The sequence below is a fragment of the Ranitomeya imitator genome, chromosome 6, assembly GCF_032444005.1.
Source record: "Ranitomeya imitator isolate aRanImi1 chromosome 6, aRanImi1.pri, whole genome shotgun sequence".
NCBI lineage: Eukaryota > Metazoa > Chordata > Amphibia > Anura > Dendrobatidae > Ranitomeya > Ranitomeya imitator.
In genome coordinates this window covers 516,602,394-516,746,572 of record NC_091287.1, presented here as the reverse complement: position 1 = coordinate 516,746,572, position 144,179 = coordinate 516,602,394, and positions in this window count along the sequence as shown.

The following is a 144,179-nucleotide window of genomic DNA, read 5'->3' as shown; positions in this document are numbered from 1 at the left end:
TACTAAACGAGAGCCGGAAGATCGAAGCTCAGGAAAGGCAACCTGGAGAACACCTTGGAGTGGAACACACCATCTCTCTACACCCCATACCCAATTTGTAGGCCTAATGCAGCGTAGTTTCCAACAACTACTAAACGAGAGCATGATGATCGAAGCATTGGCGAGGAAACCTGGGGAACACCTTGGAGTGGAACACACCATCTCTCTACAGTGGAACACACCATCTCTCTACACCCCATACCCAATTTGTAGGCCTAATGCAGCGTAGTTTCCAACAACTACTAAACGAGAGCCGGAAGATCGAAGCTCAGGAAAGGCAACCTGGAGAACACCTTGGAGTGGAACACACCATCTCTCTACACCCCATACCCAATTTGTAGGCCTAATGCAGCATAGTTTCCAACAACTACTAAACGAGAGCCGGAAGATCGAAGCTCAGGAAAGGCAACCTGGGGAACACCTTGGAGTGGAACACACCATCTCTCTACACCCCATACCCAATTTGTAGGCCCAATGCAGCGTAGTTTCCAACAACTACTAAACGAGAGCATGATGATCGAAGCATTGGCGAGGAAACCTGGGGAACACCTTGGAGTGGAACACACCATCTCTCTACAGTGGAACACACCATCTCTCTACACCCCATACCCAATTTGTAGGCCTAATGCAGCGTAGTTTCCAACAACTACTAAACGAGAGCCGGAAGATCGAAGCTCAGGAAAGGCAACCTGGAGAACACCTTGGAGTGGAACACACCATCTCTCTACACCCCATACCCAATTTGTAGGCCTAATGCAGCATAGTTTCCAACAACTACTAAACGAGAGCCGGAAGATCGAAGCTCAGGAAAGGCAACCTGGGGAACACCTTGGAGTGGAACACACCATCTCTCTACACCCCATACCCAATTTGTAGGCCTAATGCAGCATAGTTTCCAACAACTACTAAACGAGAGCCGGAAGATCGAAGCTCAGGAAAGTCAACCTGGAGAACACCTTGGAGTGGAACACACCATCTCTCTACACCCCATACCCAATTTGTAGGCCTAATGCAGCGTAGTTTCCAACAACTACTAAACGAGAGCCGGAAGATCGAAGCTCAGGAAAGGCAACCTGGAGAACACCTTGGAGTGGAACACACCATCTCTCTACACCCCATACCCAATTTGTAGGCCTAATGCAGCGTAGTTTCCAACAACTACTAAACGAGAGCATGATGATCGAAGCATTGGCGAGGAAACCTGGGGAACACCTTGGAGTGGAACACACCATCTCTCTACAGTGGAACACACCATCTCTCTACACCCCATACCCAATTTGTAGGCCTAATGCAGCGTAGTTTCCAACAACTACTAAACGAGAGCCGGAAGATCGAAGCTCAGGAAAGGCAACCTGGAGAACACCTTGGAGTGGAACACACCATCTCTCTACACCCCATACCCAATTTGTAGGCCTAATGCAGCGTAGTTTCCAACAACTACTAAACGAGAGCTGGAAGATCGAAGCTCAGGAAAGGCAACCTGGAGAACACCTTGGAGTGGAACACACCATCTCTCTACACCCCATACCCAATTTGTAGGCCTAATGCAGCGTAGTTTCCAACAACTACTAAACGAGAGCCGGAAGATCTCTCTACACCCCATACCCAATTTGTAGGCCTAATGCAGCGTAGTTTCCAACAACTACTAAACGAGAGCATGATGATCGAAGCATTGGCGAGGAAACCTGGGGAACACCTTGGAGTGGAACACACCATCTCTCTACAGTGGAACAGACCATCTCTCTACACCCCATACCCAATTTGTAGGCCTAATGCAGCGTAGTTTCCAACAACTACTAAACGAGAGCCGGAAGATCGAAGCTCAGGAAAGGCAACCTGGAGAACACCTTGGAGTGGAACACACCATCTCTCTACACCCCATACCCAATTTGTAGGCCTAATGCAGCGTAGTTTCCAACAACTACTAAACGAGAGCCAGAAGATCGAAGCTCAGGAACGGCAACCTGGGGAACACCTTGGAGTGTAACAAACCCTCTCTCTACACCACGGAAGGGCTGATTCTTAGGAAGGAAGGCTGTCGGAAAGAAGCAGGGCGCGTCCGAGGGTGATTATATTCTTATTAGGTATATACTCACCCTCGGACGCGCCCTGCTTCTTTATTTGTAATGAATGTTTATTTGCAATGTGGTTTTGACTTACTCTATTTTTTTGGTAAATAATGATTTTATTATTTTCATTGTTTTGCATCTTCTTGGCAATAATATAAAGAAGACGCGACAGGACAACACTCGGTGGATGCCATATCTGTGTTTAAAATTGAAAAAACCTTTCAGTTAACTACTTGCAGGAGAAAGTTATTGTAGCTGGTGGCCATTTTTAGTACTGTACCAGATTTTTGTTGTATGTGTTTGTTTTTAATGTTAAAATGTCTGCATTTGATATCTCTCCAGTATTTTCTTTTTTATAAGCAAAATACTTATTTTTATATTTTCTGATGTTGGTTCCAGGGGTACACGGGCAGCAGTGGTGTGGTCAGTGGAGGCCTAGTGGAAGGAGTGACCGCAGACAGGCATCGAAGGCCTAAAATAATAACACATGGCTGTAGGCAATTTTAAATTGGTTACAGGGGTACACGGGCAGCAGTGGTGTGGTCAGTGGAGGCCTAGTGGAAGGAGTGACCGCAGACAGGCATCGAAGGCCTAAAATAATAACACATGGCTATAGGCAATTTTAAATTGGTTCCAGGGGTACACGGGCAGCAGTGGTGTGGTCAGTGGAGGCCTAGTGGAAGGAGTGACCGCAGACAGGCATCGAAGGCCTAAAATAATAACACATGGCTGTAGGCAATTTTAAATTGGTTCCAGGGGTACACGGGCAGCAGTGGTGTGGTCAGTGGAGGCCTAGTGGAAGGAGTGACCGCAGACAGGCATCGAAGGCCTAAAATAATAACACATGGCTGTAGGCAATTTTAAATTGGTTACAGGGGTACACGGGCAGCAGTGGTGTGGTCAGTGGAGGCCTAGTGGAAGGAGTGACCACAGACAGGCATCGAAGGCCTAAAATAATAACACATGGCTGTAGGCAATTTTAAATTGGTTACAGGGGTACACGGGCAGCAGTGGTGTGGTCAGTGGAGGCCTAGTGGAAGGAGTGACCGCAGACAGGCATCGAAGGCCTAAAATAATAACACATGGCTGTAGGCAATTTTAAATTGGTTCCAGGGGTACACGGGCAGCAGTGGTGTGGTCAGTGGAGGCCTAGTGGAAGGAGTGACCGCAGACAGGCATCGAAGGCCTAAAATAATAACACATGGCTGTAGGCAATTTTACATTGGTTACAGGGGTACACGGGCAGCAGTGGTATGGTCAGTGGAGGCCTAGTGGAAGGAGTGACCGCAGACAGGCATCGAAGGCCTAAAATAATAACACATGGCTGTAGGCAATTTTAAATTGGTTACAGGGGTACACGGGCAGCAGTGGTGTGGTCAGTGGAGGCCTAGTGGAAGGAGTGACCACAGACAGGCATCGAAGGCCTAACATAACAAAAATGTCAATACAATGGTATTGTCAGTGGCAGGCATTGAAGGATGTCAGCGCATAGACTAAACATTGGTGGAGCTGTGAGATAATTTTGCAAGTGGTAGAGCACTGTTTGAGCTGGGGGGGGGGGGAACTGTCTTGTGGCCGGCGGTACAGGCCCAGGGCCCCTCATATTACAATGGTGTGTCTGACGTTGGGTGCGCACCACCACCGCCAGAGACACTTTATTGTACTATGAGGGACCCAGTGGCAGTGCCTTCGACCAAATGCGGGCACACCCACCTCTTCAGACAAACTGCACTCTCACGGGTGCTGTCGCCAAGTGTCGATACCACGGCCCCGTGTGGGGAGTTTGGCCATTTAGTGAGGTGTAAACATGTCGTATGCTGGACAATCAGGTGCAGAAAATTACGAGATTGGAAAAGGCATTCAGAATAGTCCACAGGGAAGACCTTTTCATAGGAAAGCTAGGTGTCAGCCGGGCAAGGTGGGGCAAAAGATTTCGAAATCCAGTTGTGGTTCATTTTAATGAAGGTTAGATCATCTACATTTTGGGTAGCCAGACGAGTCCTTCTTTCTGTTAGTATTGAACCTGCAGCACTGAATACTCTTTCTGATAGGACACTAGCTGCCGGGCAAGCAAGCTCCTGCAATGCATATTCTGCCAATTCTGGCCAGGTGTCTAATTTTGATGGCCAGTAGAGTTGAGCGACCTTGACCTTTTTAGAGTCGAGCCGGGTTTCGCGAAACCCGACTATCTCAAAAGTCGGGTCGAGTGAAATCGGCCGATTATGACGTAAAGTCGGGATCGACCGAAACACGAAACCCAATGCAAGTCAATGGGGCAGCATAGTCGGCAGTGAGTGGGGGCCAGGAAAACACCTAGAGTGCTCATTTTAATGTCAAAACCATCCATTCTTCTTAATGAAGCTTGTCAAGCGTAATTTACCTTATAATAATTGGAAGGCATTTGAAATTGGGGTTCATTTGGCTAAAGTTGTGGTGGGTAGGGCTGGTTCAAGTAATTAGTGGGCCCAGGAAATCTGGACCACGTCACGGCAGTGGAGCAGGGAGAGGTAAGTATTTCAACTTTGCAAGTGCTGTGAACCTGAGCAAGCAGGGGGGGCCCACTCGTTGGCATTGGCACTGGCACAGGGCCCCTCAAAGTACAGCGGTGTGTTTGCACGGCGGGGGCGCCTCCCACCGGCAGCAACACTTTTGCGTACTATGAGAGGCCCTGTGCCAGTGACGTCGCCAACTAGTATTCCTCCCCCCACCTGATGAAGGAACCTGCACTTTCATCTGCACCTTCCTCTTTGTCCCCGTGTAAGGTGGTATGGTATGCGGGAAGAGCAACCTGACTTTCAGCAGGGTCACAATGTTGTTGTGTAGCGTGCACGGGGAATGTTGCGTTATGGGTCAATGTACCAGCAGACTCATCTATCACTGGCTGGGCAATGGGCAGGATGAGGAGGAAACACAGATATAGGCCCAAAGAATAAAGTTGGCTAAATGCAGTTCAAAATTGGTAACACAGGAATAACCAGGGGGCATTGCAGTGGAGGACAACTGGAATGAGAGGCAGACACAGAGAGTAGGCCCAAATCAGTAAGTAGTCGAAATGCAGTTCAAAATTGGCAACCGTAGTAAACAGGCGGCACAGCTTTGTTCAGTGGAGGAGAACAGCAAGGAGTGGCAGACACCGATAGTAGGCCCCAACCCAACCAGTAGGCCAAATGCAGTCTAACATTAACAACTACTTAACGAGCGCCTGAAAACGGAATTTCAGGACAGGAAACCAGGAGAACAGCAAGGAGTGGCAGACACCGATAGTAGGCCCCAAACCAACTAGTACGCCAAATGCAGTTGTTCCGTTTAACCACAATTTAATGAGAGCCTGAAGATAGAAGTTCAGGAAAGGCAACCTGGAGAACACCTTGGAGTGGAACACACCATCTCTCTACACCCCATACCCAATTTGTAGGCCTAATGCAGCGTAGTTTCCAACAACTATTAAACGAGAGCCGGAAGATCGAAGCTCAGGAAAGGCAACCTGGGGAACACCTTGGAGTGGAACACACCATCTCTCTACACCCCATACCCAATTTGTAGGCCTAATGCAGTGTAGTTTCCAAGAACTACTAAACGAGAGCCAGAAGATCGAAGCTCAGGAAAGGCAACCTGGAGAACACCTTGGAGTGGAACACACCATCTCTCTACACCCCATACCCAATTTGTAGGCCTAATGCAGCGTAGTTTCCAACAACTACTAAACGAGAGCCGGAAGATCGAAGCTCAGGAAAGGCAACCTGGGGAACACCTTGGAGTGGAACACACCATCTCTCTACACCCCATACCCAATTTGTAGGCCTAATGCAGTGTAGTTTCCAAGAACTACTAAACGAGAGCCAGAAGATCGAAGCTCAGGAAAGGCAACCTGGAGAACACCTTGGAGTGGAACACACCATCTCTCTACACCCCATACCCAATTTGTAGGCCTAATGCAGTGTAGTTTCCAAGAACCACTAAACGAGAGCCGGAAGATCGAAGCTCAGGAAAGGCAACCTGGAGAACACCTTGGAGTGGAACACACCATCTCTCTACACCCCATACCCAATTTGTAGGCCTAATGCAGCGTAGTTTCCAACAACTACTAAACGAGAGCATGATGATCGAAGCATTGGCGAGGAAACCTGGGGAACACCTTGGAGTGGAACACACCATCTCTCTACACCCCATACCCAATTTGTAGGCCTAATGCAGTGTAGTTTCCAAGAACTACTAAACGAGAGCCGGAAGATCGAAGCTCAGGAAAGGCAACCTGGATAACACCTTGGAGTGGAACACACCATCTCTCTACACCCCATACCCAATTTGTAGGCCTAATGCAGCGTAGTTTCCAACAACTACTAAACGAGAGCATGATGATGGAAGCATTGGCGAGGAAACCTGGGGAACACCTTGGAGTGGAACACACCATCTCTCTACAGTGGAACACACCATCTCTCTACACCCCATACCCAATTTGTAGGCCTAATGCAGCGTAGTTTCCAACAACTACTAAACGAGAGCCGGAAGATCGAAGCTTAGGAAAGGCAACCTGGAGAACACCTTGGAGTGGAACACACCATCTCTCTACACCCCATACCCAATTTGTAGGCCTAATGCAGCGTAGTTTCCAACAACTACTAAACGAGAGCCGGAAGATCGAAGCTCAGGAAAGGCAACCTGGAGAACACCTTGGAGTGGAACACACCATCTCTCTACACCCCATACCCAATTTGTAGGCCTAATGCAGCGTAGTTTCCAACAACTACTAAACGAGAGCCGGAAGATCGAAGCTCAGGAAAGGCAACCTGGAGAACACCTTGGAGTGGAACACACCATCTCTCTACACCCCATACCCAATTTGTAGGCCTAATGCAGCGTAGTTTCCAACAACTACTAAACGAGAGCCGGAAGATCGAAGCTCAGGAAAGGCAACCTGGAGAACACCTTGGAGTGGAACACACCATCTCTCTACACCCCATACCCAATTTGTAGGCCTAATGCAGCGTAGTTTCCAACAACTACTATACAAGAGCATGATGATCGAAGCATTGGCGAGGAAACCTGGGGAACACCTTGGAGTGGAACACACCATCTCTCTACAGTGGAACACACCATCTCTCTACACCCCATACCCAATTTGTAGGCCTAATGCAGCGTAGTTTCCAACAACTACTAAACGAGAGCCGGAAGATCGAAGCTCAGGAAAGGCAACCTGGAGAACACCTTGGAGTGGAACACACCATCTCTCTACACCCCATACCCAATTTGTAGGCCTAATGCAGCGTAGTTTCCAACAACTACTAAACGTGAGCCGGAAGATCGAAGCTCAGGAAAGGCAACCTGGGGAACACCTTGGAGTGGAACACACCATCTCTCTACACCCCATACCCAATTTGTAGGCCCAATGCAGCGTAGTTTCCAACAACTACTAAACGAGAGCATGATGATCGAAGCATTGGCGAGGAAACCTGGGGAACACCTTGGAGTGGAAAACACCATCTCTCTACAGTGGAACACACCATCTCTCTACACCCCATACCCAATTTGTAGGCCTAATGCAGCGTAGTTTCCAACAACTACTAAACGAGAGCCGGAAGATCGAAGCTCAGGAAAGGCAACCTGGGGAACACCTTGGAGTGGAACACACCATCTCTCTACACCCCATACCCAATTTGTAGGCCCAATGCAGCGTAGTTTCCAACAACTACTAAACGAGAGCATGATGATCGAAGCATTGGCAAGGAAACCTGGGGAACACCTTGGAGTGGAACACACCATCTCTCTACACCCCATACCCAATTTGTAGGCCTAATGCAGCGTAGTTTCCAACAACTACTAAACGAGAGCCGGAAGATCAAAGCTCAGGAAAGGCAACCTGGGGAACACCTTGGAGTGGAACACACCATCTCTCTACACCCCATACCCAATTTGTAGGCCCAATGCAGCGTAGTTTCCAACAACTACTAAACGAGAGCATGATGATCGAAGCATTGGCGAGGAAACCTGGGGAACACCTTGGAGTGGAACACACCATCTCTCTACAGTGGAACACACCATCTCTCTACACCCCATACCCAATTTGTAGGCCTAATGCTGCGTAGTTTCCAACAACTACTAAACGAGAGCCGGAAGATCGAAGCTCAGGAAAGGCAACCTGGAGAACACCTTGGAGTGGAACACACCATCTCTCTACACCCCATACCCAATTTGTAGGCCTAATGCAGCGTAGTTTCCAACAACTACTAAACGAGAGCCAGAAGATCGAAGCTCAGGAAAGGCAACCTGGGGAACACCTTGGAGTGTAACAAACCCTCTCTCTACACCACGGAAGGGCTGATTCTTAGGAAGGAAGGCTGTCGGAAAGAAGCAGGGCGCGTCCGAGGGTGATTATATTCTTATTAGGTATATACTCACCCTCGGACGCGCCCTGCTTCTTTATTTGTAATGAATGTTTATTTGCAATGTGGTTTTGACTTACTCTATTTTTTTGGTAAATAATGATTTTATTATTTTCATTGTTTTGCATCTTCTTGGCAATAATATAAAGAAGACGCGACAGGACAACACTCGGTGGATGCCATATCTGTGTTTAAAATTGAAAAAACCTTTCAGTTAACTACTTGCAGGAGAAAGTTATTGTAGCTGGTGGCCATTTTTAGTACTGTACCAGATTTTTGTTGTATGTGTTTGTTTTTAATGTTAAAATGTCTGCATTTGATATCTCTCCAGTATTTTCTTTTATATACGCAAAATACTTATTTTTATATTTTCTGATGTTGGTTCCAGGGGTACACGGGCAGCAGTGGTGTGGTCAGTGGAGGCCTAGTGGAAGGAGTGACCGCAGACAGGCATCGAAGGCCTAAAATAATAACACATGGCTGTAGGCAATTTTAAATTGGTTCCAGGGGTACACGGGCAGCAGTGGTGTGGTCAGTGGAGGCCTAGTGGAAGGAGTGACCGCAGACAGGCATCGAAGGCCTAAAATAATAACACATGGCTGCAGGCAATTTTAAATTGGTTCCAGGGGTACACGGGCAGCAGTGGTGTGGTCAGTGGAGGCCTAGTGGAAGGAGTGACCGCAGACAGGCATCGAAGGCCTAAAATAATAACACATGGCTGTAGGCAATTTTAAATTGGTTCCAGGGGTACACGGGCAGCAGTGGTGTGGTCAGTGGAGGCCTAGTGGAAGGAGTGACCGCAGACAGGCATCGAAGGCCTAAAATAATAACACATGGCTGTAGGCAATTTTAAATTGGTTCCAGGGGTACACGGGCAGCAGTGGTGTGGTCAGTGGAGGCCTAGTGGAAGGAGTGACCGCAGACAGGCATCGAAGGCCTAAAATAATAACACATGGCTGTAGGCAATTTTAAATTGGTTACAGGGGTACACGGGCAGCAGTGGTGTGGTCAGTGGAGGCCTAGTGGAAGGAGTGACCGCAGACAGGCATCGAAGGCCTAAAATAATAACACATGGCTGTAGGCAATTTTAAATTGGTTCCAGGGGTACACGGGCAGCAGTGGTGTGGTCAGTGGAGGCCTAGTGGAAGGAGTGACCGCAGACAGGCATCGAAGGCCTAAAATAATAACACATGGCTGTAGGCAATTTTACATTGGTTACAGGGGTACACGGGCAGCAGTGGTGTGGTCAGTGGAGGCCTAGTGGAAGGAGTGACCGCAGACAGGCATCGAAGGCCTAAAATAATAACACATGGCTGTAGGCAATTTTACATTGGTTACAGGGGTACACGGGCAGCAGTGGTGTGGTCAGTGGAGGCCTAGTGGAAGGAGTGACCACAGACAGGCATCGAAGGCCTAACATAACAAAAATGTCAATACAATGGTATTGTCAGTGGCAGGCATTGAAGGATGTCAGTGCATAGACTAAACATTGGTGGAGCTGTGAGATAATTTTGCAAGTGGTAGAGCACTGTTTGAGCTGGGGGGGGAACTGTCTTGTGGCCGGCGGTACAGGCCCAGGGCCCCTCATATTACAACGGTGTGTCTGACGTTGGGTGCGCACCACCACCGCCAGAGACACTTTATTGTACTATGAGGGACCCAGTGGCAGTGCCGTCGACCAAAAGCGGGCACACCCACCTCTTCAGACAAACTGCACTCTCACGGGTGCTGTCGCCAAGTGTCGATACCACGGCCCCGTGTGGGGAGGTTGGCCATTTAGTGAGGTGTAAACATGTCGTATGCTGGACAATCAGGTGCAGAAAATTACGAGATTGGAAAAGGCATTCAGAATAGTCCACAGGCAAGACCTTTTCATAGGAAAGCTAGGTGTCAGCCGGGCAAGGTGGGGCAAAAGATTTCGAAATCCAGTTGTGGTTCATTTTAATGAAGGTTAGATCATCTACATTTTGGGTAGCCAGACGAGTCCTTTTTTCTGTTAGTATTGAACCTGCAGCACTGAATACTCTTTCTGATAGGACACTAGCTGCCGGGCAAGCAAGCTCCTGCAATGCATATTCTGCCAATTCTGGCCAGGTGTCTAATTTTGATGACCAGTAATCAAATGGGAATGACGGTTGAGGGAGAACATCGATAAGGGATGAAAAATAGTTTGTAACCATACTGGACAAATGTTGTCTCCTGTCACTTTGAATTGATGCTGCAGTACCTGTCCTGTCTGCGGTCATAGCAAAATCACTCCACAACCTGGTCAGAAAACCCCTCTGGCCAACGCCACTTCTGATTTCTGCCCCTCTAACTCTTCTGGTCTGCTGGCCCCTGCAGCTCGTGTGAGAACGATCACGGGCGCTGTGTGCAGGGAATGCCAGAAGCAAACGGTCAACAAGAGTTGATTGTTTGGTTGCTAATATTAGTTCCAAGTTCTCATGTGGCATTATATTTTGCAATTTGCCTTTATAGCGAGGATCAAGGAGGCAGGCCAACCAGTAATCGTCATCATTCATCATTTTAGTTATGCGTGTGTCCCTTTTGAGGATACGTAAGGCATAATCCGCCATGTGGGCCAAAGTTCCAGTTCTCAAATCTGCGGTTGTGCTTGGTTGAGGGGCAGTTTCAGGCAAATCCACGTCACTTGTGTCCCTCCAAAAACCAGAACCCGGCCTTGCCGCGCCACCAATTTCCAGTGGCCCCGGAAAAGCTTCCTCATTAAAAATATAATCATCCCCATCATCCTCCTCCTCCTCTTCGCCCGCTAACTCGTCCTGTACACTGCCCTGGCCAGACAATGGCTGACTGTCATCAAGGCTTTCCTCTTCCTCAGCTGCAGACGCTTGATCCTTTATGTGCGTCAAACTTTGCATCAGCAGACGCATTAGGGGGATGCTCATGCTTATTATGGCGTTGTCTGCACTAACCAGCCGTGTGCATTCCTCAAAACACTGAAGGACTTGACACATGTCTTGAATCTTCGACCACTGCACACCTGACAACTCCATGTCTGCCATCCTACTGCCTGCCCGTGTATGTGTATCCTCCCACAAAAACATAACAGCCCGCCTCTGTTCGCACAGTCTCTGAAGCATGTGCAGTGTTGAGTTCCACCTTGTTGCAACGTCTATGATTAGGCGATGCTGGGGAAGGTTCAAAGAACGCTGATAGGTCTGCATACGGCTGGAGTGTACGGGCGAACGGCGGATATGTGAGCAAAGTCCACGCACTTTGAGGAGCAGGTCGGATAACCCCGGATAACTTTTCAGGAAGCACTGCACCACCAGGTTAAAGGTGTGAGCCAGGCAAGGAATGTGTTTCAGTTGGGAAAGGGAGATGGCAGCCATGAAATTCCTTCCGTTATCACTCACTACCTTGCCTGCCTCAAGATCTACAGTGCCCAGCCACGACTGCGTTTCTTTCTGCAAGAACTCGGACAGAACTTCCGCGGTGTGTCTGTTGTCGCCCAAACACTTCATAGCCAATACAGCCTGCTGACGTTTGCCAGTAGCTGCCCCATAATGGGAGACCTGGTGTGCAACAGTGGCAGCTGCGGATGGAGTGGTTGTGCGACTGCGGTCTGTGGACGAGCTCTCGCTTCTGCAGGAGGACGAAGAGGAGGAGGAGGGGGTGCGAACGGATACAGCCAATTGTTTCCTAGACCGTGGGCTAGGCAGAACTGTCCCAAACTTGCTGTCCCCTGTGGACCCTGCATCCACCACATTTACCCAGTGTGCCGTGATGGACACGTAACGTCCCTTGCCATGCCTACTGGTCCATGCATCTGTTGTCAGGTGCACCTTTGTGCTCACAGATTGCCTGAGTGCATGGACGATGCGCTCTTTAACATGCTGGTGGAGGGCTGGGATGGCTTTTCTGGAAAAAAAGTGTCGACTGGGTAGCTCGTAGCGTGGTACAGCGTAGTCCATCAGGGCTTTGAAAGCTTCGCTTTCAACTAACCGGTAGGGCATCATCTCTAACGAGATAAGTCTAGCTATGTGTGTGTTCAAACCCTGTGTACGCGGATGCGAGGCTAAGTACTTCCTTTTTCTAACCATAGTCTCATGTAGGGTGAGCTGGACTGGAGAGCTGGAGATCGTGGAACTAGTGGGGGTGCCGGTGGACATGGCAGACTGAGAGACGGTGGGAGATGGTATTGTTGCCGCCGGTGCCCTAGATGCAGTGTTTCCTACTACGAAACTGGTGATTCCCTGACCCTGACTGCTTTGGCCTGGCAAAGAAACCTGCACAGATACTGCAGGTGGTGCGGAAAATGGTGGCCCTACACTGCCGGAAGGGATGTTGCGTTGCTGACTAGCTTCATTGGCCGAGGGTGCTACAACCTTAAGGGACGTTTGGTAGTTAGTCCAGGCTTGCAAATGCATGGTGGTTAAATGTCTATGCATGCAACTTGTATTGAGACTTTTCAGATTCTGTCCTCTGCTTAAGGTAGTTGAACATTTTTGACAGATGACTTTGCGCTGATCAATTGGATGTTGTTTAAAAAAATGCCAGACTGCACTCTTTCTAGCATCGGATACCTTTTCAGGCATTGCAGACTGAGCTTTAACCGGATGGCCACGCTGTCCTCCAACAGGTTTTGGCTTTGCCACGCGTTTTGGGCAAGATACGGGCCCGGCAGATGGAACCTGTTGCGATGTTGATGCCTGCTGCGGCCCCTCCTCCTCCGCTTCAGAACTGCTGCCGCCTGCACCCTGTTCCCCCAATGGCTGCCAATCGGGGTCAAGAACTGGGTCATCTATTACCTCTTCTTGTAGCTCCTGTGCAACTTCGTCTGTGTCACCGTGTCGGTCGGTGGTATAGCGTTCGTGATGGGGCAACATAGTCTCATCAGGGTCTGATTCTTGATCATTACCCTGCGAGGGCAATGTTGTGGTCTGAGTCAAAGGACCAGCATAGTAGTCTGGCTGTGGCTGTGCATCAGTGCACTCCATGTCAGATTCAACTTGTAATGGGCATGGACTGTTAACTGCTTCACTTTCTAAGCCAGGGACGGTATGTGTAAAGAGCTCCATGGAGTAACCCGTTGTGTCGCCTGCTGCATTCTTCTCTGTTGTTGTTTTTGCTGAAGAGGACAAGGAAGCGACTTGTCCCTGACCGTGAACATCCACTAACGACGCGCTGCTTTGACATTTACCAGTTTCACGAGAGGAGGCAAAAGAGCTAGAGGCTGAGTCAGCAAGATAAGCCAAAACTTGCTCTTGCTGCTCCGGCTTTAAAAGCGGTTTTCCTACTCCCAGAAAAGGGAGCGTTCGAGGCCTTGTGTAGCCTGACGATGAACCTGGCTCCACAGCTCCAGACTTAGGTGCAATATTTTTTTTCCCACGACCAGCTGATGCTCCACCACTACCACTACCCTCATTACCAGCTGACAATGAACGCCCCCGGCCACGACCTCTTCCACCATACTTCCTCATTGTTTTAAAAACGTAAACAACTAACGGTATTTGTTGCTGTCACACAAATTACACGGTGAGCTATAACTTCAGTATGATTTAGCTACCCCTTTACAGGTGAGTGAGACCACAACGAAAATCAGGCACAATGTTACACACTCTGTTGTTGGTGGCAACAAATGAGAGAGATGCCACACACGCAGGACTGTCACTGAAGCACAAATGTAAATATTAATCTCCCACTGATTTGATTTTTTTAATTTTTTCAGGGAGACTTTAGGAAAAAAAAATAATAGAATAAAATGATTTTTTCAGGAAGAATTTAGAAACCAAATAAAATAAAATGATTTTTTCAGGGAGAATTTAGAAAACAAATAAAACAAAAAAAGGCTTTCTATGGCCCACTGAGTGAGAGATGACACACACAGGAGTCAGGAGTGGCACACAAGCCCAGAGTGTTATGGCTGGCAATCAGGCAACACAGCGTGCAGTAATCAGCGCACATACAGAGATCTGGCAATAACCCAGTACCTGATCTATCCTCACACAACTGGAAGCAGCAGTGGATTGCGCCTATCAACTACCTATGCAACTCGGCACTGCCTGAGGAGCTGACTAGCCTGAAGATAGAAATACAAGCCTGACTTACCTCAGAGAAATACCCCAAAGGAATAGGCAGCCCCCACATATAATGACTGTTAGCAAGATGAAAAGACAAACGTAGGAATGAAATAGATTCAGCAAAGTGAGGCCCGATATTCTAGACAGAGCGAGGATAGCAAAGAGAACTATGCAGTCTACAAAAAACCCTAAAACGAAAACCACGCAAAGGGGCAAAAAGACCCACCGTGCCGAACTAACAGCACGGCGGTGCACCCCTTTGCTTCTCAGAGCTTCCAGCAAAAGATAATAACAAGCTGGACAGAAAAAACAGAAAACAAACTAGAAGCACTTATCTAGCAGAGCAGCAGGCCCAAGGAAAGATGCAGTAGCTCAGATCCAACACTGGAACATTGACAAGGAGCAAGGAAGACAGACTCAGGTGGAGCTAAATAGCAAGGCAGCCAACGAGCTCACCAAAACACCTGAGGGAGGAAGCCCAGAGACTGCAATACCACTTGTGACCACAGAAGTGAACTCAGCCACAGAATTCACAACAGTACCCCCCCCTTGAGGAGGGGTCACCGAACCCTCACCAGAACCCCCAGGCCGACCAGGATGAGCCACATGAAAGGCACGAACAAGATCTGGGGCATGGACATCAGAGGCAAAAACCCAGGAATTATCTTCCTGAGCATAACCCTTCCATTTGACCAGATACTGGAGTTTCCGTCTAGAGACACGAGAATCCAAAATCTTCTCCACAATATACTCCAATTCCCCCTCCACCAAAACAGGGGCAGGAGGCTCCACAGATGGAACCATAGGTGCCACGTATCTCCTCAACAACGACCTATGGAATACATTATGTATGGAAAAGGAGTCTGGGAGGGTCAGACGAAAAGACACCGGATTGAGAATCTCAGAAATCCTATACAGACCAATAAAACGAGGTTAAAATTTAGGAGAGGAAACCTTCATAGGTATATGACGAGAAGATAACCAAACCAGATCCCCAACACGAAGTCGGGGTCCCACACGGCGTCTGCGATTAGCGAAAAGCTGAGCCTTCTCCTGGGACAAGGTCAAATTGTCCACTACCTGAGTCCAGATCTGCTGCAACCTGTCCACCACATAATCCACACCAGGACAGTCCGAAGACTCAACCTGTCCTGAAGAGAAACGAGGATGGAACCCAGAATTGCAGAAAAATGGAGAGACCAAGGTAGCCGAGCTGGCCCGATTATTAAGGGCGAACTCAGCCAACGGCAAAAATGACACCCAATCATCCTGGTCAGCGGAAACAAAACATCTCAGATATGTTTCCAAGGTCTGATTGGTTCGTTCGGTCTGGCCATTAGTCTGAGGATGGAAGGCCGAGGAAAAAGATAGGTCAATGCCCATCCTACCACAAAAGGCTCGCCAGAACCTCGAGACAAACTGGGAACCTCTGTCAGAAACAATATTCTCAGGAATGCCATGTAAACGAACCACATGCTGGAAGAACAAAGGCACCAAATCAGAGGAGGAAGGCAATTTAACCAAGGGCACCAGATGGACCATTTTAGAAAAGCGATCACAGACCACCCAAATGACAGACATCTTTTGAGAAACGGGAAGGTCAGAAATGAAATCCATCGAAATATGTGTCCAAGGCCTCTTCGGGACCGGCAAGGGCAAAAGCAACCCACTGGCACGTGAACAGCAGGGCTTAGCCCTAGCACAAATTCCACAGGACTGCACAAAAGCACGCACATCCCGTGACAGAGATGGCCACCAGAAGGATCTAGCAACCAACTCCCTGGTACCAAAGATTCCTGGATGACCGGCCAGCACCGAACAATGAAGTTCAGAGATAACTTTACTAGTCCACCTATCAGGGACGAACAGTTTCTCGGCCGGACAACGATCAGGTTTATTAGCCTGAAATTTCTGCAACACTCTCCGCAAATCAGGGGAGATGGCAGACACAATGACTCCTTCCTTGAGGATACTCGCCGGCTCAGATAACCCCGGAGAGTCGGGCACAAAACTCCTAGACAGAGCATCCGCCTTCACATTTTTAGAGCCCGGAAGGTATGAAATCACAAAATCAAAACGAGCAAAAAATAACGACCAACGGGCCTGTCTAGGATTCAAGCGCTTGGCAGACTCAAGATAAGTAAGGTTCTTATGATCAGTCAAAACCACCACGCGATGCTTAGCACCCTCAAGCCAATGACGCCACTCCTCGAATGCCCACTTCATGGCCAGCAACTCTCGGTTGCCCACATCATAATTACGCTCAGCAGCAGAAAATTTCCTGGAAAAGAAAGCACATGGTTTGAACACTGAGCAACCAGAACCTCTCTGTGACAAAACCGCCCCTGCACCAATCTCAGAAGCATCAACCTCGACCTGGAACGGAAGAGAAACATCAGGTTGACACAACACAGGGGCACAGCAAAAACGACGCTTCAACTCCTGAAAAGCTTCCACGGCAGCAGAAGACCAATTAACCAAATCAGCACCCTTCTTGGTCAAATCGGTCAATGGTCTGGCAATGCTAGAAAAATTACAGATGAAGCGACGATAAAAATTAGCAAAGCCCAGGAATTTCTGCAAACTTTTTAGAGATGTCGGCTGAGTCCAATCCTGGATGGCCTGAACCTTAACCGGATCCATCTCGATAGTAGAAGGGGAAAAGATGAACCCCAAAAATGAAACTTTCTGCACACCGAAGAGACACTTTGATCCCTTCACGAACAAGGAATTAGCACGCAGTACCTGGAAAACCATTCTGACTTGCTTCACATGAGACTCCCAATCATCTGAGAAGATCAAAATGTCATCCAAGTAAACAATCAAGAATTTATCCAGATACTCACGGAAAATGTCATGCATAAAAGACTGAAAAACAGATGGAGCATTGGCAAGTCCGAACGGCATCACCAGATACTCAAAATGACCCTCGGGCGTATTAAATGCCGTTTTCCATTCATCTCCCTGCCTGATTCTCACCAGATTATACGCACCACGAAGATCAATCTTAGTAAACCAACTAGCCCCCTTAATCCGAGCAAACAAGTCAGAAATCAATGGCAAGGGATACTGAAACTTAACAGTGATCTTATTAAGAAGGCGGTAATCAATACACGGTCTTAGCGAACCATCCTTCTTGGCTACAAAAAAGAACCCTGCTCCCAATGGTGACGACGATGGGCGAATATGTCCCTTCTCCAGGGACTCCTTCACATAACTGCGCATAGCGGTGTGTTCAGGTACGGACAAATTAAATAAACGACCCTTAGGGAATTTACTACCAGGAATCAAATCGATAGCACAATCACAATTCCTATGCGGAGGAAGGGCATCAGACTTGGACTCTTCAAATACATCCTGAAAGTCCGACAAGAACTCTGGGATGTCAGAAGGAATGGATGACGAAATAGACAAAAATGGAACATCACCATGTACTCCCTGACAACCCCAGCTGGTTACCGACATAGAGTTCCAATCCAATACTGGATTATGGGTTTGTAGCCATGGCAACCCCAACACGACCACATCATGCAAATTATGCAGTACCAAAAAGCGAATAACTTCCTGATGTGCAGGAGCCATGCACAGGGTCAGCTGGGCCCAGTACTGAGGCTTATTCTTGGCCAGAGGTGTAGCATCAATTCCTCTCAACGGAATAGGACACCGCAAAGGCTCCAAGAAAAATCCACAACGTTTAGCATAATCCAAATCCATCAGATTCAGGGCAGCGCCTGAATCCACAAACGCCATGACAGAATATGATGACAAAGAGCACATTAAGGTAATGGACAAAAGGAATTTGGACTGTACAGTACCAATAACGGCAGAGCTATCGAACCGCCTAGTGCGTTTAGGACAATTAGAAATAGCATGAGTAGAATCACCACAATAGAAACACAGTCTGTTCAGACGTCTGTGTTCGTGCCGTTCTACTTTAGTCATAGTCCTGTCGCACTGCATAGGCTCAGGCTTACTCTCAGACAATACCGCCAGATGGTGCACAGATTTACGCTCGCGCAAGCGACGACCGATCTGAATGGCCAAGGACATAGACTCATTCAAACCAGCAGGCATAGGAAATCCCACCATTACATCCTTAAGAGCTTCAGAGAGACCCTTTCTGAACAAAGCCGCTAGTGCAGATTCATTCCACAGAGTGAGTACTGACCATTTCCTAAATTTCTGACAATATACTTCTACATCATCCTGACCCTGGCATAAAGCCAGCAGATTTTTCTCAGCTTGATCCACTGAATTAGGCTCATCGTAAAGCAATCCCAGCGCCTGGAAAAATGCATCAACATTACTCAATGCAGAATCTCCTGGTGCAAGAGAAAACGCCCAGTCCTGTGGGTCGCCGCGCAAAAAAGAAATAATAATCAAAACCTGTTGAATAGGATTACCAGAAGAATGAGGTTTCAAGGCCAAAAATAGCTTACAATTATTTCTGAAGCTCAGGAACTTAGTTCTGTCACCAAAAAACAAATCAGGAATCGGAATTCTTGGTTCTAGCATCGATTTCTGATCAATAGTATCTTGAATCTTTTGTACATTTACAACGAGATTATCCATTGAGGAGCACAGAGCCTGAATATCCATGTCCACAGCTGTGTCCTGAAGCACTCTAATGTCTAGGGGAAAAAAAAGACTGAAGACAGAGCTAAGAAAAAAAAATGATGTCAGGATTTCTTTTTTCCCTCTATTGGAAATCATTGAATGGCTCCTTGTACTGTTATGGCTGGCAATCAGGCAACACAGCGTGCAGTAATCAGCGCACATACAGAGATCTGGCAATAACCCAAAACAATAGGACGAGCTCTGAGACGTGGAATCTCTGTAGACTGCAGTACCTGATCTATCCTCACACAACTGGAAGCAGCAGTGGATTGCGCCTATCAACTACCTATGCAACTCGGCACTGCCTGAGGAGCTGACTAGCCTGAAGATAGAAATACAAGCCTGACTTACCTCAGAGAAATACCCCAAAGGAATAGGCAGCCCCCACATATAATGACTGTTAGCAAGATGAAAAGACAAACGTAGGAATGAAATAGATTCAGCAAAGTGAGGCCCGATATTCTAGACAGAGCGAGGATAGCAAAGAGAACTATGCAGTCTACAAAAAACCCTAAAACGAAAACCACGCAAAGGGGCAAAAAGACCCACCGTGCCGAACTAACAGCACGGCGGTGCACCCCTTTGCTTCTCAGAGCTTCCAGCAAAAGATAATAACAAGCTGGACAGAAAAAACAGAAAACAAACTAGAAGCACTTATCTAGCAGAGCAGCAGGCCCAAGGAAAGATGCAGTAGCTCAGATCCAACACTGGAACATTGACAAGGAGCAAGGAAGACAGACTCAGGTGGAGCTAAATAGCAAGGCAGCCAACGAGCTCACCAAAACACCTGAGGGAGGAAGCCCAGAGACTGCAATACCACTTGTGACCACAGAAGTGAACTCAGCCACAGAATTCACAACACCAGAGGCCAATATTTATCTCCCACTTTTTTTTTTTTGTTCCAGGGAAAATTTATAAACCCAATAAAAAAAATAATAAATAGGCTTTCTATGGCCCACTATCTGAGAGACAGAGAGAGATGGCACGCTTAGGACTGGCACACAAGCCCAAAGGCCAATATTAATCTCCCTTTTTTTTTTAAGGGAGAATTTATAAAACCAAAAAAAAATAAATAAATAGGCTTTCTATGGCCCACTATTTGTGAGAGAGATGGCACGCTCAGGACTGGCACACAAGCCCAGAGGCCAATATTAATCTCCCACTTTTTTTTTTTTGGTTCCAGGGAAAATTTATAAACCCAATAAAAAAATAAATAAATAGGCTTTCTATGGCCCACTATCTGAGAGAGAGAGATGGCACGCTTAGGACTGGCACACAAGCCCAAAGGCCAATATTAATCTCCCACTGATTGATTTATTGATTTTTTCAGGTAGAATTTAGAACCCAAATAAAGCAAAAAAAAAAAAAAGGGCTTTCTATGGCCCACTGAGTGAGTGATGATGCACACAGGAGTCAGGAGTGGCACACAAGCCCTGAGGCCAATATTTTTCTCCCACTGCTTGATGTAGTGATTTTTTCAGGTACATTTTAGAACCCAAATCAAGCAAAAAAATAAATAGGCTTTCTATGGCCCACTATTTGTGAGAGAGATGGCACGCTCAGGACTGGCACACAAGCCCAGAGGCCAATATTAATCTCCCACTTTTTTTTTTTTGGTTCCAGGGAAAATTTATAAACCCAATAAAAAAAAAAATAAATAGGCTTTCTATGGCCCACTATCTGAGAGAGAGAGATGGCACGCTTAGGACTGGCACACAAGCCCAAAGGCCAATATTAATCTCCCACTGATTGATGTAGTGATTTTTTCAGGTAGATTTTAGAACCCAAATCAAGCAAAAAAATAAATAGGCTTTCTATGGCCCACTGAGTGAGAGATGACACAGACAGGGATGGCACTCTAGCAGAAATGTCAATCTTAATCTCCCACAAAAAAAAAAAAAAAACAGGGAGTGTCCTTCAATTACTATCTCCCTGCAGTAATCTCAGCCAGGTATGGCAGGCAGCAATAAGGAGTGGACTGATGCACAAATTAAATAAAAAGTGTGGACAAACAAACAAGATAGCTGTGCAGAAAGGAAGGAACAAGAGGATTTGTGCTTTGAAAACAGCAGTTGGTTTGCACAGCGGCGTACACACAGCAATGCAGCTATCAGGGAGCCTTCTAGGGCAGCCCAATGAGCTACAGCGCTGAGGGGAAAAAAAAAATGTAGCTTCCACTGTCCCTGCACACCGAAGGTGGTGTTGGGCAGTGGAAATCGCTACAGCACAAGCGGTTTGGTGGTTAATGGACCCTGCCTAACGCTATCCCTGCTTCTGACGAAGCGGCAGCAACCTCTCCCTCAGCTCAGATCAGCAGCAGTAACATGGCGGTTGGCGGGAACGCCCCTTTATAGCCCCTGTGACGCCGCAGACAGCAAGCCAATCACTGCAATGCCCTTCTCTAAGATGGTGGGGACCAGGACCTATGTCATCACGCTGCCCACACTCTGCGTTTACCTTCATTGGCTGAGAAATGGCGCTTTTCGCGTCATTGAAACGCGACTTTGGCGCGAAAGTCGCGTACCGCATGGCCGACCCCGCACAGGGGTCGGATCGGGTTTCATGAAACCCGACTTTGCCAAAAGTCGGCGACTTTTGAAAATGAACGACCCGTTTCGCTCAACCCTAGCTACCATTATAAGCTTCTCTGCTCTGATGTGGCCACGCCCCCTGGGCGGTCTCCACATCACAGCAGAGGCAGGAGATCGGCGCCATCTTGCTTTAGCCCACAGTGGAGTGTAGCTGTGAGCTCCACTGTAGAGCCGTGCTGTTGGAGGAGCAGCTCCATCTGTCTCCCCTCACACTCAGCGGCCGTTCCCTGTCCTCTGCTGCCTGTAATCTCTAGAATCACTAGAGAGGGTGAAGTGCTGTGGTCTGATGTCCTCTTATCAGGAGCTGCAGAGAGGTAACAGAGGGGGAGGGTGGAGAATCTCTGTGCTGCTCCGACCTCACTGCAGCTCCTCACAGGACATCAGACCCTGCATCTATCACTATACTGTGCTGACCTGTGTATCTAATCCTCTCCTGTGCTGACCTGTGTATCTAATCCTCTCCTGTGCTGACCTGTGTATCTAATCCTCTCCTGTGTGATACTGTCTGCTGACCCATGTATCTAATCCTATACTGTGTGCTGACCCATGTATCTAATCCTATACTGTGTGCTGAGCCGTGTATCTAATCCTCTCCTGTGTGATACTGTCTGCTGAGCCGTGTATCTAATCCTATACTGTGTGCTGAGCCGTGTATCTAATCCTCTCCTGTGTGATACTGTCTGCTGAGCCGTGTATCTAATCCTATACTGTGTGCTGAGCCGTGTATCTAATCCTCTCCTGTGTGATAGTGACTGCTGAGCCGTGTATCTAATCCTATACTGTCTGCTGAGCCGTGTATCTAATCCTCTCCTGTGTGATACTGTCTGCTGAGCCGTGTATCTAATCCTATACTGTGTGCTGAGCCGTGTATCTAATCCTCTCCTGTGTGATAGTATCTGCTGAGCCGTGTATCTAATCCTCTCCTGTGTGATACTATCTGGTGAACCGTGTATCTAATCCTATCCTGTGCTGACCTGTGTATCTAATCCTGTGGAATACTGACTGTTGAGCCGTGTATCTAATCCTCTCCTGTGTAATACTGTGTGCTGAGCCGTGTATCTAATCCTATACTGTGTGCTGAGCCGTGTATCTAATCCTCTCCTGTGTGATACTGTCTGCTGAGCCGTGTATCTAATCCTATACTGTGTGCTGAGCCGTGTATCTAATCCTCTCCTGTGTGATAGTGACTGCTGAGCCGTGTATCTAATCCTCTCCTGTGTGATACTATCTGGTGAACCGTGTATCTAATCCTATCCTGTGCTGACCTGTGTATCTAATCCTGTGGAATACTGACTGTTGAGCCGTGTATCTAATCCTCTCCTGTGTAATACTGTGTGCTGAGCCGTGTATCTAATCCTATACTGTGTGCTGAGCCGTGTATCTAATCCTCTCCTGTGTGATACTGTCTGCTGAGCCGTGTATCTAATCCTATACTGTGTGCTGAGCCGTGTATCTAATCCTCTCCTGTGTGATAGTGACTGCTGAGCCGTGTATCTAATCCTCTCCTGTGTGATACTATCTGGTGAACCGTGTATCTAATCCTCTCCTGTGTGATACTGTCTGGTGAACCGTGTATCTAATCCTATCCTGTGCTGACCTGTGTATCTAATCCTGTGGAATACTGACTGTTGAGCCGTGTATCTAATCCTCTCCTGTGTGATACTGTCTGCTGAGCCGTGTATCTAATCCTATACTGTGTGCTGAGCCGTGTATCTAATCCTCTCCTGTGTGATAGTGTCTGCTGAGCCGTGTATCTAATCCTCTCCTGTGTGATACTGTCTGCTGAGCCGTGTATCTAATCCTATACTGTGTGCTGAGCTGTGTATCTAATCCTCTCCTGTGTGATAGTGTCTGCTGAGCCGTGTATCTAATCCTCTCCTGTGTGATACTATCTGGTGAACCGTGTATCTAATCCTCTCCTGTGTGATACTGTCTGCTGAGCCGTGTATCTAATCCTATCCTGTGCTGACCTGTGTATCTAATCCTTCTGTGTGATACTGTCTGCTGAGCCGTGTATCTAATCCTCTCCTGTGTAATACTGTCTGCTGAGCCGTGTATCTAATCCTATCCTGTGCTGACCTGTGTATCTAATCCTCCTGTGGAATACTGACTGCTGAGCCGTGTATCTAATCCTCTCCAGTGTGATACTGTCTGGTGAGCCATGTATCTAATCCTATCCTGTGCTGAGCCGTGTATCTAAGCCTCCTGTGGAATACTGACTGCTGAGCCGTGTATCTAATCCTCTCCAGTGTGATACTGTCTGGTGAGCCGTGTATCTAATCCTCTCCTGTGTGATACTGTCTGGTGAGCCATGTATCTAATCCTCTCCTGTGTGATACTGTCTGGTGAGCCATGTATCTAATCCTCTCCTGTGCTGACCTGTGTATCTAATCCTCCTGTGTGATACTGTCTGCTGAGCCGTGTATCTAATCCTCTCCTGTGTAATACTGTCTGCTGAGCCGTGTATCTAATCCTATCCTGTGCTGAGCCGTGTATCTAAGCCTCCTGTGGAATACTGACTGCTGAGCCGTGTATCTAATCCTCTCCAGTGTGATACTGTCTGGTGAGCCATGTATCTAATCCTCTCCTGTGTGATACTGTCTGGTGAGCCATGTATCTAATCTTCTCCTGTGTGATACTGTCTGGTGAACCGTGTATCTAATCCTCCTGTGGAATACTGACTGCTGAGCCGTGTATCTAATCCTCTCCTGTGTGATACTGTCTGCTGAGCCGTGTATCTAATCCTCCTGTGGAATACTGACTGCTGAGCCGTGTATCTAATCCTCTCCTGTGGAATACTGACTGCTGAGCCGTGTATCTAATCCTCTCCAGTGTGATACTGTCTGGTGAGCCATGTATCTAATCCTCTCCTGTGTGATACTGTCTGCTGAGCCGTGTATCTAATCCTCTCCTGTGTGATACTGTCTGGTGAACCGTGTATCTAATCCTCTCCTGTGTGATACTGTCTGGTGAACCGTGTATCTAATCCTATCCTGTGCTGACCTGTGTATCTAAGGCTATGTGCACACGTCCGGATTTTTAGCGTTTTTTTTTTTGCGGAATTTCGCCATAAAAACGCTATAAATCCACTAAAAAAACGCTAACATTATGCATCCTATCATTTAGAATGCATTCCGCATTTTTTGTGCAGATGTTAGCGTTTTTTTCCGCAAAAAAAACGCATACCGCAAAAAATCCGGACATGCTCTATCTTTTTGCGGATTTCCTATCAAAAAGGACATTCCGGAAAATAAAAAAAAAAACGCAAAAAATCCGCACAAAAAACGCGCAAATTCCGCAAGAAATCCACGCAAAAAAAGCACGCGGATTTCTGGCAGAATTCTCAGGATTATGTCAGGAAAAAATCCTGACGTGTGCACATAGCCTAATCCTGTGAAATACTGACTGCTGAGCCATGTATCTAATCCTCTCCTGTGTGATACTGTCTGGTGAACCGTGTATCTAATCCACTTCTATGCACTCCTCTCCCCCCTGCATATCTTTCCCCATTGCACACGCAACTCAATGTGTACGATAACAGGAGCTGCGAGCGTCATGCTGTATTATGGCATTATGTGAGATCTATATGACGGTATTATGTGATCTGTATGGTGGTATTATGCTTGATCAGTATTGTGAGAATTATATGGTGGTATTGTGTGTGATCTATATGGCGGTATTATGTGAGAACACTGGCAGCATTATGTGTGATCTATATGGCGGTATTTGAGAACACTATGGCAGTATTATGTGTGATCTATATGGTGGTATGTGAGAACACTGGCAGTATTATGTGTGATCTATATGGTGGTATGTGAGAACACTGGCGGTATGTGTGATCTATATGGCGGTATTATGTGAGAACACTATGGCAGTATTATGTGTGATCTATATGGCGGTATGTGAGAACACTGACGGTATTATGTGTGATCTATATGGCGGTATGTGAGAACACTGGCAGTATTATGTGTGATCTATATGGTGGTATTATGTGAGAACTGTATGACAGTATTGTGTGATCTATTTGATAGTATTGTGTGTGATCTATATGGCGGTATTATGTGAGAACACTATGGCAGTATTATGTGTGATCTATATGGCGGTATGTGAGAACACTGGCGGTATTATGTGTGATCTATATGGCGGTATGTGAGAACACTGGTGGTATTATGTGTGATCTATATGGCGGTATGTGAGAACACTGGCGGTATTATGTGTGATCTATATGGTGGTATTATGTGAGAACTGTATGACAGTATTGTGTGATCTATTTGATAGTATTGTGTGTGATCTATATGGCGGTATTATGTGAGAACACTATGGCAGTATTATCTTCAGAAAGCGGACCCATTCTATGGTGGTTCTGGCTGAGCACCTGCACGCGGGTCTGGGGTAATAGAGGGGGCAGCGTGACCTCCAGTTAGGTGTAGTCAGGGGAAGGCTGGTGAGGCAGCTGAAGAGGGGTCTCATTTTTATCGTTACTATATGGCTACATTTCCTTCCCAGCGTCACCCCGGACTGCGCCTGTCACCTCGCTTTCACACATTGCCAGGACAGGATGGAGAAGACAGGAGCTGAGGAGGGGAATGGGGTCTGCATGCAAAGACTGGATCAGAACAGGCCATCAATCCGCAGAAATGTTTCCTGGATTTCTGTGGAGCAGACGGTCCATCCATGTGTATAAAAGACAGCGCTCTATGTACAATCCCTGGCTGCTCCGCACACCGAACAGGGGGCCCCCATAGACCAGCACACTGCTCTCCTGAAATACTCTGTGCTGCTGTCACCCTGCTCCCTCCACCACATATCTCCCAGAATCCTTGCTGCCTGCCATCCTCGGTGACTGTCTACTTGTCAGTATAAGGCCGGCTTCACACTTGCGAGTTTTACGGACGTAAGAGCGCAGAAACTACGTCCGTAAAACTCGCAAAAAATACGGCACAATTATTCTCTATGCCCCTGCTCCTATCTGCCGTATTTTACTGATCAGTATTATACGGCTTTCTACGGCCGTACAAAATCGCAGCATGCTGCGTTTGTCACCGTACTGCGCAAGAAATACGCCAATGAAAGTCTATGGAAGCGTGAAAAATACGGATTACACACGGACAAGCAGTGTGACTTGCGAGAAATACGCAGCGCTGTTAGAGAGAAAAGCCGGTAATTCAGTGCGGTGTACAGTAAAATCACACTGACAGCTTACAGTCCAATAGGTAGAATAAATGTGTACACATAGAATAGGTATATATATATATATATATGTCAGTGAGACACATATATGTATATATATTAATATTTATTCCAGCGCTATACAGCTTGAAAGCCGGTAATTCAATTACCGGCCTTTTCTTTCTCCTTCCTAAAACCCGACATGATTTGAGACATGGTTTACATACAGTAAACCATGTCTTCTCTCCATTTTTTTTGCAGATTCCACACTACTAATGTCAGTAGTGTGTATCTGCAAAATTTGGCCGTTCTAGCTCTTAAAATAAAGGGTTAAATGGCGGAAAAAATTGGCGTGGGCTCCCGCGCAATTTTCTCCGCCAGAGTAGTAAAGCCAGTGACTGAGGGCAGATATTAATAGCCTGGAGAGGGTCCACGGTTATTGGCCCCCCCCCCCTGGCTAAAAATATCTGCCCCCAGCCACCCCAGAAAAGGCACATCTGGAAGATGCGCCTATTCTGGCACTTGGCCACTCTCTTCCCATTCCCGTGTAGCGGTGGGATATGGGGTAATGAAGGGTTAATGTCACCTTACTATTGTAAGGTGACATTAAGCCTAATTAATAATGGAGAGGCGTCAATTATGACACCTATCCATTATTAATCCAATTGAATGAAAGGGTTAAATAAAACACAAACACACTATTTAAAATTATTTTAATGAAATAAAAACAATGGTTGTTGGAGTATTTTATTCTACGCCCAATCCAATCACTGAAGACCCTCGTTCTGTGAAAGAAAAAACATAATAAACCAACAATATACTTACCCTCCGCAGATCTGTAACGTCCAACGATGTAAATCCTTCTGAAGGGGTTAAAACATTTTGCAGCAAGGAGCTTTGCTAATGCAGGCTGCTCCTCGCTGCAAAACCCCGGGGAATGAGTCTAAATATAGATCAATGAGCTATATTTAGCTTCATTTGCGGTGAGGCGCCCTCTGCTGGATGTTCATAGATCGTGGGAAATTTCCTAGAAAGCTCCCAGGCTTTCTAGGCAAGTTCCCAAGATCTATAAACAGCCAGCAGAGGGCGCCTCACCGCAAATGAAGCTAAATATAGCTCATTGATCTATATTTAGACTCATTCCCCGGGGTTTTGCAGCGAGGAGCAGCCTGCATTAGCGGAACTCCTTGCTGCAAAATGTTTTAACCCCTTCAGAAGGATTTACATCGTTGGACGTTACAGATCTGCGGAGGGTAAGTATATTGTTGGTTTATTATGTTTTTTCTTTCACAGAACGAGGGTCTTCAGTGATTGGATTGGGCGTAGAATAAAATACTCCAACAACCATTGTTTTTATTTCATTAAAATAATTTTAAATAATGTGTTTGTGTTTTATTTAACCCTTTCATTCAATTGGATTAATAATGGATAGGTGCCATAATTGACGCCTCTCCATTATTAATTAGGCTTAATGTCACCTTACAATAGCAAGGTGGCATTAACCCTTCATTACCCCATATCCCACCGCTACACGGGAATGGGAAGAGAGTGGCCAAGTGCCAGAATAGGCGCATCTTCCAGATGTGCCTTTTCTGGGGTGGCTGGGGGCAGATATTTTTAGCCAGGGGGGGGGCCAATAACCATGGACCCTCTCCAGGCTATTAACCCCTTCCCGACCCATGACGCCACGTAGGCGTCATGAAAGTCGGTGCCATTCCGACCCATGACGCCTATGCGGCGTCATGGAAAGATCGCGTCCCTGCAGATCGGGTGAAAGGGTTAACTCCCATTTCACCCGATCTGCAGGGACAGGGGGAGTGGTAGTTTAGCCCAGGGGGGGTGGCTTCACCCCCTCGTGGCTACGATCGCTCTGATTGGCTGTTGAAAGTGAAACTGCCAATCAGAGCGATTTGTAATATTTCACCCATTATAACGGGTGAAATATTACAATCCAGCCATGGCCGATGCTGCAATATCATCGGCCATGGCTGGAAATACTAGTGTGCCCCCACCCCACCCCTCCGATCGCCCCCCCACCCCCCCGATCTGGCCGGTACACTGCTCCGGCTCCCCTCCGCCCTGTGCTCCGCTCCCCCCCGTGCTCGTGTCCGCTCCCCCCGTGCTCCAATCACCCCCCCGTGCTCCAATCACCCCCCCTGCACTCCGATCCACCCCCCCCCGTGCTCCGTTCCACCCCCCCGTGCTCCATTCCAGCCCCCCCGTGCTCCGTTCCACGCCCCCCGCGCTCCGTTCCACCCCTCCCGCGCTCCGATTCCCCCCCCGTGCTCCGATCCCCCCCCCGTGGTCCCCCCCACCCTATCATACTTACCGATCCAGCCGTGGTCCCGTCCGTCTTCTCCCGGGCGCCGCCATCTTCCAAAATGGCGGGCGCATGCGCAGTGCGCCCGCCGAATCTGCCGGCCGGCAGATTCGTTCCAAAGTGCATTTTGATCACTGAGATATAATCTATCTCAGTGATCAAAATAAAAAAAATAATAAATGACCCCCCCCCCTTTGTCACCCCCATAGGTAGGGACAATAAAAAAATAAAGAAATTTTTTTTTTTCCACTAATGTTAGAATAGGGGTAGGGTTAGGGGTAGGGTTAGGGCTAGGGGTAGGGTTAGGGTTAGGGGTAGGGTTAGGGGTAGGGTTAGGGTTAGGGCTAGGGTTAGGGCTAGGGTTAGGGTTAGGAATGTGCACACGTATTCTGGTCCTCTGCGGATTTTTCCGCTGCGGATTTGATAAATCCGCAGTGCTAAACCGCTGCGGATTTATGGCGGATTTACCGCGTTTTTTTCTGCGCATTTCACTGCGGTTTTACAATTGCGATTTTCTATTGGAGCAGTTGTAAAACCGCTGCGGAATCCGCACAAAGAAGTGACATGCTGCGGAATGTAAACCGCTGCGTTTCCGTGCAGTTTTTCCGCAGCATGTGTACAGCGATTTTTGTTTCCCATAGGTTTACATTGAACTGTACACTCATGGGAAACTGCTGCGGATCCGCAGCGTTTTCCGCAGCGTGTGCACATACCTTTAGAATTAGGCTATGTGCACACGGTGCGGATTTGGCTGCGGATTCGCAGCAGTGTTCCATCAGGTTTACAGTACCATGTAAACATATGAAAAACCAAATCCGCTGTGCCCATGGTGCGGAAAATACCGCGCGGGAACGCTGCGTTGTATTTTCCGCAGCATGTCAATTCTTTGTGCGGATTCCGCAGCGTTTTACACCTGTTCCTCAATAGGAATCCGCAGGTGAAATCCGCACAAAAAACACTGGAAATCCGCGGAAAATCCGCAGGTAAAACGCAGTGCCTTTTACCCGCAGATTTTTCAAAAATGGTGCGGAAATATCTCACACGAATCCGCAACATGGGCACATAGCCTTAGGGTTAGGGTTGGAATTAGGGTTGTGGTTAGGGTTAGGGGTGTGTTGGGGTTAGTGTTGTGGTTAGGGGTGTGTTGGGGTTAGGGTTGTGATTAGGATTATGGCTACAGTTGGGATTAGGGTTAGGGGTGTGTTGGGGTTAGTGTTGGAGTTAGAATTGAGGGGTTACCACTGTTTAGGCACATCAGGGGTCTCCAAACGCAACATGGCGCCACCATTGATTCCAGCCAATCTCGTATTCAAAAAGTCAAATGGTGCTCCCTCACTTCCGAGCCCTGACGTGTGCCCAAACAGTGGTTTACCCCCACATATGGGGTACCAGCATACTCAGGACAAACTGCGCAACAATTACTGGGGTCCAATTTCTCCTGTTACCCTTGTGAATCTAAAAATATGCTTGCTAAAACATAATTTTTGAGGAAGGAAAAATGATTTTTTATTTTCACGGCTCTGCGTTGTAAACGTCTGTGAAGCACTTGGGGGTTCAAAGTGCTCACCACATATCTAGATAAGTTCCTTGGGGGGTCTAGTTTCTAAAATGGGGTCACTTGTGGGGGGTTTCTACTGTTTAGGCACACCAGGGGCTCTGCAAACGCAACGTGACACCCGCAGACCATTCCATCAAAGTCTGCATTTCAAAAGTCACTACTTCCCTTCTGAGCCCCGACGTGTGCCCAAACAGTGGTTTACCCCCACATATGGGGTATCAGCGTACTCAGGAGAAACTGGACAACAACTTTTGGGGTCCAATTTCTCCTGTAACCCTTGGGAAAATAAAAAATTCTGGGCTAAATAATTATTTTTGAGGAAAGAAAACGTATTTATTATTTTCACGGCTCTGCATTATAAACTTCTATGAAGCACTTGGGGGTTCAAAGTGCTCACCACACATCTAGATAAGTTCCTTTCAGGGTCTAGTTTCCAAAATGGGGTCACTTGTGGGGGGTTTCTACTGTTTAGGCACATCAGGGGCTCTGCAAACGCAACGTGACGCCCGCAGAGCATTCCATCAAAGTCTGCATTTCAAAACGTCACTACTTCAATTCCAAGCCCCGGCATGTGCCCAAACAGTAGTTTACCCCCACATATGGGGTATCACCGTACTCAGGAGAAACTGGACAACAAATATTGGGGTCAAATTTCTCCTGTTACCCTTGGGAAAATTAAAAAATTCTGGGCTAAATAATTATTTTTGAGGAAAGAAAACGTATTTATTATTTTCACGGCTCTGCATTATAAACTTCTATGAAGCACTTGGGGGTTCAAAGTGCTCACCACACATCTAGATAAGTTCCTTTGGGGGTCTATTTTCCAAAATGGGGTCACTTGTGGGGGGTTTCTACTGTTAAGCCACATCAGGGGCTCTGCAAACGCAACGTGACGCCCACAGAGCATTCCATCAAAGTCTGCATTTCAAAACGTCACTACTTCACTTCCGAGCCCCGGCATGTGCCCAAACAGTGATTTACCCCCACATATGGGGTATCAGCGTACTCAGGAGAAACTGGACAACAACTTTTGGGGTCAAATTTCTCCTGTTACCCTTGGGAAAATAAAAAATTGCAGGCTAAAAGATCATTTTTGAGAAAATAATTTTTTTTTTATTTTCATGGCTCTGCGTTATAAACTTCTGTGAAGCACTTGGGGGTTCAAAGTCCTCACCACACATCTAGATTAGTTCCTTTGGGGGTCTAGTTTCTAAAATGGTGTCATTTCTGGGGGATCTCCAATGTTTAGGCACACAGGGGCTCTCCAAACGTGACATGGTGTCCGCTAATGATTGGAGCTAATTTTCCATTTAAAAAGCCAAATGGCGTGCCATCCCTTCCGAGCCCTGCCGTGTGCCCAAACAGTGGTTTACCCCCACATATGGGGTATCAGCGTACTCAGGACAAACTGGACAACAATATTTGGGGTCCAATTTCTCCTATTATCCTTGGCAAAATAGGAAATTCCAGGCTAAAAAATCATTTTTGAGGAAAGAAAAATTATTTTTTATTTTCATGGCTCTGCGTTATAAACTTCTGTGAAGCACCTGGGGGTTTAAAGTGCTCAATATGCATCTAGATAAGTTCCTTGGGGGGTCTAGTTTCCAAAATGGGGTCACTTGTGCGGGAGCTCCAATGTTTAGGCACACAGGGGCTCTCCAAACGCGACATGGTGTCCGCTAACAATTGGAGCTAATTTTCCATTCAAAAAGTCAAATGGCGCGCCTTCTCTTCCGAGCCCTGCCGAGTGCCCAAACAGTGGTTTACCCCCACATATGAGGTATCGGCATACTCGGGAGAAATTGCCCAACAAATTTTATGATCCATTTTATCCTACTGCCCATGTGAAAATGAAAAAATTGAGGCGAAAAGAATTTTTTTGTGAAAAAAAATTACTTTTTCATTTTTACAGATCAATTTGTGAAGCACCTGAGGGTTTAAAGTGCTCACTAGGCATCTAAATTAGTTCCTTGGGGGGTCTAGTTTCCAAAATGGGGTCACTTGTGGGGGAGCGCCAGTGTTTAGGCACACAGGAGCTATCCAAACGCGACATGGTGTCCGCTAACGATGGAAATAATTTTTCATTCAAAAAGTCAAATGGCGCTCCTTCCCTTCCGAGCCTTACCATGTGCCCAAACAGTGGTTTACCCCCACATGTGAGGTATTGTTGTACTCAGGAGAAATTGCCCAACACATTTTAGGATCCATTTTATCCTGTTGCCCATGTGAAAATGAAAAAATTGAGGCTAAAAGAATTTTTTTGTGAAAAAAAAGTACTTTTTCATTTTTACGGATCAATTTGTGAAGCACCTGGGGGTTCAAAGTGCTCACTATGCATCTAGATAAGTTCCTTGGGGCGTCTAGTTTCCAAAATGGGGTCACTTGTGGGGGAGCTCCAATTTTTAGGCACACGGGGGCTCTCCAAACGTGACATGGTGTCCGCTAAAGAGTGGAGCCAATTTTTGATTCAAAAAGTCAAATGGCGCTCCTTCCCTTCCAAGCCCTGCCGTGCGCCAAAACAGTGGTTTACCCCCACATATGAGGTATCAGCGTACTCAGGACAAATTGGACAACAACTTTCGTGGTTCAGTTTCTCCTTTTACCATTGGGAAAATAAAAAAATTGTTGCTAAAAGATAATTTTTGTGACTAAAAAGTTAAATGTTCATTTTTTCCTTCCATGTTGCTTCTGCTGCTGTGAAGCACCTGAAGGGTTAATAAACTTCTTGAATGTGGTTCTGAGTACCTTGAGAGGTGCAGTTTTTAGAATGGTGTCACTTTTGGGTATTTTCAGCCATATAGACCCCTCAAACTGACTTCAAATGTGAGGTGGTCCCTAAAAAAAATGGTTTTGTAAATTTCGTTGTAAAAATGACAAATCGCTGGTCGAATTTTAACCCTTATAACTTCCTAACAAAAAAAAATTTTGTTTCCAAAATTGTGCTGATGTAAAGTAAACATGTGGGAAATGTTATTTATTAACTATTTTGTGTCACATATCTCTTAGGTTTAACAGAATAAAAATTCAAAATGTGAAAATTGCGAAATTTTCAAAATTTTCGCCAAATTTCCGTGTTTATCACAAATAAATGCAGAATTTATTGACCTAAATTTACCACTAACATGAAGCCCAATATGTCACGAAAAAACAATCTCAGAACCGCTAGGATCCGTTGAAGCGTTCCTGAGTTATTACCTCATAAAGGGACACTGGTCAGAATTGCAAAAAACGGCAAGGTCTTTAAGGTCAAAATAGGCTGGGTCTTGAAGGGGTTAATATCTGACCTCAGTCACTGGCTTTACTACTCTGGCGGAGAAAATTGCGCGGGAGCCCACGCCAATTTTTTCCGCCATTTAACCCTTTATTTTAAGAGCTAGAACGGCCAAATTTTGCAGATACACTCTACTGACATTAGTAGTGTGGAATCTGCAAAAAAAATGGAGAGAAGACATGGTTTACTGTATGTAAACCATGTCTCAAATCATGTCGGCTTTTAGGAAGGAGAAAGAAAAAGCCGGTAATTGAATTACCGACTTTCAAGCTGTATAGCGCTGGAATAAATATTAATATATATACATATATGTGTCTAATGACATATATATATATATATACATATAGACAGTATATATATATTCTTTTTTCTTTTTGGGACACATGGATCATTTCTATAGCGGTATGTTGGTTTTGCAAGCCTGCGAGAAAACCACGCAGTACGGATGCCATACGGATTACATACGGAGGATGCCATGCGCAAAAAACGCTGACACACCCTGCCTACGGAGGAGCTACGGACCACTATTTTCGGGACATTTCAGCGTATTACGGCCGTAATATACGGACCGTATTTTCATACGCTGAGTGTGAAGCCGGCCTAAGGCTGCTTTCACACTAGCGTCGGTACGGGCCTTTCGCAGTGTGTCGTACCGACGTATGCTGTGAAAGAAATGGCCGACGTGGGCAGCAGAAGCAGTCTTACGACGCTTCCGCTGCCCCATTGTTAGGTCTGGGCATGAGGGGGCGGAGTTTCGGCTGTGCATACGCGGTCGAAAATGGTGGACTCGACGCACAAACGTTACATGTAACTTTTTTTGTGGCGGCGGTCCACCAAAACATGACGCAACCATCGCACAACAGTTGTGACGTGTGGCAATACGTCGCAAAGCGTCGGTAATGTTAGTCTATGGGGAAAAAACGCATCCTGCAGACAACTTTGCAGGATGCGTTTTTTCTCCTGAATGACGCATTGCAACGTACAGCCAACAACGCTAGTGTGAAAGTAGCCTAAGGCTGCCGTCCACTATCAGTATTTGGTCAGTATTTTACCTCAGTATTTGTAGCCAAAACCAGGAGTGGGTGATAAATACAGAAGTGGTGCATATGTTTCTATTATACTTTTCCTCTATTTGTTCCACTCCTGGTTTTGGCTACAAATACTGAGGTAAAATACTGACCAAATACTGATAGTGTGACGGCAGCCATACTCTGCAGTCACCAACAAAATGGCTGCTCACTGGGTTCCTGAATATCATCCTCTCTAATCCCTTAGCAAACACCCAGAAGGGGAGGAGACATCACACACGTCAGCAGACTCCGCCCATAATTACTGCAGTGCAGTAATGTGAGCTAGTTGTACACTAGGTTTTTCTGAAATTTCAGCAGCTGCTCCCCCTAGTGTTGAAAAGTGGAAATGCCAAAACTTTTCAAATTATTTTTCATATTTTACTAAATTATAAACAAATGATAATATTTTTTAAGAAAATGTAATCATTAATTCTTTACATTTTTACAATTTCTGAAAAAAAATTTTTTTTGATGGCACCTTCCCTTTAAAGTTGTACCCTTGGCTCCAGTAGAAAACGTAGCTGGAACATGCACTCTCTTTTATAGTTTATAAAACAGAAAATTATTTTTAAAGCAAATAAGCAATAAAATGTCAATTAAAACTTGTTGGCCGGCCAATAATTATTGCCATCAGCTGCCTGCTGCCAGATTTCATGTATTAAAGCAGAGATTTCGGGACATACAGTACAATATTCATATCAGTGGTGGCTAAATGAGAACTAGATTAGACATTTCCAAGCTGTAAACTGTACACCTATTACCACAATTACTGATCCTTCACTCACGAGAATGACAACTCAGCTGTGTTTATCCACGCACTAATTATAGATGTCATTCTGCCGCATTTACTAAGACAAAGCGAAACATTTCTCTTGCAAAGGAGCAGATAAGTCCCCATCTTTATAACACACCACATTCAAGCTCATCCATGTATACTCTTCCATATATTTTTGTTTTAGATATTTTATATATTACGTGAGGATATATAGGAGACAACTTGCAAACTTGAGAATGTCTGTTTAAACCATTAAAAATTTGCCCATTTTGGGCGTATCGCTCCACAAATTTTGTTTTTAGTTTTTGCACTGTCATATTTCAGGAGTGAGAAAAAAAACAAAAAACTGACAGAGACCTAAAAGAATACGTTTTAATGTAATGATTAAAACCAAAAAACCATATTAGTAACCATATAGACCAATAGTAGAGAACCTGCAGGATCTGTGGTCTCCGATATATAGTACCGGCAAAAAATAACACAGGTAGACGACCCCTACCGTTTTACAATTGGCGAAAGATCTGTTATGGAAGGTTCTACCTGTGACGACACTGGTAAAAGTTTTGCCAATCGTAATAAACTTGCAGAACTTGCATGAGCCACATCTAAACGTTCCCTGCTCCCAGCGATCAAGCCAGGTACCCACTGGTTTTGGTGGGCTATTCCTTAAGGGTATTACGACGGTGCTTAGTCAAATACTATATAGAGGGGTTGTGGCCTTATTATTACTGATACGTTGGTCTCTCCTCTGTAAGTGTTTGCATATGTTATAAGAGGAGACGAGCAATCTTTTGATATCTGAACACAATATTGTTATCAATCTCTTTAAGCACCATAACCATCTCCAGCTCACACTATACGCCAGAGTCAATTGAATATAAGTCTATCTGTGCTATCTTTGCACCAATAGCCAGCATTAGCAGCACTGTTAGTGTACACTATTACACTTTTTTGCTTTTTGTCTGTTGTGGTGTCGTTTGTGGTGGTGGCTTTTTGGTAGGGATACCTGCTAGGGTCTTTAGGGTCAGTCCATGTTGAGCGGGGGCGCCATATCGTATCCCAGGGTGCCAACCTCCGCTGTCAGTAAGGGAATCTTTTAGGGAAAGGCACTTCTATCTTCCCTAGCCCTTTCCGATATTATTTTTTGCCGGTACTATATATCGGAGACCACAGGTCCTGCAGGTTCTCTACTATTTAGGTCTTTGTCAGTTTTTTTGGTTTTTTTTCTTGGAAATATTAGACCTTAGCTATTTGTATTTTGGTTTTTGCTCATATTTCAGGAGTGATAGTATTTTTTTTTGTCCATGTAGCGGTATGATGGCTAGTTTTTTCCAGAAAAAGTTTAATTACAGATTGGCAATTTTTTTGATACCTATAATTTATTACTAAACTTTCAGTAACTTTTTGTTGAGACAAACAAAAAAAAAACAGCATTTGTTTATTTTTAAAATTTCCGCTATTCATGCGCTGCACAAATATGGTGTTATCTATATTCTTTGGGTGAGCACAACTATGGAAATAGCAAATATTTATATTTTCATTTAAAGGGATATTCCAGTCCCCAAGATCCTATCCCCAAATGTAGTCAGTGTGATAATAATAATATTAGTGCACTATGAATAAAACTGGGAAGAATAAAAGCACAATAGGGTCTTATCCAATGACAATAGGGTGTCAGGAAAAAAGTAAGATACACTCATCTTGCTGAGCTGCTTAATGGCAACACATGAACGGCATGTAACAGCTGCTGCACAGATACCGGTCGAGACGACAACTACTGGTATGAGGAAAACGATGGGAGGTATCACTTATGTGCTGATGAGATGAAATCCTTAAGATCTAATCATCTATTGGAACAGGTTTATAAGTCAACGCGTTTCGAGGTCACGCAGGAGCTCTTCATCATGACTAACCTTAAATATTAGCAAATACCTACAATTAATGAACAGTGGAAAAGTTAAGTTTCAGCTCACCCCCATCAGCAAATCCATGAGAGTCCACAGGAACATCCGAGCAAGGAAAACGCCACCGCCCAACGTCCTCTGCTGAGTAAGTAAGAAAAAAATCCAGCTCCGGAGTAAAAGTCATCAATTTTATTTCCAGCCTGTGGACAAAGAGCACCATGCGTGCTCGAAACGCGTTCAGCTAACTTATGGCTTCTTTTCTGGAATAGTTGTGCAGGTACTTGTAAGCAGCTTTTTCCGAATTTTAAATTTGTGGAAATAAAATTGATGACTTTTACTCCGGAGCTGGATTTTTTTCTTACTTACCTACAATTAATGCCCTGTTCAAGTGGTAAGCGACACAGCAAATTATAAGGCCCGTACTACATTTCTAATTGTAAGGATTTGCTAATATTATTATTATTACACCTACTACATAGGATCTTGAAGATGGGAAATGTTTCGATGTTTTATAACTTTTATACAATAAATACTTTGCTTGAGCAGAAACAATATGATTTGTGTAACCAGATTCTGAGAGCCATGACCATTACAATTTTCTGTCAATAGAGATGTATGTGATAAGATTTTCAGTTGTACTATTCTCTAACATATTTGATTTTTTTTATAACTTTTTATTGCAATATTTTGTAGGTGGAATGCACAGTAAAAATAAACAGCAATTCTGGAATTTAAAAAAGAAAAAAAAACTAGCAGGGGTGATCAGAAGATTGCAGCTTCTAGTCTCCCATGAAGACTATTGAAGCAAGTGAAAAGTAAAAAAAAAAAGTTCAAATCACCCTCCATTTGCTCCATTCAAGATATGAAAATAATTAATCTGATCGGTAAAAGTCAAAATTACATAATTATGTTTTTTTGATCGCCGTAACATTGCATTAAAATACAATAACGGGCAATCAAAAGATTGTATCTACACCAAAATGGAACAATTAAAAATGTCAGCTCATCACACAAAAAGTAAACCCTCACCCATGCCGAGATCACAAAAGATGGAGATGCCATGGGTCTCGGAAAATGCCGCAATTTTTTTTTTTAAATTTCACCACTTAACTAAAAAATAACCTATACATGTTTGGTATCTATGAACTTGTAATGACCTGCAGAACCATAATGGCAGGTCAGTTTTAGCATATGGGGAACATGGTAAAAAAATAGTTTTGGAATTCCACTTTTTTTCAATTTCACCGCATTTGAATTTTTTTTTCCCATTTTCCAGTACACAATATATACGAAACAAGACCTCACACGGCCATATTGACAGAAAAACTAAAAAGTTATTCCTCTGGGAAGCAGGCGTGTAAAAAAACAGAAACGTGAAGGGGTTAAGGGAACCTGACAGCTGATAAATGCTGCCCGACTGCCACACGGCATGTGTCAGACGCTGTATGAATTCTACCGTATATGTATGACTTTACAACTCTGGCATTTCAGAGAAAATATACTTTAACCCCTTCACCCCAAGCCTGTTTTCCCCTTCATGACAAGGCCACATTTTACAATTCTGACCAGTGTCCCTTTATGAGGTAATAACTCTGGAATGGTTCAATGGATCCCACAGATTCATAGTCAGTTTTTTTGTGACATAATGTTCTTCATGATAGTGGTAAAAATTGTTGATATTACTTGCGTTTATTTGTGAAAAAAATTGAAATACATTTTTTTAAATTTTCAAGCTTTTAATTTTTATGCCCTTAAACCAGAGAATCATATCACACAATTGTTAATAAATAACATTTCCACATGTCTAGTTTACATAATCACAAATTTTAAAAAATGTATATTTTTTGCCTTAGGAAGTTATAAGGTTTAAAATTTGACCAACGATTTCTCATTTTTCCAACAAAATTTACAAAACCATTATTTTTAGGCATCACATCACATTTGAAGTGACTTTGAGGGGTCTATATGACAGAAAATACCGAAAAGTTACACCATTCTAAAAGCTACACCTCTCAGGATGCTCAAAACCATATACAATAATAAATAATAATCTTTATATAGCACTAACATATTCCGCAGCGCTTTACATTTTGCACACATTATCATCACTGTCCCCGATGGGGCTCACAATCTAAATTCCCTATCAGTATGTCTTTGGAATGTGGGAGGAAACCGGAGTGCCCGGAGGAAACCCACGCAAACACGGAGAAAACATGCAAACTCTTTGCAAATGTTGTTGTCCTTGGTGGGGTTTGAACCCAGGACTCCAGCGCTGCACCGTGCTGCACATACAAGATGTTTGTTAACCCTTTAGGTGCTTCACAGGAATTAAATAAACAATTAACTTTTTTCATGAAAGTTTTACTTTAGATCCTATAAAAGAAAAACATGTACCCAGAAATTTGTTGTGCAAATTTTCTTGAGCACGTTGATACCCAATAAGTGGGGGAAAACTACTCTTTAGGCTCACGACAAGGCTCAGAAAGGAAGGAGCACCATTTGAGTTTTTGAATGTAAAATTTGCTAGAATAACAATGGAAACTCCCTACAAGTGACACCATTATAGAAATTAGACATTGGGTCACCATGACAATGATTGGGCCACTGTGATGACATTGCGGAGGTAGCGATCAGAGAGCAGATGAGGCTCCTTCATTCTGACTGTCTAAATGCTGCAATTGTTATGGATTGCAGCATTTAGGGGGTTAAAGTACTGAGAGCGGTGCGGTCACCACTTCTGGCACTGAGTGCCGGTTGTCAGCTGTCAGAATCGCTGGTAGCGATTGTGAACACACAGCCTCTGTGCACGCAAAATTACTTGGACGCATGGATACATCCAAGTTGGCAAAGGGGTTAAATGCCACACCAAGGTGCATAAGTGACTGGTCATAAAGGCTGGATCTTGGTGGCTTCTCTCACTTGAGTGATCGGTCTCATCCTATTTGAACGTATAGGTAGTGAATCTGTCAGTTATTAATAATAATATAAATAATAATAATAATTTTATTTATATAGCACCAACATATTCCGCAGCTCTTTACAAATTATAGAGGGGATTTGTACAGACAATAGACATTACAGCATAACAGAAATCATAGTTTAAAACAGATACCTAGAGGAGTGAAGGCCCTGCTGCTCGCAAGTTTACAAACTGAGGAAGAGGGGAGACACGAGAGGTGGATGGTAAGCAAGTCATTGGCAGTGGGTGAGAAACCTCCTGTTTAACCAATCACCTATGTGGCTAGGTATCTCATGGCTTTTAAAAAATACTCAGAGGACACCTGAGCGTGCTCAGCAAATCTCGAGTAACGAGTATATTCGCTCATCATCACAAATTATAAATACTTCTTGCAGCCGTACAAGAGTCTTTCAATTCTTGTTTGAGGGATTTTCATCCATTTTTTCTTGGAACATTCTTCCATTTCTGTGAGATTCCTCAGTTGTCTTGCAAGCTCTGCTATTTTGAGGTCTAGCCACAGATTTTCAATGATGTCCATATCATAGGACTGTGAGTGTCATTCTAAAACTTTCAGCTTGTGCCTTTTGAGGCAGTCTATTGTGGATTTTGACGTGTGTCTAGGATTATTATCCATTTGCAGGAGCCATCCCCTTTTCAACTTTAACTCTTTTACAAATGACGTTATGTTTGCATGAAGAATTTTTTTTGAAATTTCATTAACCCTGCTGTTCTGTTGGTCAAAAATGACCGACTTTGAACTTCAATATTCTTTAAAATATTCAAGATGCGGCTCTGAAACCCGTGGCCGACCGACCCATCCTCATTTAAGTCAATCAACCACAAGTTTCAGAACCGCATCTTGAACACCCCAAAAAATACCAAAGTTCAAAATAGGTCTCCCCAGACCGAACAGAACAGCAGGGTTAAATCCATTCCTCCCTCTACCTGTGAAATGTTCCTCATGCCACTGGCTTCAACACAACCCCAAAGTATCCAACTCCATGCTTAATGGTTGGTGAGATGTTCTTTGTCTGCCCTTTTTTTTCTCTACACATACCTTTGATCATTGTGGCCAAAGTGTTTTATTTAAAACTCATCAGTCCACATGTTCTTTTGCGTACTTCTGACCCTGAATTTTATGTTGAGTACGCAGAAGAGATTTTCTTCTGATGAGTGATGACTCTTCCATGAAGGCCATATTTGTGCATTAGAACAACGTACCACAATTCCAGAGTGCTAAATCTTTCTCAAGGTCTTTTGCAGTCAAGCGAGGGTTTGGCTTTGCCTCTCTAGCAATCCTACAAGCAGATTTCACTGAAATTGTGCTTGGTCTTCCAGACCTTATCTTGACCTCCACTGTTCCTGTTAATTGCCATTTCTCACTTACATTTTGAACTGAGGCATGGACAACTTGAAAACACTTTGCTATCTTCTTATAGCCTTCTCCTGCTTTGCTGGCCTCCACCATTTTAATTTTCAGAATGCTAAGAAGCTGCTTAGAAGAATTCATGGCTGCTTGTTTTTTGCACAAGAATAGTGTTCAAGATTGGCCTAGTAGTTGGAGTAGTGGTATTGCAATCACTAAGGGCAGCCCCAGCAGGTAGCATAGTCAGAAATAGCCAGAGGTCAGTACACAGGAGCTGTGTATTAGGCTGTCAGCCACACTCAGACTGAATAGTGTATCGAGCTTCACTTACGGTCATATTGGACTAGCTATAGTGTATGGCAAAACCAAAGGCCTTTGTCAGGCTTCCATTTGCATAGCAATTCATCATCACTCTACGATCACAATGGAGGGATGTTGATGGGCTGACATGTTTCACTGTCACAATTTACAGTGGTATATCAGTGGTCAAACTACCAGAATCGATGAGGACAACAATTGTAGCAGTAGATCAGGAGTCTAGCTGTATGTACAGTGTTTATCAAGTTCCTGCAGCTGATAACACAGTACAGAAGCTGTTCATTAATATCAGCATCACATATAAATCCATCAAACTGACATGTCCTCGTGATGGATATACATTATTTGTCAAATAGCACTAAGGGCTTAATTCTTGTCTTACATATATTATTTAACATTGAACTCAGGGAAGCTGAGATATTTTTTATGAGATTACAACAAAGTCAGCCGTTGTGATGATATGAGAGTATGGATTGAACTAAATAGATTCCGCCTTCTATGAGCCCATTCACTTTCCTTCCAATTTTATAATGAGAAAAAAAAGAGAGATTAATAACATTCATATTTTTTTTCAAATTCCATGCTATAAAAATTTACGGATGGATAGATTAAACCTATACCGTCTAATTCTTCAACAATGGAGACTTAGACAATATTAAAATGCTCCAAATTTATCATAATGATAAATCATAATCATAATGATGTTTGTCGAGTCTAAATGAAATGAAAATGCATAATGGTTGGCATAATTTGTGACAGAAAATGTGCACCAAAATTTGGTGTCAAACAAGAGACCATGCTCCTTTTCAAGAATGCCAAACTCATTTTCATTAATGCCATAGTTCAAATTTGGACAAGGTGCAAAAAGTAATAAATATGCCATAAGTCATGACTTCTTTGACACAAATTGTCACAGGATGTTGGCACATTTAGTATGATAAATATCTCCCATGACCCTTATATACAGTGGGGCAAAAAAGTATTTAGTCAGTCAGCAATAGTGCAAGTTCCACCACTTAAAAAGATGAGAGGCGTCTGTAATTTACATCATAGGTAGACCTCAACTATGGGAGACAAACTGAGAAAAAAAAATCCAGAAAATCACATTGTCTGTTTTTTTAACATTTTATTTGCATATTATGGTGGAAAATAAGTATTTGGTCAGAAACAAAATTTCATCTCAGTACTTTGTAATATATCCTTTGTTGGCAATGACAGAGGTCAAACGTTTTCTGTAAGTCTTCACAAGGTTGCCACACACTGTTGTTGGTATGTTGGCCCATTCCTCCATGCAGATCTCCTCTAGAGCAGTGATGTTTTTGGCTTTTCGCTTGGCAACATGGACTTTCAACTCCCTCCAAAGGTTTTCTATAGGGTTGAGATCTGGAGACTGGCTAGGCCACTCCAGGACCTTGAAATGCTTCTTACGAAGCCACTCCTTCGTTGCCCTAGCGGTGTGCTTTGGATCATTGTCATGTTAAAAGACCCAGCCACGTTTCATCTTCAATGCCCTTGCTAATGGAAGGAGGTTTGCACTCAAAATCTCACGATACATGGCCCCATTCATTCTTTCATGTACCCGGATCAGTCGTCCTGGCCCCTTTGCAGAGAAACAGCCCCAAAGCATGATGTTTCCACCACCATGCTTTACAGTAGGTATGGTGTTTGATGGATGCAACTCAGTATTCTTTTTCCTCCAAACACGACAAGTTGTGTTTCTACCAAACAGTTCCAGTTTGGTTTCATCAGACCATAGGACATTCTCCCAAAACTCCTCTGGATCATCCAAATGCTCTCTAGCAAACTTCAGACGGGCCCGGACATGTACTGGCTTAAGCAGTGGGAGACGTCTGGCACTGCAGGATCTGAGTCCATGGTGGCATAGTGTGTTACTTATGGTAGGCCTTGTTACATTGGTCCCAGCTCTCTGCAGTTCATTCACTAGGTCCCCCCGCGTGGTTCTGGGATTTTTGCTCACCGTTCTTGTGATCATTCTGACCCCACGGGGTGGGATTTTGCATGGAGCCCCAGATCGAGGGAGATTATCAGTGGTCTTGTATGTCTTCCATTTTCTAATTATTGCTCCCACTGTTGATTTCTTCACTCCAAGCTGGTTGGCTATTGCAGATTCAGTCTTCCCAGCCTGGTGCAGGGCTACAATTTTGTTTCTGGTGTCCTTTGACAGCTCTTTGGTCTTCACCATAGTGGAGTTTGGAGTCAGACTGTTTGAGGGTGTGCACAGGTGTCTTTTTATACTGATAACAAGTTTAAACAGGTGCCATTACTACAGGTAATGAGTGGAGGAAAGAGGAGACTCTTAAAGAAGAAGTTACAGGTCTGTGAGAGCCAGAAATCTTGATTGTTTGTTTCTGACCAAATACTTATTTTCCACCATAATATGCAAATAAATTGTTAAAAAAACAGACAATTTGATTTTCTGGATTTTTTTTTCTCAGTTTGTCTCCCATAGTTGAGGTCTACCTATGATGTAAATTACAGACGCCTCTCATCTTTTTAAGTGGTGGAACTTGCACTATTGCTGACTGACTAAATACTTTTTTGCCCCACTGTATTATAGGAATGACATGACAACAATATTATAATAATTTTTAATATCAACATATTTTGCTTGATTTTTGTGCACTTTGCATTACTGTGCCTATAACAAATCCTGAAATACCATATTTTTACACTGGTCACTAAAGTAAATACAATATGTTTATATATCCTGTTTTAGAACTACACTTTTCAATTTGCTATATAGACTGGGACAGTTTATCAGAGGAGTTCCAGTATGATAGCCCTAAACCACCTTGCGATTTTCTGTTTTTTGAATTTTTGTTTTTTCTACCCTTCTACCCAGAGCCTTACCTTTTTTATTGTCAATTTGGCTATGTGAGCTTGCTTTTTGTAGGACAAGTTGTAATTTTGAATAACACCATTGATTCAATTTCAATTTTATTTTTCTTTTTATTTGCCATGTTTACTAAATGATAAAATTGACCTGGCAATATGATTTCCCAGGTCAGTAAAAGTATGCAGATACCAAACATGAATAGGTTCTTTTAAGTGGTGAAAAAAAAATCCAAAGTTTGTAAGACAAAAAAAAGTTGCCGCTTTGTGAGACCCGTAGCATCTCCATTTTTCTGGATCTGAGGCTGCGTGAGGGCTTATTTTTTTGTGTGCCAAACTGTTGTTTTTATTGATATCATTTTGAGGTAGATGCCATATTTTGATCACCTGTTATTGCAATATTGCGGCGACCCCAAAAAAAATTCTGGGACTTTGATTATTTAGAAGACCAAACCAGAAAAAACAGGGATCCCTAGGGATCCTTGTTTTTTCTGGTTTGGTCTTCTATTGCTCTAGGGTTTCAAATTATTCGTGTTTTTTGTTTTTTTCCGGCTTTGATTATTTTCCTGTTACGAAGTCTATTGAATGGATTAATTTACTATATATTTTGATAGATCTGACATTTCTGAATGCAGCCATACCAAATATGTGTTTTGTTTTTTAATTGTTTTATTTTGAATGGAGCAAAAGGGGAGTGATTTAAACTTTTATGCTTTTTTTCTTTTTTTTGCAAATCAGGTTTATTGAGTTGCATATGAACAAACATGAAAATCAAAGTAATAATTTGCATTCATAAACACATACAAGGATGTAAGATAATCATATTATTTGAATCATTATGTATAACCTGTATTTGTCCCTCTTACGATATTATAATGTAAGTATAACTGTCTCAACAAAGAGAGTATAAAGGGAAAAAAGAAAAGGGAGTCGGCGTGTTGTGAACTGATTATTATGGTATTAGTCCTGTAAACATGGACATACTGCATTTAGTACATTAAAGATTCATTAATGATTGTAATATGAGTTTGCAGATATTACACCTCCCGAGCTCCCGCTACTCCACTTTTATAAATTTCAAGGATATTATTTATTTATTAATTGGGAGTAGTGGTGTCTAGGTTCTCCATAACACTAAACTCCTAAAGGAAATTCTATAAGTGACCTAGATTATGATAAGAGAAGAAGACAAGTAGTAGAAAGAAGGAAGAGGGGAGGGAGGGAGAGAAAAAAAGGGAGGGGAGAGGGGGAGAGGGGGGGAATTGGGGGTGGAGAAGATGTGGGTGTGGTAAGTAAGGAATAAGAATCCGGTTTCTGGTCCAAATGAACTAGAGTCTGTAGTTCTGTATGATAGTAGATTATTAGTCCCATTTCTAAGGTAAATGGTAGATATGGGTTTCTAGTGCATCGGGCTGGTCATTTAGTGTAACCTAACCAGTTATTTAGCGCTTCAGTTTCCCTAAAGGCAATCCAGGGAGACCAGACCCTGAACACCTTGTCCGAGGTTCCAGTGTCATGACCAATCAGTTGCTCCATTCCAAAGATGTGATTGAGTTCCATTATGAAATCAGAGCACGAAGGAGATTTAGAGCGGGGAATCAAGTTACATGCCGCCGTTAGAAAGTGTCTTAGTAGGCTTCTCTTGAATTTGGAAATGGAGAGGTCACAAATAGATAATAAGGCTAATTCCATTGTAGGTTGAATTTTGTGGAAAAATAGTTTATTGTGAAGTTCAAAGATGTTTACCCAAAAATTATGTAAAGGTGGACAGGACCACCAGACATGTGAGTATGTCCCTTCATCCTTCCAGCACCTCCAGCAAGTATCTGGGGTGGTGGGGTAAATAATATGGACATTTGATGGACATCTGTACCACCTAGACAGGAGTCTATAGCTTCTTTCTTGATAGTCTGAGCATAATGAGGATCTGAAGGTGAAGAGAAGACTTTTGTAGCGATCTTCCGGTGTCAGTTGTTTACCTATTTCATTCTCCCATTTTGAAAAGAATATAGTGGAGTTATGTGAGCTTATTTGGTGCCCTTGAAACATATTGTATAATAGTGATACCATGTGGGTCGGAGGGTCTCTACCAAGGCACGTAGATTCAAAGGGGGTAAGCTGTCTGTAGATGTCAGTCTGTTTGGATAATTTGGTGAGATAGCTTTTAATTTGTTCGTGGAGGAACCATGAACCTGGCAGTGGCTCAGCTCCAGCAAAAATCATCCGCAGGGGCTTTATTGAGGCCTGATTTATGTAGTCATGGACTATTGGGTAGTCATCTTTATGTTTGTGTAAAAAATTAACTTTGTCTAAACCCACTGGGAAGTCTAAATTATCAGAGATCGAGGTTAGAGGGCCTGGTATGGAGGAAGTGTTAAGCTTTTGATTACCATGTTTAATAAATAGGATTAGGTTTCTTGCTATAAAAGGTAGGTCATTCCGCTGGGCGTTCATGATTCCCTCCTTCCAGATATGAGCTAAAGGGTTATGGCTTGAAAGCTTCATTTCCAAACCAACCCATCTCTTATTGAATTCGTGATGGAATAAATCTAGGATACAGGTTCCAAGAGACGCGTTGTTGTAAAGTGAAAAATCCAGGAGACCCAACCCCCCAGTTAGTTTAGTTCTGCTCAGGAAACGGTATGCCAGGCGTGGGCACTTCCCCGACCAAATAAATCTCGTTATTGCTGTCTTGAGTCTAGAGAAAAAAGACGCTGGTAGGAACAGAGGGATAGTCTGGAAGAAGTAAAGGAGGTGCGTAAGTAAATCCATTTTAATAGCATTAATTCTTCCCAGCCATGATAGATGTAATTTGTTCCATTTCTCCAGGTCGAGCTCCGCTTTGTTCAGGGCTATTTTTATAATTGGCATCATATAATTGTAGAGGCTTGGCTGTTAATTTTATACCCAAATAGTCAAGAAAGTCAGATCGCCATTGGAATATAAAAGAGGAGCTTAACTGGGAGACTAGAGAGGGCGATAATGAGATGTTTAATATTTCGGACTTATGTGAATTTATTTTGAAATTACTTAGTGAGCCGAAACTATGTAGTTCTGAAAGGATATTGGGTAAACTGGTAATGGAGGAGGTGACATACAAAAGTACGTCGTCAGCAAACAGTGCCAGTTTATGTTCTTCCAATTGGATCCTCACTCCTGCTCTTGATGGATTGTTACGAATTGCAGTTGCCAAGTGCTCCATGGTTAGTACGTATAGCAGGGGGGACAAGGGACACCCCTGTTTTGTACCGTTACGTATATGAAAAGGGTCTGATAGCGAGCCGTTCACCTTGACCTGAGCAGAAGGAAACTCATAGAGGGCCCTGATACTCCACATTGCCCTCCTCTGCAAACCGATTCCCTTGAGCGTTTGATACATGAATTCCCATCCCACTCTATCGAATGCTTTTTCTGCATCGATCGATAAAATACATAGAGGATCACCTCTTCTATTTGCACTATCAATCAAGGAGATGGATCTAATAGTGTTGTCCCTTGCCTCCCTTCCGGGTACAAAACCCACCTGATCTTGGTTAACTAAGTGGGGAAAGAGACTATTGAGTCTCTTTGAGATCATTTTGGCATAGATTTTTACGTCTAAATTTATAAGTGAGATAGGGCGGTAATTGCTGCAGAGGGATGGATCTTTTCTTGGTTTTGGAATGACTGAGATATGGGCAATTAGGGCTTGTGGAGGGAAAGAACCCCCTGAGGAAACAAAGTTGCATGTTGATAAAAATGGGGGGCTCAGTAGATCTGAGAACTGCTTATAGAAGCCTGCTGTGTAACCATCAGGGCCCGGACTCTTGCCTAGCTTTAGGTTTTGGATCACAGAAGAGACCTCCTCCAAGGTGAAATCGTCTTCTAGGTTAGCTAGGATCTCCTCAGAAATTGTGGGTAGTTTGTTTTGCTGGATGTAGGATTTGATTTTTTTCTTGTAGGGAATGGGCAGGGAGGTCTTTATATTGGCCGTTTATGTTGTAGAGAGATCTGTAATAATCATGAAAACTAGACAAAATGTCTCTAAGTCTGTGAACCTCTTTACCATTAGCATTTGTGAGATAAATGTTTCTGGGCCCCGTGGGTGTGAGGCTCTTGCTAGGAATTTGCCACTTTTAACTTTTATGCTTTTTAATTTTTTTAAATATTTTTTAAAAGCTTTTTTAAAATTTTCACTTGTTTCAATAGTATCCTTAGGATAAATCATGATTTCTTATGAATGCCGGCCTCGGGCCGGCATTCATAGGAGTTTTACAATAACAGGCAAGGGGGTCTTCTGCAGACTCCCAGTGTTCATGACAATCCATCAATACCTCGCGATCACGAGACAGGGGCAATGATGGGCATGTCTTATGATATGCTTCCGGATCGTGCAAGTTTAATGCAGCTGTCAGAGACTGACAGCGGCATTTAGCATGTTAACAACAGCGAGTGGATTGCGGAATGACCTGCAGCTGTTAGAGGCATATGACAGCTGATCAGATCAGCTGTTATGTGCAGGGATATATGTGGGCTCATTGCTGCAGCCTGCATCAAACGCGGGAGATGACCTTGGATATACTTATATGTCCATGGTCGTAAAGTGGTTAAAATAAACAAAGATATAATATAGACAGCGATATAATCACAACTTAATCACAGTACTGCGGACATACATAAGTCTGAGTATCAAACCCGGAAACTATATTCACAGACAGGACTGCGTCTGCTGCTCTCCTGCCTTTTCCTGGTCTCTGGGGAAGAAGGCTTTAGCTCATCATTTCAGAACATAATAATCCTTTATATTTTTCCATCACTGAACCCTAATTAATTGCAATTGAGCAATGTGTATCCTCCTGCACTCTATATACAGATAATATATTATAGGACTGCTTCTTTATTATGGCTGCCCATTTTTAAATTTTTGGAAAAAAATAGCAACACACATTATTTTTTTTCCTACAAGCTTACATCTAATAATTCAACAAAATACATGAGATATTTCCTCTCTGCCAAGTCTCCATTCTGTTTAAATGCTGCCAGAACACCCACACAAACTGATTGACAGCTTGTCTTATATGAGATAGTGGGATTCGCGGGTTATCTTTGTGAATTTTATTTTTACTTTAAATAGGATAGAATAACTAATGTACAGAACAAATAATGGACCTTTTATGATCTTCCTGTGTTCCATGTGGTACCCTAATTTCTTTGATTTCTCGACTCTCTCCAAAAACTGACTGTTTATTACTACCTTGCCATGGTATATATGATCTATCATAAGAATGATGGGCAAAGAGTCCTGGAATTTAGGATATTATCTCCACAGAACCTTGATTTCATCCTCCAGTTTGTCTGGAATTGCATGAAAAGACAGAAGGATGTATGCCAACCTGCATCCTCAGAAGATCAGTGGTTAGTTCTCCAAGATATTTGGAAAAATTTACCTGACAAGTGCCTTCAAAAACTGACTGCAACTGTACTGTATGTAGAAGGATTGATGCTATGTGGAAGCCAGGTAAAAGTAGGCTACATCAAATATCAATTTGATCTCATTTCTGTGTTGTTCATTCACTTTTTCATTTTGTTAATTGAAGCACACACTGTTAACACTCTTTTTTACACCTGCCTATAATGTTGGCCTATTACCGTATATATATATATATATATATATATATATATATATATATATATATATAATGAGTTCTCTCAGGTAGGCATTAGGCAGTGTTCAGCAAATAAACAGTTCAATATCACCATTACAGAAGAAGGAATCAATATCACCATTACACACTGAACGGGAAACCACTGGGTAAATCTGACAGGGAGAAAGGACTTGGGGATCCTAGTTAATGATAAACTTACCTGGAGCAGCCAGTGCCAGGCAGCAGCTGCCAAGGCAAACAGGATCATGGGGTGCATTAAAAGAGGTCTGGATACACATGATGAGAGCATTATACTGCCTCTGTACAAATCCCTAGTTAGACCGCACATGGAGTACTGTGTCCAGTTTTGGGCACCGGTGCTCAGGAAGGATATAATGGAACTAGAGAGAGTACAAAGGATGGAAACAAAATTAATAAAGGGGATGGGAGAACTACAATACCCAGATAGATTAGTGAAATTAGGATTATTTAGTCTAGAAAAAAGACGACTGAGGGGCGATCTAATAACCATGTATAAGTATATAAGGGGACAATACAAATATCTCGCTGAGGATCTGTTTATACCAAGGAAGGTGACGGGCACAAGGGGGCATTCTTTGCGTCTGGAGGAGAGAAGGTTTTTCCACCAACATAGAAGAGGATTCTTTACTGTTAGGGCAGTGAGAATCTGGAATTGCTTGCCTGAGGAGGTGGTGATGGCGAACTCAGTCGAGGGGTTCAAGAGAGGCCTGGATGTCTTCATGGAGCAGAACAATATTGTATCATACAATTATTAAGTTCTGTAGAAGGATGTAGATCTGGGGATTTATTATGATGGAATATAGGCTGAACTGGATGGACAAATGTCTTTTTTCGGCCTTACTAACTATGTTACTATGTTACTATTTAGCAGGCACATATTGTATGTATTGTATGTCAGAACAGATTAGTCCTTTCTCCGGAAGCAAGCTTTATACACAAGAGGCATGATCCTACCATGCCTTTGTATCCCTTTCAGCTTCCACGCAGTTCTCTGTAGCTCCAACACACAGACCGCTCAGCTTTCTTAGCTGACCCATGCAGTCTCCATTCAGAGAGAAACCTTGGCACGTTTCTCTCCCAGCTACATCTCACATTATGCCTGGACACTCACCATATACAGCACACTTCACTCTGCTTCATCTAGCAGACTGACACTCCAACTGAACACAGGCCCTGCTTCTACTAAAAGCTATACAGGCGCATCTAATCAAATCCTGCAGAACTAGTAGTTATCCCTGTCCTACCTGGATTTGTATGTATTGTATTTATTAATATTAATAAATATATTATTAATATATAGATATATGCATATCTCACAAAACATTATTTTCAAATAAAGTGCCACAAAAAAGTATTCATATCCTGTGAAGGTTTCCACATTTTTTATATTACACCCACAAACATACACTAGCAATGTTCAAGTCTTGCCACAGATTCTCAATGGAAATTATGTCTGCATTGGGACCAGGCCATTCACACACATACATATGGTTTGAGCTCAACACTTCCGTTGTAGCTCTGGCAGTATGTTTATGGTCATTGTCCTGCTGGAAGTTGAACCTACACCCCAGGTACAAGTCTTTTGCAGTCTATAACATGCTTTCCTCCATTATAGCCCAAACAGCTCTCCATCAACTCTGACCAGCTTCCTTGTCCCTGTTGAAGAAAAGAATACCCATAGCATGATGCTGCCACCACCATGTTCAATAGTGGGGATGGTATTTTCAAGCGAATATGCAGTATAAATTTTCCGCCACACATAGCATTTTGCATTTAGTCAAAAAACTTTTACTTTGGTCTCACCCTGACCAGCATACTTTCTTACATGTGTAAGCTGTATCCCCTACATAGTTTTTTGTAAATTGCAAATGGGACTACTTATGGCTTGCTTTCAAAAATGGCTCTCTTCTTGTAACTCTTCCATAAAGGCCAGATTTGTGGAGTATATGATTAATAGTTGTCATGTGTACAACTTTCCCACCTGGCCTGTGAATCTATGCATCTCCTCCAGAGTGACAAAGGGTCTTTTGGCTAATTCTCTAATTACTGTTCTCCTTGCTTAGGATGTCAGTTTAGGAGGACAGCCAAGTCTTGCTAGATTTGCAGTTGTGCCATACTCTTTCCATTTTTGTATTATGGATTAAACAGTGAGATGTTCAGAGCTTGGTCTATTTTTTATGACCTAACCCTGCTTTGCTCTTCTCCACAACTTTGTCCCTGGCATATGAAAACCCTAACTATGACATACAAAACCATCCACAACCTGTCTCCTCCATACATCTGTGGCATGGTCTCCCGGTACCTACCTATATGCATCTTTCGATCCTCTCAAGATCTCCTCCTCTACTCCCCTCTAATCTCTTCTTCCCACAACCGCATACATGACTTCTCCTGTGCTTCACCCATACTTTGGAACTCTCTACCCCAACACATCAGACTCTCACCTACCACGGAAACCTTAAAAAGAACCTGAAGACTCACCTCTTCCGACAAGCCTACAGCCTGAGGTGATCCTCAGTCTGCTGAACCGCCACACAACTAGCTCTACCCTTTCCTAGTGTATCCTCACCCATCCCCTCGCGGGCAGGGTCCTCCCTCCTTCAGCAAATAAATTGCAAAAAACGCAAGTGTGAAAGTAGCCTTAGAAACATCGGCCTTTCTATTATATATCTATGGATATATCTATCTATAGATATAGTTATAGATAGATATATCAATAGATACATAGATGTATCTATCCATATATCTGGCTGCTTTCACACATCAGGTTTATGCCGTCAGGCACAATCCTGTGAGTTTTGAAAAAACTGAACCTTTTTTTCCGCCGATCCATTTTTTTTGCCTGATCCGTTTTTTTCCGCAGGATCCGTTTTTTCCACGTGATCCGTTTTTTCCCCCTGGATCCGTTTTTTTCCGCCGGATCCATTTTTTTTCTGCCGGATCCAATTTTTTCCGCCAGATTAGTTTTTTCCGCAGGATCCGTTTTTTTCCACCTAATTCGTTTTTTCCGCAGGATCATTTTTTTCTGCCGGATCCATTTTTTTCCGCCGGATCCATTTTTTTCTGCCGGATCCATTTTTTTCTTCCGGATCTGTTTTTTTCGCCGGATCAGTTTTTTTTCTGCCGGGTCAGTTTTTTTCCGCAGGATCTGTTTATTTTCCACAGGAATAGGTTATTTTTCTGGCGGATCCATTTTTTTCTTCCGGATCTGTTTTTTTTTCGCCGGATCCGTTTTTTCCGCCGGATCCGTTTTTTTCCAAGTAATCCATTTTTTTTCCGGCCGGATCAGTTTTCTTCCGCCAGATCAGTTTTTTTCTGCCGGATCAGTTTTTTTCCGCAGGATCCGTTTTTTTCCGCCGGATCCATTTTTTTCAAAACTCGCCGGATTGTGCCTGACGGCAAAAAACCTGATGTGTGAAAGCAGCCAAATATATGGATAGTACATATATGCATCTATAGATACATCTATCTATAAATATATCTACAGATAGATATATCCACAGATATATAATAGGAAGGCCAATGTTTCTATGGCTACTTTCACACTTGCGTTTTTAGCAATCCGTCGCTTTGGGTGAAAAACGGATCCTGCAAATGTGCTTGCAGGATGTGTTTTTTACCCATAGACTTGTATTAGCGACAGATTGCGACGGATGGCCACACATCGTGTCCGTAGTGCAACGAACCTGTCATGTTTTGGCGGACCATCGACAAGAAAAAACATTCAAGTGAAGGTTTTTTGTCCATCGCGTCCGCCATTTTCTACTGCGCATGCACGGCTGAAACTCTGCCCCTCCTCCCCGGACTTCAGAATGGGCAGCGGATGCGTTGAAAAACTGCATCCGCTGCCCACATCGTGCACAAATTTCACAACGTATGTCGGCCTGACGCATAGCGACGGACCCGTACCGACTCAAATGTGAAAGAGGCCTTAATGAGCGTTGAATTTAAAAAAAAAAACGGTGTGGGCTCCCGTGCAATTTTCTGCTAAAATTCTATTAAAATAGGGGACCCCAAAAAAAATGACGTGGGGTCCCCCTATATTTTATAGCCAGAAAGGCTACGCAGACAGCTGCGGGCTGATATTCATACCCTAGAGAGGGGCCATGGATATATTGGCCCCCCCCGGCTACAAATTCCAGTCCGCAGCCGCCCCAGAAATGGCGCATCTGTAAGATGCGCCAATTCCGGCACTTAGCCCCTCTCTTCCTACTCCCGTGTAGCGGTGGGATATGGGGTAATAAGGGGTTAATGTCACCTTGCTATTGTAAGGTGACATTAAGCCGGGTTAATAACGGAGAGGCGTCAACAAGACACCAATCCATTATTAATCCAATGGTAATAAAGGGTTAATAAAATACACACACATTAGGAAAAAAGGATTTTAATATTCTTCATTTAACCATACTTACCATACTTCAGCGCCTGCAAAAAACGTAAAATAATAAACTGTATACTTCCTGTCCGCCATAGTCCAATTAATAACGAGTGTCTCACGATGATCTCCCCTATAGAACACTGACATCAGGTGATGTCACTGCTCTATAGGACCTTCAGTGACACACTGACAGGAGACAATGGCTCCTGCAGTGCATCACTGAGAGGTTACCTTAGGACAAAGTCTCACTTTATGGCAATTGCTGCGTGGGAAAATTTCTCACACAGCAATGCCAAAAGTGAGACTAGGGACTATTTTTTTACAGAGGCGGAGGAATACAGAGCGGAAGGATACCTTTCTCCCCTCATTGTGTTCCTGGAGCCCCTAGAGAGCGGTCGCATCAGCTGATGCTGCCGTTCTCTACAGGAGATCGTCGTGGGACACTTGTGGATTTCTGCAGACAGGGAGCATATTGGTTGTTTGTTATTTTCATATTTTTTTTACAGATGACACTGGCTTCGGGGGAACAAAGTGACAAGTAATGGTGAGTATGAACTCTATTTTTAATGTACTGTATGTCTGTATGTAACGTATGAATGTACTATATGTAGTATGTATGTAGTATGTCTGTAGTTTGTATGTAGGATGTATGCTTTTTTTCTTTTTCATTCAACACATTAGCCGGATGATGGGACTACTATTGTCCCATCATTGGCTAATGTGTCAATCACTGTCACGGAAGTAGGCATCATCCGATGGGACTTGTATTCCCAAACTTGTAGCCCCGATATGCCGCACAGAGCCCCGGCACACAGGCACAGAGCCCCAGCAGGCCGCATAGAGCCCCGGCAGCCCACACAGAGCCCCGGCATGCCACACAGAGCCCCAGCATGCCGCATAGAGCCCTGCCACACACGCACATAGTCCTGGCACGCCGCACAGAGCCCTGGCACACATGCACAGAGCCCCAGCATGCCGCACAGAGCCCTGGCACACACGCACAGAGCCCCAGCAGGCCCGCACAGAGCCCCGGAACGCCACACAGAGCCCTGGCACACACGCACAGAGCCCCGCCATGCCGCACAGAGCCCAGGCAGGCCCGCACAGAGCCCCAGCACGCCGCACAGGGCCCCGGCACACACGCACAGAGCTCCGGCACGTCGCACAGAGCCCCAGCACGCCGCACAGAGCCCCGGCACACACGTACAGAGCCCCAGCATGCCGCACAGAGCCCCGGCACGCCACACAGACCCCCGGCAGGCCCGCACAGACCCCCGGCAGGCACGCACAGACCCCCAGCAGGCCCGAACAGACCTCCGAGAGGCCCATACAGATCCCCGGCAGGCCCACACAGACCCCGCCCACACACACACACAGACATGCACAGTGTCCCCCCATGCACCACCCACACTCTTCGCTTCTCTGGAACAGGATGTAGAAGGACAGAAAGGGCTTATTTACATTCCGATATTTGTGTCCCATTGACTTGCATTGGTATCGGGTATCTTGTATCGGTATCGGCGATATCCAATATTTTTTGGATATCAGCTGATCCAATCCGATACTTATACTTCTGGATATCGGAAGGTATCGCTCAACACTACTACTAAGGCCGGAGTCACACACATGCGAGAAACACGTCCGTGTCTCGCATGTGAAAAGCAAGCTCTGGCGCCGGCACTTCGGAGTGAAGCGTGCGGCGGCATAGCAACACATGGAGCCGCACGCTCCGCTCCCAAGTGCCAGCACTAGAGCTTGCTCTTCACATGCGAGACACGAACGTGTTTCTCGCATGTGTGACTCCGGCCTAATAATAATAATAATATCTGGTGTGTTATCTTGTTTAAAACCCCTAATGTTCTGAAACAAACCTGAGGCCTTCACAGAATAGCTGTAGCTATACTTAGAATAAATTGTACACAAGACGCCTCAAATTATTAATTATGTGACTTTTGGAGACAATTGGTCAGTCAGGAATTTATTTAGGAGTATCAAAATACAGGGGTGAATACAAATGCATGTCACAATGTACTTTACTTGTTACTTTGTGTTGGTATATTGCATAAAATTACAATAAAATACATTTAAGCTTGTGGTTGTAACGTGATAAAAGTGTGGAAAAGTTCAAGGGGTAAGAAGCAGTTTTCAAGTCACTGTATGTAATGTATATACAGTTTACAATGTATATATAAATAGATATCATTTTCTCGTGAGATATGAGTTAGTTGGCACCAAAGAAGTATAACCATCATTCAGGAAAAGTTGGGTGTGAAGAAATTATGAAACCAAAAAAACTAGATATCTTTAAGTAATGAGAGGCAGATTTTGGCTACAGACCTGTCAATTCTGTATGTTCCACTGTAGTCTTGCAGAACTGGGGTCATGAGTTTAAATCTCACCAAGGACAACATCTGCAAGAAGCTTGTATGGTCTTCCTGTATTGCGTGAGTTTCCTTTGGGTTCTCTGATTGTAACTGCCAACTGAAATAGTAATGATAATGTCTGTGGAAATTAATGGCGCTATATAAGTGAGTAAAATAAATATTCAATGAGTCAGAGTATTGGAAGTTCCCACTCTGAGCCTCCCCATACACAAACAGGGGAGTTCTCTTACACATTATATTACATATACACATCTTGCTAAGCAGCATTTTAAAAGGAACATAAACTAAATTAATATATCATGCAAAATCACTGCAGCATGGTGTGTGGGAGAGAAGAAAATAAAATAGGATAATGAAGTATATTGCAAAAATTCATAACTAAATGCCTGAAGAATAGTTAAATATATAAACTAATAAGTAAATATTTGTAATCTACATGTAATAAGAATTCTTGACTATTTTTTTCTTCATGTTTTGAACAATTCTGTTTCATGCTGAACCACTCCTATTCCTTGCAGAAGGGAATAAATAAATTGATAACTGAGTGTTAGAGCTTGATCACACCAACATATTTTCCATCCAAGTGCGATCCGACAAAACATCAGACAATAGAATATATTCTATGGGGCCACATAAATCTGATTTTGTCCTCGGTCCGAGCTATGGTGAGGAAAAAAATTGCAGCATGTACGAGATTGATCCGATACTCAAATCACACTCAGTCATGCAAGTTGATGAGTGCTTGGCAACTATTGGACTGCACTTGAATGTCATCTAAGTGCACTCCACTTTCTGCATTCTTACAGAATGAAGAAGATGGAGAACTTTTTTCCTCATCTTCTCCTCATCCAAGAGAATTGGAATGGTTTATTACATAATCAGCCTGATTCTACGGTCATCTACACCTGCCCTTAATGGACCATTTGAAAAAGAGGAGTGTCCACACACAGTGATTACGGATTGGACAGTGGGCCATACTGTGAGGTAATGCCCCTAATGGTTAACATGCTGTTAGGCAATGGGATTCTACTGCTGCATAGGATAGATCCCAAGCCTTATCTGCCTCTGCAGTCTTCCATTCAGGTTTGGCCACTGAGGGTGCTCCTGAGCATAGACGTCAGTCCCAGTGTCTTGCTGAAGCTTGTGATGTTCGTTTTATTACTACTCAGTCTCCAACTAAGTCTATGGTAGCCAGCAATAGGTAGCGGCGACCTGACGCTCTGGAGTCTATCATCTCTGCACGGTGGACCCCGGGTTGCAATTGCACTTTATTATTTATTTTATTTAGCGCAATCCGCCAACCCTAACACATGCATTTATCAATTTATTCATAATTTCTAGTAGAAATAACAAGAATGGCACAAAACAGATGTCACACTCACAAACGGGTAAGTTCGGTGGATGATACAGCATACACCAACGAAGGGATGGAAAGGGGAGCGAGAGATGGGACACCTCCTGACTCCAACCTGTGCCTGTCCCTAAGCTCCCCTAATGCCCTATGCAGGTCCTTCCCCCCTTTGCCATCACGTGCCTGGTCCCTGATTGTCACCTGAATATACCCTGGCTGGTGCACTGGCTGGCAAGGACGCTAGCCTCACCACTGCAGATGGTAAAAATACAGGGGAAGTGACCAACAGGGGACAGACAAAGGTAAAGGTATCAATACTCAGCTAGTGCTCTGCTGCAAACCTCCAAACAGCAGAGGATATGGCACCAGGAACATGAACTCCACAGCAGAAGCAGCTACATCCACTGACACCAGAGAGTTCCTAACTCCAGTCTGGTCTGCAAAGAATAACTCTATTACCAACAGTTAGCTGATGTGTCATATGACTATTTAAAAGATGATGGGAGTGGTCACCAACCACATCAGCTGACCAGCCAAAAATAAGCTGCCTGCAATGATAGTAACATTAACCCTTGCTGGACCAAAAGGAAAAAACAACATTTGATTCTGACCACTGTCACTTTATGAGGTCATAACTCTGGAATGCTTCAATGGATCCCAGTGATTTTGAGGTTGTTTTCTCGTGACATATTGTACTTCATGGTAGAGGTAAAATTTCTTTGATATGACTTGCAATTATTTGTGAAAAAATGGAAATTTGGTGAAAATCTAGAAAACTTTGCAATTTTCAAACTTTTAGTTTTTATTCCATTAAACTAGAGAGTCATGTCACACAAAATAGTTGATAAATAACATTTTCCACGTGTCTACTTTACATCAGCACAATTTTTGAACAAAATGTTTTTTTGTTAGGACGTTATAAGGGTTAAAAGTTGTCCAGCGATTTTTCATTTTTTCAACAAATTTTACAAAACCATTTTTTTAGGGACCACTTCACATTTGAAGTAATTTTGAAGGGTGAATAGTAAAGAAAATACCGTAAAAAGACACCGTTCTAAAAACTGCATGCCTCAAGGTGCTCAAAACCACATTCAAGAAGTTTATTAACCCTTCAGGTGCTTCACAGGAATGAATGGACTGTGGAAGGAAAAAATAAACATTTACTTTTCTTTTGCACAAATTTTCCTCTTGACCTATTTTTTTTTACTTTTTCAAGAGTTACAGGAGAAAATGGACCACAAATTTTGTTTTGCATTTACTTTTGAGCATGTAAATACCCAATATGTGGGGGAAATCTACTGTTTGGTTGCATGGCAGAGCTCGAAAGGGAAGGAGCGCCATTTGACTTTTTGAATGTAAACTACTGTATGATGGAATAATTAGCGTCCTCCATGTCGCATTTGGAGAGCCCCTCCAACAAGTGAAGCGATTTTGGAAACTAGACCCCTTAGGGAACTTATCTAGATGTGTACTGTGCACCTTGAGCCCACAGGTGCTTTGCAGAACTTTATAACCATGGAAATAAAAGCATATTTTGCATTTTATAAAGGTAACAGGAGAAATTGCACCACACCGTTTGTTGTGCAATTTCTCCTGAGCATGCTGATACCCCATATGTGGGGTAATCCTACTGTTTGGATGAACACAAGGCTCGGAAGGGAAGGAGCGCCATTTGACATTTTTGATGTAAAATATGTTGGAATAATTAGTGGCCTCCTTGTTGCGTTTGGAGAGCCCCTGATGTGTCTAGACAGTGGAAACCCCCAACAAGTGACACCATTTTGAAAACTAGACCCCTTAGGGAACTTATCTAGATGCATATTGAACACCTTGAACCCACAGGTGCTTCACAGAAGTTTATGATGTAGAACCGCGGAAATAAACAAAATAACATTTTTCCGATAAAAATATTTTTAGCTCCATATTTTGCATTTTCATAAAGGTAACAGGAGAAATTGCACCATACAATTTGTTATACAATTTCTCCTGAGCACGCTGATACCCCATCTATGGGGGAATACTACTGTTTGGGCGCACGGCAGGGCTCGGAAGGGAAGGAGCGCCATTTGACTTTGAATGTAAAATATGCTGGAATCCATAGCAGGCGCCATGTTGGATTTAGAGAGCACCTGACGTGACTAAACAATGGAAACTATCAATAAGTGACCCATTTTGGAAACTAGACCCTTAAAGAAACATATCTAAATGTCTTGTGAGCACCTTGAACCTCCAGGGGCATCACAGAATTTTATAATATTGGCCATCAAAACAAAAAATAACATTTTTACCACAAAAATGCTATTTTAGCCCCCACTTTTTTATTTTCACAAGGGTAGCAAGAAAAAATGGACTCCAAAGTTTGTTGTGCAATTTCTCCTGAGTATGCCAATATCCAGTATGTGGTGGAAAACTACTGTCTGAGACCATGGCAGGGCATGAAAGGGAAGGAGCGCCATTACAGTGCATTGATTTGAGGGAACCATGTCTCATTGGCAGAATCCCTGAGGTGCCAGAACAGCAGAAACCCTAGTAAGTGACCCCATTTTACAAGCTACTCCTCTCAGTGAGTTCATCTGGGGGTGCATTGATCATATTGACAACACAGGTGTCACAGAATTTGATACCTTTGGGCAGTGAAGAAAATAATTACATTTTTACCGCAAAAAAATTGTTTTAGCCCCGGATTTTACATTTTCTCACTGGGAAATGGGAAAAATGGTGCCAAAATGTGTTACACAATTTCTTCTGAACTTGGCAATACCTCATATATGGCCGTACAGTACTGCTTAGCCACACAGCAAACTCTGGATGGACAGAGTGCTATTTGACTCTTGGAGAACAAATTATTACAGAATAGTTTCCAGACTCTATATAAAGAGGTCCTAAATGCCAGAAAAGCAGAATCCACCCTCAAGTGACCCTAGTTTGGAAATTATACCCTTTTAGGAATTTATCTACATGTGTAGTGATGATTTTGACTCCATAAGTGTTTTCCAGAAACCGGCAGCAGTGGATGTAGCTGAGTGAAAAATGCAAACTGCCGTTGTAGTGACCAGTACGCTGTAGTGACCAGTAAGTTGCAGTCACCCGTACGTTATGCCCAGCCCATGCTTCTCAATACATGAACCCATAAATTAGGGGGGCTCTCATCACTACAGCAATGCCAAACATGTGGTTGGTATATGTGGTTTAGGTACACTGTGGGGCTCAGAAGGAAGGGGGCAGCACAGAATTTATTTCAGGGGGTGAGTAGCCATAACACTTTTCCAGAGCCTTTGTACTACCAGTAATGTGGAATCCCCCTATATTTCTGTTAACAGATCATGGATCTGAGTGAGGACTTGCTTTTTTTGTGGATCAAGTGGAAGCTTTTATTGGGAACATTTTACATAATGTTTGGGATCACATTTACAGTAACTGGCGCTCTACGCTGAGCACTTACTTTGGGGTATCTATCTGATAGGTGTCAAGTTCCCGCCGCTGCACAGGGGGAATCTTGAACCATGTCCACTGCGGTCTCCCTTTCTCCTCCAGCCACAGTGGAAATTGCTCAGCAGAGACGTTGATCCCAATGTTTGGCTCAAGCTAATACTGTGCAATTGGTTACTGCTGCCTTTCCAGGCTCAGCCCTTGTAGCCAGCACTGATCAGTGGTGAGCAGATGTTCCAGGGACTATGTCCTGCTTCTTCCCTACTGAGCATTCCCACGGGTCGACCTCTTTTTGGAGGTCGGGGGTCACATGCTCAGGTCCTGTAGTGGCTCCTATTGGATCACTAGGAAGGTCCTGGAGAGCTACAGCTATAAAATGTTTGCATGGCCGCACGGCCATGCGCTAGTATAAATCAGTTATTCTGTGTGTGTGTGGATGAATGCCTGCTCTGGTGAAAGCTCCAAATCATTCCCATCACTAGTGTTGTTGAATGCTCACGAATGTTGGAGCTGTCTAGCGCCAGTTAGTTTCATCCACCACCAGGCACAATCTATAGAGTCTATCAGCAGCGTTAGCCAGTGTGGCACCATGCGCAACCAGTATGCTTACTTGTCCCTAGTTTGAGCGGTTAGTGGTGTCTGCCTGAGCAGCGCTGCACGCACCCAGTGCGCTAAATCTATTTTAAGTTTAGTTTACTCCTGACACCACTATAGTAGTTTTGAGCGCAAGAGGTCTCGAGGAACTCTGACCCTGAGTCTTTTGGGAAGATTTCTGTGACTCCTTGGTTGCGCTCTCTGTGCGGTATCGTGGCCCTGTGATGCAACAGGGTTCGCTCATACCGGGTGAAGCTACCCCATGTGGGTCTTCTCTTAATATCGCATATAGTCCACCATTACCGAGCAGCAGGTGTCTTCTCTGCACGGTGGACCCCGGACTGCAAACACATCTTATATCGCCTCTTATTTATATTTGGTGCATTCCGCCAGTCCTAACACTATCTAAATCTCTGAGTGACATGACCAATGAAACCCCAAATCCATTCACTATAATGAGGCAGCAGAGTTACACTGGACTCCATCTGGCTTATGTTCAGCGGTGTCCTTCTTTTTAGAGGTGCACAAAACTAGCTGACTGCGCTTTTATGTATGACTAAAAGACGGACACCGCCGGATCACAGGTCTTATGGTGTTTACAGTGCCTCCATCTGCCTCATTATAAGGAATCATCCACCTGGGCTTCCGTCTGAATCACGTATTTAAGAGATTTGCATGAAAACTCCGGTGTAAGCGCTCAGCGCAGTGCCCGGGATAAATGTGCATCATAGTAACATAGTAACATAGTTATTAAGGTTGAAGGAAGACTTTAAGTCCATCTAGTTCAACCCATAGCCTAACCTAACATGCCCTAACATGTTGATCCAGAGGAAGGCAAAATATGGCAAAGAGTAAGCTCCACATTGGGAAAAAAATCCTTCCCGACACCACATACGGCAATCAGACTAGTTCCCTGGATCACAGCCCTATCAAGGAATCTAGTGTATATATCCTGTAACATTATACTTTTCACAAAGGTATCCAGTCCCCTCTTAAATTTAAGTAATGAATCACTCATTACAACATCATACGGCAGAGAGTTCCATAGTCTCACTGCTCTTACAGTAAAGAATTCGCGTCTGTTGTTAAGCTTAAACCTTCTTTCCTCCAGACGTAGAGGATGCCCCCTTGTCCCTGTCTCAGGTGTATGATTAAAAAGATTATCAGAAAGGTCTTTGTACTGTCCCCTCATACATTTATACATTAAAATAAGATCACCCCTTAGTCTTCATTTTTCCAAACTAAATAGCCCCAAGAGTAATAACCTATCTTGGTATTGCAGACCCCCCAGTCCTCTAATAACCTTGGTCGCTCTTCTCTGCACCCGCTCCAGTTCAGCTATGTCTTTCTTATACACCGGAGACCAGAACTGTGCACAGTATTCTAAGTGTGGTCGAACTAGTGACTTGTATAGAGGTAAAATTATGTTCTCCTCATGAGCATCTATGCCTCTTTTAATGCATCCCATTATTTTATTTGCCTTTGTAGCAGCTGCCTGACACTGGCCACTGAATATGAGTTTGTCATCCACCCATACTCCCAGGTCTTTTTCATTGACGGTTTTGCCCAGAGTTTTAGAATTAAGCACATAATTATACATCTTATTACTTCTACCCAAGTGCATGGCCTCACATTTATCCCCATTAAAGCTCATTTACCATTTATCAGCCCAAGCTTCTAGTTTACATAAATCATCCTGTAATATAAAATTGTCCTCCTCTGTCTTGATTACCCTGCAGAGTTTAGTGTCATCTGCAAATATTGAAATTCTGCTATGTATGCCCCCTACAAGGTAATTAATATTTATGTTAAAAAGAAGAGGGCCCAATGCTGACCCCTGTGGTACCCCACTGCTAACCGCGACCCAGTCCAAACGTGCACCATTAGTAACCATCCTTTGTTTAATATATCTGAGCCAGCTCTTAACCCACTTACACATATGTTCCCCTATCCTCATTACTGTCATTTTATGTATCAACCTTTTGTGTGGCACCGTATCAAAAGCTTTTTAAAAGTCCATATACACTACATCCACTGGGATCCCTTGGTCCAGTTCGGAACTTACCTCTGCATAGAAACTGATCAGATTAATCTGACAGGAGCCTTACTGCGATCTTGGGGAGGCAGAATGGAAAAATCAACAGCATGTGAAGAATTGGTTTTATTTATTTTTTACTTCATTTGACATGCAGTATAAGTGATTAGACCACTTTATTCTTCGGGTCAGTGCGATTACAATGATACCAGATTTATATCGGGTTTTTTATGTTTGGCTGCTGTCAAATACTAAAAAACGCTTTTTATTGCAAAAACTTGCATCACCAAATATGAAGAGCTATAATTTTTCCATATATCTGCCGACAGAGTCATTTGACGGGTTGTATTTTGCAGGTCGAGCTGATGTTTTTATTGGAGCCATTTTCCGGCACATGACATTTTGGATGGTTTTCTACTCAGATTTTTGGGAGACAGAATGATCAAACACAAGGAATTCAGGATTATTTTTTTTATTACTGACATTCCGTGTATAGTAAAATTATTAAGGCAGCTTTATTCTTCAGGTTAGTACGATTACAGCGATACCACATTTATATTTTTTTGCCTCTTTTTCACAATAAAAAAACTATTTTATAGCAAAAATAATTGTTTTTGCATCGCTTTATTCTGAAAGCTATAAATTTTTGATTTTTCCGTTGTTGGAGCTATATGGTGACTTGATTTCTGCGGTACAAGATGACGTTTCCATAGCTACCATTTTTATTTTCATATGACTTTTTGATCACGTGTTATTCTACTTTTTGTTTGGCAGCATAATAAAATAGCAAAGGTGTTTGCTCCTTTTTTTTTTTTTTTTTTTTACGGTGTGCACTGAAGTAGTGAACAAGTATGACCATTTTTTAGGTTGGCTCTTTCCGGACGCGGTCATACCAAATATGTTTACTTTTTTGTTTCTATATATATATATATATATATATATATATATATATATATATATATATATATATATATATATATATATATATATATATATATATATATATGCATATATATATATATAGCATATATATATATATATATATATATATATATATCCAAAAGTATTCACACCCCTGCAATTCTGTCAGATAATACTCAGTTTCTTCCTGACAATGATTACAAACATAAATTATTTGTTATTATTATCTCCATTTAATTTGTCTTAAATGAAAAAACACAAAAGAATTGTCCTAAAGCCAAATTGGATATAGTTCCACACCAAACATAAAAGGGGGGGGACAAAAGTATTGGCACTGTTTGAAAAATCATGTGCTGCTTCTCTAATTTGTGTAATTAACAGCACCTGTAACTTACCTGTGGCACATAACAGGTGTTGGCAATAACTAAATCACACCTGCAGCCAGTTGACATGGATTAAAGTTGACTCAACCTCTGTCCTGTGTCCTTGTGTGCACCACATTGAGCATGGAGAAAAGAAAAAAGGCCAAAGAACTGTCTGAGGACTTGGGAAACCAAATTGTGAGGAAGCATGAGCAATCTCAAGGCTACAAGTCCATCTCCGAAGACCTGAATGTTCCTGTGTCTACCGTGCGCAGTGTCATCAAGAAGTTTAAAGCCCATGGCACTGTGGGTAATGTCCCTAGATGTGGACGGAAAATAAATATTGACAAGAGATTACAATGCAAGATTGTGCGGATGTTGGATAAAGAACCTTGACTAACATCAAAACAAGTTCAAGCTGCCCTGCAGTCCGAGGGTACAACAGTGTCAACCCGTACTATCCGTCAGCGTCTGAATGAAAAGGGACTGTATGGTAGGAGACCCAGGAAGACCCCACTTCTTACCCCGAGACATAAAAAAGCCAGGCTGGAGTTTGCCAAAACTTACTTGAAAAAGCCTAAAACATTTTGGAAGAATGTTATCTGGTCAGATGAGACAAAACTAGAGCTTTTTGGGCAAAGGCATCAACATAGAGTTTACAGGAGAAAAAAGATGGTCCCTACAGTCAAACATGGTGGAGGTTCCCTGATGTTTTGGGGTTGCTTTGCTGCCTCTGGCACTTGACTGCTTGACCGTGTGCATTGCATTATGAAGTCTGAAGACTACCAACAAATTTTGCAGCATAATGTAGGGCCGAGTGTGAGAAAGCTGGGTCTTCCTCGGAGGTCATGGGTCTTCCAGCAGGACAATGACCCAAAACACACTTCAAAAAGCACTAGAAAATGGTTTGAGAGAAAGCACTGGAGACTTCTAAGGTTGCCAGCAATGAGTCCAGACCTGAATCCCATAGAACACCTGTGGAGAGATCTAAAAATGGCAGTTTGGAGAAGGCACCCTTCAAATATCAGGGACCTGGAGCAGTTTGCCATAGAAGAATGGTCTAAAATTCCAGCAGAGCAATGTAAGAAACTCATTGATGGTTACCGGAAGTGGTCGGTCGCAGTTATTTTGGCTCAAGGTTGTGCAACCAACTATTAGGCTGAGGGTGCCAATACTTTTGTCTGGCCTATTTTTGGAGTTTTGTGTGAAATGATCAATGTTTTGATTTTTGCTTCATTCTCTTTTGTGTTTTTTTCATTTAAGACAAATTAAATGGAGATAATAATACCAAAGAATTTGTGATTGCAATCATTTTCAGGAAGAAACTGAGTATTATCTGACAGAATTGCAGGGGTGTCAATACTTTTGGTCATAACTGTATATATATATATATATATATATATATATATATATATATATATATATATATAATTATTAGGCAAGTTGCATTTTAGAGGATTATTTTTATTATTGATCAACAACTATGTTCTCAATCAACCCAAAAAACTCATAAGTATCAATGCTTAATATTTTTGGAAGTTGGAGTGTTTTTTTTTTTAGATTTGGTTATCTTAGGAGGATATCTGTTTGTGCAGGTAGCTATTACTGTGCAGAATTATTAGGCAACTTAATAAAAACCAAATATATTCCCAGCTCACTTGTATATTTTCAGCAAGTAAACCAATATAACTGCACAAAATTTATAAATAATCATTTCTGACATGCAAAAACAAAACCCCAATGACATGCAAAACAATATAGCCACCTTTCTTCATGATAACACTCAACAGCCTTCCATCCATAGATTCTCTCAGTTGCTTGATCTGTTTACGATGAACATTGCGTGCAGCAGCCACCACAGCCTCCCAGACACTGTTCCGAGAGGTGGACTGTTTTCCCTCCCTGTAGATCTCACATTTTATGAGGGACCACAGGTTCTCTATGGGGTTCAGATCAGGTGTACAAAGGGGCCATGTAATTATTTTTTCTCCTTTGAGACCTTTACTGGTCAGCCACGCTGTGGAGCAGTTGGAGGCATGTGATGGAGCATTGTCCTTCATGAAAATCATGTTTTTCTTGAACGATACCGACTTCTTCCTGTATCACTGCTTGAAGAAGTTGTCTTTCAGAAACTGGCAGTAGGTCTGGGAGTTGAGCATCACTCCATCCTCAACCTGATAAGGTCCCACAAGTTCATCTTTGATGATACCAGCCCATACCAGTACCCCACCTCCACCTTGCTGGCATCTAAATCGGAGTGGAGCTCTCTGCCCTTTACTGATCCAACCTCTGGCCCATCAAGAGTCACTCTCATTTCATCAGTCCCTAAAACCTTTGAAAAGTCAGTCTTAAGATATTCCTTGCCCAGTCTTGATATTTTATCTTATGTTTCTTGTTCAAAGGTGGTCGTTTTTCAGCCTTCCTTACCTTGGCCATGTCCCTGAGTGTCGCACACCTTCTGCTTTTTGTTACTCCGGTAACGTTGCAGCTCTGAAATATGGCAAAACTGGTGGCAAACGACATCTTGGCAGCTTCACACTTGATTTTCCTCAATTCATGGGCAGTTATTTTGCGCTTTTTTGCCCAGCACGCTTCTTGCGACCCTGTTGGCTATTTACCATGAAACGCTTGATTGTTCGGTGATCGCGCTTCAAAAGCTTGGCAATTTCAAGACTGCTGCATCCCTCTGCAAGACATCTCACAATTTTAGATTTTTCAGAGCCCGTTAAATCTCTCTACTGACCAATTTTGCCAAAGGAAAGGAAGTTACCTAATAATTAAGCACACCTTATGTAGGGTTTTGATGTCATTAGACAACACCCCTCCTCATTACAGAGATGCACATCACCTGATTTACTTAATTGGTAGTTGGCTCTCAAGCCTGAACAGTTTGGAGTAGGACAACATGTATAAAAAGAATCATGTGATCAAAATACAACTTGCCTAATAATTCTGCACACAGTGTATATACTGTATATCTATTTATTGGTTTAATCTTTTTTTTATTTATTTTGTGATTTTTTTAATAGTTTTAAAACATATTTTTTACTTTTTTTTCTTTTTTACTTTGTCCCTGTATGAGACTTCAATTTTTACTTGTCTGAACACAGGTCTCTTACAATGCAAAACCCATGTATAGCATTGCAAGAGACTTGTCAGTGATACACTGTGAAAACGCTTGTTAGACTCAGCTGCAGGCTGAGCCTAACAAGCCACCATAGCTGGAAATCATCACATGACTTTCAGCTGCCATGGCAATGGGGGATCCACCGTGATGTGATCAGATCTCATGACCAGAGGGGGGGCGTCAGAGAGGTGAGTATAGCAGAAGTCTCCCTCTGCTATCTTCTAGATGCCGCGACAGCAAAGCATTAACATCATTGGGACCTGATCTATTGTCACCTGATCTATTGTTACCTGGCAGAGCAACAACTCTGCACAGGAATCACAGCGCTTGCAGGACCCTGGGGGTCCTGAGCGCTGCAGGACCACCAATCGTAGAGAAACGTCGGCACTGCACAAAGCCCTACTAGCGCCGACGTCTATCTACCGTTGGTGGCCATGAAGCGGTTAAATTATAACAGAACCATAGCTGCCACAAAACAACAGATTTGGAAAAAAAAGCTCCAAAATTTAATATTATGGGAAAAATAACTATTTCCTAAAAACGGGCATTTTTTTGGTGGAACATCTTTTATTTGGTGTAATTACACTATTAGACATAGTTTGATGTGTTTACGTGCCCAGGCCTCCAAATAAATGCGCTATCAGGGTGCAGTGGACCCAATTAAAGATGGCGGTAACACAGGTGCAGCAATCCCGATGAAACAACCACTTTCAATCTAGTGTATGGTTGCTTGGTATATCAGTGCACAAAAAATGATAATAGTCTGTATTCGGCGTTGTTCACATCTTTCCCTTTTTACTGGTGTTTTTTTGATAAAAGAAATAGTTTTGGAGGGTTTCTAAATCCTCTTAGTGTGTCTGTGAGCTCTGCTTTTTTATTGTGTATTCCCATGTATATAGTTATCGCTGTGTGGGACATTGGGGGTAAATTGACTGCTGTGTTTGAGTTTACACCGCTGGTATATTATTTTACTGATTGTCAGGGTTGTCTAGGTTGACCACCCCCTTCATCAATTATACACTGATGCAATATTTTAAAAGCTATATTATAAATATCATAATGCAACATAAACAAGTAAAACATGACAAAAAAGTGTTTTCATATTTCATCTAATGCTCACTCCATTCACATGTAGACTGCTCCTTTTCTAATAATCTATGTAGATTTCTTTCCTGGCGCTGCCTTTACTACTTAGAGAATGAAGTGGATAGTTCAAACATTAGGCAACGGAAAAATCACTAAAGCACATCCATTAACATTTCTCTGAGAGCTGTGTTCAGACACTTACATGTAAAATGATCTTTTAAGAATGGCAGCATCAATAGAAAACACACGTAAGGAAGGGAATTTTCTTTCCTCGGGTAGTTGTTCATGAAAAGCTCCCTACAGATATAACAGGCACTTGAGTGTGGCATGGGATGAATGCGGTTTGATTGTAAGAGGTGCGATGATAGCTCTGAATTCACTCTGTAGCTGTCCTTGTCAGAATGGGATGTGGAGGGTTCAGTTGGATCACACTGAGTACATTCAATAGTTCACAGTGTATGTAAATGGAGTAGAAGCTATGATTTGTCTTTAAAATCTTTTTAAGAAAGTTACAACTTCTAACAGATGAAACGCGATATACTGAACATTGTAGGATATAATTAAGAAAATGATATGCAGTGGATATAAAAAAAAGTCTGTACACCCCTGTTCAAATGCCAAGTTTTTATCATATATAAAAATCATCCTAAGAAGAATAATTTCAGAACTTTTTCCACCTTTAATGTCACCAAATAAAAAACTTTTCAGGCATAAAAAGAAAAAATGTAAATAATGTGGTTTCATAAACATGCACACCCTTAACCCCTTTCTGACCTCGGACGGGATAGTACATCCGAGGTCAGAAGCCCCGCTTTGATGCGGGCTCCGGCGGTGAGCCCGCATCAAAGCCGGGACATGTCAGCTGTTTTGAACAGCTGACATGTGCCCGTAATAGGCGCGGGCAGAATCGCGATCTGCCCACGCCTATTAAGTAGTTAAATGCCGCTGTCAAACGCAGACAGCGGCATTTAACTACCGCATCCGGCCGGGCGGCCGGAAATGACGGCATCGCTGACCCCCGTCACATGATCGGAGGTCGGCGATGCTTGTACATTGTAACCATAGAGGTCCTTGAGACTAGGGTTGAGCGAAACAGGTCGGCCATTTTCAGAAGTCGACGACTTTTGGCAAAGTCTGGTTTCATGAAACCCAACCCGACCCCTGTGTGGGGTCAGCCATGAGGTCGGCAATCTTCTGAATCTGGTATCGGAATTCCGATACCAAGTTCCGATATGTTTGCGATATCGGGAATCGGTATCGGAATCCATATTTTAAGGGAACCTGTCACCCCGTTTTTTGAGATTGAGATATAAATACTGTTAAATAGGGCCTGCGCTGTGTGTTACTATAGTGTATGTAGTGTACCCCTATTCCCCACCTATGCTGAGAAATAACTTACCAAAGTCGCCGTTTTCGCCTGTCAATCAGGCTGGTCAGGTCGGGAGGGCGTGTTCACAGCGCTGGTTCTTCCTCAGCTTTACGTTGGTGGCGTAGTGGTGTGCGCCTGTTGAAGTGACTAATCCACTTGTGGGCACGTGAACAAGCAGCGCGCGATCTGCGCTGTCATCCCTTTCGTCGGTGGGGGCGGCCATCTTCCTGGGGCCGCGCGTGCGCAGATCGAGTGCTCTGCTGCACGGGGCTTCAGGAAAATGGCCACGGGATGCCGCGCATGCGCATTAGAGATCGCGGCGGCCATTTTCCCAAAGCCGAGATGCAAACTCGGCTTTGGGAAAATGGCCGCCGCGATCTCTAATGCGCACGCGCGGCATCCCGCGGCCATTTTCCTGAAGCCCCGTGCAGCAGAGCACTCGATCTGCGCACGCGCGGCCCCAGGAAGATGGCCGCCCCCACCGACGAAAGGGATGACAGCGCAGATCGCGCGCTGCTTGTTCACGTGCCCACAGTGGATTAGTCACTTCAACAGGCGCACACCACTACGCCACCAACGTAAAGCTGAGGAAGAACCAGCGCTGTGAACACGCCCTCCCGACCTGACCAGCCTGATTGACAGGCGAAAACGGCGACTTTGGTAAGTTATTTCTCAGCATAGGTGGGGAATCGGGGTACACTACATACACTATAGTAACACACAGCGCAGGCCCTATTTAACAGTATTTATATCTCAATATCAAAAAACGGGGTGACAGGTTCCCTTTAAGTGTAAAATAAAGAATCAAAATAAAAAATATTGATATACTCACCCTCGGACACGCCCTGGTACTAACCGGCAGCCTTCCTTCCTAAGAATAAGCGCGTGAAGGACCTGCGGTGACGTCGCGGCTTGTGATTGGTCGTGTGAGCGGTCACATGGGCAGTCACGTGACCAATCACAAGCCACGACATCATCTAAGGTCCTTCACACGCTCATTCTTAGGAAGGAAGGCTGCCGGAAAGAAGCAGGGCGCGTCCGAAGGTGAGTATATCCCTAATAGGAATATACTCACCCTCGGACACGCCCTGGTTCTAACCGGCAGCCTCCGTTCCTAAGAATGAGGGGGTGAAGGACCTTCCATGACGCCGCGGCTTGTGATTGGTCGCGTGAACGCTCATGTGACCGCTCACGCGACCAATCACAAGCCGTGACGTCATCGAAGGTCCTTCACGCGCTCATTCTTAGGAACAGAAGCATGGCGGTTGCAGCGGTTACAACCAGGGCGCGTCCGAGGGTGAGTATATCAATATTTTTTATTTTTATTATTTATTTTACACATCAATCTTCATCCCGATACCGATTCCAGATATCACAAAAATATCGGAACTCGGTATCGGAATTCCGATACTGCAAATATCGGCCGATACCCGATACTTGCGGTATCGGAATGCTCAACACTAATCCCTAGCAATCCTATGAGAAGTTCTCAATGAAATGTTGCTTGGTCTTCAAGACCTTATCTAGACACTCACTGTGCCTGTTAACTGCCATTTCTTAATTACATTTTGAACTGAGGAAAGGGCAACTTGAAAACACTCTACTTTCATCTTATAGCCTTCTTCTGTTTTGTGAGTCTCCTCCATTTTCATTTTCAGAATGCTGGGTAGCTGCATAGAAGAACCCATGGCTGCTATTTTTTGGCAAAAGATTAGAGGAGGCTGGGTTTTTATAAAACTTGGAAATGTACATTACCTGGACTATTCAAATGATGATGATGAACAACCCATAAACCTAACAGCCTAATTAAAGTCTGAAACCTTGGTCTAAGCTGTCTGAGCACAACAATCTCCATGGTTGCCCAAACTTTTGCATTGACCCATTTTCCTTTTCGTAATTTTTAAAATATTAAAAATGGCAATGAATATATATATATATATATATTTTTGCCTTGACTACAAAGGAAATGTGTCATTTTTAATTAAATTAAGGCCTGTAAGATATCATTTAATCTTCAACTTACTTAACTGTTCACAATAACAGTAATTTTGACCACAGGTTACCATACTTTTATATGCCACTGTACATGAGAGACCCATGCCTCCTTGAATTTTCTTTTAAAAACCTGAAGGACAATCACAGTCAATTCTGATTCCAAAGGAAGTTTGGTAAAAGTTGTCTCATAAGTACAAAAATTGCTTTTAGGAAGGAGAGCCGTGAGCATAAGCATGAGTTTTTAAGGAGTTATATCTCTAGATAAGATATTGAAGATTGAAGATTGAGGCCACATGAAAGATTAGCTCTTCCGTGAGGCCATAGCTAGCATATCCAAGCAGAGATGAAATTAAATCCAGATATTGAATGTAAGTGCTAATGTATGTAAAAATCTGAAAAATATATTGAGCCTGTGAAACACTTTAATTGAGATAAGCAATTATTAAATGTTAATTGTCCGCCAATGCAACAGACATGAGAGCCTTCAGTAGTATAGTCTTGTCTCAGTTGCGGCAAGAGTCTCCATTGTGAGAGTGAAAAAGGATGGGGACAGTGGAAAGCCATGTCTGGTCCCATTATCTATTGGAAAGTAAGGGTGTAGAGTTCAGCTAACTTTAACTTTGGTTTGGAAAATAGCATTATGGGGCTGAATACTGAAAAGTAACAATTATTTGCTACATAAAGTCCCAGTAACGCTATAAAAATCATTCTCAATGTCATGGAAAATAGTGTCTTAGAATCCTGTATTTGTTGGGTCATGTTCGTCATCAGCCCTATGATGTAGTATTGGGTATTCACAACCTCCTGCAAACCCAATTTGAAAGCAGTGTCTCTTACTGTAGATATCTGGCTGTGATTGACCCGAGAAGTTCTTTTGGGTCTGCTTCATATTGGAGAGGGCATATTAAAAGAGTGATGGGAAGCTGTGATCCGTTTATTGCCTTTGCACATTGAAGAGTGCAAACTCTCCATTGACAATTAAATAGAGACTACTCAAATATTTGATGCAGTCTGTGTGGAAGAGTAAAATATGGAGTTTCTAGTTGTAGGAGCAATTATTTTCTAAGCATCCACCAGACCAAGTTCACATAACTCATGTTTGACACTTGTTAGTGCTGCGAGTGAAATTGCAGAACACTTCTTGGATGCATTAATAAGTTGAACTTACGTGATGTTCAGATCTCCACCTTCAGCAAAGGCCCTTAGGTTAGACAAGACATTTATTAACCAATTGACTTGAGAATAGTTTGGAGCATACAGATTAGGTAATATATAGGTTATGTTACCCATTTTACCTTTAATGAAGAGAACCCTGTCATATGATGTCAAAGGTGCACAGGGCACATCCATGTATATTGCCACTGAGACTTCTTTGGACACAGAGCTGAGACAATAACTATGAAACCAAGAAGAAAATTAATTCGCTGGAAGCCTAGCAACGTTTTGTTCTTTGCAATATGTCTATTGTAGAAATACCATCATTGTTTAATCTTTCTTTAGTAGTGGCAGTATCTGATTATGCTTATTGAGTGAGTGTATACCTTAAACATTATAATACATCATTTTATACACAGCTATGAATTAAAGTAAGTGATTATGGCTGTGCAGGCATGTGTAAATTCCTCATAGTGTTGGGAGAGAAGGAGTGGCAGAAAAACAGGGATTAGGGCAAAGGGGAATAACATCTTTGGTGAAAAATACTTACTAAACATTGAAATAAAACACCAAGATGAAGAGATATGAAATTATGAAAATTTTAAGATTGATAAACATTTGTTGGGACTGGAGTCATACTCTCAGGTAGGCAATAGGTAATGTTCACACAGGCAAGGCAGTTTTATTGTAGTCATAAAACTCAAAGGGAGTCATAACCAAAACAGCCTCTTCTGGGCACAAATATATAATAGGAAATAAACAGTTCAATCATTAGGCAGATATGTGTCAGTGTGGGCTCACCTGAGCAAATTACAGTCCTGTCACCCACTGACTGAAAAGATAGGTCTTACCCATCCCGATATTCCCTTTAGTCAGAGCTCTAGAAGCAGTTAACACTCAAGAGACTGCAGCTTTCAAATGTTACTCTATGGCTCCAACACACAGACTGCTCAGCTTTCCTAGCTGATCCATTCAATCTCCATTCAGAGAGAGACCCTGGCCTCTCTCTCTCTCCCAATTAAAGCTCATATTTTTGATTGGTCATTCACCAGCTTCAATATACTCCACTCTGCTCTACCACCAGCATACTGACTCAAAGTGGGTCCATTTCCTGGTTCTTAGTCAAAGCTAGCCAGGTGCAATGCTAGTATTAACTGAGTCCTACAAGGCTTTGATACACATGCTAAGATATGCAAATTATTGAAAAATGGAAACAATATTTTCAAAACATCTCTACTCACTTAGTATTAAGCATTTATTCAGTATTGAGAATGAGCACCCCACTCAGAAATTCATGCACTTACATGCCTTGGTATGCTGTAAATTTGGTTGTCTGAGGTATGCTCTGTTATATTGAATGCACGTGGGCACACAAATCATCAAGATCGGCAGCTTAAAGTTCCCTTAGAAAGCTGGTTCCTATTACGGACTAGGTCACATAAAAATGCTGAACAGAGTTTAATGAGCAGCATACAGGTAGATTTGGCATGAATTTTTGAATTTGAAAGACGATGACAAAAGATTGGGTCCTTAACTAGCTGAGCTATCAAGTAAGCCTCCTCATTGTACCGCATGAAAATTTTTTAATTTTATTTTAGATTTTTTAATTTTAATTCTACTGTTTACCGATAGCTGGCGTTATGAACATTAAATGGTATTGCTATATTTATAATAGTGTTATAATAGTGTTTCAGGATGTATTATAATTATAGGATACATTATTATTAGTGTTGAGCATTCCGATACTGCAAATATCGGGTATTGGACGATATTTGCTGTATCGGAATTCCGATACCGAGTTCCGATATTTTTGCGATATCGGAAATCGGAATCGGCATGTGCGGTGCGTATGGTTCCAAGGGTCTGGAGGAGAGGAAACTCTCCTTCAGGCCCTGGGATCCATATTCATGTAAAAAATAAAGAATAAAAATAAAAAATATGGATATACTCACCCCTCCGAAGGACCCTGGCTGTCACCGCTGCGAGCGTCTGCCTAGGTCTTTAAGAATGCAGAGAGTGAAGGACCTTCGATGACGTCGCGGTCAGGTGAGTGGTCAGGTGACCACTCACCTCACCGCGATGTCATTGAAGGTCCTTCACTCACTGCATTCTTAAAGACCTAGGCAGACGCTCGCAGCGGTGACAGCCAGGGTCCTTCGGAGGGGTGAGTATATCCATATTTTTTATTTTTATTCTTTATTTTTTACATGAATATGGATCCCAGGGCCTGAAGGAGAGTTTCCTCTCTTTCAGACCCTGGGAACCATCCAGGATACCTTCCGATATTTGTGTCCCATTGACTTGCATTGGTATCGGGTATCGGTATCGGCGATATCCAATATTTTTTGGATATCAGCCGATACCATCCAATACCGATACCCTTGAATATCGGAAGGTATCGTTCAACATTAATTATTATATATTTCACTGTATATTAGATATCCACACAGGTTGTCAACCAGCCTCATTTTGGTATTGGAATGGGTCTTAAACTTAAGAGCATTGGTAAATACATTCAAAGCCATTTCTCCAACTTGTTGCACTGTTGCAGTCATAAATAAGGCACAACATTTAGTGCTTTTACATACAATTTGGGATTAAACTTTTAGCCTATTTTTATAAATCTGTTAGACAAATACTATATATTTTATTATGCTTTGTTACTACAGATACCATTTCAAAATCAAGTAGAGTGAAAAGTGGATTAGATCCAAGAATTAAGAACAACTTCTTGGATGTAATCCAAGTGGCTGTTAATTAAACAAATGAGAAATGGCAAAATGTCCCTGAAAAAAAGTATAGTATGAAAAACATTGCAAACTGATAATTCAATTTGGATTAAAAAATTAGACAAAAAAGATGTGATTATCATTATGGATTGCAAAACCTATTTGTCTAAAGTCTTTTATATAATACAATTAGTATTTTATCCTATATATGACCTCAATAAATAAATTTGTGATTTTCTATTGGAGTATGAAAGCTGTAGCTTTATTGATTAAAAAAAACAACAACTTTGATTTATGTGTAAATCCCCGGGGGTGCCAAACTGGAACTTGAACTATACACTCCAAAAATGTCTTCAAAAACCTCCCGATCACCTCAGTGCTTTGAGCTATGATTGACTTTTACAATCATTACTGATTTATGTTGTTTCTCTTTTTATAAAATATAATTTCTTATAAATTGTAATTGGTCTTGGATGTTAGATGTGCCACTGAGGTGACTGGCCTCAGTAATGTAAGTCCCAGGAAATCTGTACCAGTAATGCTAGACTACTGAGAAGGTTTTTATTTTATTTTGATCCAGGATTTAATGGAAACCAACCACATACCATGGGTGGGAACGGTCGCTCCCATGCCCCAGTCTGGGTCTTACAGGCCTGTTAACAGGCCGCTGGGTTAGCTCAGCAGATCATGTAGTATGTGGAAGCTGGAGAAAGACAGAGCTGGTGAATACTCTGTGATATAGCCTGAAAGTTCCCTGTGACGCCAAGATGGTGACAACCTTTTGAATCATTGTGCCTTAGGCAACTTTCACAGTAGCGTCTCACGACGCACGTCGCAATGCGTCATTTTGCAGAAAAAAACGCATCCTGCAAAGTTGTTTGCAGGATGCATTTTTTCTCCATAGGCTTGTATTAGCGACGCATTGCGACACATTGCCACACGTCGCAACCGTCGTGCGATGGTTGCGCTGTGTTGTGGCGGACTGTCAGCACCAAAAAACGTTGCATGTAACGTTTTTTGGTGCATTGTGTCTGCCATTTCCGACCGCGCATGCGCCACCGCAACTCCGCCCCTCCTCCCCGGAGCTCACAATGGGGCAGTGGATGCGTTGTAAAACTGCATCCGCTGCCCCCGTTGTGCTGCGCTTTCATAGCATGCGTCGGTACGTCGCCACGATGCATTGCGTCGTGCGTCGTACGATGCTAGTGTGAAAGTAGCCTTACCCAGAGAAAAGAGAAAATGACTGTTTTTGTGGGCAGTATGGTGGCTCTGTGGTTAGACCTGCAGCCTTGCAGCGCTGGAGTCCTGGGTTCAAATCCCACCGTGGACAACATCTGCAAGGAGTTTGTATGTTCTCCCCGTGTTTACCTGGGTTTCCTCTGGGTACTCCAGTTTCCTCCCACACTCCAAAGACAAACTGATAGGGAATTTAGATTGTGAGCCCCATTGGGGACAGTGGTGATAATGTGTGCAAACTGTAAAGTGCTGCAGAATATGTTAGCGCTATATAAACATAAGTATTATTATTATGTGCTGAAGAAAGGACATATTTTGTTTATTCATGTTTGCTGAAGAAGGCTGTTTCCATTTTGGAGCTGTAAAGTTTATGATGTGCAATAAATAGTGATGAGCGAATATAATCGATACGCCAGATTTCCCGAACACGCTCAGGTGTCCTCCGAGTATTTATGACTGCTCGGAGATTTAGTTTTCATCACCTCATCTGAATGATTTACATCTGTTAGCCAGCATAAGTACATGTGGGGGTTGCCTGGTTGCTAGGGAATCTCCACATGTAATCAAGCTGGCTAGTAGCTGTAAATCATCTGGCGAAAAAACTAAATCTCCAAGCACTAAAGAATACTCGGAGGGCACCCGAGCATGCTCGAGAAATCTCGAGTAATGAGTATACTCGCTCATCACTAGCAATAAACTGTTCTGTTTTGAATAAAATTAGGGGATAAACTAAGGGTACCGTCACACAGTGGCACTTTTGTCGCTACGACGGTACGATTCGTGACGTTCCAGCGATATACATACAATATCGCTGTGTCTGACACACAGCAGCGATCAGGGATCCTGCTGAGAATCGTACGTCGTAGCAGGTCGTTTGGAACTTTCTTTCATCGCTGGATCTCCCGCTGTCATCGCTAGATCGGTGTGTGTGACACCGATCTAGCGATGCGTTCGCTTGTAACCAGGGTAAACATCGGGTTACTAAGAGCAGGACCGCGCTTAGTAACCCGATGTTTACCCTGGTTACCAGCGTAAATGTAAAAAAAAAAAAACAGTACATACTTACATTCCGGTGTTCGTCAGGTCCCTTGCCGTCTGCTTCCCGCACTCACTGACTGCCGGCCGTAAAGTGAAAGCAGAGCACAGCGGTGACGTCACCGCTGTGCTGTGCTTTCACTTTACGGCCGGCAGTCAGTGAGTGCGGGAAGCAGACGGCAAGGGACAGACACCGGAATGTAAGTATGTACTGTTTGTTTTTTTTTACGCTGGTAACCAGGATAAACATCGTGTTACTAAGCGCGGTCCTGCGCTTAGTAACCCGATGTTTACCCTGGTTACCGGCATCGTTGGTCGCTGGAGAGCTGTCTGTGTGACAGCTCCCCAGCGACCACACTACAACTTACCAACGATCACGGCCAGGTCGTATCGCTGGTCGTGATCGTAGGTAAATCGTATAGTGTGACGGTACCCTAAGTTACAGAAGCTAATATAAACCGTATGCTAGTTAAACAGCAGAAGATAAAATCACATTTCAAAAATAGACAGATGTAGAGGTGGGAACTGGAATCAATAGAGTTAATCAGATTTAAGGGATATCCTAATGCGGAAACAGGAGACATACCAAAAATCTATATATATAATTGTCTAAAGGTTTTTCCGTCTGTCTGTCTGTCTGTCTTTCTGTCTGTCTGTCTGTCTGTCCTGGAAATCCCAGCTCTCTGATTGGTCGAGGCCGCCAGGCCTCTACCAATCATCAACGGGCACAGCGACGATGATGTCATAAAGGACGTAGAAATCCCGCGTCTGATTGGTCGAGGCCGCCAGGCCTCTACCAATCAGCAACGGGCACAGCGACGATGATGTCATAAAGGACGTAGACATCTCACGTTTCTGATTCAGCGACGGGCACAGTATCGACGTAGATGTCATAATGGTTGCCATGGCGACGATGATGTCATAAAGGTTGCCTCGACCAATCAGCGACGGGCACAGTGTGCCGCGAATTCTGGAATCATCATTGTCCATATACTACGGGGACATGCATATTCTAGAATACCCGATGCGTTAGAATCGGGCCACAATCTAGTAGACATATATGGAGGAGTAAACTGGGATCAATAGAGTCATACTAATTTGAGGGATATTCTAATCAGAAAGCAGGAGACATACCAAAAAAGACAGATAAGGAGGTGTGAACTGGATGTAATAGTGTCAGTTAGATTTGAGGGATAATCTAATTTAGAAACAGGAGACATACCAAAAATGAACAGATATGGAGTTGTTAATTGGAATCACTGGAGTCAATCAGATTTGAGGGATATTTTAATCAGAAAATAGGAGTCAATAGTGTCAATTATATTTGAGTGTTATTTTAATCAGGGTGCAGGAGACATAAATGTGGATGAGAGAGATGGATGGTTAGATCAAAGGTGGTGTAGCATTGAAGGACCGTGGGATTACTTTTGTGGTATATTTCTATTGTGCACTTAATAAGCTGCACTTAAATAAAGCTGCACACACAGACCTTTCTTTCCTTCGTATAATTATCCAAATAAAATGACAAATTTCAGTGAGTGATGTATAGGAAAAATACAATTAAAAATGTTTAAAAAGTCATAAAAAATAAATGCAACACACACTAGAGTCCTTAAATAGGAGGAGCACCTTCCTATCCAACAAATGGTAAAATACCAGAGGGAAAATAAAAAAGATCCCTAATGTAAAGCTATGACTCGAAAGCAATCATTTAGAGCAGAGGTCCCCAACTCCAGTCCTCAAGGCCCACCAACATGTCATGTTTTCAGGATTTCCTTAGTTTTGCCCAGGTAATAATTGCATCACCTGTGCAATGCAAAGGAAATCCTGAAAACATGACCTGTTGGTGGGCCTTGAGGACTGGAGTTGGGGACCTCTGATTTAGAGCTAACAGTAAAGTCATATATAAACCAATTCAAATACAAGACACATTACGGAAAAAAAGGTAAATAATACCAAGAAGCGTTGTGCACACAGTATTAGGAAGCTCTGATGGTGCTCCCCTCCTCTATACACAGTAGGATCAATGTGTACTGTATATGAAAGGAGAATGAGTTGCTGGGTCATAGGAGACCCAGATACTATAGTATAGCGATGCAGCCACAAGGCTGTATAACCCTTGTAACTGGAGCCAATATACCAGCCCCAGTTACAAGGGAAATAAGATTAAAAAAATTACAATATTTAAGGGCTACCCAAAAGGTTTTTATAATGTTATATGGGGAACAATGGGCAAAATAAATTAAAAATATATTAATAAAAGTAACAGGTGAAAAATAAATTAGTTTAAATGGAAATGCATTTTTAATCAAACTTACTGTAACAAGCTCTGCCCCCATAAAAAAACACATTCAATATATAAAAATAATTTTTATAGAATGGGAAGAAAATTTTTTAAATGCGTTGTATTTTAGCTACACTGTGTAGTAATAAAGAATTATAAAACGGAAAACAAATGCTAAATTTCCCTATTTTCTCACTGATATTACCAATAATAGCATAAAAAAGAAAAAAAATAGAGGTACTATGACAGTGACATAAAAATGAAAAAAAAAATGTTAACATTATTTGAATATCTGAACAAGAAAAAAATGTATAGCTCTTAAAACCAAATTTTGGAAAAACAAAAATGCACCCAAAATGTGCCTGCTCTGAAAAGGGGGTCAGGTCTTGTACATGTTAAGGATAGAGTTACGTGAGCTTGATACATTAGGTAACAAAGTGATATTGCTTCTGTTAGGGGTCGAGTTCCCGCCTCTGCACAGGGGGAATCTCGGACTATCTCCGCTGTGGTCTCCCATTCTTCTCCTGCCACAGTGGAGTCTGCTCAGCGGAGACGTCGGTCCCAGCGTCTTGCTCAGTCCCACTCTGTGCAAAGAGTTACTGCTGCTTTTCCTGCTTCTGCCATTGAAGTCAGTGTTCGGCAGCGGCGAGCAGATGCTTTTGGGACTAAGTCCTGCTTTTCTCTTTCTGAGCATGCCCAGGGCAAGATCTCCCGTTGGAGATCGAGGGTCACATGCTCAGGTACTGCAGCACATCCCATTGGTCCTCCAGGAAGGTCCTGAAAGTGCAAAACTTCGGTAGCGGCTTCCCATTGGTCCTTTATTGAAAGGTCCTGAACGTGCTGCAACTCTATAAGCTGCGCATGACCGCACGGCCATGCGGTAGTATTGACTTGATATAATGTGTGTGTGTAGATGGATGTATGTCGATGGATGAAAGCTCCTAAATCATTCCCATTCCTAGTGTTGTTGACTGTTCGCGAATGATGGTAGCTATCCAGCACCTGACTAAGCCATCAGCACGAAACACACATTACAGCATCTAGTTGCTGTGACCGCCAGTGCGGTGCCGTGCGCTTTCCCAGCGCTTTCCTTTCCCAAGCCTGGGTGGTTAGTGGCATCCGCACGCACTCACATGCATCTTTAATACATTTATTTCTGTCACTCTGACACCCCAGTAGCGGTGTCGAGCGCATGAGGTTTTTATGCACTCTATTCCTGTGTCTTGGGATTGAGTACTGAGACTCCTTGCTTGCGCTCTTGGTGCGGTACCGCGGCCCTGTGATGCAACAGGGTTTGCTTCCTTCACACAGGGTGAAGTAAACCCGTGTGTGTATTCACATTGTACCGCCATATCATCCGTCATCACTAGCAGCAGGTTTTCACCTGCACGGTGGACCCCGAACTGCGAACGCACCTGATACTATTCCATCTTAAACTTGGTGCGTTCTGCCAGTCTTAAGAGCTTCTTGTTAAACTAATGTAAATAGTGGTGGCTTAGAAGTATTCCAGGCTTCATAATGGGCATTACGTGCAGCTACTCTGGAGTTTGACTTCTCTGTAGATGAGGCCGTCCATGATTTTTGAAGCTTACCCAATCTTCAAACTTAGTCAACTTAAGTGAACATGAAAACTTTCCAGTACTAAAAAAATGAATTAAAAAGACTAAGGAAGACTGATAGCAAATGATAAAAAATTAAGAATGTATATCAAGGAAAAGAACACCATTTCCAAAATCTGAGATATCTTGAAACTTGTTCCTATGTTTGAATCATAGATTCAGGTGGCCATAATTTGTGTTTGTTTGCCTTCGATTATATATGAAGGAACATTGAGGTGTTTCTGAAGGATTTATACTGAATCCAACGGAAAAAAAGGTCTTGGCAAATTCCAGAGGATGCTTGTTATCTATACATATGAGGCTGTAAATGTTTTATTTTGTGTCCCATGTCAGTGAAGTTAAGATATCCTCAGTTAATGGATCACCACTGACAACAAAGTATGCTAAATGTATAGAAAAAATATGTAAAATATAAATGGTACCCTCCACTAAACAATATTAAAAAATGGCCTTTGATGAATGTTATTGACCCATGTATAGGAGCTTCTTAGAAAATGACTTGTTTATGCTCTCGGGTTCATTTTTATGTGCATCTGTTGGCTTGCCATCAATATTGAGAATAGATTTTCATCTTTTATTGATTCGATTTGCTATCTGTGAATAAATGCGAGGATTGGGGATTTATGACTGGTAGAGAATTTGCAAGATTTCTTGTATTTTGTTAGACTTGACAGCTGTAATAGATTATCCCTTGTAGGGAGGCTCACATGGATATCTTGGGGCTCTCCTGATGTTATATTGATCGTCTTGTCTGTGTTCCCAGCCTAAGAATAAAGATTAATGCTGAGAATGTAGAGTATTTTAATATTTTGTAGGAAATTCTAATGTGTTTGTATAGTTGAGGGAGATAAGTCCATGTCACATATATACAAACAGGGGTTCTTTTGTTAAGTATTCTTTTCCAAGTATTAAAAAATAAATTGTGCCATGCTCCATGCTTGCTGTTTTATGGAGTTATCATAATAATATATCATAATCTGGTTGTACAGTTTTATCACATATATGTGAATTATTAGTGAACACAAAGAGCTATCATTTACTTTCCAGAACAAACCACTGTAGTAAAGGGATTTACTGGTTTGTCCATCATTGCCTTTCCACTCGGCTTAACATACTGTATTCCAAAATATGTAAGATGAACAGCTTAAAGAAAAAGAAAGATTTTGTTATGCTCCATGCCCGACAATAGGAACTGACATGCAGTACCAGAGAACAGCCACTAGTCCGTGTACGGAGGTATTCTGTTCCTGTTCTGAGCGCTGTTCCAAGGATAGATCATCCATACCTAAATTCTGAATAAGTCACCAGATTTAATTATACAAACTACATCATTTATAGCAAAAATAATCTCCTAGACCTGATGTGTTTGAGAAACCTTGTATTGTCATGGTGAATGTTTTCTAGCTTGATATTAAAGTGAACTCCCTGGATTCATAACATGTTCATTTTAGTATCAGGTTGGGAGATTTCAAATGCAAATTATACAAACTGATCAACATCAAATTTAAAAAAAAACCATAGAAAAATAGTAGTCAATTAAATTAAAGGAGGTTCTTACAAACATTATTTTAAAAAGTGATTTCTATTGATAAAACTTTATAGGCAAGCAGTTGTCTTCTTAAAAATACAGTCAACTCAATTCCAGAGGGCGAAATGATCAGACCTTATTAGTAATGAGTGCATTATAATTATAAACATAACTATGTAAGAAAGAATGCAGTGATCATGTATTACAGAAGTTATGCGCATCATCACTACATAAAAAAGACGATGAATGCAAAAATCATTCTCATAAAAATTGTCAACAAAATACTAAATTTTTTTTATAAACTATAATTCACAATTCAATGCCATTAAAAGTAGAATTCTAAAATATTTGCTTGTTCTTAACCAGGACAACACATTTGAAAATGTCCTTCAACAAGGTATCAATTGTGTGTCTAAAAATGGCAAGTCCTTGGGTGATCTATTATATTTCCGTTATTTTTGTCACAAACTAAATATAAAAAAGTGGCTTCCCCGAAAGCATTTTTTTCAAGTGCACCATTATAAAATTTGTAAATATTCTAAAAAAAAATATTTACCAATTCGCCAATAACAGCAATATTACTTTTTTTAATTAATTAATTAATTGTGCTACTAAATATACAGTTACTTCTAAGGCATGTATTTATTACAATTTAGTGTACTTTGGATGCATTCAGTTACAAAGTTGCTGATATATTTAAAAAGTGTCGGGTTAACACTTCTTGTTTAGATAAACATCTTTTGGAATTACATTATGGCAATTTGGAGTTCTTCCACTTTTACAAATTCTTAAGGTTTAAAAAAATGAAGGGTGTAGATGGTAAAATGTTTTATGAAACAGGGAAATGTTTTGTATAGTTAAAAATAGCACCAGATTCTCTAATAGAAAGAATTACTTCAATGAACACTGCTCAAAAAAAATAAAGGGAACACTTAAATAACAAAGTATAACTCCAAGTAAATCAAACTTCTGTGAAATTAAACTGTCTACTTAGGAAGCAACACTTTTTGACAATCAATTTCACATGCTGTTGTGCAAATGGAATAGATAACAGATGGAAATTATTGGCAATTATCAAGACACGCTCAATAAAGGAGTGGTTCTGCAGGTGGAGACCACAGATCACATCTCAGTACCAATGCTTTCTTGCTGATGTTTTGGTCACTTTTGAATGTTGGTTGTGCTTTCACACTTGTGGTAGCATGAGACGGACTCTACAACCCACACAAGTGGCTCAGGTAGTGCAGCTCATCCAGGATGGCACATCAATGTGAGCTGTGGCAAGAAGGTTTGCTTTGTCTGTCAATGTAGTGTCCAGAGGCTGAAGGCGCTACCAGGAGACAGGCCAGTACACCTGGAGATGTGGAGGGAGTCATGGAGGGCAACAACCCTGCAGCAGGACCGCTACCTCAGCATTTGTACAAGGAGGAACAGGAGTAGCACTGCCAGAGACCTGCAAAATGACCTCCAGCATGCCACAAATGTGCATGTGTCTACCCAAACGGTTAGAAACCAACTCCATGGGGATGGTGTGAGTGCCCGACGTCTACAGATGAGGGTTGTGCTCACAGCCTAACACCGTGCAGGACGCTTGGCATTTGCCACATAACACCAGGATTTGCAAATTTGCCACTGGCACCCTATGCTCTTCACAGATGAAAGCAGGTTCACACTGAGCACATGTGACAGATGTGAGAGAGTCCGGAGACGCCATGGAGAACGATCTGCTGCCTGCAACATCCTTCAGCATGACCTGTGGGTCAGTAATGGTGTGGGGTGGCATTTCCTTGGAGGGCCACACAGCCCTCTATGTGCTCATCAGAGGTAGCCTGACTGCCATTAGGCACCAAGATGAAATCCTCAGACCCCTTCTGTGACCATATGCTGGTGAGGTTGGCCCTGGGTTCCTCCTAATGCAGGCCATTGCCAGACCTCATGTGGCTGGAGTGTGTCAGTAGTTCCTGCAAGATAAAGGCATTAAAGCTATGGACTGGCCTGCCCGTTCCCCAGAACTGAATCCAATTGAACACATCTGGGACATCATGTCTCGCACCATCCACCAACATCACATTACACCACAGACTGTCCAAGAGTTGGCGGATGCTTTATTCCAAGTCTGGGAGGAGAGCCCTCACGAGACCATCCGCCACCTCATCAGGAGCATGCCCAGGTGTTGTAGGAAGGTCATATAGGCACGTGGAGGCCACACTCTACTGAGCATCATTTCCTTGTCTTGAGGCATTTCCACTGAAGTTTGAGCAGCCTGTAACTTAATTTTCCACTTTGATTTTGAGCATCATTCCAACTCCAGACCTCCGTGGGATATTAGTTGTAATTTAAGTTGATCATTTTTAGGTTTTATTGTTCTCAAAACATTCCACTATGCAATGAATAATGATTTGCAACTTGAATATTTCATTCAGTGATATCTAGGATGTGAAATTTTAGTGTTCCCTTTAATTTTTTTAGCAGTGTATATTGATTTTATACAATTCAGTTTTTTGTACATTTATACATTTATGTTTTACTAGCTGAAGAGCCCGGCGTTGCCTGGGCATAGTACATATCTGTGGTTAGTTATAGCACCTCACTTGTCTTATTTTCCTATCACGCCTCTCATTTTCCCAATCACATCTTTCATTTTTCCCCTCACACCTCTCATTTTCTCCCTCACTGCTCTCATTCCCCCCTAACACTTGTCATTTGAACCTCACATCTGTCATTTTCTGATCACTCCACTATTTTTCCTCACTCCTCTCATTTTGCACTCACACCTTTTCATTTTCACCTCACACCTCTCATTTTCACCTCATCACCTCAGTATACACATGCTTGTCATCTCCCTTATATATAGTATACATCTGTATGTCATCTCCTGTATATAGTATATACCTGTATGTCATCTCCCCTGTATATAGTATATACCTGCTGTGTGTCATCTCCCCTATATATAGTATATACCTGAATGTCATCTCCTATATATAGTATATACCTGTATGTCATCTCCTCCTGTATATAGTATATACCTGTGTGTCATCTCCCCTGTATATAGTATATATCTGTGTGTCATCTCCTCCTGTATATAGTATATACCTGCATGTTATCTTCTATATATAGCATATACCTGTATGTCATCTCCTCCTGTATATAGTATATACCTGTAGGTCATCTGCTCCTGTATATAGTATATACCTGTGTGTCATCTCCTCCTGTATATAGTATATACCTGTATGTCATCTCCTCCTTTATATATATGTACCTGTATGTCATCTCCTCCTCTATATAGTATATACCTGTGTGTCATCTCTCCTGTATATAGTATATATCTGTGTGTCATCTCCCCTGTATATAGTATATACCTGTGTGTCATCTCCTCCTGTATTAGACCTCGTTCACACGTTATTTGCTCAGTACTTTTACCTCAGTATTTGTAAGCTAAATTGGCAGCCTGATAAATCCCCAGCCAACAGGAAGCCCTCCCCTTGGCAGTATATATTAGCTCACACATACACATAATAGACAGGTCATGTGACTGACAGCTGCCCTATTTCCTATATGGTACATTTGTTGTAGTTTGTCTGCTTATTAATCAGATTTTTATTTTTGAAGGATAGTTTCGTTTGTCAAGTTGTGTGTGTTGAGTTGCGTGTGGCGACATGCATGTAGCGACTTTTGTGAGATGAGTTTTGTGTGGCGACATGCGTGTAGCAACTTGTTGTGTGTCGAGTTGCATGTGACAGGTTAGTGTAGCAAGTTGTGTTCAGCAAGTTTTGCGCATGGTGAGTTTTGCGCGTGGCGAGTTTTATGTGTGGTGCGTTTTGAGTATGTGAAAGTTTTGTGTGAGGCAACTTTTGCATGTGTTGCAACTTTTGTGCATGTGGCAATTTTTCCGCGTGTGCAAGTGTTGCGTGTGGCGAGTTTTCCATGAGGTGAGTTTTGCACTTGTGGCGAGTTTTGCAAGAGCCTAGTTTTTGCATGTGGCGAGTTCTGCGCGTGGCGTGTTTTGAGCGGCGATTTTTGTGTTTCGACTTTTATGTGGCGAGGTTGGTGTATTTGTGGTGAAATGTGTGCTGAGGGTAATATGTGTTCAAGCATGTGGTAGTGTGTGGCGCATTTTGTGTGTGTGTTCATATCCCCGTGTGTGGTGAGTATCCCATGTCGGGGCCCCACCTTAGCAACTGTACGGTATATACTCTTTGGCGCCATCGCTCTCATTCTTTAAGTCCCCCTTGTTCACATCTGGCAGCTGTCAATTTGCCTCCTACACTTTTCCTTTCATTTTTTCGCATTATGTACATAGGAGCAAAATTCTTTGGTGAATTGGAAAGCGCGGGGTTAAAATTTCACCTCACAACATAGCCTATGACGCTCTCGGGGTCCAGACGTATGACTGTGCAAAATTTTGTGGCTGTAGCTGCGACGGTGCAGATGCCAATCCCGGACGTACACACATACACACACACACACATACACACATTCAGCTTTATATAGTAGATCTAGAGTAATCTTTGTGTGAAGTCATCATTTTGGGAGTGGATAATGATTTTAAAATGATGTCTTTTGTGTATATATCATATGTTATGACTAAGATGGAAAACAGGTCAAAACACATCAACATTACATTGGTTCTGTTAATGTGATTTGATATTTTAACTTGAAAATTAAATAAAAAACACATACAATTATAACACGCAAATACCAATTGGCCAATTTTGAAAGCACATTCGGATATTGCTGGTGTGATCATAAAAACTTGAGTATTATGTACAGGAGGGGTACAAATTTACAGGAGCATCTGGTTGTCACTTCTCTTCAAAAAATAATTATACCCCCAGAAATTGGTTGAAAAATCTACAGGAGGGTTCATACCCATGTGGAACTTGCAGTTTCTTTAAATTGCTGCCAAGCAAGAAATAATTTATTAATCATCATGATGGCAGGAAATGTTATATTAAAGATCACATCAACTGCAAGACCAAGGGAGTGATCTGTGTCATCAAGTGCCCAGGTCAAAAGCTTTATGTGGAGAAAATTTTGCATTAGCTAAGGAGCAGAATATCAAAACATGTGAGCTCAATTAACCCCTTCATGACCCAGCCTATTTTGACCTTAAAGACCTTGCCGTTTTTTGCAATTCTGACCAGTGTCCCTTTATGAGGTAATAACTCAGGAACGCTTCAATGGATCCTAGCGGTTCTGAGATTGTTTTTTCGTGACATATTGGGCTTCATGTTAGTGGTAAATTTAGGTCAATAAATTCTGTGTTTATTTGTGATAAAAACGGAAATTTGACGAAAATTTTGAAAATTTCGCAATTTTCACATTTTGAATTTTTATTCTGTTAAACCAGAGAGTTATGTGACACAAAATAGTTAATAAATAACATTTCCCACATGTTTACTTTACATCAGCACAATTTTGGAAACAAAATTTTTTTTTGCTAGGAAGTTATAAGGGTTAAAATTTGACCAGCGATTTCTCATTTTTACAACGAAATTTACAAAACCATTTTTTTTAGGGACCACCTCACATTTGAAGTCAGTTTGAGGGGTCTATATGGCTGAAAATACCCAAAAGTGACACCATTCTAAAAACTGCACCCCTCAAGGTGCACAAAACCACATTCAAGAAGTTTATTAACCCTTCAGGTGCTTCATAGCAGCAGAAGCAACATGGAAGGAAAAAATGAACATTTAACTTTTTAGTCACAAAAATGATTTTTCAGCAACAATTTTTTTATTTTCCCAATGGTAAAAGGAGAATCTGAACCACGAAAGTTGTTGTCCAATTTGTCCTGAGTACGCTGATACCTCATATGTGGGGGTAAACCACTGTTTGGGCGCACGGCAGGGCTTGGAAGGGAAGGAGCGCCATTTGACTTTTTGAATGAAAAATTGGCTGCACTCTTTAGCGGACACCATGTCACGTTTGGAGAGCCCCCGTGTGCCTAAAAATTGGAGCTCCCCCACAAGTGACCCCATTTTGGAAACTAGACGCCCCAAGGAACTTATCTACATGCATAGTGAACCCTTTAAACCCCCAGGTGCTTCACAAATTGATCCGTAAAAATGAAAAAGTACTTTTTTTCACAAAAAAATTCTTTTACCCTCAATTTTTTCATTTTCACATGGACAACAGGATAAAATGGATCCTAAAATTTGTTGGGCAATTTCTCCTGAGTACATTGATACCTCACATGTGGAGGTAAACCACTGTTTGGGCACATGGTAAGGCTCGGAAGGGAAGGAGCGCCATTTGACTTTTTGAATGAAAAATTATCTCCATCGTTAGCGGACACCATGTCGCATTTGGAGAGACCCTGTGTGCCTAAACATTGGAGCTCCCCCACAAGTGACCCAATTTTGGAAACTGGACCCCCCAAAGAACTTATCTAGATGCCTAGTGAGCACTTTAAACCCTCAGGTGCTTCACAAATTGATCCGTAAAAATGAAAAAGTACTTTTTTTCACAAAAAATTTATTTTCGCCTCAATTTTTTCATTTTTACATGGGCAATAGGATAAAATGGATCCTAAAATTTGTTGAGCAATTTCTCCCGAGTACGCCGATACCTCATATGTGGGGGTAAACCACTGTTTGGGCACACGGCAGGGCTCGGAAGGGAAGGCGCGCCTTTTGACTTTTTGAATGGAAAATTAGCTCCAATTGTTAGCGGACACCATGTCGCGTTTGGAGAGCCCCTGTGTGCCTATGCATTGGAGCTCCCCCACATATGACCCCATTTTGGAAACTAGACCCCCCAAGGAACTAATCTAGATGCATACTGAGCACTTTAAACCCCCAAGTGCTTCACAGAAGTTTATAATGCAGAGCCATGAAAATAAAAAATAATTTTTCTTTTCTCAAAAATGATTTTTTAGCCTGGAATTTCCTATTTTGCCAATAGTAATAGGAGAAATTGGACCACAAATGTTGTCCAGTTTGTCCTGAGTACGCAGATACCCCATATGTGGGGGTAAACCACTGTTTGGGCGCACGGCAGGGCTCAGAAGGGAAGGCACGCCATTTGGCTTTTTAAATGGAAAATTAGCTCCAATCATTAGCGGACACCATGTCGCGTTTGGAGAGCCCCTGTGTGCCTAAACATTGGAGATCCCCCACAAATGACCCCATTTTGGAAAACTAGACCCCCAAAGGAACTAATCTAGATGTGTGGTGAGCACTTTGAACCCTCAAGTGCTTCACAGAAGTTTATAACGCAGAGCCATGAAAATTAAAAAAAAAAATTATTTTCTCAAAAATGATTTTTTAGCCCACTATTTTTTATTTTCCCAAGGGTAACAGGAGAAATTTGACCCCAAAAGTTGTTGTCCAGTTTCTCCTGAGTACGCTGATACCCCATATGTGGGGGTAAACCACTGTTTAGGCACATGCTGGGGCTCGGAAGTGAAGTAGTGACGTTTTGAAATGCAGACTTTGATGGAATGCTCTGCGGGCGTCACGTTGCGTTTGCAGAGCCCCTGATGTGGCAAAACAGTAGAAACCCCCCACAAGTTACCCCATTTTGGAAACTAGATCCCGAAAGGAACTTATCTAGATGTGAGGTGAGCACTTTGAACCCCCAAGTGCTTCACAGAAGTTCATAACACAGAGCAGTGAAAATAATAAATACGTTTTCTTTCCTCAAAAATAATTATTTAGCCCAGAATTTTTTATTTTCCCAAGGGTTACAGGAGAAATTGGACCACAAAAGTTGTTGTCCAGTTTGTCCTGAGTACGCTGATACCCCATGTGTGGGGGTAAACCACTGTTTGGACACACGTCGGGGCTCCGAAGGGAAGTAGTGACTTTTGAAATGCAGACTTTGATGGAATGGTCTGCGGGCGTCACGTTGCGTTTGCAGAGCCCCTGGTGTGCCTAAACAGAAGAAACCCCCCACAAATGACCCCATTTTGGAAACTAGACCCCCAAAGGAACTTATCTAGATATGTGGTGAGCACTTTCAACCCCCAAGTGCTTTACAGAAGTTTATAACACAGAGCCGTGAAAATAATAAATACGTTTTCTTTCCTCAAAAATAATTTTTTAGCCCAGAATTTTTTATTTTCCCAAGGGTTACAGGAGAAATTGGACCACAAAAGTTGTTGTCCAGTTTGTCCTGAGTACGCCGATACCCCATGTGTGGGGGTAAACCACTGTTTGGGCACACGTCGGGGCTCCGAAGGGAAGTAGTGACTTTTGAAATGCAGACTTTGATTGAATGGTCTGCGGGCGTCACGTTGCGTTTGCAGAACCCCTGGTGTGCCTAAACAGTAGAAACCCCCCACAAATGACCCCATTTTGGAAACTAGACCCCCAAAGGAACTTATCTAGATATGTGGTGAGCACTTTGAACTCCCAAGTGTTTCACAGACGTTTACAACGCAGAGCCGTGAAAATAAAAAATAATTTTTCTTTCCTCAAAAATTATGTTTTAGCAAGCATTTTTTTATTTTCACAAGGGTAACAGGAGAAATTGGACCCCAGTAATTGTTGCGCAGTTTGTCCTGAGTATGCTGGTACCCCATATGTGGGGGTAAACCACTGTTTGGGCACACGTCGGGGCTCGGAATTGAGGGAGCACCATTTGACTTTATGAATACAAGATTGGCTGGAATCAATGGTGGCGCCATGTTGCGTTTGGAGACCCCTGATGTGCCTAAACAGTGGAAACCCCTCAATTCTAACTCCAACACTAACCCCAACACACCCCTAACCCTAATCCCAACTGTAGCCATAACCCTAATCACACCCCTAACCACAACCCTAATTCCAACCCTAACCCTAAGGCTATGTGCCCACGTTGCGGATTCGTGTGAGATTTTTCAGCATAATTTTTGAAAAATCCGCGGGTAAAGGGCACTGCGTTTTACCTGCGGATTTACCGTGGATTTCCAGTGTTTTTTGTGCGGATTTCACCTGCGGATTCCTATTGAGGAACAGGTGTAAAACGCTGCGGAATCCGCACAAAGAATTGACATGCTGCGGAAAATACAACGCAGCGTTTCCGCACGGTATTTTCCGCACCATGGGCACAGCGGATTGGGTTTTCCATATGTTTACATGGAACTGCAAACCTGATGGAACACTGCTGCGAATCCGCAGCGGCCAATCCGCTGCAGATCTGCAGCAAAATCCGCACCGTGTGCACATAGCCTAATTCTAAAGGTATGTGCACACGCTGCGGAAAACGCTGCGGATCCGCAGCAGTTTCCCATGAGTTTACAGTTCAATGTAAACCTATGGGAAACAAAAATCGCTGTACACATGCTGCGGAAAAACTGCACGGAAACGCAGCGGTTTACATTCCACAGCATGTCACTTCTTTCTGCGGATTCCGCAGCGGTTTTACAACTGCTCCAATAGAAAATCGCAGTTGTAAAACCGCAGTGAAATGCGCAGAAAAACCGCAGTAAATCCGCAATAAATCCACAGCGGTTTAGCACTGCGGATTTATCAAATCCGCAGCGGAAAAATCCGCAGAGGAACAGAATACGTGTGCACATACCGAAACCCTAACCCTACCCCTAACCCTAGCCCTACCCCTACCCCTAACCCTAACCCTACCCCTACCCCTAACCCTACCCCCAACCCTAACCCTACCCCTAACCCTAACCCTACCCCTACCCCTAACCCTACCCCTAACCCTAACCCTACCCCTACCCCTAACCCTACCCCTAACCCTACCCCTAACCCTATCCCTACCCCTAACCCTACCCCTAACCCTACCCCTAACCCTACCCCTAACCCTACCCCTACCCCTAACCCTACCCTTAACCCTACCCCTATTCTAACCTTAGTGTAAAAAAAAAAAATTTCTTTATTTTTTTATTGTCCCTACCTATGGGGGTGACAAAGGGGGGGGGTCATTTACTATTTTTTTTTATTTTGATCACTGAGGTTATATCTCAGTGATCAAAACTCACTTTGGAACGAATCTGCCGGCCGGCAGATTCGGCGGGCGCACTGCACATGCGCCCGCCATTTTGGAAGATGGCGGCGCCCAGGAAAGAAAACGGACGGATCCCGGGAGGTAAGTATAAGGGGGGGGGATATCAGGGCACGGGGGGAGCGTCGGAGCACGGGGGGTGGATCGGAACACGGGGGGGTGGATTGGAGCACGGGGTGGGGGATCGCTGTGCAGGGGGGTGGATCAGAGCACGGGGGGGGAATCGGAGCACGGGGGGGAATCGGAGCACGGGGGGGATCGCTGTGCGGGGGGGTGATCGGAGTGCGGGGGGGTTTGATTGGAGCACGGGGGGTGTGATTGGAGCACGGGGGGAGTGGACAGGAGGACGGGGGAGCGGAGCACAGGACGGAGGGGAGCGTACCACAGATCGGGGGGCTGGGGGGGCGATCGGTGGGGTGGGGGCACATCAGTGTTTCCAGCCATGGCCGATGATATTGCAGCATCGGCCATGGCTGGATTGTAATATTTCACCAGTTTTTTAGGTGAAATATTACAAATCGCTCTGATTGGCAGTTTCACTTTCAACAGCCAATCAGAGCGATCGTAGCCACGGGGAAAGGGAGTTAACCCTTTCACCCGGCCTGCAGGGACGCGATCTTTCTGTGACACAGCATATGCGTCACAGGTCGGATTGGCACCGACTGTCATGACGCATACGCTGTGTCACAGGTCGGGAAGGGGTTAATACAAAGCTAGAAACCCCGATATTTGTACACAAGAGAATTTACCATACAATGACTCCCCTTGAATTAAAGGTTTGGGGAATTAGACAAGTGTCCCGGGGCCCTAGGAAGGGGGTCTTGGACAGATTTTTGATACAGGAGGCAGCCAAGAGGATATTCCAGTTGACTTCACAGAGCCCTATTGGCCTTAATGAAGGCTTCACGCTTACAGCTTTCCTATGAACGAGTGAGAATTTGGTTCTTGTTTGTGGTTTATGTCAACTTCTGTGCATGTTATCAGGTCAAAATCACCAGGGTATGTGAACTTTTGATCAGGGCCATATGGATGTTTTGGGTTGTCATTATGATTTAAAAAGAGAAAACACAGTAGTTTAACCATAAATGGCTTCACCGAACCACTAACCATGAGTGGAGAAAATGTTTTGGTGTTATCATTCATATACTCTGAAAATAGGCCAAGAAAGAAAAAATTCTGCCAGGGTATGTAAGCTTTTGAGAACAACTGTATATGTTTACGGTTCAAAAACATAAAGAGAACACTTAAACAATATAATGTAACTCCAAGTCAACCCCACCTCTGTGAAATCAACCTGTCTGAGTATCATTTCCTTGTCTTGAGGCATTCCTACTAAAGTTGGATCAGCCTGCAATTTGATTTTCCACTTTGGTTTTCAGTATCATTCCAAATCCAGGCCTCCATGGAATATTAATTTTGATTTACATTTATTATGTTTATGTTTACTTGCTATCAACACAATCCACTATTTAATGAATAAAGATTTGCAACTGGAATATTTCATTCAGTGACATCTAGGATGTGGTATTTGAGTGTTCCCTTTATTTTTTTGACCAGTGTGTATATATACAGTGGGGCAAAAAAGTATTTAGTCAGTCAGCAATAGTGCAAGTTCCACCACTTAAAAAGATGAGAGGCGTCTGTAATTTACATCATAGGTAGACCTCAACTATGGGAGACAAACTGAGAAAAAAAAATCCAGAAAATCACATTGTCTGTTTTTTTAACAATTTATTTGCATATTATGGTGGAAAATAAGTATTTGGTCAGAAACAAACAATCAAGATTTCTGGCTCTCACAGACCTGTAACTTCTTCTTTAAGAGTCTCCTCTTTCCTCCACTCATTACCTGTAGTAATGGCACCTGTTTAAACTTGTTATCAGTATAAAAAGACACCTGTGCACACCCTCAAACAGTCTGACTCCAAACTCCACTATGGTGAAGACCAAAGAGCTGTCAAAGGACACCAGAAACAAAATTGTAGCCCTGCACCAGGCTGGGAAGACTGAATCTGCAATAGCCAACCAGCTTGGAGTGAAGAAATCAACAGTGGGAGCAAGAATTAGAAAATGGAAGACATACAAGACCACTGATAATCTCCCTCGATATGGGGCTCCACGCAAAATCCCACCCCGTGGGGTCAGAATGATCACAAGAACGGTGAGCAAAAATCCCAGAACCACGCGGGGGGACCTAATGAATGAACTGCAGAGAGCTGGGACCAATGTAACAAGGCCTACCATAAGTAACACACTACGCCACCATGGACTCAGATCCTGCAGTGCCAGATGTGTCCCACTGCTTAAGCCAGTACATGTCCGGGCCCGTCTGAAGTTTGCTAGAGAGCATTTGGATGATCCAGAGGAGTTTTGGGAGAATGTCCTATGGTCTGATGAAACCAAACTAGAACTGTTTGGTAGAAACACAACTTGTCGTGTTTGGAGGAAAAAGAATACTGAGTTGCATCCATCAAACACCATACCTACTGTAAAGCATGGTGGTGGAAACATCATGCTTTGGGGCTGTTTCTCTGCAAAGGGGCCAGGACGACTGATCCGGGTACATGAAAGAATGAATGGGGCCATGTATCGTGAGATTTTGAGTGCAAACCTCCTTCCATCAGCAAGGGCATTGAAGATGAAACGTGGCTGGGTCTTTCAACATGACAATGATCCAAAGCACACCGCCAGGGCAACGAAGGAGTGGCTTCGTAAGAAGCATTTCAAGGTCCTGGAGTGGCCTAGCCAGTCTCCAGATCTCAACCCTATAGAAAACCTTTGGAGGGAGTTGAAAGTCCGTGTTGCCAAGCGAAAAGCCAAAAACATCACTGCTCTAGAGGAGATCTGCATTGAGGAATGGGCCAACATACCAACAACAGTGTGTGGCAACCTTGTAAAGACTTACAGAAAACGTTTGACCTCTGTCATTGCCAACAAAGGATATATTACAAAGTATTGAGATGAAATTTTGTTTCTGACCAAATACTTATTTTCCACCATAATATGCAAAAAAATTGTTAAAAAAACAGACAATGTGATTTTCTGGATTTTTTTTTCTCAGTTTGTCTCCCATGGTTGAGGTCTACCTATGATGTAAATTACAGACGCCTCTCATCTTTTTAAGTGGTGGAACTTGCACTATTGCTGACTGACTAAATACTTTTTTGCCCCACTGTATATTAGGGTTGAGCGAATTTTAGTTTTTTAGGGTCAAGTCGGGTTTCGCGAAACCCGACTATCTCAAAAGTCGAGTCGAGTGGAATCGGCCGATTATCGCGAAAAGTCGGGGATCGACCGAAACACGAAACCCAATGCAAGTCAATGGGGGAGCATAGTCGGCAGTGAGTGGAGGCCAGGAAAACATGTAGAGTGCCCATTTTAATGGCAAAAACATCCATTCTTGTTACTGAAGCTTGTCAATCTTAATTTACCTTATAATAATAGTAAGGCATTGGAAATTGGGGGTCATTTGGCTAAAGTTGTGGGGGGTAGGGCTGGTTCAAGTATTTAGTGGGCCCAGGAAATCTGGACAACGTCACGGCAGTGGAGCAGGGAGAGGTAAGTATTTCAACTTTGCAAGTGCTGTGATCCTGAGCAAGAAGGGGGGGCCCACTCGTTGGCATTGGCACTGGCACAGGGCCCCTCAAAGTACGGCGGTGTGTTTGCATGGCGGGGCGCCTTCCACCGGCAGTGACACTTTTGCGTACTATGAGGGGCCCTGTGCCAGTGACGTCGCCAACGAGTATTCCTCCCTCCGCCTGATGAAGGAACCTGCACTTTCATCTGCACCTTCCTCTTTGTCCCCGTGTAAGGTGGTATGGTATGCGGGAAGAGGAACCTGACTTTCAGCAGGGTCACAATCTTGCTGTGTAGCGTGCACGGGGAATGTTGCATTATGGGTCAATGTACCAGCAGACTCATCTATCACTGGCTGGGCAATGGGCAGGATGAGGAGGAAACACAGATATAGGCCCAAAGAATAAAGTGGGCTAAATGCAGTTCAACATTGGTAACAGGACTAACCAGGGGGCATTGCAGTGGAGGACAACTGTAATGAGAGGCTGACACAGAGAGTAGGCCCAAATCAGTAAGTAGTCTAAATGCAGTTCAAAATTGGCAACAGTAGTAAACAGGCGGCACAGCTTTGTTCAGTGGAGGAGAACAGCAAGGAGCGGCAGACACCGATAGTAGGCCCCAACCCATCTAGTAGGCCAAATGCAGTCTAACATTAACAACTACTTAACGAGAGCCTGAAAATGGAATTTCAGGACAGGAAACCAGGAGAACAGCAAGGAGCGGCAGACACTGTTAGTAGGCCCCAACCCAACTAGTAGGCCAAATGCAGTTGTTCCATTTAACAACTATTTAACAAGAGCCTGAAGATAGAAGCTCAGGAAAGGCAACCTGGAGAACACCTTGGAGTGGAACACACCATCTCTACAACCCAGGCCCAACTTGTAGGCCTAATGCAGTGTTGTTTCAACAACTACTTAACGAGAGCTAGAAGATAGAAGGTATGGAGAGGCAGCCTGGAGAACACCTTGGAGCGGCAGACACCGTCTCTACAACCCAGACCCAACTTGTAGGCCTAATGCAGTGTTGTTTCAACAACTACTTAACGAGAGCTAGAAGATTGAAGCTATGGAGAGGCAACCTGGAGAACACCTTGGAGCGGCAGACACCGTCTCTACAACCCAGACCCAACTTGTAGGCCTAATGCAGTGTTGTTTCAACAACTACTTAACGAGAGCTAGAAGATCGAAGCTATGGAGAGGCAACCTGGAGAACACCTTGGAGCGGCAGACACCGTCTCTACAACCCAGACCCAACTTGTAGGCCTAATGCAGTGTTGTTTCAACAACTACTTAACGAGAGCTAGAAGATAGAAGCTATGGAGAGGCAACCTGGAGAACACCTTGGAGCGGAAGACACCGTCAGTAGGCCCTACCGAAGTAGTAGCCCCAATGCAGTTTTCAAATTCCTATAGGCTGAAAACCAGACTATTGACGCTCAGCTTTTTTCAGAGGAGGACAGCTGTATTGAGTGGCGCAGACAGACACAGGTAGTAGGCCTTAAACAAAAAATTTGGCTCAATGCAGTTTAAAAAAGGTTACAGGGGTACACAGACAGCATTGCTCTGGTCAGTGGAGGACTATTGGAAGGAGGGACCGCAGACAGGCTTAATAGGCCTAACATAACAAAAGTAGGCTGTAGGCACTTTAAAATAGGTTCCAGGGGTACACGGGCAGCAGTGGTCTGGTTAGTGGAGGACTATTGGAAGGAGGGACCGCAGACAGGCTTAGTAGGCCTAACATAACAAAAGTAGGCTGTAGGCACTTTAAAATAGCTTCCAGGGGTACACCGGCAGCAGTGGTCTGGTCAGTGGAGGACTATTGGAAGGAGGGACCGCAGACAGGCTTAGTAGGCCTAACATAACAAAAGTAGGCTGTAGGCACTTTAAAATAGCTTCCAGGGGTACACGGGCCGCAGTGGTCTGGTCAGTGGAGGACTATTGGAATGAGGGACCGCAGACAGGCTTAGTAGGCCTAACATAACAAAAGTAGGCTCTATGCACTTGGAATTATCTTGCAGGGGTACACTGGCAGCATTGGTGTTGTCAGCGGAGGCCGATTGTAATCAGTGTCTGACAGTTAGTACTCCCAAAAAATAAATAGATGTTAATGTCTCACAATACAACAAAAACAAAAAACAAAAGGGTGGCATACTTAGGTACAGGGGTGGGCTCCTCTGCTGAGTTTCAGACCTGGTAATTTGGCGCAAAGTATTTACTGGTGTAAATAAAGGACACTGCCCCTGACTATTTTAAGTAGCATCATACATGTCAACACATTGGTATTGTCAGTGCCAGGCATTGAAGGATGTCAGCGCATAGACTAAACATTGGTGGAGCTGTGAGAGATAATTTTGCAAATCGTAAAGCACTGTTTGAGCTGTGGGAGGGGGAAACTGTCTTGTGGCCTGCGGTACAGGCCCAGGGCCCCTCATGTTACAACGGTGTGTCTGACGTTGGTTGCGCGCCACCACCGCCAGAGACACTTTATTGTACTATGAGGGACCCAGTGGCAGTGCCGTCGACCAAAAGCGTGCACACCCACCTCTTCAGACAAACGGCACTCTCACGGGTGCTTGCGCCAAGTGGCGAGACCATGGCCCCGTGTGGGGAGTTTGGCCATTTAGGGAGGTGTAAACATGTCGTATGCTGGACAAACAGCTGCTGCAAATTACGAGATTGGAAAACTCAGTCAGAGCAGTCCAGAATCAAGACCTTTTCATTGGAAAGCTAGGTGTCAGCCGGGAAAGGTGGGGCAAAATAATTCGAAATCCAGTAGTGGTTCATTTTAATGAAGGTTAGATCATCAACATTTTGGGTAGCCAGATGAGTCCTTTTTTCGGTTAATATTGAACCAGCAGCACTGAATACTCTTTCTGATAGCACACTAGCTGCTGGGCAAGCAAGCTCCTGCAATGCATATTCTGCCAATTCTGGCCAGGTGTCTAATTTGGATGCCCAGTAATCAAATGGGAATGACGGTTGAGGGAGAACATCGATAAGGGATGAAAAATAGTTAGTAACCATACTGGACAAATGTTGTCTCCTGTCACTTTGAATTGATGCTGCAGTACCTGTCCTGTCTGCGGTCATAGCAAAATCACTCCACAACCTGGTCAGAAAACCCCTCTGTCCAATGCCACTTCTGATTTGTGCACCTCTAACACCTCTGGTCTGCTGCCCCCTGCAGCTCGTGTGAGAATGATCACCGGCGCTGTGTGCTGGGAATGCCTGAATCAAACGGTCAACAAGAGTTGATTGTTTGGTTGCTAATATTTGTTCCAAGTTCTCATGTGGCATAATATTTTGCAATTTGCCTTTATAGCGAGGATCAAGGAGGCAGGCCAACCAGTAATCGTCATCATTCATCATTTTAGTTATGCGTGGGTCCCTTTTGAGGATACGTAAGGCATAATCCGCCATGTGGGCCAAAGTTCCAGTTGACAAATCTACGCTTGTGCTGGGTTGAGGGGCAGTTACAGGCAAATCTACGTCACTTGTGTCCCTCAAAAAACCAGAACCCGGCCTTGCCACGCCACCAATTTCCAGTGGCCCCGGAGAAGCTTCCTCATTAAAAAAATACTCATCCCCATCATCCTCCTCGTCCTCCTCCTGTTCGCCCGCTACCTCGTCCTGTGCACTTCCCTGACCAGACAATGGCTGACTGTCATCAAGGCTTTCCTCTTCCTCTGCTGCAGACGCCTGCTCCTTTATGTGCGTCAAACTTTGCATCAGCAGACGCATTAGGGGGATGCTCATGCTTATTATGGCGTTGCCTGCACTAACCAGCCGTGTGCATTCCTCAAAAAACTGAAGGACTTGACACATGTCTTGTACCTTCGACCACTGCACACCTGACAACTCCATATCTGCCATCCTACTGCCTGCCCGTGTATGAGTATCCTCCCACAAATACATAACAGCACGCCTCTGTTCGCATAGTCTCTGAAGCATGTGCAGTGTTGAGTTCCACCTTGTTGCAACGTCTATGATTAGGCGATGCTGGGGAAGGCTCAAAGACCGCTGATAGGTCTGCATACGGCTGGAGTGTACGGGCGAACGGCGGATTTGCGAGCAAAGTCCGCGCACTTTGAGGAGCAGGTCAGATAACCCCAGATAACTTTTCAGGAAGCACTGCACCACCAGGTTTAAGGTGTGAGCCAGGCAAGGAATGTGTTTCAGTTGGGAAAGGGCGATGGCAGCCATGAAATTCCTTCCGTTATCACTCACTACTTTGCCTGCCTCAAGATCTACAGTGCCCAGCCACGACTGCGTTTCCTTCTGCAAGAACTCAGACAGAACTTCCGCGGTGTGTCTGTTGTCATCCAAACACTTCATAGCCAATACAGCCTGCTGACGCTTGCCAGTAGCTACCCCATAATGGGACACCTGGTGTGCAACAGTGGCAGCTGCGGATGGAGTGGTTGTGCGACTGCGGTCTGTGGACGAGCTCTCGCTTCTGCAGGAGGACGAGGAGGAGGAGGAGGGGGGCGAACGGCTACAGCCAACTGTTTCCTAGACCGTGGGCTAGGCAGAACTGTCCCAATATTGCTGTCCCCTGTGGACCCTGCATCCACCACATTCACCCAGTGTGCCGTGATGGACACGAAACGTCCCTGGCCATGCCTACTGGTCCATGCATCTGTTGTCAGGTGCACCTTTGTACTCACAGATTGCCTGAGTGCGTGGACGATGCACTCTTTTACATGCTGGTGGAGGGCTGGAATGGCTTTTCTCGAAAAGAAGTGTCAACTGGGTAGCTCGTAGCTTGGTTCAGCGTAGTCCATCAGGGCTTTGAAAGCTTTGCTTTCAACTAACCGGTAGGGCATCATCTCTAACGAGATTAGTCTAGCTATGTGGGCGTTCAAACCCTGTGTACGCGGATGTGAGGATGAGCACTTCCTTTTTCTAACAACAGTCTCATGTAGGGTGAACTGGACTGGAGAGCTGGAGATCTTGGAACTAGCGGGGGTGCGGGTGGACATGGCAGACTGAGAGACGGTTGGAGACGGTATTCTTGCCGGTGCCCTAGATGCAGTGTTTCCCACTATGAAACTGGTGATTCCCTGACCCTGACTGCTTTGGCCTGGCAACGAAACCTGCACAGATACTGCAGGTGGTGCGGAAAATGGTGGCCTTACAGTGATGGAAGGGATGTAGCGTTGCTGACTAGCTTCATTGGCCGAGGGTGCTACAACCTTAAGGGACGTTTGGTAGTGAGTCCAGGCTTGCAAATGCATGGTGGTTAAAGGGAACCTGTCACCCCGAAAATTGCGGGTGAGGTAAGCCCACCAGCATCAGGGGCTTATCTACAGCATTCTTTACCTGAAAGAGGAGAAAAAGACGTTATATTATACTCACCCAGGGGCGGTCCCGCTGCTGGTCAGGTCAAACGGGCGTCTCCGGTCCGCTGCGGCACCTCCCATCTTCATTACAAGACGTCCTCTTCTGATCTTCAGCCACGGCTCCGGCGCAGGTGTACTTTGCTCTGCCCTGTTGAGGGCAGAGGATGGTACTGCAGTGCGCAGGCGCCGGAAAGGTCAGAGGCCCGACGCCTGCGCACTGCAGTACTTTGTCTGCCCTCAACAGGGCAGAGCAAAGTACGCCTGCGCCGGAGCAGTGGCTGAACATCAGAAGAGGACGTCTTGTAATGAAGATGGAAAACCGTTGTATGGCCAGAAACAATAAAAAAAAAAAAAACATGCTGCAGAAAATTAAGGGGATGGGAGAACTACAATACCCAGATAGATTAGCGAAATTTGGATTATTTAGTCTAGAAAAAAGACGACTGAGGGGCGATCTAATAACCATGTATAAGTATATAAGGGGACAATACAAATATCTCGCTGAGGATCTGTTTATACCAAGGAAGGTGACGGGCACAAGGGGGCATTCTTTGCGTCTGGAGGAGAGAAGGTTTTTCCACCAACATAGAAGAGGATTCTTTACTGTTAGGGCAGTGAGAATCTGGATATGCTTGCCTGAGGAGGTGGTGATGGCAAACTCAGTCGAGGGGTTCAAGAGAGGCCTGGATGTCTTCCTGGAGCAGAACAATATTGTATCATACAATTATTAGGTTCTGTAGAAGGACGTAGATCTGGGGATTTATGATGGAATATAGGCTGAACTGGATGGACAAATGTCTTTTTTCGGCCTTACTAACTATGTTACTATGTTACTATGTTACTATGTAAAATGCTACGCAATGTTTCTGCGCAGTATTTTCTGCAGCATGTTACATTACATATGAGCAAGAACATAAAAAAAAAGCGGCAGTGTAATGGCCAGAAACAATAAAAAAAAAAAAAACATGCTGCAGAAAATGCTACGCAATGTTTCTGCGCAGTATTTTCTGCAGCATGTTACATTACATATGAGCAAGAACATTAAAAAAAGAGTCTTACCGCAGTGTCACCATGAGCCGCTCTGCCAGTGTGATGGCAAGCCTCATCCTTGTGTCCTGCTTCATGATGGCATCCCCAAGTAATTCCAGCAAATAGTCGAAATGCTCCTTCCTCATCCGAACGTAGTTGTAGAATTTGTCTGGGTTCTGCCGCAACTCCAGATAGAGGGTTGACTGAACGCCCCGTGTCTTCCGAAGTTCATTAATAGGATGTATCCATAGTCTTCTCCATCGGCGTTGCTGAAGAAGAATCCTCTGTCTCGCTTGTTCCTCCTTCTCCTGCACTATAATATCCAGGTGATTTGTCTCGAAAATAACATCAGTTACCAAACTCGCAATCCTCCCAAGTACACCATCCATCCTTGCCACTAAACTAAAACCCTCAAAGATGGGTTGTAAATACAGTCAGTATATAGTTTTCCTTATTTTCCAGTAGCCAATCACATTTGGGAGACTCCCATTTTAAAAAACGGATCCGTCATAAAAACGGATGCAACGGATGGTAAAAACGGATGCAACGGATGCAACGCATACAGCATTTCGACGGAACCGTTTGTCGGATTCGCGACGGATCCGTCAAAATAGTGTATGCGTTGCATCCATTTTTCACTATTTTTGACGCATCTGTTTTTTGCACAAAACGACGCATTTTGACGTTTCCACAAAAATGCTAGTGTGAAAGTAGCCTAAGATTTAAATCAGGACTCCTAATATTCAAAAGGTCAGTGGACCATGTAGGAAGAGGGAGCTTAGTCAGGTTGAAAATATATATTAGATAGCTAGAATTTGGCTCTTGATATAAGTGCATATACTGGTGGCAGATTGCTGAGTTTGAGGGAAGTGTCCAATTATTTTATGAAGCAAAAACACTTGATATATTTGGGATTAGTCAGCATCAGTCAGTTTGTTATGAGATAGGAGGCTTCTGAGAGCCAGATACTTGAGCATACCAGCTATATACAGTACATCTACACCAGTGGATATTTTTCCTCCTATTCCTACTTAGTGAGATTGCACCTTGTTTAGACTGCCCAAGTAAAGGTACCTTCACACATAATGATTTCGTTAACGATATCGTTGCTTTTTGTGATGTAGCAACGATATTGTTAACGAAATCGTTATGCGTGACAGCGACCAACGATCAGGCCCCTGCTGGGAGATCGTTGGTCACTGGGAATGATCAGGACCTTTTCTTTGGTCGCTGATCACCCACTGACATCACTGAATCGGCGTGTGTGACGCCGATCCAGCGATGTCTTCACTGGTAACCAGGGTAAACATCGGGTTACTAAGCGCAGAGCCGCGCTTAGTATCCCAATGTTTACCCTGGTTACCATTGTAAAAGTTAAAAAAAACAAACAGTACATACTTACATTCCGGTGTCTGTCCCCCGGCATGAGCTTCCCTGCACTGTGTCAGCGCCGGCCGGCTGTAAAGCAGAGCACAGCAAACATTGAGTCTCTCTGTCTCAATGTTTGCTGCCTTGATTTGCTTTTTACAGCATTTATTTAATTTTCTATATTTATTTAATGCCTCATCACTACCTACTTCCTTTAATTCTCTAAATGCTTTCTTTTTGTCACTTATTGCACCCCTTACAGCTCTATTTATCCATATTGGTTTCCTCCTATTTCTAGTATGCTTATTCCCATACGGTATATACTGTGCACAGGTCCTATCCAGGATGCTAATAAACGTCTCCCATTTTCTTTGTGTATTTTTATGTCTCAGGATATCGTCCCAAGTCAATTTCACCAAGATCATCTCTCATCCGTTGGCAATTTTATCATGCAGGATGGGTTTTAAGGATGATTTTACATATAGACACACACCTCCCCCTCACTTATCCATTTGGTCATTTTTGAACAGACTGTAGCCCTGCAAGTTAACAGCCCAGTCACGGCTCTCATCCAGCCATGTTTCAGATATCCCCACCATGTCATAATTATGCTCCAACAACATCCTTTCTAATTCCTCCATTTTTTGCCGAGGCTTCAAGCATTAGTATACATGCACTTTATGTATCTCTCTGTACCTCTATTCTTTCTTAAATTATTAACTGTTCTAACCTCACCCCCAATGCCACCGCCACCCCCAACTTCCTTATTTGTGCCCAGGTCTCTATCTGCACTATCTTCCCCTCCTATAAAATGAATTCCCTAGTTTAAACACTCCTTCAACCTTCTAGCCATTTTCTCCCCCAGCACAGCTGCACCTTCCCCATTGAGCTGCCGCCCGTCCCTAGCGTCGAACCTGTAGCCAACTGAGAAGTCAGCTCAGTTCTCCAGGAACCCAAACCCCTCCTGCCTACACCAATTCTTGAGCCACTTATTAACCTACCTAATCTCCCGTTGCCTCTCTGGCGTGGCATGTGGTACAGGCAGTATTTCGGAAAATACCACCTTGGAGGTCCTTGCTTTCAGCTTGCAGCCTAATTCCCTGAAATCATCTTTAAGGAACTTCCACCTACCTCTAACTTTGTCATTTGTTCCAATGTGCACCATGACTGCTGGGTCCTCACCAGCCCCTCCCAGTAATCTGTCCACCCGATCAGCGATGTGTCGGACTCGAGCGCCAGGTAGGCAGCACACCGTTCGACGATCCCTGTCTTTGTGACAGATTGCCCTATCTAATAATTGAGTCCCCCACTACCAGCACCTGTCAGGCCTGCCCTGCTCTCCTATTTCCCTCTTTAATGTAGCAGTTACTCCTCTGGCTTTCAGAGGACATGCCTGGCTGCAGCAGTGCTACCCCTGTACTGGCACCCCCCTCATCTGCCAACTTAGCAAACTTATTGGGGTGTTTCAGATTAGGACTAGCCTCCCTGGCACTCTTCCCTTTACGCCGCTTTCTGTCACCCAGCTTGCTGCTTCGCTGTCCAGCAGCTCCATCCTACCATCCCCCTCATCTATCCCATTGAGCATCTGGTTGGTGAGCAGAAGACTCCTTTCCATATTGTCTATGGATCTCATTGTTGCCAGCTGCACATTTAGATCCAGTATCTGGGCTTCCAAATGCACAACGTGCTCACATCTCGCACAGCAGTATGCACCCTCTACCGGTTGCTCAAGGATTGCATACATGTGGCAAGATGTACACTGAATGGCATTAACAATAGTGGAGAACATTTCCTAATGGAGATTGCACCAGACAGAAAAGGTAAATAAAAATAAATTAAAATACAGACAGCAATTCAGTAATTCCTCCCTTGGAAACTCCCTGAATCCAAAGTCTTCCCGATCCTCGCGATGCTTGCTTTCCCAGTAATGGCTAGCGGCAATGACCCCAGATGACGCAGCAGTCTCATGAGACCAAACATCATCACAGGTCATTGCCGCAAGGCATCCTTGGAATGCGAGTATCGCGAGGAGCGGGAAGACTGCCGGGGATGCCGGAAGGTGACAATATCATGATTTTTTATTTTAATTCTTTTTTTAACAGTTATATGGTTCCCATAGAGTCTCCTCTCCTCCACCCCGGGTACCAAACGCACATGATCCGCTTAGTTCCCGCATGGTGGGCGTAGCCACATGAGGAAAGTAAGTGAATCAATGCATTCCTATGTGTGCGGAATCCCTGCGATTCCGCCAAAGAATGAACATGCAGCGTTTTTTTCTGGAATGCGATTCCCCCGCGAAAAAAAATGCAGCATGTGCACAAAAAAGCAGAATGCATTCTAATAAAAGAATGCTTAATGTATGCGTTTTTTTGCTGTTTTATTGCATTTTTATAGCAAAAAAAGCGAAAAAAGTGCAAAAATTCCTGAACGTGTGCACATAGCCTGAACCCGATGTGGAGGAAAGCTCTCCCCTACCTCAATATCTTATAAAAAACAAACAATTCTATATCTGCATGTAGACTTCTTGGAATCAATATTTCAAATTCATAGATCTTTCCTGATTCAGCCCTTGCCATCTGGGTAATAAAATCACTCTCTCTGTCTCTAGCTCTTCTAAACTTGCTGTGACGTCACAAATATGAGATCTCTAGGATCTCATGTTTGATGTACTGTATAGTCAGTTATTTTTTTATAGACCCATTTTTATATTATCCTTATGTTCTTTTATTCTTTTTTTAAGTTGTTATTTGGCTCACATTGTGAAATGGACACATATAACCAGATATAAGGGTGGAAACACAAGCCCGATGTTAGTGCAGGTGGCACATGGAGGAACAAGGACTCTGGTGCTTTAGAACCACAGAAAACACAATATGAACAGAGTGCAATAACAGCTTGTTAGCTTACTGAAACCGGTGAGTTAATCCAGATGTCTATCAGAGAGCTAAGGGCAAGACTAAAGGTACCATCACATTTAGCGACGCGGCAGCGATCTAGACAACGATGCCGATCGCTGCAGTGTTGCTGCGTGGCCGCTGGAGAGCTGTCACACAGACAGCTCTCCAGCGACCAACGATCCCGAAGTCCCCAGGTAACCAGGGTAAACATCAGGTTACTAAGCGCAGGGCCACGCTTAGTAACCCGATGTTTACCCTGGTTACCATTGTAAATGTAAAAAAAACAAACACTACATACTTACATTCCGGTGTCTGGTCACATCCCTCGCCTTCAGCTTCCCACACTGACTGAGTGCCGGCCGTAAAGCACAGCGGTGATGTCACCGCTGTGCTCTGCTTTACGGCGGCCGGCGCTCACAGTCAGTGCGGGAAGCTGAAGGCGAGGGACGTGACCAGACACCGGATTGTAAGTATGTAGTGTTTTTTTTTGTTTTTGTTTTTTTACATTTACAATGGTAACCAGGGTAAACATCAGGTTACTAAGTGCGGCCCTGCGCTTAGTAACCCGATGTTTACCCTGGTTACCAGTGAAGACATCGCTGAATCGGAGTCACACACGCCGATTCAGCAATGTCAGCGGGAGATCCAGCAACGAAATAAAGTTCTGGACTTTCCCCAGCGACCAACAATCTCCCAGCAGGGGCCTGATCGTTGGTCGCTGTCACACATAATGATTTCGTTAACGATATCGTTGCTATGTCACAAAAAGCAACGATATCGTTAACGATATCGTTATGTGTGACGGTACCTTAAGGGTATGCATCATCACACTGTTTTTTCAAACTGAACACAGATGGTAGAGTACTTAAAACTAATACTGAACATTATACTCTTGATTCCAAGACACATGTGTGCCTGTAACTGGGTCTTATGAGGTCTACAGAAATTAGGTCATAGAGACATGCAGGGCAAGTATCAAAACATGATGTGGAGCACAACAAATGGTGGCGGCCAACGAGGAAGGAAGAAGAGCCCAGCTTGCATAGAAGTGTACCAGTTGTCTAGATGTTCTATCAATATATTACACAATTACTTGTAGATGTAGGTACTTGTTTATTTCTGGTTTAAATTGATTTACCATAAATGTTACTTTAGATTCTTTCTTAGGAATTGTTTAATTAAAACTAGTTCTACATATTTTATCCAAACATGAGGAATATTTATTTTTCTTATTTAGGTAAATGTTAGTGCAATTTTGAATCCTAAATTTTGGACTTTTGGAAATGTAAAAGAAAGTTTATTCTGAAAAATATGTACCTATAAATGTATATTTGTTTTCTTTCAATTTATTAATTTGCATTATTATATAGTAATAGTTTTGCCATAGTTAGATTATTATTAACAGCATTTCCACTGTATGATACCTTTTCTTTAAAAACAAAAAAGTATTACTGTTTAATGCTTATTCTTGATCAAGGGCACCCTTACCCATTCCCACAAAAAGACATTGTATTCACATCCTGGCTAAGGGTCATCGGGAAAGGTCTAACAGACCTGACTGATCTGTGACTCTCACCCCCGAACCTAAAACCAGGCATGGTCGTGTGTGACAATGGCCACAACCTGGTGACAGCTCTGAAGCTATGCAACCTTGCACAAGTACAATGCCTGGCCCACGTGCTCAACTTAGTGATTCAGTGGTTTATCAAAACCTACCCAGATCTACTTGGGCTACCTGTGAGAATACGCCACGTGTTTGCCCATTTCCGCTAGTCACCTACAGCTGCCACTGCCCTGGCAGTGCTGCAGCAGAGATTTCAACTTCCATCTCAACGACTGATGTGCAGTGTCACCATGCTTTGGAATTCAGTGTCACATATGCTGGCACGGCTTTGTGAACAGTAAAGGGCAGGATTGAGTGATTATGAAGAGGAGGAAGAGGAGGAACAGGAGCTGGTTGCCAGCACTACAGATGTAAGTACCCACGCCATCTTCATCCCATCTTTTCAGCGTGGATGGCCTAAAGATGAGGAGAAAAGGGAGAATGAGGTGGAAAACAAGTTACAGTCATCTTCTTGGTTGGGACAGGGAAATCTTTGCTGTTGGTAGCCTGACACAAATGGCTGAGCTTATGTTTTTGCTGCCATTCCCATGACCCTTGCGTATTACACATTTTGGCCAACAATAATTACTGATTGGTCACCCTTCTAGACCCACACTACAAGGAAAAACTTTCATCTCTCTTTACATCTGGTGGAGAGGTCGAATAAAACATTGCAGTACCAGAAGGCTATAGTTGAAAAATTATTTAAAACATTTTCATCTGACAATGTTGGTGGCAGAGATCCCAGTTCTTTGGACAACCAAGGAGTAGAGATGAGGTAGGCACACACCAGATGCAGGAGAGGCAGGGGAAAACGATCAAAGGAGACAGTTTCCTCAGACCCTCCCATTGCCCAGGCACTGATGCACGGGGTACTCTGACAAAGAGGGAAATGTTTTGGAAGATGCTGAATTAGTACCTTGCCGACTGCACCAGAGTCCTCGGTGATTACTCTGTACCTTTTAACTATTTGGTACTATTTGGTATCCAATAGTGAGGATTGAGCACTAAAATGCTTGGGTACTTGTTCCTCAAGTCAAGCAAACCGTAAGGCGCTTATGCCCTGCCCCGGAGGTCTGAAGGGGGTCTAAAATGAATGCCAGGTCACTGCTAGGAACAATATTGCCAGAGTATTATGCCACTTTTACGGACTGACAATAAAGCATACAAAAATGCAGTTAAAATAGATTTGATGGAAAAAAATGTTAATGAACATTCTTTGCAGGATAATGACTTGTATATAAGGTAGAATAAATAATAGAAAAAATGTTCCTCCACCCCTTGGGCTATAGGTTCTTATGTAGTGTTTTTGATTAATTTTTGCATGTTTGCATTGCTTTCAATGGTGAAAAAATATTTTACAGGAAATGAAATTTTAGCATTGTAATACCTTATCTGTCCTTGTAGCGTGTGAGATATGATCAGACACATCCTGTTTAATTTATGAAGGAGGGATTCTGAAAGTCACAATCAATTTTTTTTCATGGCCTTTAGGTGGCCATCATTATTTGTAGGGGGCCATCAGGCGACCTTTTCTATTGTTAGATGGTCATCAGGCAGCCTTCACTAAGCTATTTTGAAGGCCATCAGACAGCTATGGTTTGCAGCCATGCAATATAATTTATCCGTCTGAGATGGGCACATTTTCTTTGTCGTATTCATACTGTAAAGTTTGAAACTTGGAAGGCCAGAAAGAGGCCCTCACAAATTATAGAGGAACAGCAAGTGGCAACCACTATTTTTAGATAGCCAGCAGGCGTCTTGTGGACAGATGAGACCAAAATACAGGTTTTTAAAAAAAAAAAAAAAACATAATTCTATTGTTTACTGTAAATGAAGCCTAAAAATAAAAGAATACATCAGTTACAGTCAAATATGGTGGAGGTTTAAAGAAATTTAGGTGTTGTTTTGCTGCCTCTGGCCCTGGATGCCTTGACTGTGTGCAAGGCAATGTGATATGTGAAGATTCCCAAATTATTTTGGGTTGCAATGAAGTGCCTAGGGTCTGAAAACTGGGTTTGTATCCTAGGTCATGGGACAATGACGTCAAACATACTTAAAGAAGCAGCCAGAAATAGATTGAAACAAAGCAATTGAGACTTCAGAACTGGTAATTCCAGCTCCAATAGCGTAAAGTGTCCCACCACTACCTCTTACATACAGATGCTACAGAGAAACTGTGTATGGACACATTAAATAAGTTTATTTTGCCTGTTTTGATGAATTTCTGAGTATACAAAACCATAAAAAACATGAATTGGTCAATGATTCCATGAAAAAAGCAGCATCAGAAAAGTTCAAATTTGTAAGGAAATAATCCCTGACTTGATGCCTGTCATAGACTATACCTACTGCCACACATTACGCTACATGAACTGTAAATAAGAGCAGTATTATTGTAGAACATAGAAGGAATTTTAACAGACCCTGAAAATATTGTTTCTTGTGTGTGGCAGTCACAAAGTGTGTAGGAACGCGAGTAACACTGGCAGCTTTGATGAATTTCTGAGTACAAATTACCATAAAAACATGAATTGTCAATGGGTCCATGGAAAAAAGCAACACCAAGAATTAGAATAAATATGGTAATAATGCTTGACTTATGCTATATCTACTGCAAAATCTCACCATAGATGAATTGCAGATAAGAGCAGTATTATTATAGTATGGTCTGGAGGCCAGAGACACAAGGCAGGCAACTCTCCCTCAGAGCACCAACATGGGTGAACTTGCCAAGCCAAGGGTTAGGTGTTCCCGAGTCCAGATAATCAAGTTAACTCAAAAAAGAGAATTATTAATATCTGCCATGCTAGCATCAGCAGGAGCAGCCCAACTACTAGCCTGACCACCACCAGCATGCTCAGGCATATGCAAGTAAAGCACACTTGGGTTGAATGCCAGGGTCCAGAAACAGTTTCTGCGGGTGACACCATTACCTCTTCCCCTGTTCTACATGCACTCCAGTCCATTGTCCATGATCTAGGTGAAGATGCCTCCAACCCTGCACCTGTCATTGTACACGTGAAATCACCATCAGCAACAATGTCCAAGTTCTTGTCCCAGTGCAGCGTTCAGTTGTGCAAAAAAGAAAAAAAAAAAAAAAAAGAGCATGAACCGCACATCCCAAAATCATACGTTGATCTAAAGCCGCCAGGCAAAAATTAATATAACTGAATATGAGGTTTTCAGTTTAACATTCTGATCAGACTGTATGAAGCCCACTGCCCCTTCACGGCAAACCTCGTAGTGGGTCCTATCGCCCTAACGGAGCGGAGCCGTGCGGCGCCCACCGCCACAGCGGCCATGCACCAGCAGGGCGGACGGCCTGTTGCCCCACAGCACCCATGCTGCAAGACTGAGTCCCCAAGACTCCAGACCATGCCGCCCCACCAGCACAAAGCCACAGCAACAATGGCCGCCACACAGCACCAACACCAAAATGAAAGGAGCACTTAAACTCACCTTCCTCCAGCTCTTCAGTGAGAGCCAAAATGGGCTAGACCCCTTACTTTGCAGTCTCCTGCTAATTAAAATCACCTGAGCCAAATGGGAGGAGTGCTGGTCCAAGAAGAAGACTAGAACATGCTTTGCAAAAAAGAAAAAAAAAAAAAAAGAGCATGAACCGCACATCCCAAAATCATACGTTGATCTAAAGCCGCTAGGCAAAAATTAATATAACTGAATATGAGGTTTTCAGTTTAACATTCTGATCAGACTGTATGAAGCCCACTGCCCCTTCACGGCAAACCTCGTAGTGGGTCCTATCGCCCTAACGGAGCGGAGCCGTGCGGCGCCCACCGCCACAGCGGCCATGCACCAGCAGGGCGGACGGCCTGTTGCCCCACAGCACCCATGCTGCAAGACTGAGTCCCCAAGACTCCAGACCACTGAAAACCTCATATTCAGTTATATTAATTTTTGCCTGGCGGCTTTAGATCAACGTATGATTTTGGGATGTGCGGTTCATGCTCTTTTTTTTTCTTTTTTGCAAAGCAGCGTTCAGTTGTCCCTACCATAGTCCTTGGAATGCAAGTGCAGCCACCCACCCACATGTTACAATACTAAACGGCCACATTTCCAGACTTCTTGCCTGTAAATGTTGCTGTTTAGGCTTGTGGAGACAAAACCTTTCTGCAACCTCTTGGTGGCAAGCATACCTCGGTACTCAGTCCCCAGCCGCAACAAGTTTTCATGGTGTGCTGTCCTCGCTTTGCACAAGCATGTGTCCCATAACATTAGCCACGCCCTAATCAAACACTTCAAAAATGCACATGGATTGCTTTGGAAAGAACTGAAAGGATGGGCAATTTATCAGCATAAATTGAATATTAAGGTGGAGACCTGGATGAAGCGCTCCTTAGAAAAGAGAGCGAGTGGATCTTTAGGATGAACTCTGTCAACTCACATGGGTCTCACTGAGAATTTTAACTTTGTTTGTTTATCATTCATTTAAATTTGACATAATTTTAATTTTAATTAAGGACTTATAATAAAGTTTAATTTTATTCATACTTCCATTTTTCCCCCTCCTCCATTTTCCTATTAGCATAAATTGTTGGTGTCCACCTTGTAAATTTGTCCTATGAGTTCGGACTCCTTACTTTCCTATTATCCAGAAGCAGTATTGCTATTCATATTTCATATATTTCATATTCATTAGATACTGTTGGGAAATAGCACAAAATAAGATCTTGTCCGAGATTCAGATGGTTAGACACAATAGGATTGTACTTACCAGATAAAGCCAGTTTATGGCTTTGTTATGATAGCATTCACTGCAGCAGATCCACAGGTCCAATATTGACCATCCAAGGGAAAAAAAATAAATGGGTAGACGTGGATTCAATCTGCGCTTCTGAATAACTGAAAGTACAGATGTATGTCATATAGGATGAAGCTTTATTCAACGTATTTCGGAGTTCTCATTTCCCTTCATCAGGAAAAAACACCACAGATGTACAGATAGAAATGTTTTAAGAGATCTTAAATAGACATGCAAGTTCAAATTCTGGTGTCATTATGACTACCTGACAGACATTGTCAGAGTTTAGAAGGAAGACACATGACATATTCATGATTATTTTTCACAGGAATATTAGAAAAAAACTACAAAAAAAACAAAGAAAAAACATCATCATATGCAAACAATGGGACAAGAACCCGCCATCTCAAAAATGAACAGCATGAATCATAGTATTCTCCCAATTCAGCTCCATGCGAGCCCTGATTCTTTGATTTTTTTCTGACCCCCTTTTGTGGCTTTGCTATTTTCAATTGGAATAAGTATAGTCTTCTGATGAAAACAATAAGTTCAGAGTTGGGATGAATATTATTTGCGCTGGAGTATTCATATCTCTCTGATCTTGTCATAGGTAAATGGGGATTTAAATGGACTAACGAAGTTATCAGTGCAAACTGATGAATGCATCTAACAATGCAGTTTTTATTTTTCTATATTGTCCTTGGTGAACAGACAGCCACACGGTTTTGATTTTCTATAGGAAAACAAAGGTGCTACTTTATCCCCTGTATATAGTTTTTCCTTTTTTCTTTTAAATAGAGAAGCTGTCTGATAATTTTGATCCATATTTAGTAAACTTTTAAATGACAGTTTTATGTGCACATAATCAATTTTAAAAGAAAAACAAGTTTTGGATGCACTTTTAAAGCATACAGTGGGGCAAAAAAGTATTTAGTCAGTCAGCAATAGTGCAAGTTCCACCACTTAAAAAGATGAGAGGCGTCTGTAATTTACATCATAGGTAGACCTCAACTATGGGAGACAAACTGAGAAAAAAAAATCCAGAAAATCACATTGTCTGTTTTTTTAACATTTTATTTGCATATTATGGTGGAAAATAAGTATTTGGTCAGAAACAAACAATCAAGATTTCAGGCTCTCACAGACCTGTAACTTCTTCTTTAAGAGTCTCCTCTTTCCTCCACTCATTACCTGTAGTAATGGCACCTGTTTAAACTTGTTATCAGTATAAAAAGACACCTGTGCACACCCTCAAACAGTCTGACTCCAAACTCCACTATGGTGAAGACCAAAGAGCTGTCAAAGGACAACAGAAACAAAATTGTAGCCCTGCACCAGGCTGGGAAGACTGAATCTGCAATAGGCAAGCAGCTTGGAGTGAAAAAATCAACAGTGGGAGCAATAATTAGAAAATGGAAGACATACAAGACCACTGATAATCTCCCTCGATCTGGGGCTCCACGCAAAATCCCACCCCGTGGGGTCAGAATGATCACAAGAACGGTGAGCAAAAATCCCAGAACCACGCGGGGGGACCTAGTGAATGAACTGCAGAGAGCTGGGACCAATGTAACAAGGCCTACCATAAGTAACTACGCCACCATGGACTCAGATCCTGCAGTGCCAGACGTGGTCCACTGCTTAAGCCAGTACATGTCCGGGCCCGTCTGAAGTTTGCTAGAGAGCATTTGGATGATCCAGAGGAGTTTTGGGAGATTGTCCTATGGTCTGATGAAACAAAACTGGAACTGTTTGGTAGAAACACAACTTGTCGTGTTTGGAGGAAAAAGAATACTGAGTTGCATCCATCAAACACCATACCTACTGTAAAGCATGGTGGTGGAAACATCATGCTTTGGGGCTGTTTCTCTGCAAAGGGGCCAGGACGACTGATCCGGGTACATGAAAGAATGAATGGGGCCATGTATCGTGAGATTTTGAGTGCAAACCTCCTTCCATCAGCAAGGGCATTGAAGATGAAACGTGGCTGGGTCTTTCAACATGACAATGATCCAAAGCACACTGCCAGGGCAACGAAGGAGTGGCTTCGTAAGAAGCATTTCAAGGTCCTGGAGTGGCCTAGCCAGTGTCCAGATCTCAACCCTATAGAAAACCTTTGGAGGGAGTTGAAAGTCCGTATTGCCAAGTGAAAAGCCAAAAACATCACTGCTCTAGAGGAGATCTGCATGGAGGAATGGGCCAACATACCAACAACAGTGTGTGGCAACCTTGTGAAGACTTACAGAAAACGTTTGACCTCTGTCATTGCCAACAAAGGATATATTACAAAGTATTGAGATGAAATTTTGTTTCTGACCAAATACTTATTTTCCACCATAATATGCAAATAAAATGTTAAAAAAACAGACAATGTGATTTTCTGGATTTTTTTTCCTCAGTTTGTCTACCATAGTTGAGGTCTACCTATGATGTAAATTACAGACGCCTCTCATCTTTTTAAGTGGTGGAACTTGCACTATTGCTGACTGACTAAATACTTTTTTGCCCCACTGTACATCATTTATTATACAATTTTATCATATCATTATTAACCAATCATTTTTAATGTTTATTAATAAAATTTACATCTCTTTTAGACTGGTCTATTTTCAATTAAAAAAAGACCTCTCAACTAATATGGCTTTGGGCATAGGTGCATCGGGAGAATATTGGGATTTTGAAATGGCAGGTTCTTGGCCCGTTGTTTTCATATAATGATTTTTTTTCTTTGCTTTTTCATCGTTTTTTTTCTTATTTTCTCGATAAAAAGAGGGAAAATAGATTTATATTAACATTATATATAATTTAACATATTTTTAAGGTTAATCATGAATATGTCATGTGCCTTCCTTGTGAACTCTGACATTGTCTGTCAGGTGGTCATATTGGCCCCAGAATTTGAACTTGCATATCTATTTAAGATCTCTTGAAATGTTTGTATCTGTACATCTGTGGTGTTTGATCCTGATGAAGGGGTCTGAGAACTCCGAAATGCATTGAATAAAGCCACATCCTATATGACATACGTCTGGACTTTCAGTTATTCAGCAGCGCAAAGTGAATCTACGTCTACCCATGTATTTCATATTGACATTTTTAAGCGCTACTTTTTTTATTGTATATGTAGATGGCTGCTCCTAGTATGTACATGTTCAACCTAGCTTGGAAGTGCCAGTCAGTCTTTTGTCATTTGCTTATTAGCTCTCTGACTGAGCACTTTGCCCTCCAGCATTTGGTGGTTTTAAATTGCAACAGGATTTTACCTGCCCATAAATTTTGATTTTAAAGGGACACTGTCACCTGGATTTGGAGGGAACAATCTTCAGCCATGGAGGTGGGGTTTTGGGGTTTTTGATTCACCCTTTCCTTACCCGCTGGCTGCATGCTGGCTGCAATATTGGATTGAAGTTCATTCTCTGTCCTCCATAGTACACTCCTGCACAAGGTAATCTTGCCTTGCGCAGGCGTGTACTATGGAGGACAGAGAATGAACTTCAATCCAATATTGCAGCCAGCATGCAGCCAGCGGGTAAGGAAAGGGTGAATCAAAAACCCCAAAACCCCACCTCCATGGCTGAAGATTGTTCCCTTCAAATCCAGGTGACAGTGTCCCTTTAAAATGAGGTATTTACATCTACCCTGAAATTCAGACTTCAGTCTTAGAAAGGTATTCACACTAGACATGTACAGTTGTGGCCAAAAGTATTGACACCCCTGCAATTCTGTCAGATAATACTCAGTTTATTCCTGAAAATGATTGCAAGCACAAATTCTTTGGTATTATTATCTTCATTTAATTTGTGTTAAATGAAAAAACACAAAAGAGAATGAAGCAAAAAGCAAAACATTGATCATTTCACACAAAACTCCAGAAATGGGCCAGACAAAAGTATTGGCACCCTCAGCCTAATACTTGGTTGCACAACCTTTAGCCAAAATAACTACGACCAACCGCTTCCAGTAAACATTAATGAGTTTCTTACAAAGCTCTGTTGGAATTTTAGACCATTCTTCTATGTCAAACTGCTCCAGGTCCCTGATATTTGAAGGGTGCCTTCTCCAAACTGCTATTTTTAGATCTCTCCACAGGTGTTCTATGGGATTTAGGTCTGGACTCATTGCTGACCACCTTAGAAGTCTCCAGTGCTTTCTCTCAAACCATTTTCTAGTGCTTTTTGAAGTGTGTTTTTGGTCATTGTCTTACGTCTCACGTTTTCATTACCACGTTCCCGGTAGGCTCTGATTTCTTGCATGTACCTGACTATTCTCCTTACTGCCCCTGTGTACAGTGCTGATATCTCGGTGTATGATCTTGGCTTGTCTGACTTCTCTCATTACCTGTGACACCTGTGCCTGTGCTCTGTGTTACTACGCTTTGTGTTTAACCTCTCTTCCTTCACCAGCTCCCCCTGGTGGAGGTTTCACAACAAAATCAACCCCAAAACATCAGGGAACCTCCGCCATGTTTGACTGTAGGGACTGTGTTCTTTTCTTTGAATGCCTCTTTTTTTCTCCTGTATACTCTATGTTGATGCCTTTGCCCAAAAAGCTCTACTTTTGTCTCATCTGACCAGAGAACATTCTTCCAAAATGTTTTAGGCCTTTTCAGGTAAGTTTTGGTAAACTCCAGCCTGGCTTTTTTATGTCTTGGGGTAAGAAGTGGGGACATCCTGGGTCTCCTACCATACAGTCCCTTTTCATTCAGACGCCGACGGATCATACAAGTTGACACTGTTGTACCCTCGGACTGCAGGGCAGCTTGAACTTGTTTAAATTTTAGTCTAGGTTCTTTATCCAACATCCGCACAATCTTGCGTTGAAATCTCTTGTCAATTTTTCCTTTCCGTTCACATCTAGGGAGGTTAGCCACAGTGCCATGGGCTTTAAACTTCTTGATGACACTGCACACGGTAGACACAGGAACATTCAGGTCTTTGGAGATGAACTTGTAGCCTTGAGATTGCTCATGCTTCCTCACAATTTGGTTTCTCAAGTCCTCAGACAGTTCTTTGGTCTTCTTTCTTTTCTCCATGCTCAATGTGGTACACACAAGGACACAGGACAGAGGTTGAGTCAACTTTAATCCATGTCAACTGGCTGCAAGTGTGATTTAGTTATTGCCAACACCTGTTAGGTGCCACAGGTAGGTTACAGGTGCTGTTAATTACACAAATTAGAGAAGCATCACATGATTTTTCGAACAGTGCCAATACTTTTGTCCACCCCCTTTTTTATGTTTGGTGTGGAATTATATTCAATTTGGCTTTAGGACAATTCTTTTTGTGTATTTTCATTTAAGACAAATCAAATGAAAATAATAATAACAAAGAATTTGTGTTTGCAATCATTTTCAGGAAGAAACGGAGTATTATCTGACAGAATTGCAGGGGTGTTAATACTTTTGGCCACAACTGTGGGTTCCAGGCAGTCCTGAGACTGCCTTTTCGTCAGCTGTTGGATTTGTATGAATTGGCCAAATTATGTGCTAAGCATCTCCGTTTTTTCCTATTATCCAGAAGCAGTATTGCTATTCATATTTCATTTTATTTCATATTGAAATGCTTATGCACTACAGAGTGAAACTTTTTTGTTTATTGTATATGAAGATGGCTGCACCTGTTCACACTAATTTTGAAGTGCAAGTCAGTTAGTCTGCTGTCATTTGTATATTAGCTCTCTGACAGACTACTCCGCTCTCCAGCACGCAGTGGTTTTTAATTGCAACAGGATCCTACCTAAGCCTAAACTCAGGTTTTAAAGAGAGGCATTCACATCTAACCTGAAATTCAGACTTCAGTCTCAGTTTTTCCTATTATCAAGAAGCAGTATTGCTAATCATATTTCATTTATTTCATATTAAGAAGATTAAGCACTACATAGTGCAATGTTTTTGTTTACGACATGGCATTTTCCATTGACAGCCATGTGTGCCTATCTGTTGCTCCGGTTGAACTAAAATAACTCTCAGACAACACACTTTTAGCAGGGCATGGCAGCACCTACAAGGTGTACAAGGAGAGGTTGGGCTAAGTGTGAAGCTTGGACAGCCAAAAGTTATAGGGCACTGAAGAATCAAGAAGGATGCTGGTATGGTCAATTAAGTAGACCTTCTTCTTGGTCAACTTTTTCATCCCACAGATAGCCCTTGCTGATGTGACAGTTTCATGAAAATGGCCCAGTTGGTGGACATTTTTACCCTCCTCCGAGTTTCATCCTGCCCTGTAATCCTTGTGGGTGAAAAGAGCCAATACAGCTGCAAGCAGCTCTGTCTGAGTGTTATCTTTTTAGCAAGTCTTCCACAATGGGCATCTGGCATGCATGCACTGAAAATGGCCCATCTTTCCTTCGACATGAGAGAAGCAAATTTCTCCTTGTACTGTGTGTGAAGAAAGGTGCACAGCCAGTATTTCATGTTGGACAAAATATGTGTCACGTGAGGGTCTCGGGAAAGGAATCTGGGCATGAACCATGCATGGCAGACTACAAAGAGTCAAACTTTCAGTGTCCTCACCAGGAAGAACATTAACCATCCTCTCCTCCACATGACACATAACCTCCTCCTCCTCTTCAGGCCATCCATGCTGAACAGGCATGAAGCTGGGATTGGGAGTCCCCTCTGTAGTGCAGACCAAAAACTCCTGTTTCACCTCCTCCTCCTCCTCCTCATGTTCCTCATCATCATTCAATGTGGCCTGAGAATATTGTGTGAGGCTGGACTGAGTGGTAGCCACTGTAAAATTTTGCTCCATAGCCACTTGCTCAGTATTCTAAGCTTCCTCTTTGAGATTCTGCAGCAAACTATTTAATAGACAGAGCAGTGGGATGGTTATGCTGATCATATTGTCATCAGCGCTCACCATCTTGGTGCAGAACACAAAGTTTTGAAAAACCTCACAAATGTCAGTGATCCACACCCACTTGGCAGCTGTCTTGTGTAGGGGTTGGATATTACTCTGATGGGCATTGAGAAGCTGGAAATCAGACACTGCTCTTTGCTGCTCACTACGCCTTACCAACATATGAAAGGTCGAATACTAGCATGTAGACAGGTAACAAATCAGTCATTGATGAGGCAAATTAAAGTGCTGCTGCAGCGAAGCTAGACCGGGGAAAGCCTGGGATGACTTTTGGAAATATGTGCTGACCCGGCATACCTTGGCAAGTAGGTCTGGCAAGTCGGGGTATGTTTCTAAAAGCAACTGCACAACCAAGTTCAGCATGTGAGTCATGCATGGAACATATACCAGCTTGCTGAGCTTTAAAGCTGCCACCAAGTCATGCCCATTATTGCACTCAACCAGACCTGGTTGGAGGTTCAGCGGGGAGAGCCACTGTTCGGTTTGCACTTTTATCCACTTCAACAGATTTTCTGCGTTTCGAGCTTTAGCACCAAAACAGATAAACTTCAGCAGAGCGTGTTTCCGCTTCACCAAGGAAATGCTGCAGACATCCCAGCTGGGGAATAATGGGGAGGCTAGTTCTGCTGAGAATGAGGAGGAGGAAGACAGACAGAAACTGGAATACAAGGAGACTGAAACTCGCATGGAAGTTGGACCTGCTATTCTTGCTGTGGGTAAGATTTGTGATGTACCAGCGTTTGACTCTGTCCCAGACTCCACTAGATTAACCCAGTAGATATTTTGTAACATGTGCTTATGTAACACGGGGGATAGCACACTGGGAAAATAAGTGGTGGCTGGGAATCGAGTACCGTGGGGGTGCCACCGCCAAGAGGTCACGGAAAGACTCAGTTCCCACAAGTCAAAATGGCAACATTTCCAGGGCTAGCAAACTATCAATGTGGGTGTTTAGCATTTCGGTCTGTTGAATATTTCTGTTTTCTGTTAAACGTCTGGGGCAGTGACAACTGAACGCTGCGCTGGGACAGTGAAGTGGACGGGGTTGCTGACTGTTGTGTCTGTGCAATTGCAGGTTGTGAGCAGGAGGCATCAGCGCATGCTTCATGGACAGCAGACTGGGAAGGCCATAACACAGGATAATGGGAAGTGGTTTCACCCTCAGACATAGATTTTGTAGATGTAGATTTCCTTGGCTGCCATGTGCTTTTGAATGCTGCTCAGGTTGTCAGTGTTCTTGCCTCTTGTTATCTTGGCTTGGCAGATGCTGCAAATTACAGTTGTTTAGTCTGACGGAATTTCAGAAAAAAACTGCCATACAGGGGAACAATGCACCCTTGGCATGTTATCTAGCTGAGTGGGAGGGCACTGAGGAACGGTTGACCGAGTTCTCCCTCTGGTCCAAACACTACCTCTTCTAGCCTGTTTTCGTGCTACAGATCCATCCATCTCTGCACTGTTGTGCTTGCTAGGTGTGCAACCATGCTAACATTGATCAGTTGCCTCATCATCGATCACGTCATCTTCCAATTCATCAATCTGATCCTCCTTCTGAGTTGCGATTTTAGGCTGACTTGATGACAGCTGTACATTATTATTATCCTTCACCTCTTCAGACATCAATTGACCTTCCCCAACATGCCTTTCTCCTCGCCGCTTGGACATCACTGCACTACATCTCCTCATGAACCTCTTTAATGGTGTACATTGAGAGGCCTGACAAATTACAAGGGAACATAATCAGTTCTTCAGAGTAGCCAGCGTTGGGGTCATATGTCTCCTGGGACTCTTGATCATGGGAGGAAGGAGGACCTGGTTGAGGATTCAGAGGCCCAGCCTATTGGCTGCTGACACTGAACCGTGTGGAGGACATCGTGGTGCTGCATGTCAAAACACTAGAGCCTTTTTCTGTCATCCACCCCACCACTTCCTCGCACTTGTTTTGGTTTGTCAGTGGTTTAGCACACTAACAAATTTAGACACGAAGAATGAATGAGATACAGTCACCTTCGGATCTGTCACACGACCTTGGCAGGCACCACCACATCCATGACCTTTAAAGTCAGCTTTTCTCATATTGAATGCATTATGCTTATGAAAAAAATACTAGCTTTATTTTTCACAAGTACCCTCACAAAGGTCTTATATATCTTCAGATCTCAGCTTTATTATACATGGCAACAGCAGACTGACGTAAATTACAAGTAAATAGTCACGTTTGTGTATTTCTGCAGGCTTTGCGCCAGTCGCACAACTGCTAGATAAAGATATGCTATTTATTAAACCAATAGAATTTTTTTTATATCGCATTGCTGACACACTGCAACAGTGGAGTGATGAATATTATTGCCACTGATAAATTGTGACGTTTGCTTATCTCTGCATGGATTGTTTCAGTCGCACAACAGGTAGACAAAGATACGCTATTTATTAACCCAATAGAAAATTATGATTTTTTTTATTTTGCCTTGCTGACACAAAGCAACAGCGGAGTAATGAAAATTATTTCCACTGCTAAATTATCACGTCTGATTATCTCTGCCCGGATTGCACCAGTCCCATAACTGCTACATAAACATGCGCAATTTATTAAACCAATAGAATTTTTTTTATATCGCCTTGCTGACACACTGCAACAGTGGACTAATGAAAATTATTTCCACTGCTAAATTGTGACTTTTGATTATCTCTGCACGGATTGCAGAAGTCGCACAACTGCTAGGTAAAAATGAGCTATTTTAATAACCAATATAATTTTGGGGGGATTTTTTTACATCACCTTTATGAAACATGCTAACAGCAGACTCAGGGGAAATTATTGATAAATAGTGACGTTTCCGTAGCTCAACAGGTTTTCTGTCAGTCGCACAACTGCTTGAGAAATATTAGGTATTTAAACAATAGACGAGGAATATTATTTAGCAATTAGCTTTTAAAATGAATGTTACTATATGCTGGCACTGAGGAATGTTATTTTGCGGTAAAAAATGTTATAGGCTGCTAAACAGGCATATTATGAAGCTCCAAAAAAAGGTTTCATATATGTTGGTACTACCAAATAGTATTTGTATATTTTGGTAGTGGATGAAGCCCTCATTATTTCACCCTAATCCCACAGTCGGTTCCTATTACAAAACTATACAACACAATGGAAAATAGCAGAGATCTGAAGCATGTACTTGCAATGATGAAAACACCCAGTTGCCTGCCTTTCACTCTTCCTCCTATTAAATCTCTCCCTACACTATCCCCACCAAACAAAGATCTAATCTTCACCATCTTCAGCTCTTAACAGAGCTTTTTGGAATGAATAATGCTCCCTATACGCTCATATCACTCTCCCTATGCTCACACTATGCTCTTCCTATGCTGTTTCTGGCTGCAAGATGGCGCAGACAGCCTTTAAAATATCCCCTATGACGAGGTAAGGCCAGCCAATCACAGCAATGCCACACCAAAGATGGCGCCGGCATTACTGCGATTAGCAAGCCAGCCCAGCATGTTCATTGGCTGCAAATAAAGCGCCAAACATGCTGAATGGGTCACTCAAATATATTGAGGCGAATACCTAATTACTTGCAGAGTAACAAATAGCCAAAATAGCATACTATTCGTGTGAGTATCGAATAGTGCCAAATGTATTCGCTTATCACTAGTTTTTAGAAATAATAGAAATAATGTAGCATTATTGCTAAAATGTTTTAGTGCACATAATGGCCCTTATTTAAATACCTCCTTTAACAGAATGCCTAATCAGTGTATAATTATACTATGAATTTTAATATTTTCTGAATGTTTATTAAAGAAAAAAAAATCAAATCTATAAATCAATTTCATTATGCACAGATGTCCTGGCAAGCTTTAGAACAATAAAATAAATTGAAATACAGCTTTCATAAAAGAATCTTTTGCCCAAGAGAAGGTGAGATTGATTTCAAATGCACATACTTAATTTTACTTGCATTAATATCTGTGGAGATAAAATAATTTAAAGAATATTATTTTCTTCATCCATAAAAGCAAATTGAACTTAAACCTAATATATTTAATAGAATGATAGAATGTTAACAGAAAGTAACACAGCAGTGCCATGAGGCTTCGTAATACATTGCAAAGCGATTAATTGCCTACCTTCTATGGGAGATGCAGAGATGGGACTTCAAAACATTCATGCCTACAAATATGGGTAGAAAATTAATATCTATGTTTGGTGATAAAAGTAAATATCTTGTAATAATATTTAGCTGAATAGAACACTAAATGAAATTTATCTCCTATAATGATTGTATTCAATAGAAATGAATAATAGCTACAATTTACTAAAAAAAACAACAAAATGTACAATACTATTTTGACTTATTTAAGTGTATAAAAGGGGGAAAAATGCAGACACATATCTAAAATTGAATGTCTCATTTGAAATATGATATTGTAGATAGATACATAGATACATACATACATACAGTGGGGGAAATAAGTATTTGATCCCTTGCTGATTTTCTAAGTTTGCTCGGTGACAAAGAGATGAACAGTCTATAATTTTAATGGTAGGTTAATTTTAACATTGAAAGATAGAATATCAAAAATAATATCCAGAAAATCACATTGTATAAATTACCGTATATGTAATGCTGCTGCAGTGCAGTATAGCGCAACTTCCACCTGGGGGATGCTGGTGAAGGAGGAGAGGTTACACACACACAGCATAACACCAATGAGCAGCAGCAGGAGCGCCACCAAGTGGCAAAAGAGTGGTCAGATGAGCCGAGTCAGAAACAGTGAGGACAAGAAGTACCAGAGGTCACAGCAATAGATGTGGTCAAATACAAGCCAGAAGTCAGAGCCAGATGGGAGCAGATATAACCGAGACGAAAAACAGTAAAACAGGTCAGAAGAAAAGCCAGGTCACATGCCAGAAGGTCCAAGCACAGGGAGCGAGCGAACACTAAGTCAAAGTGGGGTGGCAGGAAGGGAAGTCATGAGAACAGAGTACACAGGCAGAGGACAAGACACGGGATCAAGGGGTCGGCTTCTCTAGCCTGGGAGCGTGAACTATCACTGACATTGGTCTGCAGGACACAGCAGACTGAAATAGCCACACAGAAGCCAAAACCAGGCAAAGAAGGTTAATCCCGCATGACCAGACTGGGGAGAAAATAACAATAAACAAATCCTGGCCTGGACCATGATATTATATAAATGGATTTGCATTTTGCAGTGAGAAATAAGTATTTGGTCCCCTACTAAGCATTAAGAGTTCTGGCTCCTACAGACCAGTTAGACATTCCTAATCAACTCGTTACCTGCATTAAAGACAGCTGTCTTACATGATCACCTTTATAAAAGACTCCTGTCCACAGACTCAATTAATCAGTCAGACTCTAGCATGTACAACATGGGCAAGACCAAAGAGCTTTATAAGGATGTCAAGGACAATATCATAGCCCTATACAAAGCTGGAATGGGCTACAAAAGCATAAATAAGAGACTGGGTGAGAACAAGACAATTGTTGGTGCAATAGTAAGAAAATGGAAGAAATACCAAATGACCAACAAAGGAGTGGCTCAAAAAGAAGCACATTAAGGTCACAGAGTGGCCTAGCAAGTCTCCAGACCTTAATCCCATAGAAAACTTATGGAGGGAGTTGAAGCTCTGAGTTGTCAAGCGACAGCCTCAAAATCTTAATGATTTAGAGATGATCTGCAAAGAGGAGTGGACCATTCCTCCTGACATGTGCGCAAACCTCATCATCAACTACAAAAAAGTCTGACTGCTGTGCTTGCCAACAAGGGTTTTGCCATCAAATATTAAGTCTTGTTTGCCAGAGGGATCAAATACTTATTTCTCACTGCAAAATGCAAATAAATTTATATAATTTATACAATGTGATTTTCTGGATTTTACGATACGATATGATACGATACACTTTATTGATCCCGTGGGAAATTATGGTATCACAGCAGCACAACTTAAATCATAAACATCATAAAGGAATTACATAGTTGACATGACAGTGGAGTTGACAGAAGAACATTATACATTAGAATAGGACATACACAACGAGTGAACTGAAATGTAGAGAAATAAGTAGACTTTCACCTTGGTGGTTTAACCCTAATGTTATTGTTGTACATTCCCATGGCAGTTGGCACAAACGATTTCCTATATTTTTCCTTCTTACACCTCAGAAGTATTAGCCGGTTACTGAAGGTGCTCTTCTGTCTCATGAATAGCTCATATAATGGATGTGCATTATTGTTCATAATTGCCATACACTTTTTCAGAGTTCTTCTCTCCACTACCTCCCCAAAGGAGTCCAGATTGCAGCCCACAGCAGAACTTGCCTTCTTGATAATCTTATTCAGCTTTTATTTTTGATATTCTATCTCTCAATGTTAAAATTAACCTACCATTAAAATTATAGACTGTTCATGTCTTTGTACGTAGGCAAACTTACAAAATCAGCAAAGGAATCAAATACTTATTTCCCCCACTATACATAGATAGATAAATATTGGACAAGTTAGTAATATGAGTGTAAAAATATGGCAAAACCAAGCTTACAGTTGCAAAAATTCTACAATTTAATTCCAACAATTGTGATTTGGCACTACACAGCAGTGTTCAAAAAATATTTTTTTCTTGAAATTCATCATATGGTTTATTGGAATATAGTGGTGATCTGCTTCATAGGGATTAAACAATAATGATTATATTAGAAAAATAAAAAAGTGGCACTTACCAATCTGTAAAAAATTTTTATTTATTCTTGTTCAAAAAAATCAATGTGGCTTGTAGGTGATAGATCTAGGATCTGTAGAAGTGCTGGAAGAATGCAAAATGGATGCCTTCCTTCCTGCCCCTCGCAAACTCCTGCATGCCACATTGATGTTTTTTCTACAATAATAAAGGATTGTTTTTACATGAAGGGCGATGGCAGTTTCACAACGCTTCCACTGGTCCTAGATCTACCGCTTGCATATTTATGTTTTTTTAACAGAAATAAAGGATTATTTTTAAGTGAAGGTCAATGGCCATTCCAGGTTTTTCCAACGTTTCCTCGGGTCCTAGATCTAGGATCCATAGAAGCATTGGAAGAACGCAAAATGATGGTTATCCTTCACGTATAAAAAAAAATCCTTTACTCTTGCTCATAAAACATTAATTTTGCATGTAATGGATTGCAAGAGTCATAAAACACAATGGCTGTTTCGTGCTTTTCCAATGTTTATACAGATCCTGAATCTAGGACCCATAGAAGAGTTTAAAGAAAGCAAAGCAGCAGTCATCCTTTTTGTCCCTCGCAAACCCCCTGCATGCCACATTGATGTGTTTTTAACAAGTATAAAGGTTTTTTTATGGTTTTGCGAGTGCTGCTTTTGATGTCTCGATATAGATAACAGAAGGCTAGAAATACAGACAGATTAACAAACAGATAACAGACAGATAGATACTATAGATAGATAGATAGATAGATAGATAGATATTGTATAGATAGATAGATAGATAGATAGATAGATAGATAGATAGATAGATAGATAGATAGATAGATAGATAGAGTGGAAAATAGGTCTTTTATATGCTTCTGATTTTGCAAGCTTTCCTGCCTGCTAAGAATGAAGAGGTCTGTAATTTTTATCGTAGGTACACTACAAATGTGAGACAGAACCTTTAAAAAAAAATCCAGAAAATAACATTGCATGATTTTTACTTTGATAATTTGTAGAGAGTGCTCGGATAAGGTGTTTTCCGAGCTAACTTGTGTTCTAATAGAGTATTTTCGGCATGCTCGAATGCTGTGTTCCAGTTGCCATGACTGCATGTGAGGCGCCCCGTCAGGGCAAGGGGGTACTCGGTACCGGGTCCGGTCGGCTCAAAGGGGGATGTCACGGTGGCTGACCCAGTCCGTGGCCCTGGGACGTCCATATAAAAGGGGAAGGTCTTTAAAGGGATAAGGTTTATGTTCGTGACGCCACCTGTGGTATTCGTCAGGGTGACTGACGCTGCTTTAAGGGGTATCCAGACCTGGAATCCTGCCACGCCAAATGGGTTTTTCTTCAGGACTCTGGAAAACAAGTCTGAACTTTAAGGCAACATGGGAACAGTCCCTTTAAGAACTTGTATGTAAAATCAGTAGAAAGCACCCTTAAGAAGGTGCAAACTATTACAGTTGGGAGTTTTTGAGCCATTCACTGTCCATGACTCCAGTGTCTTTAAATGGAAGGCAGCTGAGCAGAACATAGGATCCCTGTTAAAGTGGGTCCCCTTTAAGTGGAAACCCTGGTCGGGTTCAATAAACTTGAAACGGTATCAGTCATTTTGGAAACTGGTAACAAAAGAGTTAACTTAAGTATTTACAGTCATATTCAAACTTGCAAGGAAAACTGTTTATCTCCTTTGCCAGGGTAGCTCTGAACAGTGGCTACTGTTTCCTGACTGGGAAAAGCTTTCTGCAAATGTCACAACTCACAACATGTGACTCAAATGGTTTTAGTGCTGGAAGCGGGCCTACCAGTAACTCATCAGTGTGCAGCATGGCACAGTCGGTGGCCACGGTAAGGTCAGTCACTGGAGCGGAGTCAGTAGCTGGGGTAGGAGCTGTCGCTGGAGCGGGGATGGTCACCGGGGCAGGGTCATTCTTTATACCTGCTTTAGATGCATTCCCTCCGGTGCCGATCTGCTCTTCTGCTGGGGTCAGGATCACTTGTCGTGGTGCCTAGTCTGTGGGCTGCAGGGCCTTGTGGTGCGGCATTGTCATCTCAGTTTGCAGCATCTCGCTTTCTGACGGTGTCTTACTTTCTGCCTCCATCGGGGTTGTGAGCACTGGTGGTAAGTTTTGTCACTGTGCGGTCATCATTTTGATCAGGGACTCCTTTCGTGTGGTCACCACTGTCATATGGGTCCACAGGAGTCGTTGGGCCAGCTCCTCCATCTCTCTCTGCAGGAGGTCCAGGCTCATCGTCGGTGATGGGTGCAGTTCTTGCAGGTCCCGGTGGGGAGAGTCCTCTTGCTCCATCCCACGCTCCGGGGTCCGCTCACCTCCCTCCACCGTCTTGATTCCTGGTTCTTCCTCCTTCCTCACATCTCAGTGCTGGCAGGGGATGGGCATGATCTTCGAGCCGCTCTGCTGGGACCGCCCACAATGGCACGCCCTTTTTCTCCAGCTCTCATCGTGACGCTGTAATGGCGGCGGTTTGGGCGGCAGTTTTGGCAGTTTTTTATGATACGCAGTATTTAAGCACAAAAACAGTTAGGCACAGTCCTTTAGGTGCACATGAACCACATTGCTGGGTCAGTCCATCCTGTTCGTAACACCAAGTTGGAGCGCCATGTCAGGGGCAAGGTGGTTTTCTGTACTGGGTCTAGTCGGCTCAAAGGGGATGTCACGTGGCTGACCCAGTCCATGGCCCTGGGACATCTGTATAAAAGGGGAAGGTCTTTAAAGGGATACGTTTTATGTTCGTGACACCACCTGTGGTATTCGGTTAGGGTGACCAACGCTGCTTTAAGGGGTCCGCTGGGGTGAAGTTATGGCAGCTAGATGGTATACCTTCCCACAGGTGAAGTATATCCCCAGGGCTTCCCTGTATGTAGATGGTGAATGGTGAATGGCGCAGTGAAGAATGAGGACACAAGGTTGCAGTCTCTTTACCTCCACAGTCCAGGGCACCAGACCACAGGGCAGGCTGAGTTCGGCCGGTTCAGAAGCAACTCCAGAGTTCCCTTGTCCAGGTGGAAATCAATAGCCTTCCCTTGCGCTGTAGTGTTATAGTCCCTTATTGCATAAGCTTCAAATAACGGCTTCACAGATGTGGTGTCTCTCTCTCTGTCCCCCGTAGTTTAGTTGGATAGGAAAAAACCCATTTGACTGGTGGCTTGAGGCTGTCTATAGGGACTCTAGCATGCCCCAGCCTCTGAGGGGTGCCAATGTGCTTCCTGGGTGGAGGTGCGGACAGGTAACATGCAATTAGCGGTCCTGCCGGTCTCTGAAGTAAGGCATAGAGGTCCTTACTACCTCTGTGTCCAGCTACCAGTGTTCTTCGCCTCAGATGGAGGCAGCCTGTTCGGGGTTGGTCCTGTTAAGGACTGGCGGAACGCACCAAGTATAGATGATATGAAACAAGGTGCGTTCGCAGTCCGAGGTCCACCGTGCAGGTAAAACCCTGCTGCTAGTAAGACGGACTATATGGCGGTGCTATAAGTATACACGCATGGGTTAACTTCATCCTGCGTGAAGGAAGCGATCCTGTTGCGCCACAGGACCGCGGTACCGCACATAGAGCGCGAGCAAGAAGTCAGCGAACACAACCCCAACTCAGGATTGAAGTCCGATTAGACCACTTGCTGGCACAACACCGCAACTGGGTGTGTAAGGAAACTATTAAAATAGTGTATAAAGGCACGAGAGTGCATGCGGTGCCGCAATGACGGACGCCACTAACCACCCAGACTTGGGTAAGGAAAGCGCAGAGGAAGCGCATGGCGCCGTACTGGCAGACACAGCAACTGAACGCTGTGATGTGTGTTACGTGCAGATGGCTAGTCGGGCGCTAGATAGCTACCATCATCCGCGAGCAGTCAACAACACTAGGGAGGGATACTTAGGAGCTTTCATTCATCGACATACATCCATCTACACACACACATTATATCAAGACAATACTAGCGCATGGCCGTGCGGTCATGCGCAGTTTATATAGTTGCAGCACAGGAAGCAGCTACAGAAGTTTTGCCCTTTCAGGACCTGCCAAGAGGACCAATGGGATGTGCTGCAGTACCTGAGCATGTGACCCTCGATCTCCAACGGGAGATCTTGCCCTGGGCATGCTCAGTGTGTGCAAATAAGGACTTAGTCCCAGAGAAGCCCGCTCGCCGCAGATCAGTGCAGGGTACAACAGGAGAGCCAGAAAAGGCAGCAGTAGCCCTTTGCACAGAATCAGTCCCAGCAAGACGCTGGGAGCGACGCCTCCGCTGAGCAGAGCCCACTGCGGCCGAAGCAGAATGGGAGACCGCAGCAGACACGGATCGAGATTCCTCCTGTGCAGCAGAGGAAACTCGACTCCTAACAGGTCCTCTTCTGGTATTCTCTCCTGTGCTTTGCTTTCCTTCACGCTCACTGCAATACAATTCTGCTTTGAAAATGTCTCTTTCTGGGAGCTGCAGCTCTTAGGGCATGCACAGCTCTGTGGACCCTCTCCTCTGCCCTCTGACAGGAATTTGCTTCTGCCAGGAACAGCTTCCCTGAAGGACTGACTAACTTTCTCTCAAGACTACCATTTATATATCTATGGGGAGTCACCTAGTAAATAGGATCAAAAGCTCCCTCTGGTGGCCTGGAGTATGAATGTGTTGCATGTTTGTGATACCTGGATACAGTTATCCTTCTTTGACTCCAAAAGTAGCATCACTCTCCCCGGGAGGAAAGCAATACCACTGTGATGACCAGGACCCTGGGGCACCACCCATGTCTTGGAGCTGTTCAACAGCTGTTCAACAGCTACAACACATGCAGGGATTACCTAAAAAACAGGCAATCCCTGGATGTGTTGTAGCTGTCGAGAATCCTTGAGCCATGCAACCACAGCAACTCAAACATAGTATTTGAGAACACACAAAGATACTCTATTACCACACAAATGTACTCAAATAACATCTTATCCAATCACGGTCACTCACCACTATTAGATTGCATGAAAGAAGTATTTGTTACAATAGAAAAAAACACTTAATATTTGGTACAAAAACCTTTGTTTGCAATTGCAGAGGTCAGACATTTCCTGTAGTTCTTGACCAAGTTTGCAGACCATGGATGGCCAGGTATATTACGACCCTTAAAATCACAAAAGGGTATTGGCAAATTCCCATGATGCCTAGGAGAAGATGGCCTTCTCAACACCAGACACGTGATTCCAGTATACAAGGATGCTGTTTGGGCTGCAAGGAACTCCGGCCACCTTCCAGATCCTAGTTCACCACAAGAAGTATGCAGAGTTTGCCACAACGTCTCTAAAAGAAGTAGGTCATGGCATTCTTGGGCATCGTTAGTTACTACTGCCGGTTCATCCCTAACTTTGCCACGTTACCTGCCCCTCTGATGGACCTCCTTAAAAGGGCCAAATTCGACTATGGCTAAGTGGTCTACAGAAGCCTAGACAGCCTTCCAGGAACTGAAGCTAGCCTGTGTAAACACCCAGTGTTGGTGGCACCGGATTTCTCTAAGAAGTTTGTGATCAAGATGGATGAGTCAGATGTCGGGCTGGGTGCTGTCTTATCACAAGATCTGAAGAGGGAAAAGCACCTCATGATGTATTTAAGTTGGAATCTCTCATCCTGCGACATGAATTACTCCAGAGTAGAGAAGAAAAGTTTGGCCGTCAAGTGGGCATTGGATACTCTAAGGTACTACCTTTTAGGCAAGAAACTCAGACTAGTGTCAGACCATGCCCCACTGAGGTGGATGAGGGAGAAGAAGGGGAACAATGCCTAAATGACCAGGTGGTTCCTAGAACTTTAGGATTTTAGCTTCCATGTAGAGCATAGGCCTGGGAAACTGCATGGCAGTATTGTCGCACTATTAAGGGTCCACTATTTGATGCTGGAAGGTGCGAAGCCCCCCAGCTTTGGGCAGAGACAGGTTCTTGAGGGAAAAAATGTATCATCAAGGTTGGTAGCTTCATTGATGTAAGCCAGGGAAAGCAAGCTCCAGCACATATAGTGCTGAGAGAGTTAATAAGGCATATCAAGGCTGGGTTTACAAGCAGTCAAAGAGATGGGTGGGACTGGCTGCTCACATACTCCTATCCCAGGGATGTGATATGACAAATAAAATGGAGACCAGTTGTCTTGTTCAGTGTATGTTTCTGGAGGTGTGTAGATTTAAAATGTTCTTGCTTAAGGACACTAACCTGAGAGGATGAATCCACACTACAGTACAGACTATTTATTTTCTGTTTTTCACTCTGTGCCGGAAAAGGCTGTCGTTTTTTTTGGGGGGTTGCTTATGCCGAGTGGCTTATGAAGTTTTTTTAATAAACCAACCTGGACAATTTGATTAAACCACTTCCTGTGCCTACCTCAACCGCAGATGAGTGAGTAAAACTCTACAATTGTCATATAAGAACATACTTATAAAATGAAAGTACTTACACAAATTTCCCAATTGATATGTGCCCATGAACAATGGCAAGACATTATTTGCTGAAAAATGAATGTTCCTTATTATGCTATTGGGTGTCTCCAGGACTCAAAAAAAATACTCTTCTTTCCTGATTACCAGTAACGTGCATCCTCTTTGCCCTGCTTCATTCTGATTTGTTTATACAACACAATGCACCAAGAATATCCAATAAACTATATAGATGTATATACAAATAAATATTAATAGAACCCTAATGGTGCTTTGTGCAGAAAATAGTGACTAAACACTAAAAGTAGAGAACCAACCACAACTATAACCCGGACAGCCAAAAAAGTGTACCAACGCAGAGAATTACTTAAACATAAGCCTTTATTAATAGTGGCAATTTGGCACAATAAAATAATTCATAGTACGCGAATAATTACAGGACAATAAAAAATATTAAAAATATTAAAAAATGGGATATAAATAGGTGACCTCTGGAAAAATATTTATGGATATATATATGTTTCTTGTGGTGACAGCCAAAGCATTAATAGATATGAACAAAATCGGATAAAGATAGCTATATATAAAAAACAATATATGTAAAAAAATATATATAAAGTGCACTGCAGTAAAAAAACACATACGTAAAAAATATATCAATTCATTATAAATGTAGTGAAAAAAACGCAAAATAAAATTATGTTGCTACAAGAAATTAATAGCAACAAAGTGCAACCAAAGTGCTAAATAAATCCGATGTAGGAGTACCTACAAGGCACAGAATGTACCACAATCAGGTGAATGAGCGGCACCACTGAAGTGCAATGTGCAATATGCAAATAACGCAATCGGCACGCTCACATGAGACAATGTAGCTCCATAATGTGCAATGTGCAAAAAACGCAAACAAAAAGTACATAAAAGGCAATATAGCTCCACAATATACCTTATACCAGGGGTCACTGAGTCCCGTTATCGCGCACCCCGACGCGCGTTTCAGAAACTTGTCCTTCGTCAGGACAAGGACAAGGACCTTCCGACGTCATTCTCATTCACTAAACTCCTAATTCTAGGAATTTAGGACCTGCGAATGACGTCGCGGCTTCTGATTGGTCGCGTGGCGGTCACATGAGCGGCACGCGACCAATCAGAAGCCGCGACGTCATTCGCAGGTCCTAAATGCGCTCATTTTAAACAAAGAAGCCAGCCGGTTACCAGCGTGATGTCCAGGGGCCGCCGGAGAGGTGAGCATATCAATATTTTTTTATTTTAATTCTTTATTTTACACCTCACTATGGATCCCAGGGCCTGAAGGAGAGTTTCCTCTCCTTCAGACCCTGGGAACCATCAGGATACATTCCGATACTTGATGTCCCATTGACTTGTATTGGTATCGGATATCGGTATCGGCGATATCCGATATTTTTCTTCGGGTAACGGCCGATACTATCCGATACCGATACTTTCAAGTATCGGACGGTATCGCTCAACACTAAAGATATGTTGTTTTTTTTGCACTTTATCTTGCAGGGTGCGGGCGGACCAAGATGGTTCTGTAAACTTTTGGCCTCTGTTCACATAGCATGCATTAGGTGGCACTGGGCGGCCCGCTTATATCTGCATCAGTAATAGGCCGTAAACCAGATGCCTTGCATTGCTTGTGTGAGTATTGCCATATACAGACTTATTTTTTTGTGCACTAATGCAAAACAGCCAAGACTGGATTAACACTGGCTGTTTCATCGGCATTTTTTGCACCTGTGTATTTGCCATCATTAATCGTGTCCGCCGCACCCTGCTAGTGCATTCAGTTGGAGGCCTCAGCAGGTAAAACATCTCTGCATTTTTCTCTGTGACTTTTTTGATTTTTTTTTGAAAAAATTGAGGAGAATATCATTCTGCTCAACAAATTTGCTTAAATCTAGTCTGATAGGATCCAATATTAATGAAAATCATCCTTACATTGGTGCTCAGCCAATTAAGGAGGCAGGCAGTACCTACAAATGTATAGTACGAACAAATAAAAAAAAAAAAAAAAAAATGGCCAGCACCACTATTTTTTTTTAACCAGACAAAATGCCTTAACAAAACATTCTACTTTAGCAGGTACTTGTCCGGAAAGCAAAATGTGGCAACTACCCACAGAATTGTTGGGGCATGTATGCTTGGCAAACTAGGCTAGCAAAAAAGGCACGAGGAAACCTAAATGTACATATTTTCTTATTGTATTGCAAAATTTAATCTACTTTTCTCAAAAAGAATGTTAAAAGAAATGCATGTAGTTACACGCTCTAAATGTCAGCATGAGCAGCAAGGCAAAGTTGCATTTGTGTGGCATGTTCAAATGTTAAATTTAACTAAAATAATAAAACAAGTGCGCAAAAGAAACTTCAATTTTTGTAACGTGCAGACTGTGCTGTAAACTGTCTGATTTAAATGCCTGCATTGTTGGGAATTTTTTTATTTTTTTAATATAAATATTGAATCCCTTCAGAAAATGGATTGCATGAAAAATGCAAAAACTCAGAACAGTGTCTTATTGGTTCTTAAAAACAAGTAAGCACACTTTATAACCAGCACTGATTTCATTATGTTTCATTTCAGCAGAAAAAAATGTGCTGGGCATTTTGAACTAGCTTTCTTTTGCTTGAAAAAGGAAAAAAAAACTGCAAGTCACAGGCAGCAGGACAAAGTGACAGCCACAGTTGAGTATTTCACTGATCTATCATAGTAAGACTGCAGCTACTGGCACCTTTCTTATCTCTCTTCACCTATCAACGGAATCTATGTATTATTCATAAACTGCTCCTGCCATGTTCTATATTTGGCTTTGCACTCGTACACCGCACTCTGGAGCAGCTGTCCAATGTTTTAGCTTTTTCACTCCCTTTCTATAATGCTCTGATATTCTATCTATAGCATGTAACATAAAAGATGGCTGCTGAATTCCCTGCTTCAGCTTTTATATTGTCTGTGATAGCCTTCCATGATTGGCTTTGCTATACCATATGATCCATGGAATTATCGAGAAGCCAGTATGTTTAGTCCGTGCAGTCTGATATCATGTGAGTACTCTCTGATTGATGGAATCAAATGGCATGTTCATAAAAATGTGCAAGATAATAATGCAATCTGATTAAATTCTTTGCGACTGGCAAATTTCCTGATACACAGACTGTTAGATACATAGCTAGGTATTAAAAAGTAAGTCAACACACTGTGTGCTCCAACATATATGCAGTAATTTAATGTATACATTTTAAAACACATCAGTGCTATACACACTACAATTATAAAATTGAAATACTTAGCGTACTAATTGGACAATTTTTGCGTACCCTTGATCCGCAAGAAGATCTACCTTTTCTTTTCTTTTATAGACCTGCTTACCTCTCCAGATAATTACAAGTTAAAAAGGTAGGAAGGATCCAACACTAAATAAAAACAGCTTTGGACTAATGATAGAAGTTTGAAGCCAACTAATGAAGTAGTCACTGGATACTACCTGTCCTTTACATTTGTGGGTACTTTTTGATTTTTTTTGGTTAGATATTTTAGTTTACATTTGGAGGTAGTGACTGCCCCCCATCAGGCTAAGACTGTTTTAAATTAATGGGATTGTCCACTAGTCGGACCTTCCTTTCTTAATCACTATTTTCCATTCTTGTAAAGTAATTGTCACTGGTTTACCGTGACAGAGAGGAACCAGAATACCTCAGTGTCTGATTTCTCCTACTCCTGCACTGATTAGAAGCACTTTACCTTCATATTAAATGGCACAAATGTATTTTAGCAGTGCAGGGGATAATTTGCTCAGTTGAGAGCTCCTGGAAGCTTTCCTGCATTATGCTCTCCGCTGTGCACTGTTAGCCACTCTCATCTCCTATATAAACTGGGCCATAGCTAACACTCACTGTCAATGCTAGCTATCACTGCATGGCTGGAGGTAGTTGGTGGTTATTATTGGAGAAGGTGGATTTATCTGTGACTGTTGCTAGTTTTTGAGTGTGTGATAATTCCCTTTCTTCTCCTACTTTGGTTTAAGCTCATCCTCCACTCCACAGTCCATATCTCTGTTGTATGTGTGAATATACAGTATTTATAAGTTTGGCATTTTTCATTATTTCTTTTTGCATTACCTTGCTAGTCTGGTTGGTATATTATGGTGCACTACTACTACTCTACTTCCTGGGTTGGGAAGGGTACAGACTGAGGGTTGATTCAGGAGCTAATGCAAGATGAGTGGATTCGGTGCCTTCACCATCAGAAGTAATCCAGGGAACAGAGTGAGCTAGGACGCCCTAAGTGTTAGGGACAGGGAAGGAGCCCCTGGTCCCGGGACACCTGACAACAGAATCATGACAGTAATAACACATATACTCACCTCCAGCACCGATCTTGTTCCAGCTGTGTCGCCACTGGCTCTCTCAGGGCTCTCGTGACAAGCTGCAGGAGTCACGTGACATAACAATATCGCTTGAGCCCAGGAAGAGTCAGTGCCGAGAGCACTGAAACAACTTGGGAAGAGTCAGTGCCCACCGCGCTGGAACGGTGCAGGTACTGGAGGTGAGCATAGCTGTTATTGTTTTATAAAGGGCAATATAGTGATTGAGAAAGATTTGTCTTGAGTAGTGGACAATACTTTTAATGCTGGATGCAACCTGCTCTTTAAATTGGTAGGCTTTTGGGCTGGGAGAAGCAGGTCTGTTAGAAAATGTTAGGGTCATGTGAAAACAGGCATGTCATGTCATGGCTGATGGACACACGCAAGTTGACTAATCTGTTCATTTATGGACCTCAATTTTATTAGCATCACTGCTGCATTTTTTATATGTAGATTCTGCAGCCCCAGCAGCTTGCACATGTTGACACTTGCTTCATTCTGATAAGAAATGCTGGTCAGAATTATCATGTTTTTATTTTTGTTATGGTTATTGCTATGAGATAAATAGGATGTAAGATAGATAGATAGATAGATAGATATATAGATGATAGATATATAGATAGATAGATAGATACATGATAGACAGATAATAAATAGATAGATAGATAGATAGATGATAGATAGATAGATGGATAATAGATAGATAATAGATAGATAGATGATAGATAATCGATAGATAATAGATAAATGATAGATAATCGATAGGTAATAGATAGATGATAGATAGATAGATAATGGATAAATGATAGATAGATAATGGATACATGATAGATAATAGATAAATGATAGATAGATAGGTAATAGACAGATAATAGATAATAGATAGATAATAGATAGATAGATATAGATAGATAGATAGATAGATAGATAGATAGACATATTATCTATATATTAGAAGCAAACTAAGCCAGTTGGCTAAGCCTAAAGGTTTGTCCAAATATATTTGATGGGTAACGCATAGTGCATTCACTGGAAGTTCTTTAGCATGTTTGCCCTTCAGTTGAAATAGCAATATGCCTATTTCTCCCTGTGCAATACAAGTAACAGACATCCATCTGACCAGTGACATGTTTCAGCAGAAGGCTAAGTGCCAAAACAAGTCATACATTTAAATAAATGCATGCCATTGATGGCTTTTGACAGTCAGTGAATTTCTAGAGCCTCTCTTGATTAATATGTTTAATGGAAAGTAAGTAAAATACTAAGACATTTTTTTTTTAGATTATTGGTTTTCTTAGAAACAAGTTTCTATTCATTTTAGAAGATCTTTTTTTATTAAATCATTGCTGACTGCATTGTACATTGCTGCAACTTTTTTATTTCTTTATTTTGTAAAGTTGCTTAATTTTGGTTACATTATAAAAGTATACGTATTATTTAAGATATTATACCTTTAGCCAAAACTTAGCAGCCTGTTCAAGAAAGAAGAAGCAATCACTAGAATATTTCTCCATGTCTAGAGTCAGAATAGGAGGGGAGAGGTCATGTTAGAATCTCTTTTCTTCAGCCTGTGCATGAGATTGCATGCTGTGAGAGGGGGGAAAGAGCAGCAGAGGGGAAACATCTGATGGATGAGAACATACAGAACACACAGTACAGCTCTGACATCAGATCAGGAAGAGACTCACCACTCAGAAAACACAAGGAGAAAGTTTGCATAATATTATGTAAAGCTAAAGAAAAATTGAAATAACCACAATATATAACAGTATAACAGTATCCCAGCTACTTACACCTATCCGAAAACCTAACAACACACAGTTTTCTCTACATTTCAGCATAGTGAAGGTACCATAGTTATTGGGATCTCAGTATGCAATGTAGAACATTTTCCACCCCATATTTTAAGATTGTCTGGAAATTATCTTCAGAATTTGTTTTAGTCTTTGTCTGATGAACAGACCTGTGTAGTCTCGAAAGCTTGCAATTTGTTACCATCTTTTCAGTTAGCCATTAAAAGGTGTCAACCACTGAGGACTCTCAATTCTAAATATTTTTCTATCTACTGGCTAACACGGTACCAAGATATATATCATTCCTGTATGGAAACTGTTGTGAATTCTGTGGCTGAATTCACTCCTGTGGTCACAAGTGGTACTGCAGCTTCTGGGCTTCCTCCCTCAGGTGTTCTTGTGAGCTCGTTGGCTGCCTTGTTATTTAACTCCGCCTGATTCTGTCTTCCTTGCTCCTTGTCAATGTTCCAGTGTTGGATCTGAGCTTCTGGATCTTTCCTGTGGCCTGCTGCTCTGCTTAGATAAGTGCTTCTTTGCTTTTGTTGCTGTTTTTTCTGTCCAGCTTGTCTATTCGTTTTTGCTGGAAGCTCTGAGACGCAAAGGGTGTACCGCCGTGCCGTTAGTTCGGCACGGTGGGTCTTTTTTGCCCCCTTTGCGTGGTTCTGCTTTAGGGTTTTTTGTAGACTGCATAGTTCTCTTTGCTATCCTCGCTCTGTCTAGAATATCGGGCCTCACTTTGCTGAATCTATTTCATCCCTACGTTTTGTCTTTTCATCTTGCTAACAGTCATTATATGTGGGGGGCTGCCTTTTCCTTTGGGGTATTTCTCTGAGGCAAGTCAGGCTTGTATTTCTATCTTCAGGCTAGTCAGTTCCTCAGGCTGTGCCGAGTTGCATAGGTAGTGTCAGGCGCAATCCACAGCTGCCTTTAGTTGTGTTTAGGATAGGTTCAGGTATTGCGGTCTACAGAGATTCCACGTCTCAGAGCTCGTTCTATTGTTTTTGGGTTATTGTCAGATCACTGTATGTGCTCTGATTACTGGCACACTGTGTTACTGGATTGCTTTCATAACAGGAAACTATGTATAATTATTGAGCACACAGTGAAAAGAAATTTAAACTGTAACAATTTTTATAAAATGTAACACAACAAATCGAAATCTTTTTAGGAAGATGCATCTGCTTTCAATGGTTGATCTCAAATTTCTTGCAGAAATGCTTTAAAATTTTCAAATTAATTCTGCTTCTTTGAAAACATTTCCTGTACATATGCAGAACATTCTGCTTAAACCTTATGAATCTCAGTACATCATACGCAACAGTATGTCGAATGTAATATTAAACCTGCCATTCTTTTTTTTATTTTTTTTCTACTTATTTGCTAAACTTATTTAACCCCATAAAGACCACCGATACGTCTTTTAACTGACCTGACATATAAGAGAATAGCCTCCCCATACAGGAGACAATCCAGCAGCTGTCGGCTGGACACTATAGCTGACAACTCGCTGTATCAGCCACGATCAGTGTTGTCACTGTAAACATCTGTTTAACCCCTTAGATGCTGCTGTCAATAATGACCATAACATATAAACGTTTAAAAGAGTGTGGCTTCTCCCTCTTTATCCCCATCGGTACCCTGAGATCATGATTGTGTGGCCCAAATGTTTGCCATGGCAAATCATGAGCAAATAGTGGCCATAAAGTCTGCCTGCTATAGTAACCTGCTAAAAAGTCAGTGTCAACTAGGGTATGTGCACACGTAGAGTGGTCCACTGTGGATTTTTCCGCATCGGATTTGATAAATCTGCAGGGGCAAAAACACTGTGTTTTTCTGTGGATTTATCGCGGATTCTACTGCGGCTTTACACCTGCAGTTTTCTATTATGGAGCAGCTGTAAAACCGCTGA